The 144,179-nt window shown below is 43.0% G+C and overlaps 2 protein-coding genes across 2 annotated transcripts; one reads left to right on the top strand and one right to left on the bottom strand.

The window, feature by feature from the left end:
- The first annotated feature begins 38,268 nt into the window (after positions 1–38,268).
- On the top strand, positions 38,269–134,606 carry LOC118787672 (neuron navigator 2-like). The gene is made up of 40 exons (XM_036543237.1): positions 38,269–38,391; positions 40,590–40,707; positions 46,614–46,666; positions 55,180–55,252; positions 55,600–55,840; positions 58,256–58,404; positions 67,776–68,874; positions 71,036–71,148; positions 74,166–74,274; positions 76,515–76,907; positions 86,431–86,553; positions 100,467–100,596; positions 102,751–103,054; positions 103,496–104,198; positions 105,818–106,270; positions 106,742–106,807; positions 108,409–108,453; positions 109,389–109,549; positions 110,351–110,530; positions 112,818–112,870; positions 116,702–116,725; positions 116,958–117,032; positions 121,096–121,179; positions 121,314–121,425; positions 121,953–122,110; positions 122,718–122,741; positions 123,864–123,872; positions 124,392–124,564; positions 124,872–125,025; positions 125,601–125,760; positions 125,967–126,064; positions 126,391–126,486; positions 126,625–126,793; positions 129,016–129,251; positions 129,614–129,768; positions 129,941–130,012; positions 130,516–130,712; positions 130,839–130,957; positions 131,129–131,332; positions 131,972–134,606. The coding sequence occupies exons 1-40, from the start codon at positions 38,320–38,322 to the stop codon at positions 132,095–132,097; spliced, it is 7,083 nt and encodes a 2,360-aa protein (XP_036399130.1). The 5' UTR covers positions 38,269–38,319; the 3' UTR covers positions 132,098–134,606.
- A 2,655-nt stretch (positions 134,607–137,261) lies between these two features.
- LOC118787617 (homeobox protein DBX1-B-like) lies at positions 137,262–140,170 on the bottom strand. Its single transcript, XM_036543145.1, has 4 exons — positions 139,807–140,170; positions 139,508–139,609; positions 137,924–138,123; positions 137,262–137,579 (listed from the first exon to the last, which is right to left on the bottom strand). Exons 1-4 carry the CDS (start codon positions 140,168–140,170, stop codon positions 137,262–137,264), a joined length of 984 nt encoding a protein of 327 aa, XP_036399038.1.
- Between the last annotated feature and the right edge of the window lie 4,009 nt (positions 140,171–144,179).

The raw sequence follows: 144,179 nt of genomic DNA, 5'->3' as shown, positions 1-144,179 counted from the left end.
TAAAGTGGGGGGAGTGCCAAATTCATAAGATTCATAATACATGTCAGTGTGGGGTTTCTTTTTCAATATCTTGTATATTTTAATGGGTATTCCATTGGATCCTGGGGCTTTTCCACCCATTAATTAATGTCATTAATTGCCTCACATAGCTCCTCAGCTTCTAATTTCCTCTCTAGTGAAGACATAGATTCTCTTTCCAAGGTGGCAAATTGTAAAGAGTTGAGTAAAACTGACTGTTGTTTTGAAACCTGTGTATATTCTGAACTGTAAAAAGTCTTGTAGAATGATTTAAATGATTTGTTTATTTCTTCAGGATTTACAGACCATCATTTCCTTCAGTAGCATTAAGTGCTCTCTTTGATTGCATCTGTTTAATACGCCAGGCCAGACATTTCACTGCTCTCTCTCCCTTTTCATAATAGTTCTGCTTTAGGTGCATCAAGCTCTGCATTTCCCGTTTGGAAGATATTTCATTATATTGATAATTTAGGGATGGACAGTATAAATGGTATAGAAAGTACACCAGTATGAATTTGCCCTACGGTATGGATTTTGACTATACCGTGCTGACCGGTAGAGCCCTCACATATCTACGTGTAACTTCATCGAAAAGACGCAATACACATCTTGATATATCGCCAAAGATCTGATACATTAAAGATACAGTGGGGTCCAAAAGTTTGAGACCACTAGTCAAAATACTTCTATTTTCCATTTGTTTCGAATGTAATACTATTTTTTTCATTACAAATGATAATATCAGCTTAACAATTTGAGTGAAAAGTTCAATCTTTGAAAAATGTACATGAATTTCAGAATATCTTAGTATTTGGTATGTCCCCCTTTTGCTTTAATGACGGCATGCACTCGAGCTGGCATAGACTCCACAAGTTTGTGCAAAACCTGATGACCCGTGTTATCCCAGCATGATTTGACAATGTTCGACAGAGCTTTGGTGACATCACAGAATGCTTGGCTTTCTCAGTCTTCAAGTGCCCCCATAAATGTTCAATGGGGTTGAGGTCAGGTGACTGTGGGGGAAAGTCCATGACAGTCAGGACTCCTTGGTCTTCAAGTAGTTCTTGCAAAGCTTTGGGGTTGTGTTTAGGGTCATTATCCTGCTGCAGTATGAATCCTTCTCCACAAAGATGCAAACCAAAGGGTACAGCATGTCTCTGAAGAATAGAGTGGTACTTCTCCTTGGTCGGGGTGTAGTCAATTCCAGAGTAGGCAAAACACCCCCAGACTTGAATATTCCCACCACCATGTTTCACTGTCGGTTTGGTCGGTGATATCATTCTCTCTCCTGTTCGTCTCCTTACATACACCCTTCTGTTACTGCCATAAATCTGAAATTTGGATTCATCAGTAAATGGGACTTTTTCCAGTCATCCACTGTGAAATGCTGGTATTTTGTAGCCCACCCCAAGCGTTTGGCCTTGTTTCCCCTCCTGAGAAGTGATTTAGAAACTGCTACTCGTCCTCTGAGACCACTACAAGACAGCTTTCTTTTGACAGTACTTTTCCTGAATGGAGTCTTGCGTTCTTTATTTAGCAAATTCTGTATCTGCAATGAAATTGCTTTTCTATCTGTCAGGGAACTAAGCTTGATGTATTGATATTCTGATGGTGTGGTCACTTTTGGCCTGCCTGATCATGCTTTGGATACAACTGATCCAGTTTCTGCAAAGCCTTTCAGAGTTCCATGCACTACCCCCTTAGAAACCCTTAGTCTAGTCATGATTTGACGCTGAGAAAGCCCCTCTTTGCTTAGAATAACAATTTGACTTCTGACACTTTCACTTAGTTCTGACACTTTCACTTAGTTCTAATCCCACTACCACAATTCTACTTAGTAAGGAATGATCTGCTGGAAACTTCAGGCACAGCCATATTTGTAACAGGTGAACACTGGCTGCAAGTTGAGTTACTTGAACAACCGTCTGATGAGTAGATCAAATCCACTTGAGTGTCATCTGAACACATGCTTCAATAGAAAGGATACAACTCAAGGAAATCTGACCTTTTGTACAAAGGAGTTAAGTTGGTCAGTGCCCCAAATTTGCTTAAATTTGATTGCTGACCTAGAAATAGTGCAGAATCCTAAATATCTCTTCTTCATTTTACGACATTACTTCTTGTGTCCTCAAACTTTTTGATTATTTCCAGGTTTACGTGAAAATATTAGAGATTTTCAATGTGGTCTCAGAATTTTGGACCCCACTGTACATATGAAGCATCTACTAATGCGATACAATATGATTCACCCCTATTGCGATGCAGTACGATTCGACACGATTTGATTCAACACAGTGCAATTCAGTCCGAGATGATGCGATCCAAAAGAATATGATGCTATGCAATTCAATATGGTGCAGATAGTTTGATTTTATTTCTTTGGTTAGTCGTGCTGCCTGTGTACTTTATAGCGGTATGGCATATTTTGAAAATAGCATGTGTCTTGTCAGAATGTCCGTCTCTCTTGAAAGATCCGAAGTGTCAGCAAACATTTGATCTGTAGCAATTCGGTGGAACGTGTAGCTCTTCCTCCTCCATGATAATCTCTGACTCGCTTGGACATGCCTCCAGCCCGCACAAGACTCGACTGAGAGACTTGACGAGAATTGGCCACTGACAGCAGTGAAGATGAGAGAGCACGCTTGAGAAACAGTTTAGAGAGGAGGAATCAATCTAAATATAAAATTATTGATCACAAATTATTGGTCAAATTGGTGATAGGACCTCTACTAATAATTATATAAAAATAAATTGGATTTCACCAATGCAAAGATGTTAGAAAAGATGGATCCCAAGTTCATCCCAAATTGTATCAGGTGCACATTTTCTTTAATCGGGGCAATCGCATCGTAAACTTTTATGCTGGTGCATGCACTGTGGCCTCTCTGGAATCCAGTTGACGGAAGTCTGTTGTAGCTAATTGTAACTAATTTGTTGTTTGAAGTCCATTGTAACTAATCCCTGAGTCAGTTTTTATTTTCACTTTTTGTAGCTTGATTTTATTGTATTTCATGAAAAAGTGATTTTCAGAGATGGGTGTTACTTGAGAAAAGGTTTTGTATTTTTTTCCATTTATTATTGCAGTTTTGCACAATAAATGTTCATAAAATACCTCTGTACTATGTGAAATATGTCATAGTAATACAGTTAAGAGTACAGTAATAGCTGCCATGCAGTTGCCATACCAGTGCTTTATCCCTTCAGAAGCATTTATATTGATATTTTAAGAAAAATGAATATACCATGATATATACCTTTACTGTCCGTGCTTGTAAAGGTACTGTGATATAAATTTTAGACCATACCGCTCAGCCCTAATTGATATCATAATTTGTGCAGTTGAGATACTATGTTAGAAGAAGCATTATTGGAGAAGACCTGTTATTCAAGTTCCTTAATTTTGTTCTCCAGGTTTTAAAGCTCTAGTCTGGATTCCTTAGTTTTACGGCTTACATAACTTATCTGCCTTCTTAGAAAAATCTTAAATGCCTCCCAACATATTGAAGCTGAGGTTTCACTAGTATTAACTTCAAAATAAAAATCTGACTGTCAATGAATTCCAAAAAGCCAGGGTCTCTTAACAAAGTTGTTTGAAATTGCCATGTTGGAGTGCAAAAACCCGGGAGGTGCAGGAGGTGAAGGAGACTGGAGCATGATCTGAGATGACAGTTCTATCATACCAGCATTTTGTGATCTGAGATTGGAGGTGAGCTGTTACCAGAAAGTAGTCAATACGTGAGAATGACTGGTGTGTATTTGAGAAGCAAGAAAACATTTTGGTGTTAGAGTTATTGAATTTCCACACATCTATCAAATTGAAATATTTAAGGCTTTGAAGCAACTCTGTGCGTGTTTGTTGATCCGACATATCTACACCAGTTTTTCTGTCTAATTCAGGATACAGGGTACAATTGAAGTGTCCACCTATTATGAACTAACCTGGAAGTGCCACCAATTTAAGAAATGCATTTCTGAAAAATGTGGGGCTGTCATCGTTTGTGCCATAGATATTTACTAAATTCAATTGAGCATCCCTTGAATGATTAGAAATCTCCTTGAGTTGTCACAGATTGTGTTTATTATTTGGAAGGGTACTGATTTATGTATCAGGGTAATAACGCCCCTTGCATGAGAGGAAAAAGACGGGGAAAAAACCTGCTCAGGCTACCTTCTCCATCTTCTGTCTATATTATCTGGCATTAAATGAGTTTCTTGGAGAAAGATTATTGTGGATTGTAATTGTTTTAGTCTGCTCATACCTTGCTTTAGCTTAACAAATTTATTTTAACCTCTGACATTCCATGAGATGATCTGAATCTGAATGTAAGGCCATTATGTAATGCTTGTAAGAACTATGTAACTTCTGAGTTGAAAGTAGACTCCATAGATGCTGACTGATGCTACAGGAATGGATTGTGCACTGGATGATGAGTGTGAAAATGAGGGGAAAATAAAACAAACTTCAATATCATAGAGACACGAACGGTAACACTTGAACAACTCTAAGGGAATACTTTCCCTTTCCCATGTTGTATGACCTGGCTTGCTATGAAGCAGAGCCGGTCCACACTTTGAACTTCAGCGAGGAACAGCATAATGAGTGAAACTAATGTAGCCAGTTTCCGCCATTATCTCACTAATTATAGAAATAGCAGCCAACGATTAAAAAGGCCCAGTAAGAAAAGACACTGCTCTGAACCACACAACCGGGATGTAAAGCATGGATGAAACCTTTGACTACATACTGTAGAGTGCTGTTGAGTTTACAAACATCAGTGGTGTTAGGAACACACTAGAAACATTAGCTATCTTGCTGTCATATAAACTAACGTAATGCTAAAGCTAGCTAGCTAGCTAGCTTGGCAACACGTAACCAGCCTAGCAAGCGTACTTATCAGATATTTTGAGCCTCAGCAGGATGTTGTGCCACATTGCTTTGCTTCAGGGACTTCTTTATATTCTCCACAAACTTCTCCGCTACCGAAGGGCTACCGCTACTGGATGTGTGTCATTTTTTCTCGTGAGTCACAGAAAATGTGGAGAGATTGTAACTTCGTCCCCAAAGCAGACGGTCCCCTTGTTTCTTGATGCTCTCATGGCTCTGGCTTTGTATTGTCTATGTAGGCCTTGTTGGCCAAGTTCATATAATGTAGATATATATGAAGATATATCTTGTTTACCTTTAAACTATTCTAGATCCAGAGATGCTATGATCCACAGGTTATTGGCTGCTGTTCAGGCACACAGCATCTGTTTGTCTATTTTTGCTTGATGCTGGTGGTATGGAAATGTTGCATTGCTGCAGAAGACACACATTTGCATGTAGCGAATCTCTCATGTCAGGCTTCACATATTCAGTTTGTCAGTACTCAAATATCATTAATGTCAGTACAGTATTTTACCTTATTGAATCTGAGTGTGTGGTCTTAGTGTGCGTTTGCTGCATCTTGGATCACTTTCACCCCTGTCTTTTGTAATTTCCATTTGAATTTGAAAACTGTGCTTTATAAATTTTACCTGCTGTACCAAATTGGACATGGTCAGAGCTCCTGTGTAGAAGCTATTAATGTAATTGTGCCTCAACTATACACCCTACACTGCCCCAAAACTGGAAATAAGGCACACTTACACACTCCTGTTAGCCTATCCCTCTTTCAGAGTATTTTTCCAAAATGCATTCTATTTAGAAATACCCACACAAAGGTAGTTTGATGTTTTTTGTCTCTTTACTCCAGAAATAAGTTCAATGGGAACAATATCCTGTGTCACCTAATTGATTTGTATGCAAATGTTTGTAACAGAAATGGTCTGTTTATGTCTATCATGGTCTGTCCTGTGATTTGAGTATCTGATATGTATAATGAGGATAAACACGTACGCAGTTGGGTAAGTTTGAAGTGGTCCTGCTAGAAGTGACATTTCATCCAACCACAGTCTAAAATGAACTGATGGATATGTGTCCATCAGAAATAAGATGATCAATACTATTTCAAACAGATGGATAATTGAACTTTCCAGAACAATGCTGACTAATTGCTTAATTTCTTTTACTGTAACAGCAATTTGTTTTCTCCTAATACACTGCTCCCCCAGGTCCCAGTAAATCTCACCTGCATGAGGGATTAGAGCTCCTGCAGGTGGCCCAGCTGCTGTGCCTCAGACAGACAGTGGGGTTGTCGGTGACCTCCAAAGTGGCTCTGACATTGCGGCATTCTGAGCTCTTAAGTAATCATTTGTGAAAGAGGACTTTTCACACAAAGAGGTGCATGAGGAGAGATTTGCATGGTGTACGGCCAAGCAAATGGGCGATGGCCATCTGGAGGCTTAGCTTTAAGTGGACTTGCGTCTGGGAACAAGAACCACTGAATGACTCCTGACAGAGTCACGCCTGGTCTCAGTATGACTCAATGACAAATGACTGTCAGGGGCCGACAGGGGTCGTCAAACTAAAGATCTGCTGATGCGGGTTTCATTGTACAGATGTGTTACATTGATCATATAATAATTTTGCTGGCTAGCGTGAACTAGATGTGCTGTCTATGGTTTACAGTGCTAAATTACTGCAAACTGGAGACTTTTTTCAATCGAAAAAATTTTTGTATTATTCATTCTCATATCAACGCTCCTCAAAATCCCTTCAGCAAACAGGAAAGTTGTTGATTCCTGGTTGATTACTCAGTTTGTTGATATGAGGGCCTACACAAAGCTTTTAAAATGTCGACTTTTCTCAAAAGACATCTGATGTCCCTGACAGAACAATAGCATATCAAACTTTTGACGTGATATACCTTGTAAGTTAATGTAAATCTTTCCTTTTTCCTTTTGACCTGTAAAGCTATTACACAGATCTTGCACTACAGAAAGAACAGAGGAAAGCTCACCATTTCAATGATGTTTACATAGAGAATTGTGTTTCATTTTTTTAACTTTATTGATTGTTGTTTACTAGTAGTTCTCAGATAACAGACAGCCACTCTGTATTGATACAACACACCTACTTCAAAATGAACACAGCTTCTAAAACTGGAACAGTATTTTTTTATAAAACAGTTCCCCTCACATATTTAATATTGCTCATCTCCTGAGTGACTGTAAACCAAATGGTTCTTATGTTTAATATTAATATTTTAAATCAGTAAACATGACAAATATGATATAATTAATAAGTCTGGTGCAATGGGCTTTCTAATTACAGCCCTGGAACATCAAGAGCCCTCTCTCACATTCTAGGGGAGGAGCTGCCAAACAGTGAAGAGGGTAATATATCCTAGTTATTTCTGATGAATTATACAGGGTTCATTGGAAGAGTGTGTCTCACAGTGTTATAGGGCCAGGCTCTGTAAAGGCCGTAGTTATCAAAGCAATTCTCTCATCTGGATATACAGTTATGCATTTGCTTTGACATCACGTCATCACGGTAATAATGTGTGATCTAAACCCCATTCCACAAACACCCTGCAGTTTAGCTTAAGTGACATCGGTGTCCATATTAGTGGACGTAGTGTTTTCAGGCCAAGTTCTGCCATTTTATACAAAGAACATATACAGATTCATAATTTGCCTTGCACAGTTAGGGACAATAGCACAATGCATAGAGTTTAGCGTCTGTTAAATCCAGAACATCTCTTATTTGGCACAATGCCCTGCAGGGAGCAGGGGTTCTCCCAAGATCACTCTTATCCTTTAATGACTGTAGCCTGATTAGTAACTCAGTTAAAATGGCATTTCTGGATAGGTTTAAAGCAGAGCACTTATCTGCTGGCACGTCGGGCAGTAGAATCTTTTGACTGAGGCCTGACCGCAGGCTGATGGGGTGATGGTTGGTGATAGTTGGCAAGAGAGAGCAGCCATCTGGTGATGCTGATCTGGAGTCAGCAGGTGTCAGACCTGGAGAATGCAGAGTGACACAGTAACATTTCCCAGTGCACAGAGTGACAAGCTAGTTTTATCCTCTCTATATACAGTCCTGTATAACACTGTGATTTAGCTTCCTGCAGAGGTCTCTGTCATTTGCTAGAATCTGCCATGTTTGGTCACAGTGGGGTCTGATTTTATTCTCTGAGTAGATGTTATCATCTGCCTGCAAAGTTGGAACTATCAGATATTTAAGGTGTTGGCTGTTAACTATTAACCGGTAACTGTCTGTTAATGTTCATTGGACTAAAACATGAGATTGCTATCTGTGACTCAAACACAATGGGACACTGTCTCAGTCCAGAAAGAGATCAGTCAGAGGACACAGACCTCATGCTGCAAGGATATCACAAACTCCACTTGGACAATTTCAGTGACCCTGCTCAGGCCAGTGGAAACCAGGATCATTTCCAGGATGAGGCAAATAGGAGCTTTCATCTAGGTGACAGCCAGATACTCAGAAATAACCGCAGATGCAAGCGGACGTGTGTGTCTGGTTGTTTATTGCTGGGTTGTGTTTATAGTTAACTCTCGGTGCTGGGGCTGTTGGTGCTCAGTCAGGCTGTGAAGTATGATTGCTCTTGCAGGTGCACCAGCCTGTGACATTTGCTATGCTGTTTCGGGATGCTCATTTTGCCCAGAGGGATCCTCCCAGGAGGGTTGACGTGAACCATGAAATGCCGGCCTCCATTGCCCCTCTGCTGCTACCTGCAGTGATAACCTTGAGCATGTTCATGTCTTCGAAGAGTAAGGCTCAGTACACAACCTGAAGTCACATCTGAAAGTGCAACCGTAGACATGAATATGAAACACATATTCACAAGAGACGTATTTCACATATTCATCAACCTAATAGTCTAGATCACACTGAGTAGAGTAGTGTCTGACTTTGATTGTATTTGCTAGACAGCGTTTAAAAAATAGCATACCCCAAATTGCAGTGAATTGTTGAAGTTAATTGTAATTTGAATCTGTAGCTTGAGTATTGTCAATGGATTATGTTTGAAAATAAGTTGAAAGGTATGGAGAATGGTCTTCTTATGGCCCATCCCTGTGAAGTCATGTTAGCTAACATATGATTCATATTCTGATGTTTTTAGTTGTATGTTATTGAATGTGTTAGTTGTTGCCACATGCGAGACCCTCAGTGCTTATCGGGGAACCTTTCTCTTGTTATTCAAAATCATTTTTTTCTGAAATAGGGCAATCTAAAGTAGGGCAAATTGAACTGTACTAACTGCTGTTACCGCAGGTTGTCCAAGTAATGTGTTTTGTGGTCATAGTTGCGCATTTGTCTATATTCAGGTGTCTTGGGTGTACTGGAACACCATGGGAAAAACTATGTAAAAGACACCACCAGACCCCCATGGAGGTGTGGTTCAGCAGTAATTTGTGACGAGCTGCTCGGCATTCTTCTTCATGGGAAAGCCATCCCAAAGCTACTGACTTGTTGTATTTATTTATTCATTTCCTTGTCTGTACTGTCAGGCTCATTTTGTCTCAGAAATAAAATGGGTGCTTATGTAGAATGGTGATGCTATTTGATCTGATTGGGTCACAACACTCATCAAACAGAGTGTTCATTCAGGGTTTTTCGTGGAGGCATCTTACTTAGTCGCAGCTTCATTGGGAGAATACAACAGTGATGTCAGCGAGGTTGGTGTGTGAACTACAGTATTTTAAAGAAAGCTGCTCAAGGTTTTCTGAGATCAGAAGGAAAGGACCAAATAATAATTAGAAAAAATGATAAATATGCCAATCTTGCATGTTCCTAGAGGGAGCAAACCTGGTGTCTCTCTTTACACTTTACAGCTCAATCTGTAAGCTCCGATTGACCTTCCTCCAGTGAGAGTGCTACTACACAAAGGCACCTTGACTGTGCAGTCACCCCAGTGATGAAATTCCCCACCTTCAAGAAAAATGCACTATGGCACATGTTCCATTCATGGATCTGAAGTTCCTGTTTTTTGAATTGAAGTGATATTATCTATTGTTTTTTTATAAACCTAGTGCCTGTGGTCTGTGGAGGTGCAGCATGTCTCTGGGGACAGGATGAAAGTGTGAAATGCACACAGAGAGACTCATTGATGGCATCATTGGCTCTGGAATTCCTGTGCTATGATTTTAAAATGAGGTATTTTTTCAAATTTTGCCTTCACAAAAAGGTCCCATAACTTTGCCCTGACTTTTACAGGGCACACAGTCTTCATGTACAATTTCACAGAGCTCATGTGTTCTATTAAATGTGCTCTGCATTGCCTCCTCTGTATGAAATCTGTCCAGTGGCAGCTTTGAAATGTCTTTTTAATCTCTGACATGATGCCTCTGTTGCTGTTGGGTTATATGGGGCTGTAAATGCCCTGTTGGTGCTGTTGCCTGGTGACATTCACAAAGTGTCAAGCAATTTGGATGTGGCATGATGGCACAGGAAGCTGCCAGATATGTGCACTAGGAAGTGTTCAGGTTTCACCCACATTCCCATTTGACTGTGCCTGACCCTATCAGGGACAAAATTGGACAGTGGCCCTGTTGATTGGTATTTGGTTAGACTGACCTTTGGTTTCAATGAGCCTTGTGTAGACTACCCCCTAAACCAAAGTTTAGATGCAAAAAATGAAGGATGGAGTGTGTTTGAATAACCTAATACAGAAAAGTTTAAATGGCAACCATGGGGTTGAAGTTATTACTGATGCAAAATAGTCAAGAGTTCTCAGAACAAATGAGTTACATATTAGGTATAAAAGCAAGTTTGTATTTATTATTATGTATTTATTATTGTTATTGTTATTATTATTTATTATTATTAATTAATTAATTAATTTATTATTGTATTCTCAAAATGTGAAAGGCGTTGGCTTGCTGCCACCCTTTTAACATTTCAGAGTGAAAGGAAGACTTGATGATGGCCTTCTCTTTTTATAAACTCTTCAGCTGAAGGAGCTGGTGGCACATTATATCGATGACATGAATCGTGGGTCTATCATGAAAAAACTCCGTTGTCATGGGGACCTCATCCTCACCATGTGGAAGACTGATTGCACAGTTGCAATAAATATTTAATGGACAGGGAGTTATGACAGACCATCATTCCCTTGTCAGGAAGACATGTTGACTGGCGTTTTATAGCAATCATTAGCCAGGACACAGGCCCAAGTAGCTGTTGGGTCCTCACACCTAACATTTTACATGAGTGTCAGTTAAAGTTTTCTTTGGCTTCATCATATCTCATCTTATTCTCCTTAACCCTATTTCAGGAAACCGCAGAATGGACAGGTGTTTGACTGCTCTGGTAGTTTTGCCTAAATATTCCTGGAGTAGCCTGCCTATTGGCCCACCTGTGGCACATTTCTACAGTTAGACCTGCAAAAATTGCAGGAGATTAAACTAAGGGGGGAGAGAGAGGGAGTAAATGTTTACTGCTACCCAATAATACAGTACGTTTGTATTGGAAGGGATGTTGACAGGTTGTCATTGTTGAGATCTGGAGCTCAATACAGATTGGTTGATTATGGGGTAGGCTGGTCTCACATTTCCCTTACCAGTAGAGTTGTGGAGGGAAATGCTATTCCCTGCTTTGGATTAATTTGTCAGCAGTGATGTCATTAGCAGTTATCAAACAAAAGCAAAGTAACTACCCCTCTCTCTGGCCATTTTATGGTTTCTCCACCAGAAAAAGATAATGTAAAAAGTGAAACTCATAACGGAGGAAGGAGGCTACATGGAGAATTGCCATTGTGGTGTTTGCAGCTATTAGAAATTAAAATGAGCTTGTTATCTTGGAAAACCACACAGACACTGGTGCAGTCAGAGACTGGTAAGGGCAGCTGGAGTTCCATTGCTACAAGTGAGATTAGGGGTGTAAGACAAGATCTTTCATTCTCTCTTTTTCATTTGTTCTCTCTCTCTCTCTCTCTCTCTCTCTCTCTCTCTTGTTCCTTCCTGCTTCCCTGTAGTGGCTCTGCTGCAGTACTATTCTGATAGAGATAGAATATTGATTGAGGAGTGAATTAAGATGCCTCTATCTTCCCCCCTCTCTCTCTCTCTCTCTCCTCCCTCTCTCTGTCAATTCACAGTTAGATTGTGTTTTTCCACCTCCCGACATATTGACAGGGGGCACGTCAGAGAAATCCAATGCACGTTCCAGATGGATCCAAACTTTGCTTTCTCCTGATAGTCAGATAGTCAGAATAAGCCCCAGAAAATGAACAGTGTTTGCTGTTTCTTCTTCCTGAGTTGTTTATTTTGCAGAGGATTACGTTAATTCAGTTGAAAGCTGTTTTCTACTCGCTCCCCCAGAATTCTTCAGGAACAACTCTGTGTGTGCTTGCACATTTTACAAATTAACCGATGCCACATAATCAATTCTGCAAGGAGAATAAACATATTACTGTCAGTATGGAGAAAGAGGGAATCAAAATTGCAGCTGATGAAATTATTCACTTCAGGGACCCCAACTGGCAGCAGATTAGGTTAAGATGTCCAGATATTAATTCACTGTCAAGGCACTTTACAGTAATGACAGCTGTAATGCAGTAGAGCAGTGCTGTTTAAATGACTGAATTACTGAATTATTAAATTACTCTCAACACTCTAACTTCTCTATTAGCACCAAAATAATTACATTACTGACATTATAAATATATAAATATAACATCCATATATATATATATATATATATATATATATATATAAACAATGTGTCCTGTCATTATCTGTGTGCAAAGGTGTGTATCCCAGCCTAAAACAAGATATGTGTTAACGCCAGTACACAATTAAAATTTGCTTATTGAGTTTATGGCTTAGAATACTTTCTACCTGTGAAAGTGTTTTGGTGCATGGTGTGGAGAGCTGCCAGGAAAGCCCTGTCCTCCCTCCACTTTCACTTTGGGGAACATGGCCAATGAGAGCTCCACACTTCACTGGTGTCAGATAGTAACTGCTCTTACTCCCTTATAATCTGGGTGTGTGTGTGTGCGTGTGTGTGAGAGTGAGTGAGTGCGTGCGTAGGATCAGTGTGTCAGTGCTGTATAGGATCATTTTGTCAGTGCTGTGAAGGGTCAGTGTGTCAGTCCTGTATAGGATCAGCATGTGTGTCAGTGCTGTGTAGAATCAATGTATGTCTGTTGTGTGAGATCAGTGTGTCAGTACTGTGTAGGATCAGTGTGTGTCAGTGTCTGCAGTACAGCAGGAGATAGGGACCACAGCATCTCTTCGTGCGGAGCATGTGTGAGGTTCCTGGTCAGCTCTCAGCTGGAGGGTGGGCGTTATCTTCCGCAACCACCACGTGGATGACATTTCTGGCTGCGCTCTCTGACAGCGTTACTAGGGGATGCTCCTGCTAAGATGTCCCTCCTCCTAGGCTTCTGTCTAAGGGCATCAGTCATTAAGTCCCCTAAGCCACATCTGCTGCGTGGCTAATCTGCACTCTCCCACATCTCAGGCAGGGCAGCACTCTGGCAGCAAGTTGCCTTTTCATGTCCGGTTCTTTTCTTTCCTCCCACCCGACCTTGGCCAAGCAGAACCTGTCTTTACAGCTGGCAGATAGCGATTTGAAGTCTCAGAGGGAAGGAACGGACAGCTTTGTGATAACGCGGGCTTTAGAGCAAGGAGAAAAGAGAAGGGGGGTGGAGAGACACCCTAGATTCTATCTGCGGAGCCTCACAGAGCCTCGTTAAAAAAAAAAAAAACCCGGAGTGAAGTTAAGAAGAGGATGCGGTTTGGCAGCTTGTCAGAATAGCCCAGAGGAGGAAGGAGCAGTACACTCGTACCGGAGGTTTGCGCTTTGCCCTGGCTGTGTGTGTGTGTTCCTGCCTCGTACTCTGTGTGTGTGTGTGTGTGTGTGTGTGTGTGTGTGTGTGTGTGTGCGTGTGTGTGTGTGTGTGTGTGTGTGTGTGTGTGCGTGTGTGTGAGCTGACGGAACGGAGCTGCAGACGCTGTGTGTGTGTGTCATTGTCTGTGTGCACGTGCGTGTGTTCCTCTCTGTCTCTCTTCCTCTCCCACTGTCTCTCGCTCTCTCGATCTCCCGCTCCCAATCCCCGGTCTCACTGAAACACACTTGGAAAGCAGGGGGAGCAGGAAGATGCCGGCCATTCTGGTGGCCTCCAAGATGAAGTCAGGACTGCCCAAGCCCGTACACAGCGCCCTGCCCATTGTGCAGGTCCCAGCTCGCCCCCTCACCCCCCAGCACTGCACCCTCACGCTGGGGGGCAGCAGGCCTGCCTACTCCAGCCAGATCCCCCTCAAGTCCCCCCACAGGAGTGACAGAGATGGAAACGGGGCTCCCCCGAAACAGAACCCACCGGCAGAGAATGGAGCAGACACAGAGGTTAGAGCACTGCAGCGGTCTGTTAGCGTCTGGCTAATCCAGCTCAGAATCCAAATGTAGGCTTTTGCCTCTTTGCTGAGTAGTTTTTCCTGCATCAGATATGCATGGTTAGTGTCTGTTGTAGGTGAATTGAAAGAAGTGTAACAGGCATTTTTACAATCTTCTTAGGGGATGCACTAACGCTTCTATATGAGAAAACATTCACATTAAAAAATCAGGCTGAATTAGGACAAAAATCAGAATCAAGGTTGTATTGTGAGTGTTTTAGTATCGTGAGTATCGCATGTCGTCTTGCCTGTTATGCATTCTGTGCTGATAAGCGGATAATCATAGTTGGTTTACTCATGTTTGTACAAACTGGCGCTGTGAGGCTGAAAACACACTGGAGCCCTGCAGGAATGCCTGCGCCGTGTGCGCTGTCAAATGGTGTTTAAGCGCATTTGCCATACAGGCAGCAGGACAGGCATGAGCAGCCTGCGAGTCCTTCCAATGCAAAAGGGAAATCAGCGTTTGCACATCGCTTGAGGGGATAATTGAGTCGATGGTGACATGCGCTAGGTGTGACTTTGTGTGTCTTATTCTGACCCAGTTCTGCTACTAGTACTTTCTGCTGAAGGTTATAAAACATTCTGAAGTTGCCTTACCGTGCTACGATATGGGTGGACATCATCTTCGCAGGTGCTGCAATTTATTAGAATGTAGGATTTTCCTCAGCATTTTCCTTACCAGCACACAAGCTAACAGCAGATGTTAGAGGATGAGGGAATATTACAGGTTTACGCCCCTCGCATCCACACCCTCTTGAGGATGTGTTTTTAGTGTGTCCATGCTGTGGAGAGAGAGGAGTCCTCTGTGCATTTACCACGAGTGGCAGGCAGATGGTGTTGCAGCAATCTCTGCTTGCCGTGGGTGCTGTTTTCTGTAGGTGTGCGTGTGTGTGTACATGTGTGTATGTGTGGGCATGCCTGTTGCTAAGGAGGCAGCACTTCTATTTAAAGATGACAGGCTTGAAAATAATACTTCTGAACGGGCGACGTCTCACTCCCACTGAAAGGGAATTCAGCCCTGAAATGCTTTACCCTTGTATTATCTCTTGGGGCAGAGAATGTGGACAGGTTTGCATTGTAAGCAATGTTTACAGGGCTGGAGACACCACATCACACCTGCCCTGACAGGCATTATACTGCAATTAAAAAATGATAATAATATTTCAGACTTTTACATGTACCAGTGCATACGTTCTAACTTTTTTCATTGAGAGTATACTCTCCTGGCAGTAGACTTTCAAGCATTAAGAGATTAGCTTTAGGGTCTAACATGATGTTTTGGAGAAGCTGCGCTGAATTTGCTGGGGTGAAGATCCCACAGGGAAAATGTTGCAATAGACTGCACATGTGGACTAATGTGATGGTGTTGTGGCTGAAGTGGCACTGTGGGCTAGTGTGGTGGCACTGTGGGCTAGCGTGTTGGTGTTGTGGCTGAGGTGCACTGTGGGCTAGCGTGGCGGTGCTGTGGGCTTGCGTGGCGGTACTGTGGGTTAGTGTGGCAGTGTGGTGGCTAAGGCGGCAGCTCCGTGGGCAAGCGTGGCGATGTTGTGGGCTAGCCTGGTGGTACTTTGGGTCAGCGTGGCGGTGTTGTGGCTAAGGCCTGCTCCGTGGGCTAGCATGGCAGTGCTGTGGGTTAGTGTGGCAGTGTTGTGGCTAAAGCAGCTCCATTGGCTAGCGGGTCGGTGCTGTGGGCTAGTGTGGCGGTGTTGTGGCTGAGGAGGCGCTGTGGGCTAACATGGAGGTGTGGTGCTTATGGTGGCACTGTGGGCTAGCACAGCGGTGTTGTGGCTAAGGCAGCTCTGTGGGCTAACGTGACAGTACCGTGGGCTAGGGTGGAGGTGTTAGCTGAGGTGGTGCTGTAGCTCTACCTGTCCTCGCTAGGTGCTGCTCCCACTGATGTGTTTACTTTACCACTCTGTTTGGTTGCGTGCCCGGGGGGCTTGGAGGAAGAAGAAGAGGAGAGACCTGGCCAGAGAGCTTGTTGCTACTGGTTTGAGATGGACTGAGGCTGTGGCTTTCCATCCAACATCCTGTTCAGAAGGGAACGAGGGAATGAGAGGCCCTCGGGGCAGCCAGTGGAAGCTGCCATATGAATAATACTCTTCTGTTTGATTTTTGTGCTTGGTGTTGTGGACAGTGTATTTTTCTGAAGAAAAAAAAAATGTTCATCAAGCACACCATGTGTCTGTGGACTCAGAGGAGCTTTTAGAGTGATAAACATTTTGATATGGCCACATAACATCCATGTGTATTACTTCAAAATGTGGCTTATTTGTCTGCTGGGAAGCCCAAATGAAGAGATTAATAAAGATGTGATGCTTTTGAATCATATTATACTGTAAGCAGAAATGAATGTTTGATGTTTTTATTTGGCAGGGTGAGCCTGGTAGTGTATGCTTGGTGGTATAATGATGGGACTTGTAAGAGTATGGTGACACTCTCCAAGACCCTGATATCAGAACCTTGTTACAGAAGACAATTTCCAAGGGCCACCGTGTATTTTTTCTTTGCTGTCTGGGAAGGAAAGGAGCAAGGAAAAAAAAGGATGGTCAGGTCGTTGGTGCAATTGTCGATCATAAAACAGGGTTTCTTTTTGTTGTCTGGGACATATTCACTCAAGGGTTAAAGTGATTTATTTGTTTTCAGACTGACAAGATAATTTGAGATGTAAATAACTTGAGGATCTTCTGTGAGAGTTTCGAGTCTTAGTGTTTTAAATTGATCAATTATCTTGTCAGTACATGAGTGCATATTCAGTTTATCCTTGAAGTCTTGATAAGGGAAAAGGATTTAGTGTTGACTGTGTGTGTATAAAGTGACAGTAGTAAATCTGAGCAAAATTTCATTATTATAATGGAGTGTTAGCAGCTAAGACATCAAACACCACTGCAAGTTTCACATTAGCACATTCTGTGTGTGTGTGTGTGTGTGTGTGTGTGTGTGTGTGTGTGTGTGTGTGTGTGTGTGTGTGTGTGTGTGTGTATTTGACTCTGCACTTGTATTCTGTTAATTGTGCAGTTATGGTCAATGTTATTGGCACCCCTGTATTTTAAGTACATCATGCACAATATCTTAAGAAATAATTGGAAATGCACCAACATTGGACATCCTATTAAAGTGTTCTGAAAACTCATTCAACAAAAAAGATGCCTTTTCAACTTACATGTAGTGATTTAACAGAATAAACATAAAATGTGACCTGGCCAGTGGTCGGCAGTGTAGCACAATGGTTAAGGAGCAAGACTCGTATCCGAAAGGTTGCATGTTCAATCCCCGCTGGGACACTGCTGCTGTACCCTTGGGCAACCCACAATTGCCTCGGCTGTATGAATGGATAACATTGTAAAGAACTGTAACCTATGTAAGTAAATAATAGCATCTGCCAAATGAATAAATGTAAATGAAGACATTAAAGGCACCATTCCCTAATATTTGGTTGCACAACCCTTGGCAGCAGTGACAGCCTCCAAATGTTCTCTTGTAGCCATCTATAAGCTTCTTGCACCTGTCTGCTGGTAGTTTCTCCCACTCTTCAATTGCAAGTTGTTCAAGCTCTTCAATGTTTACAGGATTCCTTTTCCCAATAGCAGATTTCAGCTGTTTCAAAAGGTTTTCACTCAAATTGAGATCAGGACTCATTGCTGGCCAGTTTAAAGCAGTCCATGTTTTCCTTTTCAACCATTTTGTGCATTTGGATGTGTGCTTTGTTTCATTGTCCTGTGTTTTCTGACGCTAACACATTTTGCTCTAAAATGCCTTGTTAATTCTCTGATTTCACGGTTTCTTTAACACATTCAAGGCCTCCAGTCCCAGAGGCATTATGGATCCTCCACCATATTTAACTGTAGGTAGGATGTTCTTTTCCTTGTAAGATTCATTTCGTCACCTCTAAACAAATCACTGGTCTGCACTGACAAAGAGCTCTACTTTGGTTTCATCTGTCCGTAGAACATTTTCCCAGAAGGATTGTGGTTTTGTCTAGGTAGGTCTTGGCAAAGATCAGTCTTGGCTTTTTATGCTTTTCTTTCAGCAGTGGGGTCCTCTTTGCCCTTTGCCCATAAAGTTCTTCTCGGTTTAGTGTGCAGTGTATGGTACGGGTTGAAACCTACTCTCCATGTTGCTCCAGGTCAGCCTTAAGCTCTGTGGATGTTTTACTTGGTGTTTTTCTGTAGTTCGCACCAACTTCTGACGCCTTCTCTGATCAATTTTCCTCTTTCCACCATGTCCTGGGAGTTTCTTGGCAGTTCCATGAGCAGCAGACTTCTTAACAACATTGCAAACTGTTGAAACTAGGATGCCAAGATCTTTGGAGATAGGCTTGTACCCTTTACAATTCTTGTGTTTGGTGATAATAGCATTTCTGCTGCTCTCAGACAGCTCTCTTGTCTTCACCATTGTGAAAAAGGGACAGGGAATGAAGGTGGCCTTGTTAAGCATTAAAGCTAATTCATTGGCTAATTCAAGTCATGTGAGCACTGACAAATTATCACAGGTGAGTCTAATTTCACTGCAATGACAGTCTACTTCTTCTTTATAATCTGATTTGAATTCTTCAAAAGGGTGCCAATAATTGTGTCCATGGGAATGTTTATACTTTTTCCAACAATTTCTTTCTAAATTGTTATTGTTTTATCCTGTGCTGTTCTGTATCAAACATGCAAGTGTATATCGACCACAGCTATTTTACTACACAGTTTTTGTAGGAGATATTGTACATTATGTACTTAAAATACAGGGGTGCCAAAAATGTTGACCAGAACTGTATATCTGAAAAATGTACAATCTGCTATTTTGGAAATAAAAATAGCTCCACCTATGGTATTACTTAATATAGCCCTGTAATCCAAAGGATCTCTGTTTAAAAAGCCAAGAGAAATGATCCATGACCACCTAGAGAAAGGAATTCAGTTCAGTGATCTTGGATCCACTTTAAAGAAGGGAGTAATGGTGGTACTGTTTAGACAGTAAATGCAGGGTTTGTGTGGCCTCTCTGAACTGGATCCAGTGCTCTCAGGGTGCAGAGCTAGGTGAAAACAGTGCATCAGTGAGTGAATTCTGTGGAATATTCTGTAATGGGTTCAAAGGCTAGCCGGTGAAAATAGGATGCCTGCTCTCCGTGGGTGACCATCTGCTGCCCGCTTTGATTCCACCTGGCAGGGGCGCGGAGAAAAGGGGCTGGAATCTGCATTCACAGCCCCAAACCGCCCCTGGTTACACAGTCCTAATGCTGGGAAGGGGGGCGCACAGAATCTGTAGGACACTGCTCATTTTCATTCCTTCCTAATGGATCAACTCTGCGTTGAGGGAAGAACAGATGTGGAGGCGAGTTATCCTCTATCTTTATCAGTAGGGGGTGATTGTTTTGGTGTATGAGGTGTCTTTGGCATCTGTGAAAACTCAAGGTGAAATGTGAGCAAATTACTGCATTAGAATCAATTCTAGAGGTAGCAATGGTGAGCTGACTTAATGAGATCTCAGTAAATATCCAGCTCTGTAAATGGATAATGTAAAAATTGTAAATTGTAAAAATTGTAATTTATTATTTAAATTTATTTATTATTTATATATATATATATATATATATATATATGTATAGGTACCTGGTGCTAAATGTCAAATTAAATCCAAGCTTCATTCATTTTCATTCAGTAGTGAGTGTTTTTTATCTTTTCAATAACCACATTTTTGCAAATGAATAAATATTTGTGATTGTGATAAATGGTGCATTAGACAAATACCTGGTTTAACAAATGCAAAACCACAGCTCCGAATGGATGTCATAAAAATTAAATGATGTTAAGGCCATTATGTGATTTGTTTTAAGTATGTATGCTAAATGTCTGGCTCAGTGGTAATTGCCCTTATCCCATCCCCATGACATCTACTAAACTTTCCAATGCTGCAACCATAGTCTTACCATAACTCCTAATGTGTCCCTAAATGCGACTCACAGAACACATTATGCACGCACTAGTTTTTGTCCTGAGATGTAAAGCAGGGCAAATCTTCCCTCACTGAACATGACACACACTGCCATCTGCTAGTGGTCAATCCAATATGGCCTGTGGGATTATGTTTGCTAATGTGCAGGCGATGGGTGTAGTTTGCTCTCTGGTAGCTTCAGCAGTGCTGTTTCTCAACCGAACCCCCAGGTTCCCTGTGAAATGCGCAGCCAATCCTGATGGCACTGGCATGCAACCAGTCACCACCGCCCTTGATGACCTTTATCTTGCCCTGGACTCCTCCCTTAATGCCACAGGACCGATTTGGATATATTTAGTGTGGTGTTGCAGGGACCACAAACTACATTTGTATGGAATGCATCACATTTGGGACAGCTGGGTGGGGTGATGGGTAGGCCTCTGGAACCAGGACCAGAGAGTTCAAATCCAGGACAAGCAACATCACTGGGATTGACCTGTTGAAGGCCAATTTGTGTTAATGAGGGACAAGTTAAGTGTAAAATGTCAGAGGGAAGAATTGTTAGTTGCTGAGAATGGATCTGAGCACATGAATAATGCAATGCTTTGGCTGAAAGCGGCGCAGGATTGCCCAGGCAGCGTGTATGATGCAGCGCACATTTTGAGACAGCCCTCTCTGTAGTATCTCCAGAGGACCACGTGTTGAAAAGCTGCAGAGTGAGAGGCTATCTGCTTAAGCCTGACAGCAGGAAGAGAAAGGAGTGTGTGATGTCACTGGAGAGTCTGTGTGACCCCTGTCCCACTGACACACTTGAGGGAATCTGCTGATTGCACATAAAACCCTGGAGCCCCCAGGTGTTCAGCACATGCATAGCTTCCTGGCACTGAGCTTTTAGCATTGCAGAACTGTCACCTCCAAAGCCATCACTGCAGTCTTCCACCATAGGATGTGATTCCTTACAGAACTCCATCTGTTTTCTGAGGATGTCTTGATGGTTGTCATTAATGGCACTGGCAAAGTAGCCAGTCACAGTGCTCTGTCTGTTCCACTGAATACACTAATACTTTTTCTTCATACAAGATTTGGTTCACTGAAGAAGCCATGTGAATCCAGTTCACACTTGTGACACATCTGGGTGATAGTCTGTGTGTTGAATGTTTTCCAGAAGGGCGCTTTGCAAAGATGTTCGGACTGCTGCTGTCCTTTCAATGAATGCCTTGAGTTCACATTGTGCTCCTTTGGGCTCTGCCTCGTGAGATGGTTCATTCGTCCTTGGCAACCGGAGAACACAACATGGTGGAAAACAATGGAATAGGGAGTCCTTGACTGGAAATCTTCATTTAGGTTTAAAGGAGTCATGTACCGTGTGCCAGTTTAGCAAACGCAGTAGCTTAGTGTGGTTACGATTGACTGAGAAGGTTAAAGCACTTGAATTAACTGAATATATGCATATGATGTCTTTCTGAGGCAAAAAAGTCTCCCCAGATGGGGCCTGGAAAAAAAATTAGATTAATCAAGAAATTATATTAAAGCAAGAGAAAACCTAATTTTATTAGCGTGGTTTGTGGTCTCAGGGCAGAGTGGTTCTGTGTACAACCTGCCTTTATCTGGCAGTGATGTCAGAGCTTTTCCTTGCCTGTGAGTCTGACAGCAAATTTATCCCCATTAGCCAAATAAATTATACCATCTGTCAATATGATAAGGACCTTATCCTAACAAGAAGTCTTAAAAATTTTTTTTAGGTGTTTAAAAAAGCCACTCTGTATTTTATTTAATTACACCAAACCTGCTGTCTTGGTTTGTAGTGCAATAAAAGTATGAAGTAATTATCGTATTATTGTTGGCAATTATATGATATCTTTTAATGCCTGTCACAAATTGGGCTGAAGAGAGCTATTACTTTATGAGAGCCCAAGAATTATGAACACCTTTGGGATTGGAGGTTGTTAATGATGCTGAGACATTGATAATTTTAAAATGCACTAAATGGTCATTTATAAAAGGTAATTTGCTGATGGCGATTGCTCAGTGCTATTGCTTTTTAGATAGCTAGTCTTAAGATTAACTATATAAAAAAGTATCTGTCTAAAAGTGATTAACTCCAGGCTCGGCTAGTAGTTGATGCTAAGGACATCCTAGTTTTTGTGATTCTGGCCCACTTGAGTTCTGCTCAAACTCTGAGGTGTGTCTCACTGTGTCCAACTGTAAAGACAAAGGAAGTCATATTGTTTATGATTGAATTTTTTCATATTCCATTCCAGATTGGAATAAAACTTTTACAGGAATATTAGGGCAAAATTAAAATATAATTTAAATTCAATTTAATTCTTGCATGAGAAAATGTAATTTTGTTTTGCCTTCTGTGTGTCTACTAAGTTTGAGCTAACACAGGTCTTTACTGCAGATAGCAGGTTCAAATGGTAATATTCATGGGCATATTTAGTTAGCATGGATTTTAAATCAAATTTCTTGCCCAGGCTGGAATATTACAATGACTCTTAATGAACCGTCATTAACTGATTGGCTTTAGAGATACTGTGAAGGCGTGGAGCGCGCTGTAAGTAAATTACCATTGATAAGGGGCCCTTGTACCCGTGTGGAGTCATTAACCTGGTCCTGACCTAATTGTGGGGGAAGACATGTGGCTCATATTTATTAATGAATGCAGCAGTGTCTCAGCCACTAGTAGGTGATCCATCACTAAGGGTGTAACAGAATGATACAGTGAAAGAACGTCACTGACAGAGACTTTCAGTCATGGGTGTGTTTGTCTGTGGTCATGGTGCCAGATGACTGAGTGTCCTTTCAGGGCAGTCACCCAGACAGCCATGTGAGATGTAGCGTGAGCGTGTGCTGGATAAGGTCCCACAGTGTATTACTGAACACAGATGGATTTGAGTTTGTCTTAAGAAATGTCTCATCCTGGTGACTGTGTAGTCTATTCTATAAATTTAGCTTGTGGTGTCATTGGTGTACATACTGAGTGATTTCCGTGCAGTTGGGCACACATGGTTTATATATATATATATATATATATATATATATATATATATATATATATATATATATATATATATATATATATAGATATAGATATAGATATATATAGATATATATATTATAGAGAATTGCGTTAAAATTGTATTGCATTAAAATTGCGTTGTAATTAATTACTAATTCCTTGTTTTCCATTGTTTTGATGCTATTGGTCAAGGACCCCAGATTTTCCACACTGGCCACTCTATATATATATATATATATATAAAGCACATTTCCATATTGTTAAGCAGGAGAAAGTGAGGGGGAAGACATTTAACACTAATTTGCAAATTCCAAAAGCAAGGATTAACTGGAAGTCTGCAGTTAATATCCTTTTCAAGAGGGAGGTCTTGAGTGTGTGTGCAGTTTCACAGCAGTATGGCACAGTGGTATGCAGGGGGCTTGTAACCCAGTGGTTGCCAGCTCAGCTGCCAGGAATTAGGATTTTGGGACCTGCTGTGGTGCGTTTGTGTGAGGTACTTAACCCAAATTGCCCTAGGAAATATTCAGGTATAACGTAAAAATTGTATTTTATCTATTTGTGGACAAGAGTGTCTGCTAACCAAACATAAGGTAACATAATGTATTATCTCAATCCATGAAGAATGCATGTTGAAATGAATGTTGTGTAGATGCTGTGTGTTTCAGAGGTAGTTAATGTTTAAGTAGGATATTGCCATTCCTACCACATCAAAATTGATTGCATCGAAAGAGGAAATGAAAGCAGGCAGGGTAGCAAGAGATGAGATTTGAATGTACAGTGACTCATGCTGGATTTGCAAATCACCTTTTCTAATATTTCTTTATGTGATCGTTGAATTCGCTCAGGTGGTCACAACATTGACTTGGAAGTCCATGTTGTCTATGTGAAGAATTTTAATTTCAGTCACTGCATGACCGGTCTTTCTGGTGGCCCAGTGTCAAAATATAAAATGTACATGCTGCATATAAATTGTAGCCTCATACAGGATTCTCAGCTACATCAATAAAAACAACCTGCTCCGTGGGGAGTGACTGCATCTGTATTCTACACAGGAGATCTTATTAGGCACAGAAAACTTATAGGCTTTGATTATTAAATACAGAATTTTTAATTTTGCAATCTGAATTGCTGTCTGAGTAAGAAATATAATTGTGGAGTTGTGAAACCTCAGATCTTGTGAATTTTGACACATATACTCTCTCCTTTTCTTTTTTTTTTAATTCTTGCTCAGACAAAATCGATATTCTTGTTCTTGAACTGGACTGTGTTGTTTCTGCAATGCCATTGCCTCAGTGGCCTTTATTTTAGGATTATGAATGTCACTAGAAGGTACAGTAAACCTGTAAAGAGACTCTTTATATGAGTATTCTCAATATGTGCCCATGTTATTTCACTAATAAACAAGATATTTTGAGTATCCTTTGTTTATCATGCAGTCAGTTAGTGTGCTGACAACTGCCCCTGGATATACACTTAGTCATCAGGTCAGGACATCTGTTCCCATTAATATAATCCACTTTTTCAGGAGGAAACACAATGATGGGGTTCTCTTTAGCACACCCCTCTATTTTGCTGATGTCATGCAGACATATCACATTGGTAAATGGCCCATTGTAAGGGAGCCCCTGAGACCAGTGAGTTCGTTACGCTGAAGAGAAAAAAAAACAATTTCCTGTCATTTTACAATAATGCCAATTTGTCAATTTGCAAGATCAGCAAAATGGCAAGGGCCACAGATGTTGCCAGGAGAGCAAGACAGAAGGTCACGTTTTATGGAGGTTTAACTCCCTGATCGTGCAAACCCATTTTGTGCTGTCTCATATACACCCACAACAGACTGCACAGTCAGCTTTCCCTTCAGCACTGGAGTTTCTGACCTCTGCATTGTTGATTCATCAGTCTGTTATGATACAGCCAATTTGTTGGTGTTTATTTGCTTAAGTACAAAAGTAGCTTTCAGGCCGGAATTGAATTTGACATGCATGAAGCACATGGAAGCAGCACAACCCTCATTTCCACTGTGAAATGTAAGGTTATTTGATTAAAACCTGCCTCCATCAGGCTTTGGCAGAGAGATGCTCATTCTATGTTTGACATCGCCTGGCTCCATATTGGTGTTTAGCATGCAGTACCTGCTTGCAGAGTGTTTGAATTCACAGTAATGGCTGTGAGTGTAAGTGCAGTGAATTCCAATGAGTCTCTTCCTCCTGTCATAAGCCTGAGAACACTTAACGGTCAATTAGGTGCATTTTTCTTTCCCAGATCACTACAGATCCTCACGTCCTCAAATTGCTGTTGAGCTCAGTGCCTCCTGTATCTGCGGTGGCAATCTCCTGTGAGTGTATATAGAACTCAGGGGAGCACACAGCGAGAAAGAGAGATGGAGAGAGATTGCAGTCTGTTCAAAAGCAACTGATTGGCAGTATATCAGGTCTCTGCTTCATTCAACAAATTCAGAAGAAGAGCATTACACTACATTCATTTAGCAGATGCTCTTATCCAGAGCGACTTCCACCACAAAAGAACAGAAGTGCGTGCATTCAAGTTGAATGAGCAACGGTGTTAGAACCAGCCTAACAACGCTCCCAGACCAGTGAGTGTGAACATAACACTATCTAGTCCCTACCACAAGTTAAATTGTGCAACCTGACTAGACAAACAAAGCCAAATGTACTGCCATACATCAGTCACTAGATCACAGAATCCAAAACACATTAAGAGGGCAAACATTGCTGCAATTACTTCCTCCTGATCATCACCTTCTGCAGGCTATTTGCAGGTCATTTATGTGTCATTTTTGGTTGGGCAGGGTACGTCCAGTAGTAGTCAAGACCTTACTGTCATGCTCCTGCTGGTTCACCATTAACACTTCCTTTTGATTCTGGCCTATAATTGAAAGCTATTCCCCCCACTCAAAACTAGCTTGCTAGTGCCCCTCTGGTGGCTGCGGACTTACGTCGGCCAGCTTAGAGGCCTGTGGAGAGCCTATGAAATAATCATTTTTGTGGACAAGTCATTGCAGGCAGCGGCCTCCTCTGCCCTGGGACAGCATATCCAAAACCTGTCTTTGGGGATTTTTTTGTGCAGGCTTACCCCCCACAGACCCATGTGTCTTTCTCTACGGCCCCTCTGGGGCCCGGGAGCCCTCTGATTCTAAAAGCCTCCCGACAGGCAGCCCACAGGGGGCCCAGAAAACAAAGGCCTGTCCACGGGGGGGTGGGGCTTTAGTGTCCATGGTTACATAGATTTTTACATCAGTTACAATGCTTTAAAGGGACTAAAGGTTTTATTGTCCTTAATGGGCTCCTCCATGACACACTCACATATATCATTGATGCAGTATGTACGAATGTGGTTATGGAATGCTCCCCAGCAGTTTCTGCCTGTTACACTCGTCCGAGTTTAGATCCTCATTGGATAGAGTGGACTATTGGGAAAAGGCTGCTTTATGTCACCTGTCTCCCTGAGCCATGCATCATGTAGATTAAGTGATACACAGTTGACATTATGTCAGATGCAGTGCAACGCAGCATGTATTTTAAGCGTTCGTGTCTACTGACAACACTCCCACAGTGTGGGAATGCAGTGAAGTTGGCACATCGAATCTCAGTCTCAAATTCAGCTTGTAATTTGAGGTTGGGGGTTTGGAAAGCTCACAAACAGAGGACGTCCCTTTATTGGCGTCTGCAGGGCATATGCCTCTGCTCTTAAATACAGACTCGGTCATGTTGACATCTGAGATTTGTGGCAATGGAAAGTAAAACACTAAAATGAGGTCATCGGAAGGCAGAATGGCAGCGTCGCAGTCTGCAGAATGGGTCAGCCCAGTGTGGATTCCCTTTCCATCTCCCTTCCTCTCTGCAAGCAGTGGAGCGGTGGGTACTGTGGGCCTGATCCTCAGGAGGGGGTTAGAGCTCTAGAGAGGTCCTTTCATACCCCTTCATAACGGACGATCCTTCAAGCGGAGACACCCAGTGTGAGTGGTTGGGGGTGAGGGGGCGGGGCTGGTGGGGGTAGGGGGGAACTCCTCCTGGTCCCAAGCCTCATTTGCTCGAGCGGCTTCCCTCACTCCAGCGTTTGGCTTGGCTCCCTCTCAGAGTCGCAGCACCGTGGAGCTGAGGGCTTTTTTCTCTCCTCCTTCCTTATCTGGGAGGGAACACTGAGCAGCCTGGCACAGCAGCAACAGCAGTGTAGGGGGGGAAGGAAAGACCCGAGGCTCTTGCCAGGGATAGCAGGACGGCGACCAGTTCTGATGACATTGTGATCGGTTGTGTGTGGGCAGGCGGCGGCCAGTGCGGACCCAGCGCAGGTGCCGTGGAAGATGAGCATGTTGCTGTGGCGGTGGGAGCAGAACAACATCACCATGAAACTGGTAACTGTGCACAGCAGCCTCGTTACCCAGCAACACCCTGCCTCCCTCATATGCTGACCATGCGGTGCACCTCTGTAGCTTACTGCTGAATGGATTGCTCTGGTGACAAGCGACTGCATGTCAGTACCAGGCTGCTAGCTTTCACATTTTTTTCACGTGTCATGATAAGGTTAAGAATTAACCAAACTAAAACGTGGCTGAACAGTAGATTGTTTTGATACATTGAATGTCCCTATGGAAAGACAATTATTTGTTCATTTCTGTTGTGTTTCTGTTTCTCTTGCTTAATTTACTATTTATTACTTATTTATTTTTTTCTAGACCAGAATGTAAACTACTTAGTCTTTCATACTCTGAAGATATGTTCACTGGTTAATTATATATAACCACTGCATGCTTTGATAAGTATTTTAAGACTGGCAGGTTGTTGAGTCTTGGTGTAGACTTGAACAGATATAGTAGCCAGTACAATAATAGCTGATTACATTGAATGGTAGGAAGAATTGGTGCTTATGCTACTTGGTTAAATAACATCTAAAACAGAGCTGATCAGGAGCCATGGAAGTTTGTCGATTTATATATTTCAAGATGACAGAAACGGGAGTGGCAGAGAGCCACACAGTATGGTGTTGAATTGGGGCAGGCCGGCTGGTATGGCGTTCATTTTTTCCAATCATATCAGTAAAGAAAATCAATAGACACCATTTGGAGTGCCTCCAGTGTCAACAGTTCACTTCACACCATTAAAATTGATTATCTAGGATCTAAATGACCTTTTCAAGAATAGTGTGCACTACTATAAGCCGTGTGTATTTTGAGCAGTCATTAGGAGCCTCTCAGTTAGATCAGGGGAGGGCCACAGTTACAGCAAACTATCCAGCTGTCTTTGAAACACACAATGAAATTCCTGAAGTGGGAATCCAGCTTGGCTGAGGTCACCAGAGGTAGAATTGGGTGGGAGGAGCTGGTCTTGAGCAAGGATGCACATTTCATCATGGACATGGATTTGGTTTACCCACAGCAGCCGAGCTGGACAGACCTACACAGCAGAGGCCAGTTTCCCTCACCCACACACTCACCTTACTCTCCCTAAACCAGCCAGCGTTCCCTTGGGCCAGCCTCAAAGAGTGATGACTGTTAAACACTCCCGTCCCTTGGAGGTTCGTCCTACAGGCCCTGAGCCTGTCAAAGCATGCCATGATGCAGGTGCACTCTGGGAACTATGCTACAGCAGGGCAGGGCAGATGTTCTCACTCAAGATGTGTATAGTAGGGCCGGGCGGTATATCGACTTTTTAAGGTATATCGATATATTTTCAAACAAGATATAGGATGAGATAATACCGTTTATATCGATATAGTTTGATGTTGCGTTACATAATCCATTTATTCAGTAAAGCTGTGCCAGCGTTTGCATCTCTCCGCTCTCACGGTAGGCTTCCACTCAGCGAAACACCTCGCAAATTTCACCCTACCACTTTTCACTCTGGGGGTGTGGTCACAAAAACAGCAAGCAGGTTTGGCTATCCTGTTAGTAGCAGGTGTAGTTGTGGTGTGGTGACGCAGCCGGCTGGCAAGCTAGCTAGCTAGCAATTGATTCAGCTAGCTTGTGAAGTCAACCAGTCAACTGTGATGAAATGGTTTAGACATTACATTGTGTATGCTCTCCACCAATTTATTTACCTCCCGTTTTTTGCCGTTCATGTTTTGAATACAATGATTTTATTAAGCCACTCAAATTGTGTTGTGCACATCAGTATGCTGTACAACAACACTGTGAATAAAATTCAAGTATAAAATTTACCTACGTGCTTTTGCTATCACCCGCTATAACCTAACTCTCGCTTTAAAACATAAATTTTCTTAATCCAATTAAATTATACTGTGCAAGCGAAATTCGCTGAAATGTAAGCGTACTGTTACACTCTCCACGCAACCCCACCCCCGCTCTCCCTCTATGTCTGCGCACAAACCCGGCCCCACTCAATCACACAAGTTCTCCTGCAACATAGAGGGAGACACAGCGCTGGTCCACACTGCCGATATAATTTTTCATTTACATGTTTTGTAGCTGTATATTTTCAACTGGGGATAGAAACGCTGTCTTTGCATTCTATTTTGATCACAGTCTTTTAATAAAAGTGCCTGTGACATCTCACATGTGGCTTTGACTTACAACTGAACATTTAGCCCACTTTGTAGAAAATACCGCGATATATATCGTGTATCGCCATTCAGCCTAAAAATACCAAGATATGATTTTTGGTCCATATCGCCGAACCCTAGTGTATAGGTGTGCGTCCACCTGTGCGCGCATGTGTTTAATGTGCTGCATTAGCCTCTGCCATTTTTCCAACTTTTCCTACTAAATTTGCTTAAAGTCATGTTACCGCATGATTTTTTATGTACCACAGGTAGTTTTCCAAGATTTTGTTTCGGGAATTTGCAACATGTGTCATAGAAGCTGAGTCATTCACTCCCTTTCTGCATCATAATTTGGCCCATGTTTCACATTGAATCTCAGCTGCAATCAGAACAAAATCCACTTTCCTCAGTCTTTGCTGTATGCTTCGGACATGTATTAAACTAATCTGGTTATTTTAAGTTGATTTCTTTTGTGAAATGCATTGCCAAAGAGCTAAAGCATTGTACTTTTCCCACCACACTTAGATGGCTATTATGAATAGAAGCTAAATCGGGGATGATTGAGTTCTGAGTGCACTCTGCATATTGAAAGCATAAACTGTACCTTGGTCCTGCAAGGGGGTGAGGATGGGTTATGAAGTGCAGGGGCATCCAGAGAGGAGCAAAATAAGGTAGAAAGAGATGGAATTACCAGTGTAAACCAATTACAAGTATAATGTTAAGCTGAGGCAGACAGCTGTCTCATCTAGTTAGAGATGAGTAGTGCTAATTATCTTTAATCTCCCCCATGGAATCTCCAGTTCAGGTATTCTCTAATTAGCTGTGGATGTCTGTGAACCTTGACAGCTTGACCAAAGCTGGTACTCACAGAGCTCAGTGCAGACATGCAGATGGAATGAAGATGGCTCTGTTTTTTCCTTTGTTTTCTTTTCCTTTGTATTAATTTTTTTGGAGTATGTCAATCATTGAGATCACCTGGGCCCCCAGGTAGCTGAGTCAGCAAGGAGCTTGTCTTGAGTGCAGAGGCTGAGCCCTACAGCAGCCCAGGTTCGACTCAAGCCGTGCCATCAGCCAACAGTGACTGGGAGCCCACAACAGCCAGACCAGTTGGCCCCATTCCACTGGGGTGGGGTTGTGTTTGTCCCACAGGGTATCAGCAATGAGCTGCCCAGATGATGTCAGTGAAGCTACACCTATTCTCCACTGCACTGTGCACTGTGACACTTTTTGAAAAATATCTGTTGGCTAACTGCGTGCTAGTGTATGTGAGGGTAGGATTCATGGTGCATCAGTGCCCCTGTGAAAGTGCAGACATTATCACAATGAGATGAGCCTTGTGAACAATTCAGTACTGATGATGAAGATGTAGGGGTACAGATTGTTGGGTTGGAGTCCGAGGAAGGGGTGACACCTTGCTTGTGGGCCAACGTTGTTGAAGCCCCCCCCCCCCCCCTTGAAATTCATACATGGGAATAGAAATAAGGAGGAGATGGGTCTGCAGAGTGATACTGTGAACAGCTGACATGAAAGGAAAGTGGTGAGTGGGTTTTTTTATACTTGAGGATGGGATGGGTTTGTTGATTGCATAGGGATTGTCTAATAATTCTCCCCCCGAATCTTCTTTGGAACTTCAATAGGTGATTCCAAAAAAGAGGTTACATAAAAGAGTAAAAGTATGCACATAAATAAATAATTTTGCGACATGTTCAGGGCCACCCCAACTGTTGTAGTCTTGTTTTCTGCCCGCACACTAATATCTCTGCTCATATTTAAGACGCTGTCAGTGCACTGCCTTTTGAGGAAATATTTCAGTTGATAGTGTTTCTTTTTTGAGAGTGCATGCACCCATGTCAAAATTGTTGCAGGGATGATTTTGAGAGGACAGATGAGTCATTCATTCTTCTACTGGCCTGCAGGTCATTTGGAAACAGGGCAGGATTGCAGAAAAGACAGGCTCTAGTAAAAACAGCATGTTTTCACAGAGCTTTTCTTCCACTGTCTCACTTTGCAGACTGTTTTAGAGGGCTCTCTGAATCCTTGTTCATGAACTGCTCTGCTTTGTAATGGTCCCCGTTTGACTGAGCAGAGGTAAATTGCTGCTTGCAGTCTTTGGCTCTTATAGGACGATAGTATGATTGAGTTTAACTACTCCACTTTGAAATTGCACGGATTTCATCAGCTGTGCATAACCTCAAACCAGTAATTAGAAGTTGGCTGGTTACCCAAAGCCACTTAAAATGTTGCCACACAGAGGGTGGATACAGTTGTGGCCTGACAAACCAAACATATTAGTTTTGGAGTCTAATTTGAGGTGAGGGGGTTTTGTTTTTTTTTTTCTTCCACAGACCTTCATTATTCTCACTGATGATTTGTCCTCCCCAAGGCAAGATTTATTTGAAATTGTTCTTTGTAGTTGCTTATGTTTTGCTCACTTAAGCAGTGTATTTTAGCTAGCAGGAGTCCTTTCCTTTGCATGGCAAACAGCTGCTACAGGTCATTTAGTTTGGCGGAAATCTTAATTGCTGGTCGTGGCACACAAGATGGAGACTAAAGGGAAGCCTTTCTGAGCAGGAACCACTTAAAAAAAACCACACGTAGACCTGCAAAAGAGCCCTATCTGCAGCAAAGCCTCGAGCCTTTCCTACCAATTTTTGTGGGTAAGGAAGACCACAATCAGAGTGGGGTTTGTGTGTGTGGATTTTTGCCTCCAGTTGTGAGGCATATTCAATTAAACTTTGTGCTTTTCATTTTAGTAACCGAATCCTCAGTTAACCTGCTCTCTCTCACAGACCACTTGATGAGAGAGCCGACCACAATTTCATGTGCGCTGGCTCTGTTGTCAAGTAGACCATTTAAATTAAAGCAGCATGAAATATTTTCATGTAATAGCGGGAGGGGTTATTGATTTGCAATATACCCTCTTTCTCTCATCTGCGGCATGGCTCGACCCCTAACCCCGGTTCTGGAGAGTTCTCCTGGCTGTGGTGTCTCACAGAAATGATAAAATGAGGGTCTGTTATTTTGTTTTGAGGAGTTGGACTCAGGCAGTGGGTGACTCTCAGGGCAGCACTTGTTAGTACACGTTGACTAGGTCATTTCAGGAGAAACTGCTGTTCTGAGCTGTTCCACGTGCTTGAGACCTGTGGAGTTTATGAAGATATTCAGTTACAGTGACATCACAACCAACCTAAGCAATAAGGTAGAGCACAGCCTTTCTCATCCTCTCTCCGTCCTCATCAGGGCAGTAAATGAATCTACTGGGAAGCGTATTTGCGTAATTTCAGCAGACACTAACCTCCAGCAGAGACAGCTGGCAGAGTTGTGATTAATAAAATTTGGATTAAGTGTTCAGAGTATATTTGGAGAAGCACTGTCTGTTTTACCACTTGTAAACTTATCGTGGGTTCAGTGTGGAGTGCCTGTTAAATGGTCTCTCACTGCACACTAATCTCTCATCTTGTGCAATTCCATCCATGTTCATCTATGGGAAGTTTTGCAGAACTTCAGAATCATATGTTGTGGTTCGATGTGGATTATGTCTTAAATTTTCATTTTTTTCTGAAACTTGAAAACTGTATCAAGATTATTCTGATCAGGATTTGTTCAGTAATCCCACCCAGTGTTTAATAAAATTTGCTGTCAGATTTTTCAGAATTTCAGTTGGAGATCAAGATTATTCTGATGCAAAATGTCAAGAATTATTCTGATCCTTTTCAGGATGTTGGATTTAATAATTGAATTTTGTTAGAACTGTGGCAGATTGTGTCATTTCTGATGGAAAACATGCATAATTTATTAGTTATGTATCTTCTAAATTGATACTAATTTGATTAATATCGAATCTCTTTTTGCACCTCCTTTAAGTCAGTCATATTTTGACAGTGATGATAAAGGTGTATAAGGGTGTTATACCTGGGGTTTCAGAGGTTATAGAAGAATGGGTATTCTAGAAGTTAGCAGTGCCATGTCTAATACAGTGCATAGGAAAATGGTACTGACTGTGACTACAAATTGTTAAAATGTGAAGCAAAATGAATATTTTACTAAAGTATATGTCATTCCCATGGCTTCTCATGAAGTACTGGAGATGCATCTTAGAAGCAGTTATCGCAGATTCATTTCACCCTTAAAAAGGGTGAATGGCTGAGTTAATAAGCTCACAGAGACCTGTCAAACAGCTGCTAAATGTCTTGGAAAAGATGAGAAAAACAGCTGAGAACTGTGAGCAATGCGAAGACATTTATCTAAATCTAATCGCACAAAGATGGCCCCCCTTTGTTTGACTACTTCTCACATCGGCCCTTCAACCATAACAAGACAAGACTGCTGAACATAATTGAATTTGTAGGGCCTAAGTAGCATCTAATAGCCTTCATGATTGATAAGTCAGGGCCACAATTAGCACAAGCATGAGAGAAAAGAATGTGTGGTCACTGTGGTTTCAGCTCATGTGGAAATTCACAGAAGTGACCAGGTATCAGTGATTCTCTAGATGTTTGGTGCAATCTTTGGAGGTTGGAGGACCGCAAATGATTTGCTTCTTCTTCATTGGTGTGTTTGTGCCTGTTTCGAGTGTCAGTGTGGATCTGCAGGAACGGGGATGAGGGAGGTACAGAGTGTGTGGGCGGGCAGTGAGACAGAGGTGCCAGAAGCATGAATGAGGGCACGCTGCCTCAGAATTGAATTTGCAGAAACACTGGTTTATACAGTGAAATGAGGGAAACATCTGGGCCCCATGTGGCCATTAGATTAGATGTAATTCTCCTGTGAAAATTAATTCAACACTTAACAATGTTGGTACTGAAAATTATCCTGTGACCTCTTAGAGGATGCAGATGGCATAACAGTGACACTTACATGCTCACTTGAATTGTCTGATTCTTTATTAGGCTTTGATAGTGAATTAAAATGGGCATAATTCAATTTGTGTCACTTCCTAAGAAGAAATTTATTATTCAACAATTTTACAGTTTGTAAATTTTAGAAATAATGTTCCTGTACAATTAAAAAAATTCCATGTTACATTTTCCCCATGTCTTGAACAAATTGAGAAGACATGAAGTAGCTATGGGAGATAGGCCTCACCCTCTCTGAAAGTTTTGTAGTCTGTGCCAAGGAGTGGGTGATCATAGGTTTGTTGCAGGTTCATTAAATACTGAGAATTATTATTGGAATTGAGACAATTTTTTTCTCAATTCACTTGAAATTTTCCATTATTACATAAACTGTCTCTCTGTTAGTTTTAACAAATTGTTTGTTGTTATCTGATTCTGTATCAGTTTAAGGTCAGTGGATGGGAAAAGGAGGGAAATTAAAAATATAAACAAACAAAAAGACAAAGAAATTGTAGACAAAGTATAAAATAGAATTGTAAAACAGAGAAAAAAGGAGCTTGTCCTTTTATAAATGGCTCATGGACACCACATAATTTCAACATGAAATATAGCAGGCATGCTGCATACAAATGGATGAAGGATGAAATGGAATTATAATGGAATTATAATCTGCCAGGTATGTATGAGCTATGATAGTTGGTCCTATTCTGTGAATCTATTTGTAACATTCCAGAAATTTTCATCAGAATTGCATTCAGTGCATTTAAAAATCTAGCTAATGAGAGTGTCTGCCACAATGGAAAACACCCATTCAATAATACTACTTGTGCTTGTATGTTGAATGGTTGACTCAGAACTCAGAATGGGATGGGCCACCCAGATGATTTAAAAAATTTGTGAGTCTGTATAGGAATGATCAAATGTGTAATTCTTTTACAGCTACCCCTACTGTACAGTTGTGACAAGAAACAACCATGTCTACAATTCAGTGATTGTGGATGGAGTTATGTATGTTTCAGAACAACTTTGAACAACAGAGTGAGCTGCCAAAAATAACCTTGTGTGTAATATGCTAATAAGTATATCTGCACCCTGACACATGCAGTACTACAATACCAAGTAAACCTCTGGTTTATGAGCCACAAGTCCAGCAATTCTGCAGCAGCCAGCCCACACAGAGTATGAGGTTCACTTGCTTGTGACCATAACATGCTATTAATTAGGGTTTGTGTATTCTAGTTGTATTGCTATATTATATGATTCAGCACAAGCTACATCTTATACATATGATTCTTAAGAGCACATCTTAATGTTTAAACAGTCACTGTGTTTTCTGGTGAATATAGCAAAACATGATGCCATTTCAGTGCTAACTGCCAGGTTTTTGCACTTATAAATGGCCAAAATCATGTTAGACTATACTGTCTACCACACAAACAGAATACATCTAGTTCAGTCAATTCAGTTTTTTATTTGTAGCCTACTATAAATATCAAGCCATTAAAAGTGAGCATGCTCGTATGTTAGAAAGACTGCGGAAGTCAGTGTTGCATATCCACCTTAACATTACAATGTCAGGCTGTTCAGACCTTTATTATGGTTTCTTTGTGTGTTTGAGATGCCTAAACATGCATGTATAATAGCCACGACTGGATTATGTTCAAACTGTGCATTTCATGTTATGGAGTAACAGTCCAAGATCATACATGTTCCCAAAGTGAATTTGACAGTTTAATCTCTTATACTCTCTGAGGTTTTATAAAATAACAAACATACTAAAGCACAAGGTGATAACAGGATTTAGCTATTGATGTACAAACCCTTAAGACTTACACCCAAGGAAGTTATAAGGTTACCATCTACCCCACTTAGAGTTGTTTTTTGGTATTTGGGATTTGGATAGCATTCTTTTAGGACTGAATATGGGGCATTCATTTAGTAGGGTCCCCCCTGCTGTCTAAGTCAAGGTGAAGAGTGGTGAATCAATGTGACCTCTGGTCACCCATCTTTCCCAGGGAGGAGCTGCAGGAGAGATGCAGTTTGTCAGGGCTGTGACGGGAAGTGGAGTTGCTTAGATCTGTGTGTGAGGGGGCTTTTTTAGCCAGCTGTGTGATTGCTTCATTGGTGTAGTGTGTCACACTGAAGTAGGGCAGTGTGGGTTATTTCAGTGCCCTGGTCTCTCAAGGATTTCCTTTCAGCTGGACAAGCCCAGCAAACAGAGTGTAGACAGCTACAGTGGATATAAACAGTCTACACACCCTTATGAAATTGCAGGTTTTTGAAATGTAAGGACAGAAATAACAACAATGTAAATTTCAGACTTTTACCATCTGTAATGTGTCCTTCCAACAAACAAAAATCCAGAGAAAAAAAGAAAATAGTTCATTATTAGGAAAATTAAATAATAAAAACTAACTAACTCAAACTACAACACCCTGATTGCATAAGTCTGCACAGCCCGCCCAAATAATGCTTTGTCAAAGCACCTTTTGTATTTACTACAGCAGCAAGTCTTTGGCAATTGGCCAAAATGAGTTTGAAAACATCGGTATATCGAATATCGGCAAAAATCCAATATCATACATCCCTACTTCCCAATGATTAACTTTTTTTCTCTCTCTGGATTTTTGTTTGTTGGAAGATCACATTACAGATGGAAAAAGACTGACATTTACATTTACATTTCAAAAACCTGCAATTTAATAAGGGCCTGTAGGCTTTTTATATCCACTGTATGGTAAGTGCTCCCACCTAATGTGCATCGTCCTGCTGGAGGTGGCACCAGAAACCACAGCATTCTTGTTGACCTCAGCTGGGCAGACAGACCTGACAATGATTCTGTGCTATTACCTGAAACCAAAATGGTCCCACCTAGCCACTGGAAATCAGAAGCCAACCAGAAGTCAGAAGCCAATCCTTGCTCATGAAGAAACTCATGAATTGCTAAACATTGTGAATCCAGTTTGTTCAATGTTGGATGTGAAAGCGATGTAGAAATTATCCCTTTCGTCAACTTCCTGTGAGATTACAAACTTTCTGCCAAAATCAATAAAATCTACAGATAACTCAAACCCTCAGGATATTATTTACTTGCTCTCCAATCCTAGCTGCAAGTTGTTTAAGTGGAATCTTGTGGAGTCAGTTATGCAAGCTGTCAGATTGAGTGACAGCCTCAGATTTCTGTAGAAACAGAGATCAATGACTTTGTGGTTTGGAGGATGGGGAGAAATGTGGGGGGTTTCCCCACAGTGCTGCTGTGGCTGGGTTTGAAGTTGCTGGACTTCCCCTTAACTGACTGACTGGGCTTTTTTTACAGGGCCATGTGCTGGGTTCAGGAAGGCAGCAGACCCCTATCTGTGGCCGGGCCCTCACGGGCCTTGTTTTCATGATTGCCTGTAACCCAGAGAATGCATTAATCCTGTTTACATTGACTGCGCCTGAGCTCTGCCAAACATTAAAGGGAGCTGGCCTGGGGGGGGGCAGTTAGGGTGAGTTGAAACACCATCAGAAGGAGGGAGATGCCACTTCCAATGTGGAGGGGGGGAGGGAAAGAGAGAGAGAGAGAGAGAGAGGGAGAGCGAGCGAGCGAGCAAGAGAGCATGCAGGGCTATATTTATCTCCTTGACATCCTCCATGCACTAGTGCTCATCTTCAGACCTGGACATTCAACTTCAAAGTGGGACTCCATGCAATGTCCCCCTGCCTCCCCTGGGGCCAAGGATGGCAGCTTGTACAGGCCTCCGAGCTCCTGTGAGGGGCCATAGCCGGCTCTCCTGTGAGCACTACAAAACGGTAAGGGTCCTTAGCTCACAGATCGCTGGAGGGACAGGAAGATTGTTTCCAGAGCTCTTCTGAAATAGATACTTTGGGATATGCCAAGCACCTGCTGTGTAGTGCTGGGAACTGTCTGTATTTTTAACTCTAGAGCAGGTAGCATGTTGTTTAAGTTAGTTGAAATGCTGGCATCAGATAAAATACAGGGCTGTAACATTGACTGGAATGATTATCATATGTTACTCTATTAGGAAGTTCTCAGTTTTGAGAGTTTTCTGAGAGAAGTTTTTCTTACTTTATTCGGTTGCATTTTTTCATCGGTTTTGGATGCATAAGTGACCCATAAAACACCCCAGTGTCTCTGTTGAAGAGTTTTATTTAATTTTTTCATTTATAAAGTCACAGCCTAGCACATTTTCTGTATTTGACTTGGATAGCATCTCTAAATGCCATGCTTGCCTGTTTGTTTCCCAAGTTATTTTCACTTCACCTAATGCGAATATAATGGTATGGCTCATAGTGCCATGCTTGTCTTGGCTGCACCTGTAACATTCTGGAATGTAAACTCAGCTCTGTAAGAGCTGAGTTTACACAGGCCTCATTTCTGGTCAGAGTGGCCCAGCAAAGATATTAACCTGTTTATCATGAGAGTGGGTCACATAGCCAAACTCCCTCTCTGCTTTTACTATGGTTGCCATCACACACGCAAAGCAAGTTGTAAAAGAACCAAAGCCAGTGAGAAACATCACAGTGGATTGTGCTGGGTTTTCCCCGTCACCCCATGATGAGCTTACAGAGCCGGCCATTCATTGTCAGCTCAACCTTGTCCTCTGTTTGGCGTGCTGTGTTTGTGATTCACAAAGCTCAGGCCCCGTGTTGTGGTGCATTCTGAAGTAGAGCTGCAGTGTTGTGTTGGGGTGGTGGGCTACCATGTTAATGGTGGTTCCGATCTGTGTGTGGCCCATTTCAATGAGATGTCATGTGTCGCTGACTTATGCGACCTTCTGCCCAGAGGGTGAGGGGGTGGAACATGGTCTTAAGGATGAGTCAAGTTCTGACAGCTAAAGGTCACTCAATCTCCAAGTCCTCAAGTCCAATTTCAGCTCTCTATTGTGGCTTAGAGGCTAGATTCAAGATGGCATTTTCAGTCAGTTTGTCGTCAGCTTCAAAAGGCCTACCATTTATTTGTGGATTGTAGTGCAACATTTTATGGCATAGTGTACACAGTATAAAATTGAAGCTCCGAAGGGATAATGAGTTTTTCAAAAACTGAAGCTGTTAATATGTTTGCCATGGAGACCTTGTGCTTTGCTCAGTTCAGTGGAATCAAGACACTTCACACACAGACTGTGTGTTTGAAACACTTCAGGAGGGAAATGTCAAACTTGTGAGCTCATACAATGATGCAGACTTGCTTAGAAATGTTTGTGCCTAAATGCCGCTAGTTGCAGAGATTTAGTTGATATTGACAACCAGGAATATGAATTCTTAACTGTAACTAGTCTGTAGTTCAGAATGCATTTCAGAGCCTTCTGTTTTAGCTGGGCAGGCTCTTGTATGCTCCTAACTTCCTAAGAAAGAGAACAAAACAGAAATTCCTGTGCAGCATGAACAATGTAACATTGTATTGAAGCTTGATCTGATGTCTGATTTATTTTATTGAAATTACTTCACCTACCTGGATACTTTGTTTGTAAAATTTACTACACAAAAGATATTCTATTGAAGCAACACATGGTATTTTGATAAAATCTGAGCTGTATCAACATAATCAATGCAAGTTGTATGGTGCTGATGGTTCCGTGTTTGCATATTCGAATGATATGCACAGATGGACAAGCCAATAAACCTGCTGTTGTCAGCGAAGCTACTCAGGATATTCAGACGCTACATTCGAGTGCTTTTGCGGTGTGAAGGCGAGGTCAGTCTTGATCCGTGATGTCACACTCCTGGTTTGAAAAGAGCACTCCCACAGCTTAAATGCTTGGATTGTGCACAATACCCCGAATGTGAATACCACGTCAATATACCCGCTTTCACTCAGGCAATTCAGCCTGTTGCATGCAGATTCCTATAATTTTACCGGATTTCACCACATCATTATTTTCATTAGTTCATTTTGATAATTCATTGACAGTCTCAGGTTAAATTGTCACCGTTCTTTGCTTCTCCTAATGAAGAAATTAAATCATTTCTCTTGTGTTTCTGTTGAACAGATTTATACGGATTGGGCCAACCATTATCTGGCCAAGTCGGGCCACAAGCGCCTGATCAAGGACCTGCAGCAGGATGTTACCGATGGAGTGTTGCTGGCGGAGATCATACAGGTTGTAGGTAAGGTGTCATTTATTACTACACAGTAACTGCAACACTCTCCTACTCAGCATAGAGTATATTATTCTTTTTATTTTTGTCCTGGACGTTTTTGTCTTACTTTACCATTAATGTATGCAACATAGTGTTTTTTCTCTTAATTGTGAACCGTTTGTAGAACAATTTGTTTATACATAGTCTACTATATATATATATATATATATATATATATATATATATATATATATATATATATATATATATATATATATAGTAGACTATATGGACAAAAGTATTTGGCCACACCTGTTTTTCAGGGTTTGGGCTAGGCATTTTGGACAATGCTGTGCTTCCAACTTTGTGGCAACAGTTTGGGGAAGGCCCTTTTCTATTCCAACACGACTGTGCCCCAGTGCACAAAGCAAGGACTATAAAGACATGGTTTGATGAGTTTGGTGTGGAAGAACTTGACTGGCCTGCACATAGCCCTGACCTCAACCCCATCGAGCACCTTTGGGATGAACTGGAACGGAGATTGCGAGCCAGGCCTTCTCGTCCAACATCAGTGCCTGACCTCATAAATGCTCTACAGAATGAATGGGCACAAATTCCATCACAAACACTCAAAAGTCTTGTGGAAAGCCTTCCAAGAAGAGTGGAAGCTGTTATAGCTGCAAAAGGGGGACCAACTCCATATTAAAGTATATGTATTTGAATACAATGTCATTACAGTCCCTGTTGGTGCAATGGTCAGGCATCCGAATGTCCATATAGTGTATATTAGCTTTAATATGTCTGCTTTCCACAAGATTTTGGAGTGTGTCTGCAGGAATTTGTGCCCATTCAGCCAAAAGAACATTTATGAGGTCAGGCACTGATGTTGGATGAGAAGGTCTGGCTCACAATCAGCGTTCTAATTCATCCCAAAGGTGTTCTTAGGGGTTGAGGTCAGGGCTCTGTGCAGGCCACTGGAGTTCACACCAAACTCATCAAACCGTGTCTTTATGAACGTTGTTAGTGCACAGGGGCACAGTCATACTGAAACAGGAAAGGGCCTTCCCCAAACTGTTGCCCCAAAGTTGGAAGCATACAGTTGTCTAAAATGTCTTTGTATGCTGTAGCATTAATGTCACCCTTCACTGGAATTAAGGGACCTAGCCCAAACCCTGAAAAACAGCCCCAGACCATTATCCCTCCTCCACCAAATTTTACAGTAGGCACTGTGCATTCTGGTAGGTAGCGCTCTCCTGGCCCTGGTCCAAACCCAGATTTGTCCATCAGACTGCCAGATAGTGAAGCTTAATTCATCATTCCAGAGAACATGTTTCCACTGCTCCAGAGGCCAGTGGCGGCGTGCTTTGTACCACTCCAGCTGCCGCTTGACATTGCGCATAGTGATGTTGGGTTTGTGTGCAGCTGCTCGGCAACGGAAACCCATTTCATGAAGCTCCTGATGCACAGTTCTTGTGCTAATGTTGCAGCCAGAGACAGTTTGGAACTCTGTAGTGAGTGATTCAACAGAGGATAGGCGGTTTTTACATGCTACGCGATTCAGCACTCGGCGGCCCCGCTCTGTAAGTTTGCGTGGTCTACCGCTTTGTGGCTGAACTGTTGTTGCTCCTAGATGCTTCCACTTGACAATAATAGCACTTACAGTTGACCGGGGTAGATCTAACAGGGCAGAAATTTTGTAAACTGACTTGTGGCAAAGATGGCATCCTATGACAGTGCCACGTTTAAAGTCACTGAGCTCTCCAGTACGACCCATTCTACTTGCAAGGTTTGTCTATGGAGATGGTGTGGCTGAAACACCTGAACTCAATAATTAGGAGGGGTGTCCACATACTTTTGGACATATAGTGTATATATAAAAGTGTAAATTATTGGTAGTCTTCGTATAAATAAAATTAATGTTTGAAACTCAAAGTTTGTACAGCACACACCTACTGTATCCCATGGTTTGGAATAGAAGTAAGTGCATGGGTTTTTTAAAGTGATATACCTGCCTCTGCCTTCTGCCCTAAAATGACATTCCTGCCTCTCTCCTCTCTGTTCTTTTTACAGAACACTCTTTAAGTGAAATGGATGAATTTCATCTGTACTTCCTCTCTACACACTCATTAAAAGATTGATATTCATGTTAATAGCTTGGTCCAAGTCTGTGTTCTCACAATAGACCCCTCACTCATTGAGTTTTTCTGTTCACATGGTAAAATGAAATTTTACCAAGATCAGTTGATTTGAATTTTAGCAATTAGTCTGAAGTGTTGTTTGAATATAGCAAAAATGTCAACTGGTGTACATAATGCTAAAGAGAACTTCAACCCTTGCTGTGATTCTGTAATAGGCTCTCTCACTTGTTCCCCAATGCCCCGTGTCCCTGTTGCTATTGCAAGCTGCATCTGATGCACGTTTGTGGGTGGAGGCAAAGGTGAGAGGCTGTATAAATCATGCAATAGAGAGAGAGAGAGAACTGACTGCCCAGCCCCCCATCCATGGCCACCCCCACATCCTTGAAGCATGAAGCCCAGTTTCACAGAAGGGCGAACTCTTCTTTAAATTGCTAAGGGAATTAGGGTTTCCTCTCTCTTTAAAGATGTTTGGTTTGTGGACTTGCTGAACATATTCCAGAGGGCTCCAGCTCTGTGGGTGGAGTAGTTACTGTGAAGAAACCTGTAATTATCTCCAGCAGTCTTTTATTTATCTGTAATGAACAGATGAAGAAACTTCTCTGAGAGCTAAATGGGGCTCCTCTATTGTGTTTGTCTGCTGTGCTGTACAGATTATTATTAGAAGTCCTGGTCTGCTGTTGCTCAGTTGAGGTGGAGATGGAAGGGCTTCGTAGAGCAGCTCACACAACAATGTTGTGTGTAAGTGTCAGTCTTTTCATTGAGTTCTGCTATTAATATATCCAGCTCTGTTTCAAAGGCTGTTTGAAATGTTATAGAGTTTGGGAAAGGATGGTGTTGTAAAGATGTCTGCACACCACAGATGGCTGTTTTGCTTTTTGTCAAAGTTACTTGCCATCTTTCTCCTGATGCGGTTTCAGGCAGGCACACTCAGCTCACCCTGATGGTCTTTAACTGGTTTGATGACTTCACTGGACAATCCCACATAAATCAGAAAACAGAACTCACATTGATCTGTCTGTTTGTTTGATCTGTTATGTGCAGAGCCGGCCCTGACCAATTTGATGCCCTAGGCAAAATTTTAGCTGGTGCCCCTTGCATCGCAGCCAATTCCACCACCACGATTAATTGTGGTTTTAAACTACTCTGTATGGTCAGAACATGACAAACACTTGCCAAACAGCAGAACATTTCACAAATCTGAAGTAGAACATTCAAAACAATTATAATGATAAAATCTTTTTTCAACATCAAAATATGCATGAGTAAAATTAAGCAAAATCCTTTTTCAGTCCTTTTTCCTCAACAAAATAAATATCTTAATAGAAAAATTAAGTGCTGCAGTGTGATACAGCACACATGTAAGATAGGATAATGTCAGTAAATAAAACAATAAATAGACAAAGAAATCTTAAATCTGGTCAGCATGCCAAACCCTTTGTACAGACGGGTTGAAACATTGTAAGTGTTTTAGCTGACAATGTAAACAAAATAAATAGACAAAAGAAAAATCTCAGCTGTGGTCATTATCTTCTGTACAAGTTTTAAACAAGCAAAGCCATTACCCAGGGGCGGAGACGATGGCTCATTGCAGAGGGGGCGAGGACCTGTAGTGGGCCCTTATACAGGCAATAGAGGTTTTGTACGTGACGTCACAGTAGGCGGGGTCACTGCGGGTTACTCGCACTGAGTGGCAGCAAGACTTACTGAGTGGCAGCGTCTGCGTTCAGCTTGAATGCCGCGAAAACACAAAAAACACATCTAAAATGGGAAAGAGCTGTTATGCGATCGACTGTACAAACATATTCAGCAAGAAATCGGAACTATCTTTTTACAGACTGTCGAAAGCTACAGAAAAGAGAAGCAGATGGATCGCTGCAATTCGCAGAAACAAATGGAATCCAGGCACCGAAACGTGTAGTTTACAGCTTTCCAAATAAAAGTTGTACTAAAATAAAAATATTTGTACATACCTGCCCACATACAACCAGAATATCCATTAGTGTCCTTGTTACTTTAATCTCGCCAACAAATCCCGCCTTGAAGTACGACCAAGCTTTTGCGGACATTCTAAAACGCTTAACGTGACACGCCTTAACGTGGCTTAATATTCCAAAACAGCGATCAATGATCACCAAATTTCTCTCAGACATCTCTTGTCATAAACACTTCCACCTGTCGCACTGGATACTGGTCTGGTGCTTGTTGAAGGTTCACTAACAACACTCGTTTGGGACTGTAATTTCTTACTTTCTGCGTGTTCTAACGGATGATATTGTTTCAAATTATGAAGCAGGTGTGTGGTGTTGCCTGTCTTTGATGGCACGTGTCTTTGGCACAGTTTGCAGTGCACGCTGCTCTGTTTTTTTTTTGTCGGATTGTAAACAGCCAAAATATCTCCAAACTACTGAAGTTGAGTGACCTTTCTTGTCGACGATGTCTTCATCCTTCGAGCTGGTCATGGGCACTACTTTTTCTTCGATGTCGCTCATTTTGCTTATTCCACTCCAACTACAAGCCTGCCAGCCACTGTCTATGTAAACTGTCTCACCGTGCAACCTAACGTGAGCAATGCATACTTCTATTCCTGCGACATGATTGGCAGTTCGTGATTCATTTCTGTGCAGGCTATCTAAGCATGAAAATTAATTATATGGAACGTTTGTTATATTTCTACTGAGTAAAAGTATTTCGCGATAATTACTGTTATCGTTTTATCGGCCAGCCCTACTTACAATTATTAATTACAAAAGGGGATGGAAAAGGAAAAGCGTTTTAATTGACTATCACAAGCAGGACTAACGTTGGCTAACTAGACTAAGATGTCAATGAAAATGTATGCCTGGTTTCTTGAGGCAGAGAGTGGATGGTTCCTGCAGCACACTTAAAAGAAAAAGTGTATTTCTCAAAATTATGTTGTAGATCATTCACCAAACACCTGAATAGTTTTTACAGCTTTCTTTAATGAATTTAAGGTGGGAGTAACTGACGTTAACTCTAGCTATTTATTAAATTAGCGAACGTTACTATCGTCCAAAGTAAGCTAGTAACACTCTGCTCCAACGATAACTACTATGCAAGAGATAAATTATTCATTCATCACATTACCTCTGTCTGCTTCCCGTTTTCCTCCTCTTTTCTCCTTTTTCTTCCCTGGGCACCAGAGGGCTTTGTTCTTTTTGGGATGATGTATATTTGAATCAGGCTACTGTTATTAATCGTATCACGTTTCACAGTCAGTGTCACTCACTAGTTCAGATAACTCGCCCATCCCCCACAATCAGGTAAATCTAACTAAGAGCGGGGGGGGGCACGGGCCAGCTCTGGTTATGTATGTGTGTGTGTGTGTGTGTGTGTGTGTGCACGCATGTGTGTGTGTCCATGTGTGTATGTATGTACGTACATTGTGTACTCCTGGTACAGGTCATGCAGGGTACTGGTAGGCAGTCTGGCTCTCCTCAGTAGAGTAGGTGGCAGGATGCTGTGGTAGAGCTGCTGTGTGGGGTCAGAGCGTGCTCCAGAGCTGTCAGCGCTGATGTCAGCAGGAGGGGATGGCCTTGCTTCAGCTGCTGTTTGCTGGACCTGGGCATTCCCAGGAGAATAGCCCTCAGAGAACACCGCATAGGGCCCCAGCCAGGCCTCCACATTTGATTTGATGTGATTGGGTGTCATCACTGCTCTCCCTGGACTGGAGCCAGCCTGTTCCCCACACTCTGCTGAGACAGTCTGAAAGGAGGCAAAGAGCACATTAGCTGGGTTTAACTGAAGGACACATTTCTCTCTCTCTCTTCCCCCCAGCCAATGAGAAGATTGAAGATATCAATGGGTGTCCTAAAAGTCAGTCTCAGATGGTGAGTGTACTTCCTTGTTATGCCTTACTGTCCAGCTGTATATTTACTGCTTAGTATAAATTATAGAGTGTATGTGAAGTAACAGGTTAATAAACATCTCCCTAGGAAAGATGTACTCTCATATAGCAGTTTTACCGGTTATAGAAAAGGATTTCTTCAACCTTGTGGAACATTCTGCGTAACATCTTTGTTGCGTGTGAAAAAGCTACATCGCATACTCAGCCTACTTAAGGAAATGATTTGCAAATCAAATGGGGAAGTAAGTGATGATTAATAACTAAGCCAACTTGCTATGTAAGTTAGGTTGTTATGTGTAGGACACATTAAAATTTAGTTTTGGCTTCCACATTCCCTCAAAAATGCTTCAGTAGAGGAGCAGATTCACGCTCACTGAAACATCCTGAGACATGAATGAGAGTGCTTCACTTGTCTTGATGGAAATTGACCATTGTTCCCAGGTTTCCCTAGCACAGTGGAGAAGCTAATGAATTTGGCCTAATGGCTTGTTAAGACTGAGGTGCAGCCTGGTTCAGGCATTCATTCAGGCGTTTCTCCCAGTCCCTGGGCCGTGCTGGATTCTCCATGTGAATTAGCCAAATCCCAACACCACCAAATGATACCCCTCCAGGGTCTCCTTTTCTTCTTGATCATTGTGATTTTAAGATTCTGTATCCTTTGGTTCTCTTGATTAAAACAGTGCTCCTAAAAGTGAGTGGCCCTTTCGCTGTAATGGGTTTCAATTTAGTTAGCAGGCCCCTGCTAAGAGCTTGCTTCGACTTGTGATGGTTGCTTATGGGTGCTTTTAGGCTTGGCTGTCTAAGTAAGTACAGGGGGAGCTGTTGGCATGTGTTTGTTCTGATTTGTACTAATGTGTGAGAGACCAGTGGGGGGGAGTTAACACACTCTTCTTGGTTTCATAATGTTGCATTTGGCGAAAGGCTTTTATGCTGGGCACTGGCTTTCCAAACTTATTTTATTCTTTTATTGTTCCTACCTTACATACCTATTTTAATGCACAAGCAAAATGCACATTCATTTATTTAAATGAGCACTTAAAAGTAAGTAAGTAAAATTTATTTGTATAGCGCTTTTCACAGACATAAGTCACAAAGTGCTTTACAAGAGCATTATACAACATAAAAGAGAGAAAAACATTGAAGATGGAAGAAGTGACCATCCAAGCCCCATGTTTAAAAAGAACAAAACTAAAAACTGAAAAACACAATACATAATAAAAATACACAATAAATACATAAAATGCAGACTTGGTGCATACAGATTACCCAATGCCTGTCTAAACAGATGTGTCTTTAGCTGCCTTTTAAAAGAATCCACAGAATCAGCAGACCTTAAGGGTGTGGGCAGAGCATTCCACAGTTTAAGTGCAACGGCCTCAAAAGCTCGATCGCCACGGGTCTTTAGGCGGGTGCGTGGGACAGACAGTAAATTTAGCTTATTTGACCTAAGAGAGCGAGCTGATGAGTGAGGGTGACGTAGATCAGCCACATAAGCAGGAGCCTGACTGTGCAATGCTCTGTAAGCAAAAGGTAAAATATTTGGACAAAGAGGTGAGTTCAAAAAGGAACACATGCATGCGCGCACACACACACACACACACACACATTTGTTGAGGCATCTCACTGCCTTAAATGGCTCCTGTCCTTCCTTGAGAATGATAGGGTACACATGAATAGCTGTTTTTGTAGCTGTCCATCCTGTCTTAGCTTCTTTAAATTGCCCCCCTCCGCTAATAACAACCACCCAGGAAACAAAACCAAATGCTTCCCTTCCATTTGCATGTTTAAACCAGGGGTATTTTGACATAGGATTGTGAAGATGCGGGACAATAGCTTCCTTGACATATGCTCCTTACTTTACCTTAGGCTGACCCATCAGAAGCTCGATTATCCTATATTGTTACTGTTTTGCTGTTGAGCTTTTCAAGAAGAAAAAGATATCGAGATGTGTCTTGGTGGTCATGTTACCATGTTACCATTCTTTGCAGTAACTTAAGGAGTGAGTTCACCAGACATCCAAAATGTCTCATTTTCTTTCATCCAACAGAGTTTAGTAGGAGTCTATAATGAAAAGCAGGAAGGTAGTCTTACTGTACTGAAGTTTCCTTTTCCTTCCTTCAGTTTTCTCATGCTCTGATGGAGACTGCAGGTCACATTCCCCCTGTCTGTAATGCATTAGTGATGAGTGGGCATTTGATTTACAGCACCCTTCAAATAGCCGCCTCCCTTCCCCCCGTGAGCTTTAAAATAATGTGCAGGTGGCCATCCCACAATTTTAAAGCCATATGTCCTGCCATCACTGGCCATGTTCAAGTGTACCTGGCCCACAAACCTCTTCAACTCCGAGCCATTCAAAATGGTTACTTGCATCTGCTGAATTTCCACAGGAGTGTATGACCGCAGGTCCATTCCATCATCAGGGGTCCCTCTTTCAACCACTACTTATCAGCTGTTAATAGAACATGTCAGAGAAGTGCTCACCAATTTACAATTTATTTATCAATTTGTTTATTTTTGGGTGTACGAACTCATCCTTTTTTAGTTACCCTTGAGGAAGTTAACTTAGAATGGCTACTTTGCCTTTACTGATGATAGCTATGATGCTAAAATCCTAGTTAATTAACCCTAAGCTGGTTGTAGTCAAAATGAACAACTAGCATTTGAATGTAGTTTCACAATAAGTTATTTCTGAAATGTTTAATTTACTTGTTTGAGGAATTCAACTGCTTTTTGACAGGCAGTTGTTTTGTAAAGTATTGATTAGCCACAATGCTTTCATAAAAGCATTGTCCATAGCCCCTGCTCTGCCTTTGAATGCACCGCAGGTCTCTTGCTGAGAACACCATAGCTGATTACAGTGGCACTTCCACCCATGTCAATGGAGCTAGTTACTAAGGAGCTCTGCATTCTCTCTGGTCCTGGGAAATATTGTCTATTATGATGTAGTTTCAGAATAATTAAAGGAGCAGTTAACCTCCCATTGTGTAATGTTTTGTCACGGTAACAGTGTAACACTATACAGAAGGTTCTCTGCTGTGCTGTTTATTGCTGGGAGCTGTGCGCCACATTGTGTGAATGAGAACATGCTTAGTCTTTAAGCCACAATATCAATATCATATCCACCACATTGATTGACATCATATTGTGATCCCAGGCTGAGGAATACCTGGAGGTAGAGTTATAGCCGGATCTGCACTAATGTGAAAGCAACATTATTACTCCATTTTAACTTCATCTAACTTAGCTACATTTACATTTATTCATTTAGCAGACGCTTTTATCCAAAGCGACTTACATCGGTTACAGTTCTTAACAATGTTATCCATTTATACAGCTGGATATTTACTGAGACAATTGTGGGTTAAGTACCTTGCCCAAGGGTACAGCAGCAGTGTCCCAGCGGGGATTGAACCGGCAACCTTTCAGTTACGAGTCCTGCTCCTTAACCACTATGCTACACTGCCGCCCACAGCTACAACTGAGTGTACTCCCATCTCATGTCAAACCTCCAGTTTCCAGCAGGCACTGTGAAGCTGTTCATACTACTTCCTTTGGCCAGCCTACTACTGACATGGACATATATTTGAATTCCCTGAAGACAGGCACATGCCAGCTTAGCTTATAATGAGTAATCTAAGCATTTGAGTCTAAATACACTCTTGGTCACACCTACCTGGTCTGGTATCATCAACCAGCTTGTGTTCAGAGCAGCCTTCCCACAGCTGGAGTTCAGCTCCTCAGCTACCTTACCAAATCAGTTTAACCGAAACACCAGTGAAGAGCAGTCTATTTAAAATGAACCTGATAACACAGTCACTCCCCATAGGAATAATGGAGGTTTACAGGAATACATCATTTGCACCAAACATTGTCAGTTCATGCATTCAGACTGGAGCAAGACAGCAACAGAAAGAGCTGTAGGACACTCTGCAGTTCCAGCTCATGGGAGTGAGGTTCCATTCACATGTGTCCTGTTTCTTTCAATACAAGTCAGCTGTAGCGCAACCAGCATTAAAGAAACGTGAAAATTTTGTGCTTGATAATGACATAGTTTGCCAGAAATATTGTCAGCTTATAAATATTCATTATTTACCATAAGATCTTTGTCTGATTCTTGGTAAGTGACCCATGCAAGCAGAGTTGAGCATGGCTTTGGTTGTAATAGCCCTAGTCAGGCTAGAGTACATTGGCTATTGTTATTGTTGTTTGATCAGCCTAATGTGGAGCACCTGCCTGGTCACGTACTTCATGTCTCCCTGTTATTTACTTATGCTTGATAAGCAGCACTTTCAGCAGGTCACAATGGTTTATCCTGACAATTCATTACAATACCTGTGAGCAGGCAAAGCACAGTACAATGCCAAGCAGAATGGGAAACCTACTGTAAGTGTATGTGTGCCCTCTGAGGAACCACCTGCATTGGTCTGTGTTCTAATAGCTTTCTTTCAGTTATCAATATGCTGCTGTAAGGTAAGCCTGCCGTGATGAGGCTGTGAAACTTTCTGAATTACTCTTTTGCATAGTAAGTGCTCACTGGTGAATGTATACATGAAATAGCGTTGAAAGAGTTATTCTAAAATGTACTCAGCGCATATACACTATATGTGTTCCTCATTTTGTTTACTCATCTTTGCAAGTACTTGACAGTCATTGCGAGACTGACATAGAGGTGCTCTAAATCAGTAGTATACATATTAGAGAGTTGCATCATAGTCTGCGGTGCTTGCATCTGACTGAAGTAGTAGCTATGAAACTGGCTGACACTGTACAACCTAACCTGTGTTCAAGATGTTCTCAATGAAATGTTGCACTTTATTTGACCTTGCCAAAATCTGAAAAGCTTTGTGTCAGTCACCACTGTCTGTCTTAAAGACACTGCGATGTTGGATTCCTACAAATGATCATGCCCTTGCACACTTGAGCTCTCATACAAAATCACTGCTGCAGGGGCTAGAAAAGTAGCAGCTGTCTGGAGTGAGGTTATGTAGAGTTCCTACAGGAGCAACACACAGCCCATCCTTTGGGTCCACTAAGAATTAATGCAGATTTACACAGGTAAGAATTAGGAACTCTTGGGGATGGTTAGCGTTCTGTATCCACTCTTTTGTGTCATGAGTGTGAATCCACTTGTGAGGACCTGGTGTTGTGATGAAGATGATGGTTACTGTTGTTGCCACTGTACTTTTGCGGTGGTTGTAGGAGTATTGGATATATAAGTGATGGTGTGTAAATATGGTGTTGTTGTAGGTGAGTATTTTTTACAGGCTACAGGTTGGTATTGATGTGGCAGTGGTAATGTCAGACAAGCGCGGAGAGATGCTTTCATTACAACCCAGTCAAATGTTTGTTCCTTGAGTCAGGTGCAAACATTCACTGATATGGCATTTATAATGGTTAAAGCCCAGCTGTGTTTGCTTAGAGATTAGTTTCCACACATTTCACCCAACATTGACACAGCAAACAGTGTTAGAAATGAGATGACAGGCTGCTAAATGTTTTCTCAGCACAGAAACCCCATCTAAGTTCCCTTTTGATAAGGTTTACAACAGGTCATGTAAAATTTGCTGCAAGAGTCTCCTGGCATCCTTAGTGTCAAACAAGACTTTTTTGTCTGATTTTCTTTCTGATTTCATTGCCATAAACAGAGCAAACAGCTTCTATGCATTAGCTGTGGAGTGCTGTTGACAGTGTGTTTCTGAAATCCTTCAGATGTCTTTGCTGTGGTTTAAGAAGCTGATTCTGTCCTGCATTTTGGTGGAGGGGTGGAGGGGTTATATTTACCCCCCATGTCGGGCTCCGTAATTTCAGAGGGGTGAGGAATTTGGGGAAGGGTGTGAGCAGGTTTCCTGTCGGGGTGCTGGATCTTGCTCTATGTGAGCTAAGGAGAGGAGGTCATGTTACACTGTCCTGCTCTTACAGATTTTTTATTCTGTTTATTTCCTTCTCAGAGTGACAAAGCTCTTTCATTTACTGCTGAATCAGCTTTTAGTGGGCTAGCATTTTAAAATGGCTACAAGTGGAAGTTTTCACACACCCTTTATTCACACATCTGTAATTAGTATTCGGTATTAAGTTCTATGTAAATGTAATCCCAGACTGAACCTGCTGATAGTAGTAGTGTTTGGTTTGTAAAGAATGGATGGGATGTTGTTTTGGCTTTGATCTACAACATGCTCAAATGTTATAAAAACTGTAGTAACTGTGATAGTCCATTAGATGCACTGCCGCAGAACCAGTTGAAGATTTTTCATTTTTTTCATGTTGACATCCATCACACACCCACATGGGTGATTGAATACAGAACAATTGCTCAGTAACGGAACAGAAATTTTCTGTATGCTGTTTATTCTTGAATGGTTCTGACTGTTCACCATAATTGACTTTGATATATTTTTGATGTACCTTTATTTATTAAATAATTGGATGATCTAAGTTGGTGTTTAAGAAAAAAAAGGCTTTAGTAAGTTCACCTGGTGTGATGCACACCCTGGACTGTTTCTCAGTCTGTTCTCAGTCTGTTCTCAGCACGGCTTGACTTGCAGTCAGATAAGAGCCCCTTTCAGACATGCACTGAAAGCTGGAACTTATCTAGCCATTACCTGGAGGAGCTGTATGTGAGAACGCAAATGTTCGAATCAGTCGGACTGGACATGAGATGGACTTCACTCTGCCAGCTCCCTAGTACAAAGTCCGTCGGATTGAGTCCACATGTGAATAGAGCAGGTCATGTTCCGGAGAATACACGGCGAGCGAGTGGGCGTGTTGATGACGTTTCTATCTTTCTATCATGCAACTGGCACGAAACGGGAAGAATACAAACATCTGCTTCGTACTCTTTTCCGCGTGCCTGCATATTGCTTTCCACTCATTCGTTGACATTGCGGATACTCCCAAATACATGCTATTTTGAGTCCAATGATCGTTAAAGAGATAGTTAGCTATAGCTATACTGCCAAAACTTGTCTCTTTTGATGATTAATAACGTTGGTTAGTAGTTTATTATCTGGTTAGTAGCTAGCTAAGCTGTAGCTAAGTAATAGTGATAGGTATAGTGAGATAGGTGAAATGGTGACCTAACATTACATAGCAAACAACAAAAACTTACCTTACCTATTATAATAAATGTATAATTAATAATAAATTATGTGTACCGGTAGCACCATTTGAATCGCTATGTGTGATATTTTTGTATAGGCTACCCAAAAGTACAATAGCTATGTTCGCCTTCTCTTCCTCCATGCCACATTATGTGCCCGTACCACCGAACGGTACGACATTGAAAAGAAAAAACCTGAAAATACTTCAACTCGCGCATACTTTTTGTGAACTCGTCAATACTTTTCACTTGTTAGAATGCAAGTGGCGTCTAACTGGAAAATACCAAGAGGAAATCTAGACGTTTCTGAACTCACAACGCGACAATGTAACATACTACAAATGTAATCATTAATGGTTGCATACTGGGTACTACACTGAAAAATAGCATGCAGTATACAGTGTATACTTGTGTAGTACGCAGTACACAGTATGCAGTAGGCTGTTTTGAATACAGCCACTGCGATTTCTGCAGCGTACTTTTTGCATCATGTCCTGCCTCCTGAACACTGTACCCAGACGCCACCCTTCGCCTAAACCAAACGGAGTATTTCCAGTAGGTGAGAACGCATCTGACACGGACAAGCTCCTGTTGTGTGCTACATGTGTGAAAGGGCAACTCTGGACAATGTGCGGACCTGATTCTGCGGACATCGCCCGGAGTTCATATGTGAAAACTGCAAAGGTCTTGATGTGCTTAGTGAGTGCTGGTCTGTCAGAGCCTCTCCTTACAGAACATATTGCAGCAGAACTGGGTTAGCACTGACGTGGTTTTAGTGACAGCAGTGAGTAAAAAGCACTCAGTAGTCCTGCATAGCTGTAAGCTTCACATGCAGTTTTACTGCAGTACTCATCCCTCTGAATACAATGCACAATTTATCTCTGACTCACCTCTGCCAGGCTGAGAAACAGATACCACATACCATTATTTGTTTTGTAAGTGTTGTTTGAGTAAATGGTCGTGTGGTAAGTTTCAGTGTAACATCGAAGCAAAAAAAAAAGATATTAACATTTGGAGAGGGGGAAAAGATGTACATGTTAGTTTTGCAGTGCCACTGGTGATACTCTGCTTTATGTGTAACATTTTCATTAGTTTGCTTTAGCTGCCTTTGCCCTTGCTTGTTAGAATGATATAACTGAGATTTTCCTTCCGTTGATTACACCTTGGAGCTACTCCATATTGCTTGTCAGGGCATTAATTTTTTAACCAGACTTATGAGACTGAAACTAGGTTACAACTCTTCTTGTTCACATGTCCTCTGTTATGCAATATTAATCCTAATCAAATCCATATTTAATTCTGTAGTGGAAAAGCATGTCCACTGTACTTTAGCAATGCCCTTTGCCATACAGAGGTAGTGTGGGTTCCTCATGTCCGTGCATGTCTACTCTCTCCCCCAGATTGAGAACATTGATGCCTGCCTCAGCTTCCTGGCAGCCAAAGGCGTCAATATCCAGGGCCTGTCTGCAGAAGGTAAACCCTTCACAGCTCCTCACTTACCTGGAGACTAGAGCACACTCTAAATCTGCTGTTTTAAACCATCAGGAATTACAGTCACGGGAATTATGAATCAAGTATTAATATTCTGAATATTTAGATTTGTGGCTGGGGAAATTGATTAATGTTAGTCGCTGGTCTATTATAGTGGTCACACCAGTTTTCTCTCCCATAAGAAAAAATATAATAACTGTAATGGATACTAGAAGCAGTGTAACATATCTTTTATTTGCAGAAGTAAGCTTTAGTGTGCCATGGTGTTTTCAGGATGGACAAGTTCTAACCATAACCCCGTCATGCCCGTGTCTCTCCCTACCACACAGAGATACGGAATGGCAACCTGAAGGCCATCCTGGGGCTCTTCTTCAGCCTGTCCCGCTATAAGCAGCAGCAGTCCCAGAAACAAGCTTCCCACCATCATCACCACCACCAGCCCCTGTCCCACCAGAGCAGCACCCTTGGCCAGCAGTCCCCCACCCCAGCTGGGAACCCCACCAGCATGCACGGCCAGCTGCTTGCCCCTTCAGCACACACTCAGAAAGCACAAGCAGAGATGCAGTCCAGGTAAGCCCCCACCGTGTGATGCATGCTGGGAAAAGAGGAGTTTAAGCGTTGTGGCTTGGCCCTGGTCTTGGACTCCCTGAAACTGAAGGAGGTTAGCCACTCTAGCACATCGTAGTCCGTGAACCCTCACCATGGTTTCCAAATACGTGGGCCTTCCTTCACTGCATTTAATGTGCTTTTCTGTTTTTGTCATTGCATAGCTTTGATGTTAACTCTTTCCTCCAGAGTTCCTGAAATGGAGGTAAATGCATTACATGTTGTCTTTGAAGTACATGTGGGCACTTTGGTTAAAGATATTTTCTTAAACAAGTCTTTTTTGTCTTTAAGCATCACTACCCAGATGCCATTTTTGGCGATGGTCTTTTATTAATGATACTCTTTTTGCTGCATGTTAATTTGTTAAAAAAAATACATTAAAATTAATGTATTTTTCCCTCAGCGATGGTGTCTGCATTTCAAGATACCTATCTTCCATGTTTTATTAATGACATCAGTGATGTGCTTACTACTAGTCAAGTTCATTCATCAGTGTCTTCTTGTACTGTTGTTTTCTGGGGAGCGGGAGGGGCTGATATCTGTGCATTTCTTGCTTCCTCTCTCTCTCTGATCACACGGCAGCATCTGACAGGTCATGTCTCTCGAGCATCGTAACATGTGCTTGTGCCTCTCTTCTTCTTCTTCTCCATCTTTATCATCTCATCCTACAGTCCTCCAACCAGGAATTGCTCTCACAGTAAAGCGCTCAGGGGTCAGAGAAAGTCCTCTAGGTCAGCTCTTTTTTGTGTCCCACACCCCCATCCCTCACCCCCTTCCTTCCCCACCCACCGTGCATGCTTAAAAAAACCATCCCGGGTCAGTTTGAGAGCCCTTCCCCACAGTCACGCTTCATTTGAGATATCCACTTAATGGAGTGTGAGAAACCTTTACATAACCCCTGGCCCCAACTGTGATTGGTGTGTGCATGACAGTTAATGAATATGTGATTTTACCAGGAATACAGCTGTATTGGGCTGTGCTCTGAGAGAAAATGGGCAATTCCACCTTTTTCATACAAATTATTAATTACAAATATATATTTTCATCAATTATTCCCATTATCTAATTTGAACATTATCTAAATCCACATTGGATTAAAGGAAGGTTTCCTTTGTAAAAAATGGCAAAATAAATACCTATTTTAAGTTAACATTTACTTTTAATTTCTGCTTGTTCCTTTTCTTCTCCCCAGGAGTGGTTCATGTACATGCTAGTCCAAACCCTTTTGGCGTATAGTGGTACACTGTCCCCACCTACTGGTCAAAATGTTCAAACTACATGTCCCAGTTGCTTCCAGCAGAAGATTTAAGCAGCACTTTTTCATTGAAAAGTTTGCTTCTGTGTTTGTGAATGCTGCTCCACTGTATTTGACACTTCTTATTATGTTATCCACCACCTTATATGTACTCTATGTGTATGTCTTGTTCTTGTATATGGAGTGTACACATGCTGAAAGATTACAAGAGCTCAGGAATCTTCTTGCATTAAACAGCTCTGGCCACATCCACTCACTTGCCATAAAGGTTGTGTTTTTATGGCTAAGCTGCAGGTTTGTAAAAGGATGCAATAATATTAACCCAATTCCAGCTGTAAGATAAAATAATGAGATAATGTAAGGCTGAAGAAGTATCATCTATGCTGTCCCCATGAATGAGTCTTTTGAGGATAAGGGAACAGATCTTCATTTAAGGCAAAGCTAATAACAGTGCTTCACTGAGAGTAATTAGACATCATCATGAATTAGTCTTTTAAAATGAAACATGTGAATGTATCTCAGCTGAGAATGTTAAAAACAGAATTAAAAATAGTCACATGGTCTAAAAAAGCTAATAGTAAATTTGATGTGAAATGCTGTAAACAGATGGAAAGGTAGCTGTTGGTTCACAAGTCAACATCATGTCAATGTCCCCGTCATTCATTTTGATGTGGTTTTGTGGCTGAGCATATGTCCCCAGTCAGTCAGCACTGACTGATTTGTCCTAAACTACATATTTAGACATATTTAGGCAGGAGGCAGGGAGATTGCTCTATAATATCAGCAGCAGTCACAGCCCGTCCTCAGAGACATTCATGCCCATATCTGCTGAATATATAATGACAGCTCTTTGACCCACTGAATGCATACAGCACTGTCCATCTCCCTAGCATTCATTATGTATTTGAAGAATGTAATGGAAGTATGTAATTTGATTTTGTACCACCTACACATACACCTTTATGATAGCAGTAATAGTAATCATAATGCCACTTCAAGTAAAGCACTGGGGGTCAGAACAGTTGAGCTGCAAGTGCGCAGATGAGTGCTGATCTGAGTACAGTGCTCATGGCCAGCATTTCCTGTTTCTCATGGCTGTCTCTGGTGTCTCGGTCTGACCACAGGCTCCCAGGCCCCACCACGAAGATGTCAGCTGCAGGCAGCGAGGGCAAGCCCCGTGTGTCAGCTAGTGCCGGCAACAGGCGCAGCCTGAGCTTCAACAACTTTGACAAGTCCAGGTCCTCCTCTCGGCCGTCCAGCAGCCATGAGAAAGGTGAGTTATGGAGCAGGGAACATCAACATTGGGGCAGTCTGAAACTCCAAAAACAGAAAGGTGCTGGTACATCCTGATTGGTTGCTCTTGCACTGCCTTCTAGCTGCCTCTCTTCTAATTGTGTTTGTTGTCTCTGTCTCTTTAGCTTTTGTAAGCTATTTTCAGCATACAGGTTGCCTTTATGACACAGATTCTGGACTTGGTGCATAATTAGAGTTTTATTCTTATTCTTATTCATTGTGAATTGTTTACTAATGGGATCCTGATAGCTTAAAATGTAAAGCAGTGAAAATCTTTTCTGTGCAGTTCATTCTAGCACATAAGGTTGAATGACCTGATGCTGGTGGCTATGCATACTGATTAGTAGAAGAAACATGGGTTTGGGGTGTACCAAGGCTACGGGGTCGTCCTCTTTTAGTTTGCATAATCTTGGTTCCTGTCTGTTTAACCAGTTTCATGTGAGTGGGTTTGAATGTACATCCATTATTTTTGGGAGAACTCCCATCCGCAGGAGATTCCATGCTACCTGAACTGAAAGGATATACTTCAAGCTCTATGGTAACATAGATTATATTTCCAGAGACTGCTTCAGTTGTAGTTTTGTAAACACAATGAGTTTACCAGAAAGGCTCAGACTACCTCCTAACACAGACACGTACAGTGTGAGTGGTCTTGGCCCTTCAGCACGGAGACGCTATGAATTATACGGCAGAAATCATATCTCACATTGGAGATACTGTTGCATGGAGTTGTTTATGGGACTGAGGTGTCAGGCCCAGGAAGGAGCACAGCATCATGAGAAGCATGAGCTTCAGCTTGGTTGCTCCCAGAATAGACCAGAGGCAGCAGCTGTGGTCTTGCTGATGTGGTGACAGTGTTAGTCTGTCTTACCCCACAGAGCACCATAATGGCATGCTTGAACCAGAGGTGGTGAATCCTCAGTTTTGCTTACACTCTTGGTCTTGGAAAGAGAGTGTCTGAACCCTGTACACAACTCATAATGCTTCAGTTTAGAGATTGTAGGTTGTAGTGACACATTTGCATAGGTAGCATAGGAGAGCAACCTTTACACTTGCATTTTAGTAGTAAGTGTCAGTGATGCCTTAACTGTATCGCACAAATGAAGCAATAACCGCACACAGCTTCAGCCCAGATTGTTTGTCTCTATTTACACGTATCCTGAAAAAGAATTTTTTTAAAAAAGAAAAACTTGGGTCTTGACTCTGTATGTGGTAATTCTCTGATTATAGTAAGTGTCAAGCCTACGTCCCTGTTACATCAGGTGAGTGCAGTGAAACGTAAACTGTACTGTAATACACACCTTCTTACTAAATGATAACAGTGTCAGTATTTCATCTAGTGACATGCCTGGCTGTGGTGAGACCGAGAAATACTGGTTGCCACAGTGTCTTTGTAGGACCTCGGTTACTCTGTGTGTTGTTGTTTACATGCTTAAGACATGACGTGACATTCTTAGACACCTTCTTTATGAGCGTGTTGAGTAGATTTGGGACAAAGCCAGCTCAGTGAAGGGTTAAATCCACTCTGTTGCTAAGGAACATGTGGGATGTGTGGGGCAGTGGGAAACAGCTGTTTCTGGAGAGGGTCTTTTATCCATAATGACTGGGCTGTCGGCACCACCACTATTACGGGTGCATTAACAGGCATTACCCCTGCTCCCTGAAATTAGGAGCTGATGGCCTCCCACTGGACTCGGGCACCAAAGACAGGCAGGTCTCTCGGCACCTCGGACATTCATTTCCTGCTCAGTGGCTGCGTGGGGTAGGGTCGTGATCCAGGGGTGTGCCTGAAAAATGGGCGGCAGTAATGAAAGCCAGGATGAGTAAGAGATGTAAACAGAGATTGGTCAGACATAACTCGCTGCTTTCATATACAGCCCATGGATCAGTGAGTGGGAGAGTTCTCTGGGAGTTTCACAGGTAACATACCGAGTTCTGTTGTATTCATATATCCTGCTATATATCATTTGTATGTGCACGTCAGTGAGACTGGATGTTGCAGTGTTTGATTGCTTAATCTGTATGGTCTGTTTCTCTTAACTACATGTCAGTTTGTTGAGAAATCATTTGGATGAAGACCTCATGACATCACCTTATCTATTTGCATGAAGTGTCTAGCATCCAAGACTAACAGCCCTTGGGCCTGCCTTGTGCCAATTGGTTTTATTTTTAGAACTTACTTAGAGTTCCACTCATAGCAGATTCATAATATAACCATATTTGTAGGGCTAGGCGATAAAACGATAACAATAATTATCGCAATATAATTTTCCTCGATAGAAATATAACAAATGTTCGATAAATGCTTGATATAATTCATTTCCATGCTTAGATAGCATGCACAGTGTAAGATTATAGTAACCTCTGACCAGACATTTTTCAGAATAAGGGAACTGTTGAGAATGGCGGCCTCATTATCATAGTTACAAAGAAAGCTCCACACCTCTGGCACCACGTTACAGTTGGAGCCAAGGGCAATTGATTAAGGCAGGCGATAGCCATCAGTTGTAGAATACAACTGGGCCATTGGCAACCACCACCAGACAAAGGAGCCTTTAGCATCAAAAGATTCTGACTTGCATTGGGAGCATAGGTTGATGTCGCAACATTGTAAATCTATTGTCTGTTGCTGTTTGTTTCATGGTATAAAAGGCTGATGACGGTAACAGTTCTCTGAATTAAAGCTTTGCAGGCAGAGATTCTGCCTGATTCCATCTCCACCAAATAAAGCTTTTCTCCAAGCACGCTTTTGGTGTGGTTCGTTTACTTAAATTATAAGAATTAAAATTATAAGAAAATCCAACAACAGAAATGAATCACAAACTGCCATTCATGTTGCAGGAACAGAGGCATTCATTGCGCAAGTTAGGTTACACGGTGAGAGGTATAAATTCAGGCCAGCACGTTTGTGTTGTTTACAGACACAGTGGCTGACAGGCTTGTAGTTGGAGCGAAATAAGCAAAATAAGCAAAATGAGCAACACCAAAGAAAAAACAGTGCCCATGACCAACTCAAAGGACGAAGACATCGTCAACAAGAAAGGTCACTCAACTTCAGTAGTTTGGTGATATTTTGACTATTTACAATCTGACAAAAAACAGAGCAGCGTGCACTGCAAACTATGCCGAAGACATGTGCCATCAAAGACGGGCAACACCATAAACCTGTTTCATCATTTGAAACAGTGTCACCTGTTAGAACACGCAGAAAGTAAGAAATTGCAGTCCCCAACGAGTGTTGTTAGTGGACCCTTGACAAGCACCAGGCCAGTACCCAGTGTCACTACCCAGAAGCAAACAATTGGATCAGCATTTTCCAGGACCATGCCTTACAACAAAAAAAAACAAAAAAAAACAAGACATCACAAACGCAGTTGCATATTGCATTTTACATGTGTGCTGTATCACACTGCAGCACTTAATTTTTCTATTAAGATATTTATTTTGTTGAGGAAAAGGGACTGAAAAAGGATTTTACTTAATTTTACTCATGCATATTTTGATGTTGAAAAAAGATTTTATCATTATAATTGTTTTGAATGTTCTGCCTCAGATTTGTGAAATGTTTTGCTGTTTGGCAGGTGTTTGTCATGTTCTGACCATACAGAGTAGTTTAAAACCACAATTAACTGTCTGTTTTCTTCAACCTTCACTCAGGAGCAAAAATCATCCTTTAAACTTTAATGATTTGACATTAATCGTTATGATTATCGATATCGACTGATATGAAAATTTTTATCGTGATAACATTTTTGGCCGTATCGCCCAGCCCTACCGTATACTTTCTGTGCTTACCTATACCTTACTAGTAGCTGTAACGATATGGCCACCAAGGCCTTTCAGTTAAGACGGTGTTGGATTTATTAGAACGGAGAATGGAGTGAGGTCATGGACCTTTGACAGCTGCACTGTGTATAGTAAAGTTGTATTTATACATTCAGCTTCAGATCAGATTTAGTGTGATGTTGGGCTGCTGCTCTGTGTATGGTTTAGTGGTATTTGTATATTTGGGCAGAGCGTGATGTTGGGCACTTTACTGAGTGCTGTAATATTGTATTTTTCCATTCATACCCTGGGTCATGTGATGTTGGGCACTGGACAGGGTGTGGTAATATTGTATTTTTCCATTCAGTCACTGGGTCAGTGTGAGTGCTGCAGTGTTTAGTTAGATCCACTGTCCCCATGGTGGGTCACAGTGGAGTATTGAAGACTTATAAAATAATTATAATCCTTTATGAATGTAATTCTGTTATAATTATAGTGGGGAATTGTAAAATAGGTGTGTGATTTCTGGCTGCTTTCCTGTGATGCCTCCAACACACGAAACAATAATATTCTTTGACCATATAGCAGGGTTTTTATATGCACAGTACACAGAGACTGTGTGTGTCTGCACTGAGACCAGCATTTATGCTATGCTGGATTGTCTCTCACAGCACATTGATTGGTCTCTAATTACTGCACTTTTGGTGTGGAAAGAGAGGGTGTGTGGGGGAAGCAAAGAGAGAGGGAGGGAAGAAGGGAGATGGGTTACTGTACATCTCTCTGAGCTGACCCAGATCAGCCATCTTCCAGTGCCTCTGTGCTTGTCAATCAGAAGTCAGCTGCTGGCTTGTCACTTAAGTGATAGTTGTGATGTGAAGTGATAGAGGCAGTCTGTGATGTCATCGATTGGTCAGAGTTGATTAGCCCTCCATCGTCACCAGTATCCCATCATGGGGGGCATTGATTTTTCCCAGCTGTCAAATTCAGCCCCTCCAAAATGGAGTTGACCATGAGAAGAGGGAGGTGGGGGCAGGATTCGGCAGGCAGGGATCAAGGAGAGAGGAGAGAAGAGAGTGGGAGGGTGTTTTATCATTTGTCTGAAGGTAGGAGGGCCTCAGATATGCTGCCTGATCTCAGTCTGCAGATTCTCTTTTCAACTATTCAGTGCTGAGTGCAGGTCAGTATTTTTTAATGTTTCTCGCCCAGTAAGCATGTTCATTGGGATATGTGGATGTGGGATTTGTAAAAGCTCAGCCGGGAGATGTCTCTAGAAAAGCCAGAACATATTCTCTGTTCTGGTCAGTATGAGTGAAGATTGTGTGCCTGTGCTTTGTGAACATCCACTCTAGAATGAGACAGTGATTCAACCAGTGTTTCAGTATGTCCACGTAAGCCACAGTCCACTGATGCCATGTGTAAGAACATAATTTTTATGAAAGGCATTTCCTAAGTTTGAAGGGAGTTAAGGGGTTTACTTGTATTTCTTGTAGTTCTGCACTGGCTGAGGGTGTGTAAAGTTATAGGAACTTGAAATCTTGTAAACATATAATTGCTATACCACAGCAGAGCATCTCATGCCTTTCTGTGTAGTAACTGGAAAGACCTCTTCAATGTACAACATCTGTCATGTTACTGGGACTGGCTTACTACCACAGTTCCTGATATTACCAAAGTTGCTACCATCATTTGTAATATTTGTAACTATGAATAGATGTAGCGTCATATTGTCATTTTGCAGGGAACAGTCTTCAGTCCTGTCCAGCAGTATCTGCCTAGAGAAATGAATCGGAGTTGGTGGAAACACAGGCAGCTTAACCAGAGTCATTTCATTTGTATTTATTTGTGTGGAGGAATTTTAAAAGTTCATTAGTGACAAAGAACAAGGGCTGAGGAGCTGAGATTTAGCTGTTTTTCTGTGGGTAGATTTATGAAGACATCATTAGTTGGTGGAATACAATAAATATTCTCTTTTGTCAGACAGCTCCTTGACTCAGACGTTCTCATGATACTCACATGGCAAGGAGAAGCTCGTTTGACATCACTGGCCTCCTTTTATTCATGGTGTGTTTCATAAGTGGATCATTGCATAGGTTTATGCAGCACATCTGTGGCAGCTAGTGAGCTGGAAACAGGGGAGGCTGAAACATTACCTTTAAATCTATCATTACTTTCAACCTGTTCCCCTTTATCCTCCTTGATTAACAATAAAACAAATAATTCACAGAATAATTGACACCAATCGCGTAAGTGGAGTAAATGATTATGCTCGCCAAACAGCGCAGATTGTCTGTAGTTTGTGTGCTTGTGAAAGCTACAATGTGAGATTAAATGTAAACACTTTGGAACATGTACAGTTTTCTGTTCTTTGCTCTGTTCTGTCAGTGCAGAACAGATAGATATGGCAGATAGATATTGTGCATATTTGATTAAATGAGTAATTAGCCCATGGCATGAATATAAATGATTCTTCACCAGCTAACACATACTGTAATATTGTGACAGCTTTGTCAGAATGTTCTAGCGGTATTGCATCATTATCATCATTAGTTGGGTCCAGGTAGGACTCTGTAGCATAGCTGAGAGTGAAGAAAACTGGAAAAAAACAGTAAATTTAGAAATTAATATTGTGAGCTGATGTAGCACTCTTAAGCACTTAAGCCCATCCCATTTTAAATCAACGATTAGTAGCAGGTTTTATTAATTATGTGTGGGAAAACACTGGGCTTTGATGTCGCTGAGTGCAGTAAAGGATGCGCTTAAGTGCTTCTGACAAGCATAATTTCCACGCACTTGACCTACGAAATGGGGTCCGGTCCACAGAGCAGTCGTGCGGGGCCTCCAAATATCCCCATAAGCCAGACCCAGCTGAGGTTTGGAGTCCCCTGAGACAGGCCCTGTTCCAGGAGAAAGGGAGAGGGGGAAGTAGGAACATAGAGGGGGAAACATAGAGTTCAGGAGGTTACAGCCACCTCTATAGGGGCCCACTCTGTTTCTGTGTGCTTTCCTTCAAATGAGGTTTACTAATGATAATAATTGAGCCATTACAAGCTAAGCAATAAAACACGCTATTATGAATGACTGGACCAGGTGGACACCACAAGGGTTAGTCATTTACTTTACCCCTGTGGGGTGGGGCAGGGTGTCACCTCCTCTCTACATTACATTACATTACCAGCAGAGCCACTTGCATATGTTACAGTTTTTATGTTATCCATTTATGTGGCTGGATATTTATTGAGGTAATTCTGGGTTAAATACCTTGCCCAAGGGTATGGCAGCAGTGCTCCAGCGGGGAATCAAACCAGCAACCCTTTAGTTACAAGCTGTGCTCCTACCACTATGCTACACTGCCGTCCAAGAGCGCATCTGAGAACATATTGTTGAGAGCCTTGCTCATCATGAGGTAGGTAAGCTCATACCAGCACGCTTGACTGTGATCAATTGGAATGGGTGTGTTATAGCTTCAGAATAATCATGGAATACACCAAAAATACAATATTCAGCACAGATAACTGTTATGTGATGAAACACGTCTAAAACACAGCTAGATTTGTTCAGTCTTATTTGATTTCTGTAACTATGATAGCTTTACTGTTAATGTAATGTTATGTTAGTCAACTCCCAGAGGATCGAAATAAGTTTTATTCCGACAAAGAAGCCTTGCTTTGTGAACATGGGGATGGTTAGGATTTAGTATTCTGAGTTTCAAGCTAGAAAAGGCATGTCCCATATGCTGGGTCCCATAGTAAGTCTGTAACATGAGTGGCAATGTAGCATAGTGGTAAGGAGCAGGACTTGTAACCAAAAGGTTGCCAGTTTGATTTCCCATGGGAGCCTGCTGTCATATCCTTGGGCAATGTACTTAACCCAGAACTGGCTCAGTAAATATCCAGCTCTATAAATGGGTAACATGTAAAAATTTGTAACCTATGTCACTCTACTGGTATCTGCTAAACGACAGTAATGTAATGTAATGTAACAGGGAGCTTTCATGCCCACAACATGGTAACCCATTTAGCCATCTGATTTAAACCATCTTGCTGTTAGAATGGTGTTAGGTGGGTCCTCTCCAGGAAGTGCTGTCACCACTGTCAATGTAATATTTAACAATCCAGTAGGTAACTGACTGTAGACAGTAAGCAAGTATGCATGTGTGTGCCTGTGCATGTAGGGGAGAGCTCATTCACTATGAAACAGAGCAGGGGAATGAGGCAGACCGTCAGAACATTATGTCTCCAAACTTTGTGCCCCTGTCCAGGGAAGGGAAGATGAAAGGCCTGGAATGAACAGAGTCCCGGGAGGTAACGGCTATCTTGTCGGGGTCACATGGGAGTTTCCCCCGGCTAACATGCAGTGTTCGCGAAACACGGCCACAAAGTCGTGTTATTGATGCAATGTTGTAAGAACATTCTGTCTGGGGTCGGGAGTGCAGTGGGCTGTCCTGGGGCAGAGTGAAGTAGCAGCCCGCCCACCCAGAGGGAGGCGAGCGCTGAACAGGCAAGCTCTGTGATGATTTACGCATTGCCTGGCCGCACTCACCAAGCATGCACACACTCTGCCCTGGCAGTTTGGTTTTGAATTTTAAGCACCTGCTTACTGTAACCGGTGGTTGCTTCCTAGAGGCAGTTGAAGTTTTTTGTTTTTTTTTATTTTTTAAATCAAATCATTTTTTTCCTCTCACTCTGCTTCACTTTAGTCCCTCGGCATTGGATGTGTGTAGATTCAGTAAGCTTTTACTGCTGCGTGTGTTAAAGGATTTCATTTTGTTGGAAACTCGTGGGTCATAACATATCATACTATCAACTACCCAAAACTGTCAAAGGACTGTCAAAGGTAGGTCGTATAAAATATCCTGGTAAAAACGATCCGTTTTATTTTCTACAGTCCTAGACTGCTGGCAGAATCAGAACATTTTTTATTTCCATGTATGTAATATTTCTTTCAGTGTTTGTGATTTCAGGTTTTCAACATTCTTCTCAACATTTTACTACATATAAGACTATAATGACTATAATTAATGAGAGTGATTGATTTGAAAGACTTGGGCTGCATGATCTCTCACCTGTGGGCTGTGCAGAAGTTGTAACTTTGATGGTTATGTGTTATTTATTTTCCTGATCACTCCTGTTATGGAAACATATGTTTTTGTAGTAGTAACGTCATTACTATTAGCTTAACTTACTAGCTTGTCTTTAACTTGATGCACAGTGTACAGTGTGTTGACCTGCTTCAATGACTACTTTTCTGTTAGCTGCACCCTATATTTGGTTGTCATTACCTAATGACTGTTCTCAGCATCAGATGGACTGTTCTCACAGATGCATTGTGGTATACTTTATCAGAGACAGCAGGTTGCTATTCTCAAAGTGTTGTGAAGTATTCTATATGCAGTGGCGGCACTGCCTGTGTGTCCAGAGAGTTCTGTGTCAGATAGTTCTTATCGTGGACGAGTTACAGTTCTTCTAATCCTTTCATCTAATTCCCTCTGAACTAAAAGCTGCTTACAGCCACTTCCTATCTATGTAGGGGCTTTTGATGGCTGTCAAGGTTCTCACTTCTCCCCCATGTATCTGTCATTATCTACAGAGCCACCTGAGATTATCAGCACGCAACCTCCTGGGATGAGTGAGCATGCCCCATCCTCAGGTTCAATCGGCAGCTCCACCCTGTCCTCTTCCTCCTCCTCCTCATCTGCCATCCCCCAGCCCAACTCCACCAGCAAGCCCTGGAGGAGCAAGTCTCTAAATGCCAAGCACAGCGCCACATCTTCCATGTTCTCCGTCAAACAGGATCCTCCCAAGCAGCAGCAGCCATCCGCTCTGCTGGTCGAGGCCCCCCCAAAGGCCACCCCCATTGCTCAAAAGTCCATGTTGGAGAAGCTTAAGATCTTCAACAGCAAAGGGGGCTCTAAATCCTCCAGCGCGGGGAATTCGACAGATGGCATGGTCACTACATGTGAAGCAGCAGTAGAGAAGGTAGAAGCTGGCTCCAACACCGCGCCATTGGAGGAGGCAGAGGGCAACGCACGGCCCTTGAACGGCTCGGTTGGCCTCACCAGCAGCCCCAAGATTGCCCTGAAGGGCATCGCCCAGCGCACCTTCAGCAGGGCTCTCACCACCAAGAAGAGCTCCCTGAAGGTGGCCGAGAAGGACAAGGACAAGCCCAGAGAGAAGGACAAAGCCAAGGAGAGCTCCAAGTGCACATCCGTCATTGAGAAGGCGGAGCCCAAGGAGGAGCCAAAGGAGGAGGCAGTGGCTGCCCCTGAGGCAGAGCCAAAGAAGACCTCCAAGATTGCCAGCTTTATTCCCAAGGGGGGCAAGGTCAGCAGTTCCAAAAAGGAGAGCTCAGTCCCAGCGCATAGCAGCATACCAAAGCCAGGGGCCAAGACTTCCGGCACAGGGAAGGCCTGTGGGGCGCCCTCTACTGGTAAGGATGGGGAGAGGCCACGCAGTATGCGGCTGGCCAGTGGGCTGTCGTTGTACAAGAGCCAGCTGGAGAACAGGAACTCAAGCTCTTCCTCCAGCCTGGCCTCCTCTGAGGGAAAGGCCCACAACAGCACAGCCCCCATGGCCAGTACAGGTACAACACAGTCAACAGCCAGCAACACTGTTAGCGTTCAGCTACCTCATCCTCAGCAGCAATACAGCCACCCCAACACCGCCACTGTGGCCCCCTTTATGTACAGGTAAGCCTTTGCTGTTGTTTTAATTATGTGCTCTCCTGTAACCACTTGATTAACTTTCTAACCTACGGTCGCGTACGGTCAAACCGGTGTGATTAGAACAGTAGGTCAGAATAGCCATTTACAAGTGACGCAACAAAGCAACATTTGTTCTAAGCCCGCAGCTTTTTTGCATAAAAACTTTCTGCAAATGCAATATTTATTTTTCAGTGCAGATTCACATAAGTTGCAACATAAGCAGCATAACACAGTTCTGACTCTCAAATCGGAAGAATTTTAGCTAATGTTAGCTTTGAGGAAACAGTGATTTAATGTTAAAAAGTATAGCAAATGTGGTAGTGAAAACTATGAGCACGTTATACTTACTGAGTTAACCGAGCAGCACAATTGCACTGATGTATCCACGGATAAAGCAAGTTTATTAATTTCGAAAAGAAAGTATAAAAATATGTACTATAATGTCTGAAAATTATTTTTCGAAAATAGTACAGATCACATTTATGTATCTATATTTCTGAGTACCACGAAGCATACCCACATTCGCTGCTGTTTTGCCCACCAAGGAAAACCAACAACAGACTATCATGTGTGCACATACAGAATACCAGGTTTGGGTATGTCTGCTGCAATTCTATATGTTCTATGTGCAAATATAAATGTATGCTGGATGTAACCAGCATATTCACTCCTGTGGCCCCGGATTTTGATCCTTGCCACAGGGATCCTATGATCCTTGAATACCTTTGAAAATATTGTCATCCTGGAAATTCATGGATGAAAAGAGCTCAGATATTCTACTGTCCTTAAACATCCGCAAGAAAGTTGTCCCAATCGTTTACATTTACCGCTTGTGAAATATATCAGTTATTTAGTTTGATGTGTTTTATTGTCAGTGTGCTCATATTGCTGACAGATTGGCTGGCTTGTTAGTTTGCACAGCAAGCCAATTGCCTGTAATTGATTCATGTCCTGGTTAAAACAAATTAATCTGAAAGCAGTGTCTCAGTAAGTGTTTCCCTCTGCAATTCTGTCTTCAGAATATCATTGCAGCTGTGAAGATGATCATTCAACTATGTATTTATCCTTAACAAGTCACAGGAAAAGTCACACAAAAAACACTGGATTTGAGTGGTAACACTGTACCAAACAAAGTGGCTGTACATTTGTTTATTTTTAATAATTTGCTTGTTGTCTCAAATCTTTCTTAGCACTTAAATATTAAGATGTGTCTTGATAAATTACTGTACTCTTCTCAGGGAACCCCCAGGTATATCTCAAGGCTCAGCTAGAAACATACCCAGAATGAGGGCATTCTGACACATTCTCAGAGAGGAAGCCTCAGTGCTCTTTGAGCAGGTTGCTGCAGGACAGTTTCAGCCCATGCAAGGCCTTACTTTACAGTAACCCTCAGGTGCTTGCATGCTTCCTGCTGATGATAGGATCTGAAACAAGTCATTAGACTGTCATATTCCTTCATCTGTTTCACCAGAACTCTGCATACATAGGGTGTTAATGGCGCTTCCTCGTGGACCTCTCGGTGTATATCCCCTGCCACATGCCATGCTGCTGAGCACACTCCAGGCTGTTCCGGTGTTTCAGAAGGAAGGCCTGCAGTGGGTTTGATCCACATGGCTGTTTTATGAGACCTGAGAATGGTGGGTGTACCATTGTGCTCTAAGCACTGTGGTGTGTAACCATAAAAATCACAAAAATCAGCAGTTGGGGTCACTCTCAAAAGAAGAAGAAAAAACGTTTTAGTCCATCAATTAATTTATATCTGCAGACATGGGAGCCGCAGAACAAAGAACAACAGAGATTTCAGCTATGAAGCCTTTGTTAGTGTCATAGTCGAAACATTGTTCTTTGTTCTACTGCTCCCATGGATCTAGAAATAACTTATGGTCTATGTACTGATTTTTGTTTTATGAGGCGGCCATGGCAATGATCCAGAATATGCCCCTTTGAGAAATCTGCCGCTGGTAAGCGCACTGAGGAACCGTGATTTAAAGCTGCTGTCGAAGCCTCCTGCTGGAAGAGCGGGTGCCAGAGACCTCTCCTGCTATGCTGGGCAGATTGGCACCACTAAGTGAATGAGAGAAGTGTTGAATAATGCAGGCTCCAGTGGGCATGGCAGCTCCCCTCACTCTGTGCACCCGTTCCGCAGGTCGCAGCCAGACACGGCGGGAACCGTGACAACCGAGGCAGGGACGGGTGGAGGAGGCGGAGACCCCTCCTTCCTCAGCAAGCCAGTGCAGACCTCCATGGAGGACCTCACAGGTAGGGCGTCATCACACACATCTGTCCCTTGAGGCAGCATTAATCTCACGAGCATCCTGTTCATTATTTCTGCCTGTAGGAGCCTTGGCGTGTGTGGTTTTGTAAATATTTTACCATTAAGGGGTCTGATTCAGTCTAGCTGCAAGGCGCTTTGTTCCTAACAACTGATAATTAGTTTAGATTGAATCAAGCAATATGCCTGCAAACTGTGTACAGATAAATCTTAATATTAATACTAATACTCCATTTACTGTATAGACAGATTATGAGGTAAGAATTTAACAAGAGAAGATTTTTTTTATGAAGTGAAGTGATAGTATCCAGTGAAGAGATATTTGTGCTTGGACTGAGAAGAAAATTCTGCATTTAAGGGTATAATTCTGTAGTGTGATTCTTTTTTACTGTAGGCAGTGTGAAATTATTTTGGAAAATGGGTTTATTCAGTAGATTTCAATACATGACAATATTCAGAGGACATTCAAATCCATTGTAGGCATTTTCTTTGAGCCCCCTTGTTTGAGAGTAAATGGGGTGAGGGTGGAGGAGTTCAGTCCATCCCAAAGGGAAAGCTCCATGCTGTGGTGTTTCATTCAGCAGCTGTGTCAGCTCTGAAACTGTGGATAGAGGGACAATCATGGCCAATGGGAGCACAGGGTTATGCCACATAGGGGAGGCTGTCTCCCCCTTCTAATTTCTCTGCAGAATGTGTGTGTGTGTGTGTGTGTTTGTGTGGGGAGGTGTGACTCTGAATTATGGAAAGTTAAGAAGTGATGTAATCCCCCACATTCCTCTGGACCCACCCCCACCCCTCCACACCCTTACTGCAGTTGCATTACAATTATCACCATTCAGGCGTTACAACCTCCAGAATGGTAATTAAAGATTCATTAACATCTTGTCCCTGAGAGCTTTGTTAAATGGGCGTGGCAGCTTTGCTCATGTTCCAGTGAAAGCTGTCACGCCTGTGGTGAAATATTAAACACCTCAGCCCCCAAAAACCAGCCAGAGCTGTCCATGTTTATCTGGGAACTGCTCACTTGGAGCTTGTGACTCACATTACAACAGGTCTTCACAGCACTCCCTGGTACCTCAGCAAGGACAGGAAGGGGAGAGAGGGGCGAAATGGAATCCTTGTGAATGTTTTCTTTTAAAAACCGAAGCGTGACTGTAATTGGTTTTTTCATGATGTTGAGCGGGGCTGAGCTGGGTTTGAGGCTGCCACTCCCCACTACCCTGCTCCAGGCTCTTTCGCTGCTCCCACAGCCAAGACATCCTGCAGGAAGAAAGGGCCAGGCCAGTGCTGAATGGGAGCAGAGGGGGTAATCTGCATGTTAAAGGCCGTTGATGTCATGGAGTTGTTAAGGCTCCTCTTAGAAGCTGGGCTGTGTGTGTGCGCATGTGTATGTGTGTGTGTGGCTGGCTGACTGGCTGGACAGGCCCTTTCTCCTGTCTGTCAGAGTACTCTGAGTGGAAAGAAAAACATTCTCATCACAGGGAGAGAGAGCAGAGCAGGGCTAGGTGTAGCTGTGGCGCAGTCCTTCCTCCCTCTGCTCCCATCCTATTGAAGCAGTACACTACAGAGAGTTTACTCCAGAGGGATGCGTTCTGCTCGGTGCGATCGAGAATGTGTAACTATGCCCAAAGGGACATAAAGGGCAGGAAGATCAGGCAGAGCTTTAGAACACTTGTCAAAGTTTGGAGAAGAAGAGGAAATGTTTCACCAGAAAGAGAGGGGTCCTGAAGCTCTGAAGAAGGGTGGGTCCACAGCAGGAGGTACCAGCACTAAAGAGGCCCCTGGCAGAGATCAGACCAATCCATCCCTAGGTGATGTTGGCCCCCGGCACCAACCCCACAGCGGTGCTGCTGTGCTGCAAGTCCTGGACGCAGCCTGCACACAGCCCAACCGCCTGGGCATTTTAAAGCCCCCCTTGGTGGCGGGGGAGGGGGCACTGAAGAGGGGGGCTGGCTGGCCCAAGGCAAGCTGCATCCCGGTCCCAAGCCGGAGGGCCCTACTGACGACGGGCAATGCCATAAAGACCTCTGAGAAGAAGGTGACCTGGAAGAGTCCCGATACCGAGGCATGCAGGCGCAGCCACCTGTACCGGGTGCGTGTACAGCAGACCTGTGTGTGGGATGGCATCGCACGCCTCAACGAGGAGATCCTCCTCACCATGCTCGACATCTACCAGAGGTTCGAGAGTAAGTGGAGAGGCTGCATTAGCCTCCACTGTCAGACTGTAGTCCTGCTGTGCTGAACTGTTCCTTTTTACAGATTCTCATGGAGCTTATAGGAAGTTGCTTTACTTGAAGAATAACCCATTTGTAAGTATCTGGAGCATGTTAATATTGTTCATACTAAAGACCCTGCCAGGATCCAAATTTATTTTGCCAGGTAGCTGATGTAAAGTCCAACTTTAAGGGGAGGAGTGCACTAAAGCTGGGAAAAGGGTACACAAACCTTTCATCAAAGGAGGCTCTTTTTTTTAAAAAAAAAAAGCCCCTTGTGATGTGCTGTTAAAGAGTTATGGCTGTAGTAAAAGGGCAGGTTTAGCACACTGAATGGGCTCATTTGTGTTCCTTGGGACTGCAGGAATGCCTGCGCTGAGAGCTCCCTCCAGTGCTTTTCCATGTCACTGCGGGGAGCTCTCCTGACGTCCACCGCTGCAGTCCGCGGGAGCACTCTCTCTCTTTCAACAGATCCACCCGCTTACAACCCACCATCCTTGGAGATGCCTCTCGTATGCAGATACTCTCTCCTTAAACTTGACCAGGACAAACAGGCTTAGGGGGTGATGCGGGTGAAATTTAATCCTAAATTTGCCTTTTGTCTCAGAAATGACTCTGAAGTTTGAATGACTAGGGCAGGGTGTATGAGTGATTTTTCCTATTGTGGTAGCCATCTGTACAGCTGTTTGCTGTGCTGCTGTGGTGCGAGTTGTGTAAGGATCCTCTGTCGGTGTGGTTCAGTAGAATTCCGGAGAACCTCATGCTGACGCTGTGAACTGAACCCTTTCCAGACGAGGACCCCGAGACCAGGCGACTGAGAACGGTTAAAAACATCGCAGACCTCCGGCAGAATCTGGAGGAGACCATGTCCAGCCTCCGGGGGACCCAGATCACGCACAGGTTGGTACCTGTCCCAAAAATAACCCAACCCATAACCTCTGTGGCCCCCTCTGCTGGTGCGCAGTGACCTTTACTGTGCATGTGCTGTGGAGGTCATGGAGGAGGGGCTCTAACATTGCCCTCTCCACTCACCGCTGAAGGAAACTCATTACCCCACTTGCCTCTCTAGTGGAAAAGTTAAACCCTAGTCCAGGATCTTAAAAGAACATTGTAGGTGGTGCTGTGCGGACTGCAGGAAGAGGGCCTGATGTGAATGGTAGAACACTGTGTATTGTCAGGGAGCCTGGAAAGTGTCATGGACTTGGTTTGAAGTGGGGAGACTGCCATCTACTGTCTGTCCAGTATAGCTGCTGCTTCTACTGCCAGTACAGAATAATACATCCCTGTGTGCAGAGTTTTCATCCATTCAGCTGGACACATGTAAAACATGGCATGAAGTGTGACTGGAGGGGATTTGGAAGAGTATTGGAATGAACTTTCCACAGGGGTCAGGACAACAGAATCACTGGCTAACCCTAACCCTAATCCCTAGCACCTGCTGTTTATACTAGTATTACGTTCCTCTTATGTACTTGTCGTATCATTGTGATCTAATGACATTGAGATATACAGTAGTGTATGTATTTCACTTCCCTTAGTTTTCTAGGCTGTCTAGCTTCAGATTAGCACAAGCTAACTTGTGGTAGCTCTTGAATGGTGTGCTCACACTCACAGGTCTAGGCAAATTTGGTAGTCTGGTCTGACACTGCTTATTTAACTTGAATGGATGCACTTCTGTTTTCTTGTTCTAGAAGTCACTCTGGATAAGAGCATCTGCTAAATGAATGTAATGTAATGGAAGACACATCGGGAATCTGGATTGCTGTTATCACAGCTCTGTAAGAAAAGGGTTAAAGGAAGCAAGGATATGTAGTTTCTGATGCATGTGTGCCATGTGGAAGCCCACACATTGATTCAGCAGCGAGGGAAGGGTATGGACTCATGCTCTCTGAACAGTGAAGGACTCGCCCTCCGCCTCTTCTCCCATTGGGCTGAAGAGCCTTTGTCTCTCTAGATGAGTGTGAAGGGGCTCTCAGCGCTCAGCCCAGGGCCAGAATGGTTGAGTGGACCCCTGTGGTCTTCGACTTAAGAACAAAGCCTGTTTTGTCCCCACAACGATAAAAAAGGATGCAGAACTTTCTTGGTGGTAAATGGGTGGGGGGTCCACAGGACCATTAAATATTTCTTCAAACTTTTTGTGTTTTGTGTGTGAAACAATGAAACAGTGGCAATATGTTGTTCTGACAGTAGCAAGCTCCACTCAGTGGATCTGAAAACAGGCCCTTTATTCAGACTCTTGACACTCCACCACTTGGCCAAGAAAGGTGTGCTCATAGTACTGCCATTTCAGATAGAGGCACCCTCGTCAGCTGGGAATGGCCATGCATCTACACACCAACTGAAGGGTTTATTCATGTTGTGTTAGGCCAAGTGGCTCAATAAGTTGAATGGCTTGTATTAATCCTTGTATTAATCTGTTATCATCCATTATTATTATTATTATTATTATTAGTAGTAGTAGTAGTAGTACTAGTAGTAGTAGTGGTAGTAATAGGAGTAGTATTATTATTATTATACAACTGGTGTGACAGCCAGGCAGCTATATTCAGTACAGCTTGCATAGCTTACATGTGACATACCTTAAATGTATACAGATAGATATATACTGGAACAGGATATATCACTGGACACTGAAGGTTACAAAAAGACCCTATGTAGGGCTCAGACCTGTAGCCCTCTGCAGATGCTGAAATCCTCTAACCACTCTGCCACCCGTAATAAACACAGTGCTGTAACTTTCAGAGCAAAAACAGGCAGCCAGAACTGCTGGGCCAACCCCAGTGTCAATTTCTGGGACCATCTTTGTCCAGGGAGATACAAAGGCCTGGGAACTACAGACAGGAGACTGTGAACCCAAATCAGAAAAGGCTCTTCAAAGAGCTTTCAGATGATTGTTTTGGAGTCTTTTTGTCTCCTCAGAAAGGGGATGTCGTGTTTGTCGACTTCTGACTCGCTCACCCCCTGAGGAGTCATTGCCTTTGATTGACAGGCAGAGTGCCGGAGAGGGACATATTTGTGTCTGGTAGCTTGACTGACAGGCACTGTGTCCGACAGGGGTGTGTTACTGTCTGGGTGTGTGCGTGACTTGGCTCAGAGAGGAGACCTCTCAGTTTGTTCCCTCCCTCTTCCTTCCCCCCCAGCACCCTGGAGACCACCTTTGACAGCAGCATTACCACGGAGATCAGCGGCCGTGGTGTCCTTGGCCTGACCCCGCGCCCGGCTCCACTCTCATGGCGGCTAGGCCAGACCAGCCCTCGGCTGCAGGCAGGCGACGCCCCCTCCTCGGGGAACGGCTACCCCCCGCGGGCCAACGCCAGCCGCTTTGTCAGCTGCGAGAGTGGGCGCTTCCTGTACCCTGGCCCTCTGCGCCGGCAGCTGGCCGTCCGGAGCAGCGGCGTGGGCATGGGCGGCGCCGACATGGCTGACAAGGCAGATGAGCTGGACCTGGAGGCCATCAGTGTGGATGCACCAGGGTACATGAGTGACGGTGATGTGTTGAGCAAGAATGCGCGGGCCAGCGACATCATGAGCGGGTGAGTCCATCATGCAGTGGCAGGCAAAACGCAATCCTCTCTACATCACATTACATTTTTGTCATTTAGCAGATGCTCTTATCCAGAGTAACTTACAATCTTACATGTTATCAATTAATACATCTGGATATTTACTGAGGTAGAAGTACCTTACCGTTAGGTTACAAGCCCTGCTCCTTACCATTTTGCTACGTTGCTGTCCTATCTGTCTGTAATGCAGTTCTCTCTACCTCTGATCATGGCACACTTTTGGCTTCAGTGTACCTCTAAATGATGTGATTCAGATTGTTCATACTTGGAACTTTTTCACATGGGTCAGTGGAGTTAAGGCTAAGGTTAGTTCTGGGATGCAGAAGACAAGTGGACAAAGTGGTATTTCAGTACCAGGGATTGGAAGCACCGATTTAACTCTTCCAACTATCCAAGATTTCTGTAAAGGAGGGCAAAACATAAACCTTTCTACTATCTAAAATTCAGCTTTCTCTGCTTCTGATAATGGAGTGCTTTTGGCTTCAGGCTCACCATAAATGACTTGAATGACTCGTTCATACTTGGAACTTTTGAATGTGAGTCAGAAAAGTTAAGGCTAAGGGTAGTTGTGGGAGGATGGAGACAAGTGGACACAGTGGTATTTAGGTACCAGGAATCGGAAGCACCAGTTTAACTCCTTCAACTATCCAATGTACCTGAATGTACCAATAGTCCTCTGAGCTGACAATCCACATTATTGATTTTAAAAAATGATTTTTTATTCTGCTTATGTGCTAAAGAGCCACTAGATGGCAGTGTTGCTGCTGCCTCCATCTCCAGGAGTCTCGGTGATGAGACCTAAGCAAATAAGATATAATCATGTATTTACAAAGTAGTGGTGTTCAAAACAATTCTTTTTAGTGATGCAGGTCCTTTTCATTCAGTACAATAAAATAATTTGAATCTTTGACTCACTGATTTGTTCATTTCAATATCCGGTCGGGCAGCATACACGAATCTGTAAATAGTTTTATTGCATTTTAAAAATGACCCTATATTGTTCCAAACATCTTGTCCATTATTAGCCTGCTCTGCGGCAAAACAGCACATGTGAAACCAAATGTCAATGAAATTAATAATAATTAAATCGTAATATCCATTACTTGAAACTGCACCATGCTATTCAAACAATCATGCAGCCGCAAAGTATACTTCGTCCTTAGGAAGATAATAGAACCCCACATTTTAACGTGTAGGCCTATAATAAGTACATGCCATTTGCTAAAACTAAAAAAAAAATGCACTGAGGAATAAAGAGCCATGCTTATATCTGAAGCAAAAAACTTCGTTTTACAAGTTTTGAACAAGCCGAGCCCAAACATTTTAATATATTTGTAGTCACTGCTCAAATCGTAATGTGACAGTGAAGGCATATCACTGCCCCCGCTATCTGTCACACATACGGTAGTTCATTAAATGCACCAAGCAAACACATGGGGTCTCCCACACACACACACACACATACACGCGCACACACACACACACACACACACACACACACGCAACCTAACTTAACTGTGTAACAAAGTAACATAGCCTACATAACAAAGTCTTTAAGAAGAACATTAATCATAAAGAAAAGCTAATGACAAAAACAAAAAGAATCATGGGAACACACACTTCCTTAGCAGCAGTGGCTAACTATCAACCGCTACAATATATTATGTAGTCTAAGTATCATAATTAAAATAATTCATAAAACCACTGTAGTCTACTGAACTATTCAACAGTGATTCAGGCCAGTAGAGGGCATTTCACTCTGTACTCTTTGGAGTCGTACGGAACCATTGTACTGAGAACATTTCGGGGAATTTCGGGTCTCATCGTCATCATAGCCAGAGAATCTTTTGAGTTTGAACGAACCATTGTACTGAGAACTGGTCAACAGTACAGTGGGTCAGTAGGGGGAGTTTAGAGTCTTCGTAGTCACCGGTTCTTTTGAGTCTGAACAAACCGTTGTACTGAGAACTTGTCAACAGTACATCAGGTCATTTAGTACACAGTACACAGTGGGGGGCATTTCAACTCTTCCAGAGTCAGTCGTATGCTGTAGTCACCATGGTCAGCATCGTCACTGAGCCACTGTGCCGAGGTGCTTCCAGTGTTTTAGCATTTCAGCCATTGGCTAGTTGTCGTCATGAACGTACTGCTGATACAGTTTTGTGATAGGCTGCTTCACGGACAGACCGCATAGCTATTATCCACTGGAGGGAGAGTTATGGCTGCTATGCCAGCTAATCAGTGCGCATGTTTGCAAAGAGGAAGGAACGAATCTTTAGACTAGCGATTCAGTACACTCAGTACACCTGAAAGATTTGTTCAGAAAGATTCGTTCAAAAAGATTTGTTCGCTCACGTACTGCACATCACTACAAAAAAGTCTTTGCGTAACTTTGTTTCTCTTTTGTCATTTTCTTATGCTTGACAACATTTGGTCACTTTTTCATTCTGTCTATTGTCTACTTTAATTTCACTTCTTAAAAGTAGTGGTTTGTTTGGAAAATTATGACAACAATGTCTGAATGAACCAAAGACTTACTCTTGGTAATATGGTCAGCCATCATCTTTGTGTGGTCTTGTGTGCAGAGCCATTAACTAGGGGAGATGTGGTAGTGCAAAGCATTCCTCATTTCAGCTCATCTAATGCTCATTTCAATTAGGGATGCACCAATTGTGAAATTCTGGGCCGATACCAATACCCATGTTTAAAATAACAATTTGGCCGATAGCTGATGCCGATACCGATGTTTAAATAAAGACTTGCCGCACTTAGCTAACTAGCTAGCTAACTATAATGTTATCAGAACTTATAAAGTTGTCAGAACAGGTTGCTTGCAGTGTCTGTGGTAAAATTAACTATTTGGTCAAAAGAGACATGATGAGGCTTTATTAGTTTGATAGCTAGCTAGCTATGACAGCTGAGCAAAATGTGTGAAAGCCAAATTAGCTAGCAAGCTATCTAGCTTTCTACGTTGTTTTTATTGTAGCTAGCTAGCTATGTGTTTGTTTGCAATGTGATATTTGTATTTGTCAGCGGATGTGATAGTAAGTAGCTAGTTACGTTTATTGTTTTGTTTGTATTATAGCTAGCTAGCTAGATTTGTCTTTGTAAGGTGGTATTTGTACTTTTCTGCTGAATGTGCAAGTAGCTAGCTAGCTAGCTAATTTGGCTTTCATGCACTCTGCTAGCTACCAAACCAATACAGCTTCATTATGTCTCTTATGAACAAATAGTTAATTATAAACATTCATACTGCAAGCCAAGGTATTGACTTCTGATCATAAGTACCGTTTGCTAGCTAGCTAGACACTTAACGCTAGCTAGTTAGCTAACTAATGTTAAGTATGCCAGGTCATTCATTCATTAGTGCAGTGGTTCTCAACTCTGCTCCTGGAGGCACACTGTCCTACATATCTACTATCTATCCTTGCTGCTTGATTAAATCAGGTGTGCTCAGCTAATCAAAAGTGCCACTGATGACTTCAGTCAGGCAGGTAGAGCAAGGATAGATAGAAGATATGCAGGACAGTGTGCCTCCAGGAGCAGGGTTGAGAACCACTGCATTAGTGGATATAACTTTAAATCCAGCAACTGTATCTCTTCTGAATTCTTTTAGGGTTCTTTGCTGACCCATCTGGCCATTTTTGTTTTATTTCTTCAAAACGTAGATAGACACACGTCAAACTTTTGGTCCACTTTGCCATAGATGCTGACTGAAGAGTTACCCTGCTCCCACCCTGAGCGTGACGTAAGAGCAAAATGGCCGCCATGTGAATAAGGCTAATTATAGTACCACCTATTGGATCTTCTCCGAATCTGCAGGTGGGTAGGCTACTGTTGTCTGAGTCGGACCGCAAATAACCAACACAATATTTAGCCAGCGCAAAATTGATGCAACACAACAGATAAACATCGGCCACTGCAATCGGTGAATGTCATCTTATTTGCCGGTAGGCCGATGGCAGTCAACAAGGCGAATATCGGCCGATACCGATGTACGCCCGATAAATCGGTGCATCCCTAATTACCATTTACTGATTCTGGGGAAACAGACAGGAGATGTACAGGCACGCACCAGTGGTGTAGTGTTAGCCATGATTGGGAAGAAAGAAGGGGCTGTTTCTGACTTTTTGGCTGGGGTCTTGCTCCTCCTCTGCAGATGCCCCTCTTCAGACAGGACTTGAGCGATGTGGAGTAAGCCAACCAGGTTCATGTGAGGTTAAAGCACAGAGCATGGCCTAGTGAAAATAATCTGCCCATGGGGAATACTCTTGGCTGACACTGAGGATGCTGGAGAAGGACTGATTTATGAGAGGCTCGTGGGGCGAATGCAATTAATGTTGAAGTGGAAAACACCTCCATCAATTTTATATTTATATATATTCAATAAATGCGAATTGGCTCTGTGCTACTACTACTCCTTGCTTATTCCTGGCTTTGGAGTACTTGGCACTGAGGAATGCTAAACAAATGTTAAGAGGTAGACTCATCCGTGGTCTTACTTTAATGCATGTTTATTTTTCAGGAGGAATTGTCATCAAGCTTTACTTCCTTTCAGATTTTGTAGGAATGCTCTAAATAGCATGGACTTTTGCCATGTTTGATTTCATGTAAATGTATTTCTCCATACAGAGCTGCTCTAGAGGTTAGTCATTAATCATAATGTGTTGATATTGCATATAAAATGGCACCTGGATTTCTGCCTGTCGAAAGTAGAGTTTCGATCCAGTATTCTTTCAGGTGTGTATTAATCTCTTTCTCTTGAAAGATTAAGTTTTGAACCAAATGCTCCTTTACTCTACCTTGTATGACCTCTTAGCAGAGGCTCTTATCCAGGCTGGCTTACAGTTTTTACTTCTGGTTGCAAGCCTTTCTTCTCACCACCACACCGCACTACTAACCCTGTGCATGACCTGGCTGTCCCTGAGTTCTGTCGGAAGAGGCTGTTTAGTTCAAATCATTACGATTGGACTGCACTGCATGGCAGCTGAATGGATTTCTAAAGGAGTACAGACAACTTAGATGGTTCAAAATTTGTCGTGTCTAAAAAGTAACGAGAAGAGACACCTTTGACCACACACACTAACCATCCTGGGTCAGGAGACACCTGATCGCTGATTCTTTATCCCGTTAAAGAGACTGGCGAATCCTGCCAGAGACTGCCAGACATGGGTGAGGGTATGTCTCCCATCCTGACTGCTGCCTTGAAATGTTAGCAGCAGCACGCATTACCCTCCTGGAAGTGCAGTGAAGCAGCTGTTTATTTTTACTGATGTCTCCGGCTGTGGAATAGCAGGCACCTGCATAACGCCGAGCTCAGACCCACCGCAAATAGCCAGTTCTTTTCATTTCATCCCCTTTGAGGATCCAAAGCCATCACAGGGGAGCTAAGGGAACAAGACCTTTCACTTCCAGAAAGACACAAAAAAGGCTCCTGTGATTTATTATAAGGTGCCGTTGTAATAAAAGATGAAAGTGTCATGGTTTTTGAAATGACAAACTGGAACATTGGAGAGAGTACTGAATGATTAACAGCCAAGGATGGGTGATATTTTGTTAGCTTTACCCTCTAATAGATAATCACTTAACACAGAGAAGTGTTCAGATTTCAGATTGTACTGTTAGGGTGCTAAATATGAAAGTATATGGAAGATTTAGTGTTACATTTGGAAGCCTCTGTAAAGGAGGGCAGGTGCCGAAATTGCTTGATGAATGAGGAGTTTATGAAGTAAGAAGTAGCATGAAAGGCACTATGAAAAGGAGAAGTGAGTGTAAGTCGTGAGGGGGATTGGCATGTGGATTCAGACAAGGGGGTAAATCCAGGATACAGTTGACTAGATTTCAGTTAGTGAATGACTAGCATTTTCACCTCGGTCTCCCTTATTGAATAACTGTGAAAGGGAGTTCCGTGTCAGGCTCAAGCCAGGCTTTCTGACAGGGAATGGAGAGTTTACACCATTACAAAACCTGGCTTCAATCTGATAACACAGTAAATGTCTGATCAGAATGAAGCCAGGATTTGTAACAGAGAATGGAGAAATTATATTGTTAATCTGGGATCAGACTGAAGCCAGGTTTTGTAACAGGGAATGGAGAGTTTACAATGTTAATGTCTGATCAGACTGAAGCCAAGCTTTGTAACAGAATTTACACTGTTAATGTCTGATCAGACTGAAGCCACGCTTAAGAGCTGAGGTTCATGACTAGAGTTACAATGGCAGTGGAGCTTATTTGCCAGTATGTCTGCTCATTGCCTAAGATAAACCCTAAATGGACTCTTGTACAAACCTCCTTGAGTCAAGGCTGTACAGATTCATTTCCGTTGATGAGCTCATGCTGTGCCTCCCTGGCCTTTTTGGAGGCCATTTTGAGTTTCAGTACTGTAGCAGCAACCACAGGCTGCCCCTGAGACACTGACAGCATTGACTGATACAGGGCAGTATCATTTTCTGTTCAGACAAGGAGCCACAGCGAGCACAACAGATTTCACAATGTTAATACAGCCATATAACAATGCTTGGCGTTCACTGTCTTCAAATGTAATAAGAGTTAAGTAAGCTACCCTTCAATGTAATGGAGAATGCAACAAAGGATACATAGAGACTGAAATTCTACAGGATGTAAAAAGTAGAGAATTATGAATTCACCTGTCTTTACACAGGTGCTTCTGCATGTTCTCAGGAAAGCTCATCCCTCCAGTCAGTGGTCTGTTACCTGCCCATCAGGTTTTGCAGCCTCTGACTCAGTCACTTACCTTTTCCCACCAGTGGCTGTATTTCTGTTTGAGATAGTGAAGCAATAGTTTAAGGCATAAATGTTTTTTAGTGATTCATTTCCTGTTTCGGAGGGTAAATGTTCATGTTCATTTTGCAGCATGTGAGGATTCATTCTGCAGCATATGTGCTTATGATCAATCTGTGGTCACATGCTTATTTCTGATGAATATCACAGGTAAGCTGCTGCATATCACACATGACCGACACCAAGCCTAGAAGACTATCTCAGAGTGGTGAATCCCTGTGTTCTGTCAGGATTTAGAAATGCAGAAATCCTGGTCTGTTGAAACAACCCTGGAATGTTTTTTTTTTTGTATCTGCTGAACTGTTTCTAATAACAAGAAGACCTGATGTGATGGATGTGCCTTGGTTCGCTGCTCATGATAATCAGCACCACAGGCTATACAGTGTATCTATCACCACCCCCCTCCCCAAACGCCTGCCTTCCCCCATCAGACAGCCCTCCTTCCCTCTCCATCCCCCCCGGAGGTCTCCTGTCCCAGCCTGCCTCTGTCTCGCAGTGCTCCAACTTGCTGAAGTGATTCAGAGCCTCATTCCTCCTCCTGCTCTACACTCTCTCAGTCTGAGGAGAGCTAACCGGACGGCTGGGGCGTGTGTTGGCCAGTGAAGCCACATTCCAGTGCTGGACACACAGGGACCTGCTGAATGCGGGGCAACCCCCACATGCACACACCAGCACTGACTGGAGGGCTCAGATGCTGCGCTGGGATCCACTGCTTTTCTTACTGGAGAATTCACTGGATCAGCTTCTCAGAGAGACAGGCCAAATCATACTACCCATCCTGGATTTGTTGGCATGGGGTTATATTCGCATTAGATGTTCAATGCACAAAGGTATGTCAGATAATTTAATGGGCTTTTTTGATCGGTAATTAAAGTGATTGCAGTTCAGTTACCAAAGCGTTCATGTGTTTATGTTGGTTTTGTATCTTGTGTTCAATTGTCAAGTATTTTGCTAATGCTCTGTTAACAGTGAGCAGGAGTAGAGAGTTTGAGTGAAAGGATTTGAGTCAGTTTTGGTCCAGTGCTGTGGAAACTATTAAGCATAGCTCTTTGTTCGATATTGTTTAAAGTGGCATGGCTCTGTTTCCATGCTTTAATGACTGTCAGTTTAAGGTCCTGCATCCTTTGAGGAACATGTGTTGAGCTTACAAAAATCCACAGACACAAGTGAGCCATTAGAGTCAAGTGTGCAGGTTAAATAGGAGCCATTACAACATATCTAACTATTGTTTTCCAAAATCAGGACTCCATCAACTTCAAGCAAGCAGGTTCATCACTGTGTCTCTTTATATGCATGTTTGAATTATAGACACAGCACCAAGACCTGTAACAGTGATGTTTTGTGACAAATGTTGACTAAACCTTAAGGAGGGTTCAGCTTAGAGGTGCTGTGGTTAGCTGTCTTAGATGTAACCTTTTGTCTGCACTGGAGGAGGTTATCAGTGATTTTAGACTCAGGTGGATTTTATTTTACAGGAAGGAACTATGTATTCCAGCTCTGTCTGACAGCCAAGCTTTTCAGGGAGTAGATAACACCTATGAAACAACTTCAGTTGATTTAAGCGTGTTACCATTTGCCCCAGTATTGTCTTGGGCCATATGTGAGGTTTGTGCTTTCTGCTCAGCAGCATTAGGACAGTGAATCATTCTCACATTTATGTATAAATATTACTGACTTCTTTGCAGTGGTTTGGCTTCCTTAGAAAAATATCCCAGGACGCCTGGAAAGGGTAAACAGTTTCCATGAGGCTGTGTTGACTGTGTTTAGGTGGGGTGCATGTCTGCCCTCATGCCCTCTGAGTGTGATCTCACAGCTGGCTGCAATGGCCCTGGCATTTGCGCCTTGCAGCCGTTCCCCTCAAATCGCTCCATTTTAACTTTGCACGTTACAGTGAGCCTTTGCATTAGTGGCATTAAAGACATTAAACAGGAAAAAACGTATCAAATGTATGCATGGAAATCTCAGTGGTGCCTCATCTAAACTGAATGAGCAGGGTCTGATTTGCAATTTGGAAAAACAATTTCAGTTGTTTTGATGGTTATCATGTAGATTTCAGTTTTGTTTTTTCTTTGTTTGAAAATGCAAATGAGGAATAATAGAACATCTTTGTTGTTTCAGAGTGATTTAGTGCATTTAATTTATTTAATTTAATGTAATTATTTAATTAAATTTATTTAATTTATTTAATTTATTTCACTTAACTTTAACTCAATTTGTATTTGGTTTGGACACAGGTTACTTCAGCAATACTTCAACATTGTTGACTTTGGGTTAGAATCTTTTTTTTATTCAGTGATTGAAATAATGGTTAATTCCTGTTTCTGAACATAATTACATAGTAAATGCAAGGTATTAATGAGAATTAAGATTGCATGAAGCCCCTCTGTTTAATGTAATGAAAACAAACAGGTAGATACAAAAAGCAGCAAAAAAAGTAGGACGGGTGAACAGCAACAAAGACAAAAAAAAGAAAACGACACCATAGCATTCAGCAGTCATTAGGTCTGTCCTGTTTCCTTTCAAACCTGAACAAGAATGACTTTCCCATTGCTTCATGGGGAAGCACATGTAAATATGTGAGCAACCTCCACATGTGATTGCATTCTTGTGTTTATGTGGAAAGCACACATCCCAAACAAAATGTTGGTTTTACAACTAAAGGCTGGATCTAACCAATGTCCTGTCCCCACAGCTATATGACAGATGGAGGACTGAACCTGTACACGCGCCGGCTCAACCGGCTTCCGGACAGCGTGGTGGCAGTACGAGAAGCCCTCCAGCACAAGGCCTCTGCCCGCCAGGGGGACGCTGACAGGTAGGGCAGGACCCCACCAAGCCCCCTCTGCACTGCCGTCACAGCCTCATACTGACACTGACAAAAACATCCCATAGGATCAGACAGTTGAGATACCTGCAAAAGATTGCTCAGTGTGTCATCATGTCCTATCCAGTGTTGAAACCTGAACACATGTTCAGCATGTTAAAGCAGCTTCTCCTATACTCTCCCATGCATGTGACACAATGAGTATAACCATTTTGTTAACTGTTCATCTGTGCTAACCTACCATTTGATTCAATCACTGTATGGTATGGTTGTCCTGTAAGTCAGCTTTGCAAGATAAAAATACACCTTTGTTCTGTCACAGCGGAGCTGAGTGATCATTGTACTTAGGACTACAGACAGCTGGTTAAGGATGAGTTCAGGTGTACAGTCTGGCTCCTGTTCCCAGCCATAAATTCCTCCGCCCCCGCCCCCCTTTGGAGAGAAATATGGTGTCTCCCTCCCCTCTCTGTGGCTGTTGGCAGCAGCAGTAGCAGTATATAACTCCCAGTCCTCGGGTGTGGTTCGCTTCTCTCTGCTCTTCACCCCTGTTTATTTATCTGTGTTATCTCAGCACATGATGATGATTTTTTTTTGGTATTAATACCAATGTTCGACACAGTGGTATAACTGTCTGCCAAAGGCATGCACTGCCAAATATGGAAATTTGAAGTGGGAGCCTCAGTGTTTGATAATGAAGATGAATGAGCATTTGGCTTTGGAGGGGGGCAATTAGACTGATACAGAAGGAAGGAGCTTCTGAAGGTATGCAGAAATATCTTTTTGGAAGGACCCTTTTTCATTTTAATTAGTTCATTAATAACATGGAAAAAGAGCCTTTTGTGTCAGTCCTCTTTGTTAATGCTGGTGCATTGTGGGTAAGGCCGGTGGGCCTGGATGCGCTGAGAACACCCTGAAGGAATGTGGGGAATTTGTATACTTGTTTGCTGAGGGGGGGGGGGGGGGGGGGGCTCATTAAGCATTGAGCTCCACGCACCAGGTTCCAAACATTAACCGCATTAGCATAAAACGCAGACTCAACTAGGTGCATCCTGCCTGTGGCCAGACCATACATGTGTAATTTAGAAGATGCCAGGGGGTGTAACAGACTTGCTGGAGGAGGCCACAGCTGGGCTCCCAGCTACACTGGTAGCAGTGAGTGCATTACCCTCCTCCCAGGTTAAATCACTTTCTCTTCAGAGCAAGATTCAGAGACATAGAGGTCTTGTTCATGGACGTTTCTGTGGTTGGACGTGCCTCTAGATTACACAATGTCTAATTCCTGTAGCAAAGACCATGTAAGAGCATGAAAAGTTGCATGAGGAAAGTCCTTTAGTTATGGGAGAGTGATCGATTCTGAAATCAAAGTCAGAACTTCCTTCTGCCTTATTGGGCCCAGCTTTTTAGTGGCTTTCATATCTAACAGTGTTTATTGATGGTTTGTGATATGCAGAGTGTGATATGCAGAGTGTATGCTGTACGCAGCTACCAGTACCTTACACGCCCATTAGAATCTTCACGGTGCTTTTGGGTGGCGTGTCAGAGGTCTTAACGGCATTAAACCTGGAAGGCACCTTGTGAACTTGGGGTTAAATATATCAAAAGGTTGGAGTCCAGAGCAAAGTTCCCATGCAGCCAGTAGATTTTCTTAAGCCAGTATTATGAAACATTGGCTGGGAAGATTCTGACAGCGAGCTGTTGCTGGGGGATTATGGCCAGCATTTACCCACCGGCTATCCCCCCAGTACTGAACCATTACTGGCTGATTTCATGAGAAGGGTCTGGCTGCAGGCTCCACTGGTGGGACATGTCCTACCAGTGGAGGTGGCAGTCAGTGGAGGTGAAAGTGACGTAACGTGACGTGTTTTTCCCCCTGTTTTTCATTGGTCAGTCGTGTTCTGAGGCTTGAGGCTCTCGGTTTGCCTTGTAATAGCCAATATATTCAATGTTTTTAATCAGAGATGAAGAGTAATTGTGCTTAATTTCTATTGATAGCTGTAAAGAGCATGTCTTCCAGCTCTGTGCTATATGGAGAACAGACAGAATACAGTGAATTCAGGGACACTGGGGTTGTCACATGGACAGTGTTCAGGGCATTACAAAAAAGGAGCATGATATCTGCAAATATTACTTAGTATAACAAGACAGGTTATATTAGTAGTATTACATGAACATCTTGGTGTTGGCTTAGTCGTACATGCTTAGCTATCACACTAGTTATTTGAATAAATAAGAATCTTTGTCACTCCCAGGTGTGATATCAATGTTCTACTATAAGGCAAGGTTAAAACTAATAAAAGATCAGGTATATGTATTGGAATCCATGCAATTCACTGTGCAACAGATCTTCACAGCAGTGTATAGAATTGATCTTTCTGAATGTTTTCCATCAAAATATGTTTCTCATATTCTGTACTGCACTCACATTTCCATTCACAATATCGCTCTCGTAGGCAACTTGCCAACTAAAAGCAACAGTCCAAACAGGTCAGGTTCCTGCCAAAAGTGATATTGTTAGGATAAGGAGTGTGCACCTTGTGTGCTGACTGACAAATAGGCCTAATGATCATGATTTCAATTAAACCATTGCCATTTAATCATCAAATAAGTTCAAAAACCTCACAAGCAAAACAGCTAACTCTTCAACAGCCAGCAATGATAAAACAACAAAAAAAACCATCTTTCCCCCCCAAATAATCATTTGTTTTACTTTTTACAAATAAAGCTTCAAGTGTATTTGTTTCTGAAGTACTGGGAACTTCCATCAAAAGCCGTAATTTCATATGATTTATGATGTATATGAATATATACAGTCACTGGGGTGTGGGGAGGGTTTTAGCTCACTTACAGAAATCCTTTGAGCTTTTGTGTCAGTATGGCTGAGATTACTCTGAGACTAGGGGAGATTCTGAGACTCCCACTGTGTGTCAATGAACCTGAGAATCATTACCTCCACTCGAAATGCAAGATGTCAAAATAACACTGAGAAAATGAGCTCTGTATTCAGATTTTTCTTCCCTTTTTAAATACATGCATGCAAGATGTTTTGATTTTTTTTTATGGAACCATTAAACAGTGCCCTAGGGGTTCTTGCTCTTGCATGTGCATCCAACCATGTTGCTCGGGCTGTTACAACCCTCCCCCTGCCAAAAAAAAAAAAAAAAAATGTCCCACCTGTCTGTGCAGACAGGGGTTCCTCTCTCCCACCTCTGTGTTGCAGGTCTATGAAACTCATGCCAGGCCAGGGCTCAAACCCTGAGCCCCCTGAGCCAGTCTGACTGTGTGTCTTCCACCAGCGCTTTGGAAGAGCCCACTGCTGGGGAAAACCCATCATTTCTTCTCAGCTCCTCAAATTATTCTGCATTTCTCAGCCTCTCTTTTCCTGCATGACTCCTCTTTTCTTCGGTTTACCCACACTGCTGATGTAGTTATTTTTTCAATGCTATTTTATTAGCAGAGGACGGGGGCTGCTTCTGCCGGAAGCATAAATCACAGAATGTGGTTATTGCCTGTAATTAATTATACCTCTTGTAACGAGCTACTAGTATCCTGTAATGCCGAGTAATCTCAGCCACACTGACACAAAGGTTCAAAGGATTTTCTGTAAGTGAGCTAAGCCCCCCCCCCCCCTCCCACCCCAGTGACTGTATATATTCATATACATCATAAATCATATGAAATTACAGCTTTTTATGGAAGTTCCCAGTACTTCAGAAACAAATACACTTGAAGCTTGTAAAAAGCTTTACTTACTTTACTTTACTTACTTTTGTAAAAAGGTGATTTAATTGAAATCACGATCATTAGGCCTATTTGTCAGTCAGCACATAAGGTGCACACTCCTTATCCTAACAATATCACTTTTGGCAGGAACTTGACCTGTTTGGACTGTTGCTTTTAGTTGGCAAGTTGCCTACGAGAACAATATTGTGAATGAGAGTGTGAGTACAGTACAGAATATGAGAAACATATTTTGGTGGAAAACATTCAGAAAGATCAATTCTATACACTGCTGTGAAGATCTGTTGCACAGTGAATTGTATGGATTCCAATACATATACCTGATCTTTTATTAGTTTTAACCTTGCCTTATAGTAGACCATTGATATCACACCTGGGAGTGACAAAGATTCTTATTTATTCAAATAACTAGTGTGATAGCTAAGCATGTATGACTAAGCCAACACCAAGATGTTCATGTAATACTACTAATATAACCTGTCTTGTTATACTAAGTAATATTTGCAGATATCATGCTCCTTTTTAGTAATGCCCTGAACACTGTCCCTGTGCCAGTACCAGGGGTTGTGTCCCTGAATTCACTGTATTCTGTCTGTTCTCCATATAGCACAGACCTGGAAGAAATACTCTTTACAGCACTGTCGTCCTGGTGAAACGGGACTAGGCATGTTGCACAAAAGAATGCCCCTGCAGGTGGCTCTCCATTCACGGAGCCAGTGATTAAAGCTCTCTGTCCATGAGGATTGAAACTAACCTGGCAGGCTCAAGGGAAACCAGAGCCCCAGACAGCTCAACACCTATGAAGAAATAATCCCTGTACACTGCCCCCTTCCAGTGCAAGGCGAGCAGGGTGGAGCGAGAGTGGGATTCAGCAGTTCAGCGAAAGAAGCTGTTAAGAGAAATCACAGTGACATAGTGGCCTCTTATTGTGCAAGTCCCCTTAGTGGGTAGAGAGAGAGAGAGGTCCCCCCACGGGATCCTCAGCTGCAGAACAGATTCGATCCTCAGTGGGTCTTACCCCGCCCTCCCTTTCTGCAGGGCTCACATATCCGCCCCCAGACAGCTTCAACTCACAATTATGTTCTCGGTTACATCCAGGCATTTTCCTTTGCCAGAGGAAACAATGGTTTTTTTTTTTTAAAAAAAGCAATGGGTTTTAAAACTTGGGGCTAGCAGACCCCAGAGCACCTCCTTCTATCTCAAGGTCCCCCAGAGAGGGCAGGCATGAGGGGAAGACTGCGAGAAAGTCGGCCCACACTCCTGCGCCCCCCGTATGATGTGAGAATCCACACGGCAGCAGCATCTACGTGAGGAGTGGGAGCGGGAGGGGGAGGGGGATAGGGAGGCAGGTGGGCGGACCTTTGGAAAAGCCTCGGCCGTGCGGCAAGCCCAGCGATAGTATTCCGCTGCCGATCAGGAGTGGGAGAGAAGCCGGCATCTGGAGTCTCAGTGGAAGGGCACATCCCCACACTGCCGTGTCCGTGACCCCACGCTCCCCGACCCAGCTGTCTGTCCACCACACCCCTGTCTCGCCCGGGCCACAGGTAGGGAGGAGCTTCGAATGGCTCTGCATCTCTCTGACTGTCCTTAACGCAGTGGTGTTGAGGCCAAGGAGTAACCTGGTCCCCCTGTCTGGGGCGGTGCCTGAACGCTTTGTCTGTGGTACTGATCGCCACCTGGGGCAGGTCAGGCCGCGCAGTCTTCAGTTTCCCAGCCATGCTGCAGGACCTGTTCAATACGACCAGCGCTGGACTTTGCGCGGCTCTCAGCCCCTCTCGCGTTACACCCAGCAGGGTGCCTCTAAGGCTCACGAGAAAGAACCATTGGCTGGAGAGGGAGACATTGTGTCATGATGTAGTGCTTCTCACAAGCAGTGTGAAGTGACTTTGATCCTTTTCTAACAGAGATACTTGAGCTGCAAAACTTCTTGCTTCCTGGGTTTAGTTCCCCTCTTGACTAAGTGTCCATTCCAGGGGGCATATCCTTTCCAGCTACTGTTGTTGTATCAGGTTCCTCTCCACTAAGTACCAATGCCTGCTTTCAGTTCCTCTGATATAATGAACAGAAAGTGAGAGCTGCTCTCCAGCTGTACTGGCAAGCCTTTGCATTGCTGAAGAGCACTCATGAGCTAAATAGAGCCTGGCATTAAATGTGCGCAAATCTACAAAAAGACAAAAGCGACTCACTCAGTGATCTTCTTGAAGCAATAGAGCTGCAGTCTCAATATGGCTGAGATGGTTGGTGCAGATACAATGGCTGTGAGTCACCTTGTTCAACCTGACCCCGTGCCGTGGCAGGTAGGAGAGTTTTACTCCCAGTACACTGTAGCTGTTGTCTTCAGAAAATGGAAGAGATTGTGGAAGAGCTTGAGCTTAAAGCTTGACTAGAATGCAAAGTATTTAAAGAAACTTTGTCTGCTGCATGGAACAGCCTGTTCTGTGCAGAGCACTTTTGTATGAGGCAGCAGAGGAGGGGGAGAGCGGTTTAGGATGGAATTAGTTGCACCTCTGGACGCCCCACATTGGGCTGCTTCTGTTCAGGGACTTGGGCTGGGTGGTGATGCCATGGAAAATCACTCTGGCTCTCAGGACACTTGACAGGCAGGAAAAGAAACAGCAGTTTGGTTGAATTTGATTGCACATATTACAGAGTGCAATAGACAGCATGTTACCTGGTCCTTGTGTTAACATATGGCAGTGAACAAAAGGTTTCAGCTGGTATTTAGGATGGATTCTTACAATGGTCATATATATTATAAGAACAGAACTTCAACTACAACCTTACATTGTGCCAAAAATGGGAGGGTTCATGCCTGCAGCTCAAAGGGCATAAAATTTCCATGCAAGTAGGTTATCTGTGTGTGATATTCACTGAAGTAAATTTAATGGTTGATGGACTAGTTTTGCCAATTTCCTTTCAGTTATGAATATGCTTTTGAGGAACTGCATATCCATCAAGCGCAAAGGTACACTTTTCTATTATTCCTAAGAAGCTCTTTCCACTTGTGTATTTTACCCAGAATGAAGGGCCAGTAAATTCCAGGCGTGTTTTTTGTGACCTTTTGCAGGCCACAATGTTATCCTTCAGTAAACCTGGCACTCTGTCCCAGCTTTGTTTATCCATAGAAATGCCATTCGTCTAGAGAGAAACTTCTACTCATGTGAATTTGATTCATTGCTTATAGTTGGTTACAAAGTGTGTTGTAGTAAATTACAAAGCGGGGAGGCGGCTCCACCAACTAGAGATGCTGTGGAATAATAATGCCTGTAACTGTGAGGGTTATACGAGTATTTCATTGTGTTTCACACCCTAAATTGTCATTAGCATGATCTCCAACAATACAATTAATTACCCCAAAGTAGGATTGCGCCCAGGCAGGTGTTCATATGCAAATGAAGCCAAATTCATGTCATGCACTATCAATGGAAGAGAGACTCAGGAAGGGGGGGGGGGGGGGGGGCACAGCAAAATTCTGCAATGTGCAATTATCCTGTTAATATATTAATATTTGTGTATTTGTAGTATTCATACTGTTTTAATAATGAGCTCTTTGTGCTAGGACAGTTGTTAATAGAATGCTAATTTGCATCTCCTGGCTGACAGCATCTGTTAAGATGGTGAATGTGTGGGTGTATGTATATGTGTGATTTCATGCATACATGTGTGTATGGGGAGGGGTGGTTCAGTGTATTTGTTTCTGTGTGTGCACTTTAGACTGAGGGCTGGGGTATCTGAGCCATTGTGGTGAGCGTTAGAAAGAGGCTTCGTTTTGACACAGCAACCGTGGAGCAGAGAGTGGGGCTTTCCTGTCGCCCCAGGGGCCAGGACAACTTGGTCAGCTCTAACGACCACTCTGTTAATACATTTAACAGTGGGTTTAGGCTCGGTGAGGCAGTCCCCGACCACAGGGCTGGAGTGTGCGTAGTTCACACCACAGGGATGGTCACGTCGCCACCCCACGCTTCCCTGCGGAGTCACTGCCTGTCCTGGGACAGCGCAGGAATGATGAACCCAAACTCAGCCTACTATCACACGGGAGCTTTAAAATAGCATTCCTCAGTGGTCGAGGAATGAAGCCTGTGATTGTTTTGGGTTCATATGATTGCAAGCTGCTGCCAGAGGAGTGTTTGTCTGAGTGAGTCAGTCCGAAATCCACAGCTCTGTCCGAAGTTACAAAGAAAAACAAATCATAAGGATGGTGTTTTATATAGTCCCAATCCTGAATTGTCACTGTGACATTAGAAGTATGATGAAAAGAGCAAAGTTTTTTTTTTTTAGCATTTTCACATGGTGATTATTTTTAATAGTGGAAAGGAAGAGGGGAGTGCAGCAGGTCCCTCACAATCTCAGCCAGAGATATACAGGGGTGGGGACAGTGTTTAAAAAGGTCAAGTGTTACCTCTCCAGCTAGCAGGGCCCCCCATGCGAAAAGGGAGCTGCAATTTTGAGAGATTTGTTGTGCTGAATTCCTGCCACTCTGACCCTGTCATTTCTTGGGGTTTCAGACAGCTGTATCATTACACACCACAGGGTTTGGAAGTCTGCGCTGGAATGCACCGCCTCAACTCCAAACCCTGCGAGTCAAACTCCCTGTATCTGCAGTGCACAAATGCAAAAAAAAAAGCCTCACAAAAAAACCCCTAAATATAAAGCTTTTATTTCCATCCCTGTTTGTATTTAAGTTTCTGGTCTCACACCATCCATGGTGTTGGTGAGCTTGTTTGGATTTCTGATGATGAAGCAACTCTAAAATGGTTATGTTTTTTCTGGTAGACCACTGGGTTTTTATGCTGGCTTAACGTACATGTGTTTTTGACTGAATTAATTTGCTTTTTTTACGCTCTTTTTACGCTTGTAATAGAAAAAGTTATAACTGCCTCAGAAGTGTATGCAGTGATAAATGAGATTCAGATGGCAATAATTCCTAGGGGACAGGTGGCATGGTAACCACAGTTTCACCTGTCATGACCCATGATGTAATCCTAGGAATTTGATGGGGTGTCTGGGTTGTAACAAACCACTGCTGCTCTGGAACAGTGATTAAACTCATAGTCACTGATACTCTTTGGTTTGTGATATTGGAGAAGACTTGTGGAGAGGACTTATTTGAGCTTGTGTCAATAGTCTTATGCTGGTGGCAGTAGCCGTTTTCAAGAGGAGGAGGGAAGGAAGCCCTTAAAAGATCCTCCTTTCAGGGACAAAGGTAATGAGCTTTTTGAGACAAAGACTTCCACAATTGCTTTCTGTATCTGCTTTGCTATCCCTCAAGCATCTGAGTCATGTTAAAAATATGTGAAGGGGTGTGTGTGTGTGTGTGTGTGTGTGCATGTGTGCGTTTGTGTGTGTGCGTTTGCGTGTGTGCGGGTAAAGGTGGAGGCACACTGGGGCAGCAGTGAGATTATTATCTTTTATTCATCCAGACACCACACTAGATACAGATAACGTCTCTGGCTGCACAAAAGAGGGGTGCGCAGGGGGATCTGGCAGTTTTGCCGAGAGATTACCAGTGTCAGTGGGGAAAACAGAAAAAGGGAATCTGGAATAAACAACACTGAAACACATGGATATTTTCCTGTTTAGTGAGGTGTCTGCATTTGCAGAGTGTTAACTCCTTTGTTAGGATTTCCACCCCATCTTGAAGAATCTGCAGAGCAGAATGTGCACATTGTTCTGATAATTGTTGCCTTTGTTACTCATTCCTTTATATGCACAAGCAAACAAATTTAGAAGACTTTTTTTCAGATGGAAATTTTGACATGGCTATGTAGGAACAATTTGATGGACAATTGAGAGCAGTAGAATGCTTGAGGATAAATGGAAAACAACAGCAGAAAATGGTAGGTTTACATGAGGTACAGTTTTAAAGATGACATGGATCTGGGTGGTTTATCTTTGAAGAGTAATTCAGTTACGTATGCTGTTTTCCTTTAAGTAACAGTGGTGCTTGACCCTGTGCTCCAACCCTAAAAATCCTCTTTTGGCAAAGTGGCAAGGGAAAAAAAACTGGGTTTTCTGGAACGTACAAAATTGGATTAGTTTAGTGACTCCAATCACTCATTTCACTTTGTCCCTGTTGACTTAGCAAATACCCCTAAGCTCACCCACAGAACCTACTCCAACAAGTGCAATTAATGTAAGCAGGCCACATTAACTCTGCGCTCACTCCTGCACAGTATCAAACTAGTTTATCACTATCCGTTGTGAGAGGGATTACTCTTCTCCTTGCATTTAAACCAGCCTCAGTTGGCACTGTGATGAAACTGGCTACCTGTTAAATTTCAAAGTGTAAGCACCAATCAGCATGAAGAATTCCACGATAATACCACTAAAGTTAAACCACCTGGATGAGTCCCTTCAGAAGCAGCCAGGTAACTGTAACTAGGGGTCAAATGTTACCTCCTAGGAGCCATCAGTAAAATATTGAGTCCAACATTCTGACTAAGATCCAGTTTTTGGTAATGGGCAAATGCAGGAGCTAGTTGTCCTCAGACTTTGTTGTCATCTCTTGAATCACAAAGCCGCCCCCCTACCACCCCCCTCCCCTGCTCTGACCTGCACCCGCCTCAGCACTTCGCAGGTTAACTGCACGCGGGGATCGGGTTACGGGCTTGCTGGCGATGGGCTTGAAGCCCTTGCTTTCAGCGGCTCCCCTCTCAGTGTGCGGCGGGCGCAGCAGGAGAGACAGCTGACTGAGCACACTGAGCACGCTGTAGCTGCGGCTCAGAGAGGGCTGAGACCAGACCTATGAAGCTCTCCGCCTATACCGTCCACTTCACCGCTTTCCCTTAAGCTCCGGGCGCCCACTCTGGCCAAGGAGCACCATGGCCCGTCGGCGCGCAGAGGTGAGGCGGAGGCAGGGAGGGTTAACGTAGAGCTCTGCTGGGGTGGCTTGTAATCTTTGGCACCTCAGTGTCCTTTCTCTGCTGTAACTTTCGTACTGTAGACATTTATGGAAGGCTTCCTTAAGTGCTTGAGGTGTGAGGTCTCTGGAGCATAGAGCCAAATGCCAAATGACTGCAGGTTTACAAAATACTGTATTTTGGGAATGTGTAATATTTTTATTCGCTGAAGCAACAGCAATTTCTCATGTATGCAGTCCGTCTTGCGTGTTTATTTTTTAACACAAGCATTTGCATTCGTTTTGAGTGATGTTTTGAGTCAATCAAGGCAGTGTTCTGTGTAAGGCCTTTTAGGAGAGTTGGATCTGTGCCTGGGGCTGATAAATTTCTCTTAATCTCTGTCTGTCATACTGCCAGAATGTCTGCTTCACTTCAGCTACCAGGCACACAATAACCACGTTCTGTGGCTGTTAGGAGGGCCAACGCAACAAAACGCATGAATATTTTAGTTTTAATTTGAATTAAGATTTTAAGGGTGTTTTTTTTCCTTTGAGGTTGAGTATTCCAGGGGTATATGTACAATTTAGAAAAATAGTAACTGTTTGTCCATTTCAGTTCTACTTGTCTTCTTGTTAATCCAGTTGTTTGTTGATGGCAGTTTGCAACTTTGCATGTAACAAGGGAAATGATTATTCTGTCAGAACCAATGGATTTGTGCAGAAACCCAACAATGCAAGTAGGCTTGTTTTAACTTGTGATTTTCCCGTGCCCTCTATAAAACCCAGTTAACAAAGCTGCCCAAGCTGTTGCACCATACAAAGCTCACTGACTCCCATATATCTCTCTGGTCATTACTCCCACGTTCAGGACTTAGGCTGTTTCGGGCCTCCAACCCTTAACTTCTGCCCTTGGGGTCCTGCAGTTGTACATCAAAACCAAACAATGTCCCCCTCAAGAAACCCACTTCCACATGTCAGTCTGTCAGGATTAATATAGCCCACAGTATTTATATGCCCACAAACCATCCAAACTCTATGGCTAGAAGGAAGCGCATGATATCATTCTTATGTCAGGCTGTTATCCTCCACTGATAGACAAGCTCTGTCAGACCGGAGGGTTTGTGCCTCCCTCCTCCCTTGGTTACAGACAGAGAGAGAGCAGCTCTAGGAGACAGGAATCCCCTCTCTGGTCCCTGGTGTGAACTCACTGCTGCTTCTGTTAATTATTCAGAAGTGGGAGGCTCCCCATTGCTCATGGGGCTCCCACTGTCAACTCCACTTCACATCGAGAACAAAGAAGGAGCTTACCAGAGTCCAGAGACGCTCAGAGCTCAGCAAGGGACACGCAGAGCCAGTAGAAAAGGGGTTTTATCTCAACGATGCAGAGGAAGCTGCTATGCATGTGATGACAGGAAACTTACTCATAGTAAATGCATGTGGATGTGCTGTTGTTATTTCTGAGATAATTTCATGATATCATTTTCTACGGGATAATTTTGTGAATCAGGATTCTTTTAAATATGCTCTGTCATATGACACTGCTGTATTATGTTGTACTGCTGCATGTTGCAGAGTTGCATAGTAGAGCCTTGCTTTAAAGCCCCATAGATGCTGTTTGGGCTGGCCTCAGTGGTTAGGTCAGGGAGAGCTCAGGAGATGCATCAGAAATCACTGTAAAAAAACACGCCCTTTTCTCCTCATGTACAGTATGTGGAGTAGCACCCCTCAGGCGCCCTCTCCCCCTCTTCCTCCTCGGGTGTGGTGAAAAAGCAGATTGTTTGATGGGATCTGTGGAGTGCTGTTTTATCAGTGCAATCTGGTGGGCAAGGAAACAGGAGAGGCACTTGGAATAGTGAGAACAGCCAAAGCTGCCAAGACAGCCCCCCCACATCACCCCCCACCCTTAACTTATGACAGTCCAAGTTGGCATGCTCCTTTGTCAGGACAATCTATCCCCGTACTCTCTCCCACTCTTCCTTGTTCCTCATTTGCCACACCAGCTGAGCCCTTTACTGTTCCTGGGCTCCTGTGGGAACCAGTCTTTCTCCTTCCACCTGATTGGCTAGCGTGGTTAATCCCCATGTAGAGGGTGCAGGTTTCTTATAGAAACATGTCCAAGGTTATTCACAGGACAGGGCTCCAGGACCTGGCTCCTCCACTGCTGTATGCCACAGGGTCAAACGTAAGCCAGGATGGAAGCCTTGGTGACAGGTTGAAGAGTGTGCCTCACAGGCTACCTAGGCAGGGCCTCCGTACCTGCGCTGTCAGAATGATGAGCGGTGCTCATTATTGCTCCTGAGCAGTGTGCAAAAGAGCCCTCGTTATGGTGGTTTCTCTCAGTTTGGCTGTGAATGATGAACTTCATACACGCTCTCTCAGAGTTGACTTTACACTTCTTACATGGCTAACATCAAAGAGGAGCTAGCCAGCAAGCTATATATCTTCCGACCCATCACATTAGCAGGGGCTGACTTTCAGTGATACAGTGCACAGAAGCCATTATTCATTGGGGGTTGTGTTGTTTCATTCATGGGGGTGTCTCTTGATGAACATGTGACTACATCAGGGACACAGAGATGTATCATTTTCAGCTCAGGCTGATATCAGTACATTTCAGTGGACATGTACCTATGCATGAAAAGATGATGTTCTCCTGTTGTGATGGTATCAGTAGTTGTCAATTCACATGGCAGGTGTTGAACATTTTACAGTAATTACAATAGGACAGTGTTTAGAGTTCTGATTAACACAAAGAAAGAGGCCAAGGCATAACCGCACTGACAGGCTGGGGGCTATGCCTGGAGCCAGTGTAGACAGTCTAATAATCGATATGCACACCCATCCACACACAGTAGAGGCTCTCAGTGATAGAGCCTCTGATTGACTTTCTCCCCTCAGACATCATGCCTTTGAAATCTAGGTCTACATCTGGTTATACAGTGACCAATAATGTCTTCACATTGCTTCTAGTTCATATGCTTGTACACATATGTAACACATATGCATATACATAATGATTTGCTTTGTAACATCTGTAGATAATGCCCTATGCTCTATGCAGTAACAGGACCTCTCATTTTTCATGTAGTTGTAATGCAGATGTTTGCCTTTGTATGAAGAGAACTCATTAAGCAGGAGGCATTTATAGTTGATTTCAAAAACATGTTGACATGATTAAACTGTGACGGCAATTGTGCATGGCGATGGTGTGACAGGCACAGCAGTGTTGGGGGTCTGTATGACAGACAGGCTGTTTGAGACAGGGGAAACGTACCTGCAGGGTTTTGGACGGCCATCCTGCTCACATGCTGGCCCCTCTTTCCTGCAGCTGGGATGACAGCAGCTCCGTCAGCAGCGGGATCAGTGACACCATCGACACCGATGACATCAACACCAGCTCCTCCATCAGCTCCTACGCCAACACACCCGCCACTGCCCGCAGGGGCGTAGACGGACAGGTGAGTCCGCAAGCACTTCAGACCTCTGCCAATGTGGAATTGGCCAATAGGCTGCAGGCAGAGGGACCTTAACCGCCATGCATGCTGGGATCTGAAAGGCCATGCAGCTGTAATAGTTACCACAGGGGTAACAAAGGAGACCAGGCTGTTCAGTTTGAAGCTGTTTGTAGGTTACACACAGTGTAGGGAGGACTGTCCTACTCATTCAGAATACAGACTCAGAGACTAAAAAGCATAGCGGATATCTGCTACCTTTGTAATGCTTTTATGATGATTTACATTCCACATTCAATTAAACCACATTTTGCCCTAATTCATTTTTTTATTATTATTCTGAATTATAATTAATATCATGTGTTCTTCAGCCTCTGAATTGAATGACAGTTGTTCGTGAATAAATGAACATGGCATGAACGCATCAGCTGCTCAGAGTTAAGCACAAAGAGCATTGCCATCATATTTAATCAGGGTCTGACTCACCACTAACTCTGGTTTCAGAGCAGTGGTCAGAGGACAGGGCTTTCTGCACTGGTTTGGTTTAATCTCTCCAGCTCTCTGGAGTAGTTTTGTGCTTTAGTGCTGATCATTCCCAGTCTAGCCACGCTCTGATAACAGCGCTGCACATGGGTTCCAACCACCAGCCGCATGTAATTCTCACAAAACTCCATATATGGAGCTCTCCTGCTGCCAGATCTTCAGCCGGGATGATAGCAGGTCAGTTTTTCAGAAGTCTCTATCGAGGGCATTTCTGTTTGTCATTAAGGCAGCCTCATTGATCTTCAGATTTGTAAACTGTCTCTGCCTAGAAGCAATGGATTTCTTTGTTCAGTGTTTTTTAATTGGGTTCAGTGTTTTTTAATTGGGCACCTTTTTCTGATTAAGATTTCTATTGCATTCCCCAACTGCCTTTGAAACAATGAGACAACTAGGAATTTCCCAGAGACATGAGGCCAAGTGGGAAGCAACATTAAATGATCTGGGTGAGATGTGTGCCTGCATATGGTAGCCAAATGTACCTGAGCTCCCTGTGTATCAGCACTGTTTCAAAGCCAGGGCGGAATCTCTCCTGCATGTCAGAATTCTTTTAGGCACTAATGTAGAATAACATAACAGGGCTTACCAGCTCTCACATTTTTGATATTCTGCAGCCCATCTGTGCACCTTGGTTTTTACTGGAACGATTCGGGTTAAGCGTTTAGCTCAGGGGTGTAGTTTGACTCAGACAGCCTGTGTTCATCTGGATTTCTGAAATTTTAGAAAAACAAAAAAAGAAATAAGAAGAAATAATACTTCACGGCAGCTGTCCTAACAGCCGTCCTGTCAGACACACTAATTATTAATCCTAAGTAATTGCTTCATAATTACATTAAATCAATGATGCAGGAATTCTGTCAAGAAACATAGGCTGAATAGCTGAAAAAAGTGGCACATTGTATTGTTACTGTAGAGAGGCTGCTTATTATGAGGTGACTTGGTCCTTAAAAAGCCATAGAAAAAGTCTCAATTCCAGTTAACTGCAGCAAGGATCTGTCTGCTACACTGTGCAGCTGGGTTCTCTTTTGGAAAACCAGCATTTTGAAATTGAGTGTTATCCAGTTGTGGAAGCCCACTATGGGATTATACCCAAGTGTCTCTGAATATTGCACCTAATTTTCCTCCACATTTTGACTATGTATGTGATGTGTAATCTTTACTGAGCAGTATCACGTATTTTTTAGTGCTGACTCACAGAGCCTCCTTTGTCAAAAATACCCTTCCCTCCACTTAGCGAATATGCAGGTTGTAGCAAACTCCAGCTTCACAAACTGAATTGAAAATGTAGTGTGGAACTTCAGGGGGTCAGCAGGTAGGCATTTGCCACCACAGATTTGCTTTTAATTCAGAGGTGAGGGTTGAGTAGGGCCTCACCCAGATTAGTGGCCCCCATCATCAGAGGTCACTCTGTGTTCTTTAATCTGCAGCAATAAAACAAGGCATTTCTGTTGATCGCAGAGGCAGAAAGTAAGCTGGTCCTTCTGCCTTTCACTTTGTGTACAAAGCAGTCGCTGGATAAGAGCGCTGTGTTGTGTGGTATTAGCTTGAGAAGTGATGATACCGAATGCAATGTGATGAAACTCAGAGCAAGCCGACTGCACCTGTGTTTGTGTCCCACAGCCCCAGACAGACGCTGAGAAGCACTCAACCGCGAATTACAGCCTTGCGTGGTCCAGCGACGAGGTCAAGCGGTCGGACGGGGGCTCCGACAGCGGCATCAGGATGGAGCCTGCCTCCAAATGGCGGCGCAACACCTCCGACATGTCGGATGAGTCGGACAAGAGCCCCTCAGGGTGCGCCAGCCCCGCTGTCTCCCAGACGGGCTCCTGGAGGCGCGGCATGACGGCGCAGGTGGGCGTTACCACTCCCCGCACCAAGACGCCAGCAGTGACAGTCTCCGCCTCCCTCAAGACCCATGGGACTGGTATGTACCTGGCCCTATGTCATGCCTCCCCCTGCCAGTGCCCCCCATGTTGCTCCTGTGCTGCTTTGAGCGTGACAGAGCACTCCAGATGGAATGTTAGAGAAAAAGTCAAAGACAGTGGGGTTTATCTGTAGGATCTAGTTACTGAACTACTAGATCAAGTTACTGCAGATGTTACTTGTCTGATGTTACTGTCTGAGCTGGACCAAGGTTCATACCTCGGCTGCAGTTGGAGCTGGAGAGAGCCCTGAGTTCAGACATGCTGGGAAAGTGTAATAGGGGCTTGATATTTATGCGAAAATTTCATTGGCAATACGGTGCATCGGTGTGGTCATGCCAACACAGCTTGTTTAAATTTGAATTTAACTGCGCTGTGATGTGGCACTGTTTAAATGATGTGGTGGCACAGGGTTAACGTGAGCTCTCTGTGTCGGTGCGCAGGTAAAACGGATGATGCCAAGGTGTCAGAGAAGGGGCGGCTCTCGCCGCGGTCCCACACCGTACAGCACTCCCCCTCGGACACAGGCCGCAGCAGTGGGGACGAGGCCAAAAAGCCCCCCTCCAGCACAGCGCGAACTCCCACCAACACCTTCGGCTTTAAAAAGCAGACGTGCGGGGTGACCCTGGTCACGGCCAGTGGAGCCACCATCACCAGTGGCTCAGCCACCCTGGGCAAGGTCCCCAAGTCTTTGGGCCTGGCAGGGGGCCGCCCAGCAGGTCGCAAGGCTGGCGTGGATGGCCAGCAGGCCCAGGATGACGGTTACCTGCCCCTGAGCGCCCGTGCGAACCTGCAGTACCGCAGCCTGCCGCGGCCCAGCCGAGCTGGCTCTGGAAGCACCACCACCCGCAATGGCAACCGCTCATCCACCAGTAGCATCGACTCCAACCTCAGTAGCAAGTCAGCAGGGCCGCCGGTGCCCAGAGCCCATGAGTTGGCTAAGGCGGTCAGTGGGGGTGTTGCTGCCCTCCCCACAGCCAATCAGACAGACCGGGAGAAGGGTGTGTGCTCAGAAACAGAGAGTGCAGCACCCTGCGGCTCCATCAAGGCCAGCCCCACATCCCAGAGCGGGGGAGGCTTCACGGCCCACAGTGGGAGGCAGCAGGGGAACAAGTACCCCGATGTGTCCTCCCCAACCCTGCGCAGGTAACTCCTCTCCCTTCGCCCACTCCTCACAGCCAGAAATACAGGCCACTGGAACACCTGCCAATCCAGGGTCACTCTGCATTTAGAGGGGTGTTCACAAACATACCTACAGACTGGAGGGGAATGGTGGTTATTCTTTCCTCCTCTGATTCTGTGGGATTAAAGGAGACAACTCCTTCACTTCAAAAGATTGTGGTCCTTTAGCACATTAGCCTCTGCATCCAGGGCTGATAGAGCCCCTTTCACCCTCTGACACTCTGACTCACACAGTTCCAAAACTACAGTAACAAATGAAGGGAAATAAACCTTTGCTGCTTCCCAGTATTGCAGTACTTGATGATTTATGTGTTGGTTACATTTGGCCAAATTGTTACGCGTTAAAAATGTGAGCAACAAATGACAGAATAATCCTGTATAAATGAAGTGCCTTTGCCAGAGGCAACATGGTTTAACCCTGACACGGGTCTACTTCAATGCAAAATCAAGATCACAAAGAAAGCATTACATGTCACACTGCCTGCATTCAAATTACATGGCAGTTGTGTCTGTACTCATGAACAATAGAAAATTAAAATTCATTTCTTTATGGTGCCTTCAGAATTTGAAGGTAGCTGTAGATTTTAAATGTGAAGTAGTCAGAGAGCAATGAAGCCCTTCTCAGCTGCTAATCTTGAGCTGCTTACAGAGTATGAACTGTAGCTGGATGGCAGGGTGTTTCCTGAAAATGACTCTTAGATGAAGGTAAAGCAGTTATTACCCTAAACACATCACACTCTCAGAGTTACTCTGAGGCAAATTTCCATTTTTAACCAAAAGGACAATAAAATTTAATCTTGAATCTTGACCTTGAATTTACAGAGTCATTGTTAGAAGGCTATGTTTTCTGAGACTGGCCTTACACAAAGTTCACATTGGTTTTTTAGAAGCTCAAAGTATGAGAGCTGCCTCTGTCATTAGAGCCCTGCTGGGTTTTCCCCATCCAGCGATATTACTTCAGAGGAATCTGAGTGGATGCAGACGAAAAGGCCAATGTTTTCATTAGCTCTGACTGCTGAATACAATTTGTTAGCCCTACCAATGGGTCTGCTTTTAGTCATTTCACAGGTCTGATGAAGTCATGAGAAAATAAACGAGCTATTTTCCCAGTAACACTTTTGATGTTATTATCAGTCTGTTTGCTTAAGATTTGGAGGGGTTTCTTTCTTAAAACAAGTTTAATTTTGGAACAGTGTAGAGTCTCACTGTGCACTTTCATTCCTAAAGAATGACAGAAAAGCAGGAGGTGTATCATGTTGTGGAAATGAGGAATTTAGCCAGTATTTAACATACACATCTGCTACAGAGCCTCAAACAAACGTTAGCATGAGCCACACAAGCTAAAGCTCATTCTAGGGTTTTGGTTACAGTGACAGTGAGCCTCATAATTTTCTTATGCTCCAGTGATCCTTGCATTGCATTTCTGAGTTTATGATCCCCTTTCTCCCTCTGTTATCTATGCCTGTGTATAGGGGCTGTGCTGAAGTGATGATGTTTATTATGTGTGAAACTATTATCTCTTCTTAGTGTTATCTTTATATTACTGGTGCATAAACTGGTGTCTCCTTCTGCTCCTGCTTAAGGTTGTTTGGAGGCAAGCCTGGGAAGCAGGCGCCGGTCACCACAGCAGAGAACATGAAGAACTCCACCGTCATCTCCAACCCCCATGCCACCATGGGCCAGCAGGGGGTGTTAGACTCATCCTCGGGTGGTGCGGCGCCAAGCAGTGGTGGGAGCAGTCCGCTGTACGGCACACGGGTGGGTGGGCCGGGTGGGGCGGGTGAGCCAGCCCACTCTTCACTGGCCTCCAGCCCTGGCTCAGCCTATTCCGCCCCCTCCAGTAGCCTGACCTGGGGCACCACGCTCAGCAGCTACTCAGCCCCCAGCAGGGACGGTCTGAGCCACCCATCTGTCAGCAGCCTGCACACAAGCTGTGAGTCCATCGACGTGTCGCTGGGCAGCGGCGGGCTGGGGCTCCACGGCAACAGCAAGGAGGACGCCCTGTCTGCTGTGGTCCGCACCGGCCTGTCCGACAGGTGAGACAAACTAGCATTTCACTGTTTCGGTGTGTCAGTGTCAGTAATTACTGAACCAAATGCCTAAAATCAACTCAACTCAAGTTTGTTCAATACAGGCAATGACAACAAAGATCATTGGTATATTTATATACAGTATGTTTGAGGACTTCTTCATACTGAGCCAGTGTGAACACAGTTAGCTAAGATCAACGCTCTGAAAGTCACTCTGAAAGACACTCTGCTGTCATTGTATTGTATCCTGTTTCTAGTTTCCTACAACATCATGCCATTTGCCTAAGACGTTTTATTAGAGATACAAATAGAAGCTATGGCGATTTTTTCGGTTAGAGCATTCCAGTGCTTCTGGTACCCGTGAAGGCGTTTGGGTGCCGACAGCTGGATCCCTCTTGTGGAATGATCTCTGAATTCTCCATACCCTGTTCCTCATTTACTAATCCTCTCTCTGTTGTATTTACCCCTACCCTTTAGCCCCTTGTCTTCCCCGTCTGCTAGTCCTAAATTCAGCCGAAATACTTTACCCCGGAAACAGGACAGGTAAAGGTGTCTGTGTTGTGATGGGTGTGCCGTGCCTGCTGCCACTGTAACAAAACCCATGGCTTCTGTGTGTCCGGTGTGAAGTGATGTGTTGAGCTGGCATCAATATAGTTCTGTATACCATGTGTCTGTGTGGTGCCAACTGCAGGTGCATTTGATATTACAGCCAAGACTCAAGGTTCTTTCAGATGATGAATTTCCTAAACCAAAGTATAGCAATAGGGTTAATTTTTTAAAAAGTAATAAGCTTTTCTTTCAATGGCCTGGTCGAATACTTCCATTTTGCATTAGCTGAAGTGTTACTGATTAAAATGGAGGGAGTCTGATAGTTTAGCCACAGCTGTGGAGAGCACAGCTGTTTGCTTTTCCCAGACATCAGCAGCCTTACATCAGAAGATGTCCTGTCTAAACATTCTTGTAGAAAACCTACCATTTTTCCCACCACAGTCAAATATGTACTACAGGCTGCATTGTCCTTAGTGCTGCATGAATTCCACCCTCCCGCAAGCTTTTTTTGGCTGTCCTGAAAGTACCAGCACCTCCACATCATCACCCCAACCTTCACACCTGCTCCTGCTCCTGCACCTGTGTCCACAAGGAGACAGAAACCTCACAGACAATGCCCCTTGTCAGTTACCTTTTCACTGGGCCAGATGCTGTTGAGACCCTAGTGTGCTCAGATAGCACTGGCTTCCCCATGGCCCATGAAGGCTTTGCTAGTTGTCATCCTGTCACCAGCTTCTCATTGTTTCAGAAGAGGAGCTCCCACACCCCACACCTCAACCCTAACTGTGAACACTCAGTCAGAAGGGTGACCAAACTTTGCAGTGAAAAAATGGGTCTTCCCTTCACTCCACAGTGATCTGCCAGTAGACACATGCTGCAGCCTAGATCTTAGCTGTTAGTCACCAAGTACAAATGATTTTTGTGTGAATCACCTCTCAACTTTGACAAGTCTCTTAAGAGTCAAATGCTGGAAATGATAAATAATACTCTTGACAAAGGAGAAAAGGATTTAAAAGGTTTCTTGGGAATTCAGTCAAATTGTTGACTCACCCACTAATTACTTGCCGTAAAGGTAGCTTTACTTATAGATCCCTTTAAGGGTGAGGTAAGGATGCAACCTTCTTTGAGCAAATGGGCACCTGTTTTTTGATTGGCAGGTAAGATTTCATTAGACCACTAGTCTTCACAGGAATCTGTTGCTCAGAATGCTAGATGGAACAACACAGCCCTTTTACTGTGTGTGTGTACACGCACATACACACAGTCCCTTGCAAATGTATTCTGAATACAAATGATACATTGAAATTTTGTTCTGTGTGATGTTTTAAAGACTTTAGAACTGAATTATTTTAAGGTGATATTGGGTTTATGTTACAAAATACAAAAGAAAAATTAAAAAATGAAATGTATAGCCCTTTTACCTAGTTCTTGCCTTCATATTGTCTGATGTTTAAATATATATATTATTGCACATGAATACAGTAATACTTGGTGTGCCAGTCTGTTAGTATTCCATCCCAATCCCTGGCCCTTGCCTATGTGCTCCTACATTCCTTTGCCCCTCTCCTGAAGTCTCTGTTTGACGCCCCATGCAGAGCCCTGTACCTTCATAGAAATACCCTGCCCAAGAGGGGACTCAGGTACTTGCGCCTCTGGCTGCACCCTAGTGCCTGAGGCGTGCTGTGTCTTCCCTGTGTGTGTCTGGGATCCCGTCTCTCCCCACTCCCACACGTGCACTTTGCCTTGTGTGAGCTGTTTCTTTCTCTGCACTTTGCCAGTGTGTTTGCTACTTTGACGCATGTGGGGTTACAGTCACAGTGAAGAATGTTAGTATAGTTTTAGTCATTCATGTGCATTTGTTTTGGTACTGCTGCTCTAGATACGTGCACTTGTGTTTTTTCTTTAGCTTTTTTGTTTTTTTATGTGGTCCTTTGTGGTAGGACTTTTTACACCGCTTTAAATTTCCCCTGGGTGTCGTTAATTGCAAAATGACCACAGATCAGGTTGATCAGGGTTATGGGATTGCATGTGGAAAGGAGCACCGCAGTGTGTCACTCCTGCAGAAGCCCTCATGCCTGTGGACTGAGCAGTAGAGTTTGACCCTGATCCTCTGTCATTGGGAGTGTGCATCGTGTTGCAGTGCTGAGAGACAGACTGCTTAAACCATGAAAAAATAAACATTGAGGTCAAGAGGCCAGTGCAGCAGTCACCTGCGCTGACCTTATTCGTGTGGGCAGAGTCTGTTTTCACACACACAGACACTCTCCTCACTGACTGCACTGTGCTTGCTGAATTGGATAAAATAATAACCTATTACACACAGAAGCTGCAGATGGTTTTTAGTCTTGTCATATTTGGTTTGTTACTTTTGTGTTAATGCTGTGGAATGTAAGTGTGGACAAGTGAGTTTTTTTTTTCTGTTGTTGCTGCACTTCTGCCCAAGCTCTGTGTCTGCATGGCCCTCGCTCTTTTCCCCAGGTGTAACTGCAGTCACAGCCAATCAGCATGGCGTCCAAATGGACTGTACCCACCACCAGTGCATGCAGTCGCTTACTGGCTCCTGCTGTCTCTGCAGGTACGCTCCCTCTTCCCAGCTGCGCAGTCACGAGGAGGCCAGGGATTGGCTGCGCTCCCACTCCGCAGGGGGCCTGCAGGACTCTGCCAGCAACTCACCCTTCTCCCCCGGGTCCAGCCTCACCTCACCCTGCGGGACCCGCTTCAACTTTGGTCAGCTCTGTAAGTCCCACTACACTCCGCCCATGCCCCTCTTGGCCGGCACCACCAGCAGTATGGATCTGCAAGAATAGGCCATTATTGCAGTGTTCAGCCGTGACCACCCAAAATGCATTGCTCAGATCAGCATCTTACTGCATGTTAACAGGCATTATGCAACAGCTGTGACTGGACTGGTGGATCACATTAATGGTGTCCACACCATCCTGTGGTGAAACAGAGGTTCTGGGGTTAGCTGCTCACTCACTTGGCCAGTCAGGAAATCTGTCAAACAGACTCATTACAACAAGAAATTGCTGTTTTCTTTTATATCATTGTCCATATAAGGTATCTTAAGAAATATAGATTAAATAACTGATATTTCACTCCATACAGTAGTTGAGGAGTACATGTGATGATAATGGCACTTTGTATGTAGTTATATAAAATGCACATCCTTTGTGTCTTATGGAATCACACATTTAGTTACAGGATAAATGGGATTGGATATGAGACTGATAACTAGGTAGAATTAAGTCAGTCACATAGCATAATGATCATTCTCCTCACTTTATTCATGCCATTGTTCCAGTTGGGTGGGGTCTGATGCTTTTGTTAATTACTTTGTTGCCATTTTTTATATTTATAAGTAGTTGGTCATTACTTTACTTGATAATGATGTATTCATTTATATTCGTGTTTGTGAACGTCATTTCCAGGATATTGCTGAGGCATTTTAGTAATGAGCGGGCAGAGTCGACCCGGTGGCTGAGCTGAGTGTGGATGCTATCTGTTCCTTCTGACCCATGTCGTGTGTCCTAGCAGCCAGCCCTACCACAGCTGCACAGATCAACCTGGCCAGCCTGCGTGCCAACAGCATGTCCAATCAAGAAGCTCCCTACGACCCCTACACTGAGTCCCGCCTCCGCAACTCCTCCATGTCCCTAGACGAGAAGTCCCGGACCATGAGCCGGTCTGGCTCCTTTAAGGATGGCTTTGAAGAAGGTGAGCTTAAAAAATCACTTACAGCCTCGCAATACACTTTCCTATGGACTCTGGTATGTCCAAGAATGTTTTTGAGAGGACTGAGCCCAGAATGCATTTTGGGGTCAGTACTAGTTTCTGTTTTTGTTCCAAAACAGAAAAACGAGAAACTCAAACATGCAAGATGGTCTCCAGGATAAGATATACAATAAGCATACAAATGGCCACAGTTTGTTTAACCAAAGGGTTAAGTCTATGTGAATGAAAATTAAGTTCACCCATTGCTTCAGAGTTTTGATGCATAATCTGTTTCTGTTCCAATGTGGGAGTGAGGACAGCTCTGAAGAGAGCCTTTGTTATTTTTAAGGAGTGCTCTCAGAGATTACTTTGGTTTGGTAATTAACTACAAATTCTTGGCTGGGGAGATCTGTGATTCAGCGCTCATCTCCAGACACCCTCGTTTGCCAGCTCCCTAACTGATGTAGGTGTCCTTGGCAGTTGGAGGTGTTGATTTCGGCGTGTCTGAGCGCGAGGGAGACAAGCGGGCGAGCTGTACTGTTCAGTCTTGCAGCAAGACGCATAGGCACTCCTAAATTCACAGCACTCCAGCCAGAGAGGGCTGCTTTCAGCTCGTGCCCCAGTGCCAGGTCTAGAGCCAGGAAACCTTTTATTTCATGTCACCCAAGTTTAATTCATTACTAGATGTGGGATTAAAGTCTAAAAGCAGGAAGAATCCAGTATTTGTTCACTTCATAGATTCAGTGACCAAATTGTCTTTTATAATGATGGAATATTGTTTGTCCATCTTTTTCACTGTACTTCACAGACTAGTAGCTAGCTAGTAGCTAACAGAGTCTGCCCTCATTATGTTGACTTCTGTCTGTTTGATCTCAAAGATGAGTATACATGTACCTTTCTATTCAAGAACAGATGTGAAGTTGTAGATGTGAAGTCTAACACAAACTGTTTGAAATATACAGGTTTTTCTGGGTCTGTTGAGTAAGATTGGGGGTGTCTTAGTCATTAGAGCCAAATGTTGAATATTTTCAGCTCATGTCTCCTCAAAAGCTTGGAGCTTGACAGCACTCTGACATTGTCTCTGCCTCGGCACCAAAGTGTAGCAGCCCCAATGAAAGAGTGTCATTGTACTCCAAACAGTCAGAAGACTGAGGAGGAGGGCATGAACCCAGTGATACTGAAACAGTGTAACACCCTGAAGGCAGGCTGCATACAGCTGTTAAAGACTCCAGAAATTCAGCCTTTCCTATCTCTCACCCTATATGGCCATGTTATCGCCTTACCATTTGTCAAACCTTATTTTTTCCCAGCGTTTTTCCCAGAGGTTTGAAAACAATATGATTACTGGGTTATTAAAGACAATTGCCATGAAAGTCAGTCAGCTTGATGACACTGAGAGCATGCAGTGCCAAAAACCTTCCAAATTGTTTTTCAGGAATGAAGATTACATTTTTCGGTACTGCTAGATATAGTAATGCCAAATCAATGTTTTGTTATGATTTTACCTATTAGTACTATTATTGTGAGAATTATGGCACCACCTGACTTCAAACCATAGTTATCATGTGCTTTCCTATGCTACTGTGGAAGCTATCTGACCTTCTTAAAGTGCGTTAAATACCTATCATATTTTGAGCAAGCTTTGTCAGTATTTAAAAAAAAATGATCATCTCATGGAAATGTCTATATGCCACTCCTCTGAGCTAAATGCTGAGAGCAGATTGTTGCTCTGTAACGGTGAATGCTAATGGTGAGATCAGCAGGGCATGCAGGCGGTGGCTCTCGTTATTACCTATAGCCCTCAGATTTGGCAGCTCAGCCACCTGTCAATACACAACCCTGCATTGTCCTGAAGTGTGTCACTCATCATGCATTTGCATTTTGATATATGAAGACAGTCATTACCATTACCGTTAGCACTGGCAGAGTTTTACAGTCTTGTATTTAATTGTAGTGTGTGGAACAATTACGGCTCCAAAGGCATGAATATTTTCTGTACAGAGATGAAGTCGAGTTGGGGCAAGTGAGAGTGTCCCTGCACAGTCAGAGGCGTACGTCAGTGCAGAGGCAGTGATGATGTACACCACACCCTACAGCTCAGGCTCAGAGACTCCTAGTACAGCGACTTGTTAATACGTGCAATTCAAAAATGTCCTATAGTATGAGTCACTCAGGTCACAAACACTGTGAGCTTTTCTGTGAAAAAAATCGCCCATTTACTGCTGTGCTTTAAGGGGGCACTGTACTGGTAAATACATCACCTGTTTTTATTCCTGTATTTCCCTTCCAGTTCATGGTTCTTCACTATCTCTGGTGTCCAGTACCTCTTCCATCTACTCAACGGTGAGTTTAAAGCAATAACCATTTCTTATTCTTTTGAATTTAAATGAGCGTGTGTCATTTCAGACAGCACACTCATTGTCTAGATGTCCAACACAGAATTACACGCTTGAGGTCATTAACAAAGACTCAGTAGGCGTTGGCCTGTTGCTGAGAGCATCTCTAAATGTAGTGTTGTGGACCTGAGGGAGGTTATTATGGAGGCTGGGCTGTCATTGTTAGGCCATGCCACGGGGGACACCTGCACCAAGCTCACTTAAAGTCAACCTGGCTAAATTAAACCTGAGGCAGAGGATCACAGTTCATGTATGTAGGTCTCAATGTTTTCAGTCTGAAATGTCCAACAGCTCTACATTCTACATTCTACATTTTATATATGTACTTAATATTTTTGGTGCTTTGGCAAGCAACATACACTCAAGAAGTAAGAGATGGAAATAGTGGCTGGCTATTGGTCAGGTCCCCATGATGACAAATAAAAATGAAGGACACCTTTACTAATTACAGTAAGCACTTTTGAAGCGTGTGAGCCCTGAAGGTCCCTCCCACGCAAGATTTCCAGTGGGCTGGCTCCTTACTGTACGCTCAGAGCGGGTATTAAGGTGTCGAAAAGACAGCCCTCTCGCTTGTAGCAATACAAGTACACTGTTGTTAGAGAGTAGGTGTCAGATGCAGGATGATGGCCACTCTCTCCTTCGCTGGAACGCTCAGACCTTGGGGCTCCACGGTAAGGAGGATTCACTTTGGTTTAAGATTAAGGTTCGACAGTAACCTTGTGTGTCCTGACTGAATGTGAAGAATAATTTTCTGGTGGTAATATTCTTTTAGGGGTTTTTCCATTGTTTTTTTTATTTGTTTAACTTGATACATACCTATAAAAGGTTTCAGATTTCAAATAGTTAAATGAGTTGGGCAGAGTGTCACATGGTGTATTTTATGGGCTTGACGTAGAGGTCAAATTAAAGATGCGGTTATTAGGATGAATAAATGTGTATGCACATAGTTTAGGTCCACTCTATTTGTTCCTATTTGAGCCAGTATTTTTGACAAATTGAACATACAGTGGTTGAAAATAATTTTACCATTGTTCCGCATTAGGGGGTACTTGTAGGTTCACTTGTGCATTAGTTCAGTTCAGTTGTGGTTCAGTTCTTCATTAGTGTGGGGTGAAATGTTGTATTTTTTCAGCATGGCTTTTATCCTGCAGAGGGAAGGAGATGTTTCAAGCATCAGAGGTGAAGCTGTGGAAATTGTATTGCTGTGTATTCTGCTCATTATCTAACATAGTGGGTTTTTGAAGGGAAAAAAATGTGAAATATTCAGATTGGGGAGATGACATACCTGTCTTTACCACTAGATGTTCTGCTCAAGCAAACTGGAGGAAAATGCAGAGATGTGCCATAAATATGCCATTTGTGTGTCATGAGCATCAAAGTACACATTTTTCAGTCAAAATACTTCCACTGCCAGGAAAGGAACAATCATTGTGAGGAAGGGGAAAAATCATTTTGGTTTGGGTCTTTATGTAACAGCAGCTCAGTAATGTTTGTTTTTGTTGCACTTGGGATCTGCCTGGCAACTGCAAAACAACAGGTGAAGTATTTAACTATGAGGTGCAATCACCCTGGATGCATACCAGCACAAGCAATTATCTTTCAACCATTTATTTTGGTTCTGTCAGTTTCGCAAAGCTAGGGCTTGTAAATTTCCCACAAGGCCGTGGAAGGTTGATCTTAAATTGCTGTTTATAGATATTGTCCATGGGTACAACACACCAAGAAGAACCATGATTTGTGATACCAGGCTGTATTCTTGAGCTAAAGGGATTCATTTAAGGGATTTCAGCATGGTGTCAGTTCTGCTGTGCATACATGTCAACCTATGCGGAATCTCTGTAAATTATACAGATTTTCTCCCATTTAAATTGCTTATGGACGTATACATAAAATCATACGGATTATAAAAAAACTTGGTTCAAAATTTATTGCATGCTATTCGTTTCAAGAATGATAAAATAACGCATGAACACACGAAACACCACACTACGGTAAACGAAGAGCAACAACCAGATGCTTTGGCTCCCGTAGACTTGCATACAAAATTCAGAACTTTCTCAACGTTATTGAATAACCTACCATGTTTCTATAATGTCAGTGTAATTTTTTTGCATTGTAGCAGTCACATACTACAAAATATATTCCCACCAACATGATCACATGAGTAACTTAGAGATTTATTTTAACACAGGTTTTCCTCCATAAAGATAGCTGACTCGAATGCATGTGCCACCCGCACAACAGTCACCGGACCGTCTGCTAGTTTTGACGTTAATTAACTTATTGACTGTCTCTAGCCTTAGATAAAACATAAAACTTGCACATTTGGATTTTGTTTCTTATTAATGTTACACCTGACAGCATAACTCTTTGCTATTACTATTACTTGGGATCCATTGATATGTGGCTAAACTGCTAGCTGCTAATGCTAGGTAACATTACTAGCCTACTGTTTCCCCATAGAATCATATGGTTTTCCCTGAAACATCGGACACGTTACCTTTACAGTTTTTTTTTTTAAAATTGTAGGCGCACAGAATTGTTACTGTAGACAGATATTATTTGATATACATCTAATAGATCATGTAAAAATTATAAAATGTAAGATTACATGATGATAACACAATAAAAGACACTGTCGAGAATGGTAAATTTTCTGCTGGTACTGGTTACTGCCTGCTGGCTTTCTGCCACCAGCTAGTGCTCACGCGCCGCAGTGTTTGTAAACATTTACACTTCTGGATGGAGAGGGGAAATCCATCAGGGCTGCCCATGCGTGGGCCTCCATCCTGCAGATGAGAAGTCCCAGGGGAGAGGAGAGATTCCCCAACCTGAGAACAACCATGAAAGCTGTGCTGTCCCTTCCACGCAGCAATGCTGACTGTGAAAGAGTCTTTTCCCAAGTTAGGAAGATTCACACAGACTGCAGAAAAAATCTTAACACTGACACTCTAACGGCCCTATTGCAATGCAAGATAAATACAGACACTTGCTGTGTAATTGCACCAACAGACAGGCAGCTCCAGATGGCAAAAGGGGCTGCCTGTGAGTACAATCAGGAGCACCCATGATCTATCTTGACAAATCAAGGACATACAGCTACTGCTGCAGTGACTGCAGACTAGAGACAGCAGAGATGACCCATGGTGTGACATGATCCTAGTGTAGTAGACAACTTCAGACAATAGCTGAAGTCAGTTATTTAGTGTTGTAGTGCTACTTATAAGTTTACATGGAGACATTGTTGATTTATTAATAAATTGTTAATATCTATTTCATTTTGTTGCAATTTATAGATCCCAATGGATTTATAAATCCTATGGATTTTATGCATGTTTCCAGAGGGTGATACAGGTGGGCATCTGAAGGGGTTGACATGTATGCCTGTGGTTTTTGCTGTAGGTCTTCTTCGGTGTCATTGTTCTGAGTGGAGTCTAGGAAATGAGACAAACACAGTGAATGTGAGCTTGAATTGCTCACCCCCTCAGGCCTCATCTGTGTTTTGCACCCGATTAGAAGTGTTACCAGAGAATCTTTGTTTAATGCTTTAGATGGAGAGCACTAATTACTGGGGTCTTTTCTCCTAAGTCTGTGAATTATGTGAGGTTTAACAACAGAAAGAAGCACAAGTTACAGTCATGCATTCATTCAAGGGGGGCAGCACTTTTGCCCAAGGTAGGACAGCTTCTGCCTTTTTCTGCCGCTCTTTCAGAAGCCTTTGATCTGCAATCAATTTGTTGTTCAGTCAGTTGAATATCTTCATGTTTTATTTTCACAGCCTGAAGAAAAGTCACAGTCAGAGGTAAGGAAACTTCTCCCCATCTGTCTGTTCTTACAACAGAAAAAAATTCTCAAAACTTTATTTATATTAACTGGGTGATTGCCGGGGGTTGGTTTCTGCCTTGTATCTGGTCACATGATTGTGACCCGTAACAGTGTCATACAGTTTTTTCAGTGATCACTCATCATTTCTTCCCTAAATAACCTACATTATAGGATCTGTGAACACCCCTTCTTTACCTGTGTGTTTTTAGATCCGCAAGCTGCGCAGAGAGCTGGATGCGTCACAGGAGAAGGTGTCTGCCCTGACCACGCAGCTAAGTGCTAATGTAAGTACCAGTAATGTTTCACCAGGGTGTTGATTATCTCCCAGTGAGAGCATTGTGTGGCTCAGAAGATGTTCAGCAGTTCATGGTTGCTGGTAGCAATGGGATACTTGAAAGCCTGATAGAGACACTGGTGTACACAACATTCTATAGGCGTTGTGGTTGTAACGTTGCTGCAGTTGGCTGTTGTTGCTGTGAGCAGAGGGGTATTATATCTCGATGTCTGTGTTCTTTGATCCTATGGCTGTGAGTAAAGCTGCAGTACAGGACAAGAGTACAACAGCAGTCACCTGTATGAGGTGGATCACACCCTCAATAAACTGTGTCTCTTATAAACCACAGAGGAACCATGGGTGAATGATCTGAGGCTGCAGAGCCTTTGTTCCAAGTTTAGCGCGTTTCATTGTGCATCCAAGACCAACAAATGCCTCTGTGAGTTACATTACCATGCTTTCACCTAAACAAAAAAAACTATTTTTAAAGAAGAAACACTGCCACTGTTTGGTACATCCATGGCTTGGATCGCTGCCACAAAATGTGAAAGAATTAAAGGTATGATCAAGAGGTTTGTGTTTTGGTGTACCGCACACAGGTAGCAGCTGGATATAGTTAGTTGTTTTTTTTTCTCACTTTAAAGAAGCGCGTACCTAAAGGCAATCTGCAGATCTTGTTTGTCATCAGCAGGGCTGATGTTTGGGTTTGGAGCATTGCTGATGTCTGTCTTTACCCTGCTCTCTGTCAGAATTGCATAGCAGAATTGCATAGCTGCCCTGATTGATGTGATTACGCAGAAGATGGCTACTGGAGTCACAGATTACTTCATACGCAAAGTTGTGTTTTGCTCTGTGGATTTTTTTTTTCCATGCTTGTGCAATACAACATTGGCACACACTCCATTCATTTATCAGTCACATTGAGTCAGAAGTGCTTCAGCATGGCTTGTAGTGCAGTTTCTGTAAGGACTGAAGAACCAATGTTGTCCTGTCAAAATGAAGCTTGACATCATCTCTACCACTCAAAAACGCTGATAAAGAGCAAAGCGTTAGGATATATTTATTTAGCTTTCCAGCTTGGCTGTTTGTGCTGGTGCCTTGTTCATACAGATCAGGTTATTAATATGAGGGCAGCTGAATTCTTCCGTCTTTCTGATGAATGTTCACTTTGTCCCTATGGAATGAGCTGTGAAAGCACACACAAATTGTTAAGGATACATAGATTCAATTAATTTGTATTTGTGCTGTAGAAAATTAATAATAATCTCAAGTACCACTGCTTTCAAAATGCAATAAACAGTTAACAGCACAGCTTTATAGGCTATCAGACTTTGGACCCTATAGATAAGTGGAAAAGAAAGGTTAGGATGCCTCCCTTAGCATTGGTGCACTCTGACGTCATCCGAAACTATTTGGTGCAGGTTTTACAGACAAGAGGGATTGGTCTGGTTACAAGTATCAATCCCTCTTCTAGAAGAATTCAGTACAGTACTGCAGCCTTGCTCTCCTTCACACAGTTATGACCTGTGCATTTGTTCTTAAATTCAGTTTAGCTAGCTATACTGGTATTCTGGTATGCTAGGTTGACAGCAAAAGCTAGTGGCAAGAATATATGTTAATATTGTAGCCAAAGGCAATAGAATGGTCAAATGTTTTCTTCTTGCTGCTAGGTTTGTATGAATTTAAGCATGAGTATTAGTATCTAGGTGTGCTAATCATAATACTCTAGGGTGAGACAGGATGATAATTATGCAATGATAACAGTCGACAGTGTGCTGGATCGACTCACCCCAACCTGTCCCCAAGATTTATCACTCCAAAGGCAGTTGTGAGCTGGTGCTTATCATTCTGTATTGTTTCTGTTTATTCATCCTCTGACTGTGTGGCTGTTGTGATCAGTCAGAAAAGTCTTCCCTGCAGCAGATGGTCTAAACGTGCTCCACCTGCTGTCTCCACACGTCCGCCACAGCAGCTGTTGGAAGTAGCGGTTGAGGTGTGTTTTGAAATCCCTCTCCAGCGACTCCCTTCTTGTTACACAACGGCGCCTCTCTCCGGCACCGATGCCGCCCGATGGCTCCTCTTGGCTCCAACTGCCCTGAGCTCTGACTCATTGCAAAAGCGGTGCCAGTTCACACAGTGAACAGTGAATGCACATTCTGAATGACAGACTGTTCCTATGGAGACAGTTGCAGGATTTTACTGTTCATCCGCACGGCTGGGTGTAGTCTGTGTCTACCTGCAAGCTGCAATGCATTACCAGGGAAGTGTCATGGTGGCATTCTCCAGGGGAAGATGTACTGAGCTGGATTGCTTGTTTGACTTGCAGAAGAATGTAAAAATGTAAACAGCCAGGGAAGTGCAGTGGGTTCATCAAATGGGACTTCCTCTTGCCCGCACCCAGTGCCTGCATTTCAGTTGATCTGCAGAGTGTTTGCAGTGTGACTGTGGGTACCTGCTACCATCAGTCAGTTACCTCTGAAGAGATGCTTCATTTACTTGCTTTTTCCACTTAATGAGACCCAGAGAGTTCATATATAAGTGGGCCAGCTGAAGAGTGAAGGGAAACCTTTGGAAAAGGGGCGGGCCAAGGGGTGGGGGGTTGAGAGGGGGGTTGCCGAAACTTGATTGCTCTTCGCCGCCCCTGTGATGGAAGCACTCCAAGTCTCTGCTTTGTCTGTGCCAAGCTATCGGCTCATGTTACGCCAAGCCTCCGATACCATCGGGAGCTGTGTCTGCTTATCCCTCCACTCCGCTCCGAGTCGCGAGACAGTCACAGGCAGGAGCCTCTCTCCAAGGGTCACCTCTCTGCCGCCTCAACACACGTCAGCTCGTCCTCAAACCCTGGGCCTGACGCTGTCTTCTGAGGGTGACATGTCAGGACCGCTCGCTCAGCCGGCCAGTGGCCCCTGTTCCAGCACCAGGGGTGCCATGACCTGGCAGCCTCTCAACCAATACCCCTCTCTGAGGCAGGACCAGGTAAAGGGGCACCAGCAGCCCCTCAGGAGGAGTAAGAGTCACAGTCCAGGATGCCAGGACCGAGGTACCAGCCCTCACAACTGCAACGAGGTGCGCCCAGGGCTTTAACGGTGTCTCTTGCTGGTCAGCTTATAGGAGCCTGCAAAACGGGCTATTTGAGGAGTGCTCGGCTTTATCAGTTCTTTTCAGTGGTGAGATTTGCAAGAACGAACTTACCGCAACAGGTTTTTCTTCATGTATTTGATTATTTCGTGCACCTCAGCAGGGCTTTGCTTTTGGCAAATTGGTGCTCCATGCTGAAGTAGTGCTGGCATAAAGGTTTTCTTTTTGCTTCAGAGCTGAACGTACAAAGTACACTGCTGTATCTCTCTGGCAGACAAAGAAAAGCTTTAACAATGTGTGTGTATGTGTGCTTCTGTGTGTGTGTGTTTGTTTGTGTTGTGTTGTGTTGTATCACAAATGTCTTTGTGAGTGATTAACTACCTTTTTTGCCCGAAATGGTGGGTGTGCAGTGTGTCTTTAAAATATGAATGATCAGTATGTTCTCTGACACACGTTTCTCATGGATGATCTTGACAATAGCGTTTTCTGCACACAGACCAAGCTCCGTTTGCTGTTTGCATCTGGTTTGGAATGGAGCTCTTTTTGTGCAGAAGTAGCTCTCTTGTTTCAGTTACTGGCACTGGGGATGAGGGCTTGTGTGGGCCTCACACTGTTTTTACATTAATAATGTCAGGGCTTTGTCCAGGCAGGTACTACAGTGAGAACACACCTTCACCCTTAAGATTTATATCCATATTCATTATTAGCTGTCCAGGTGTAATAACCCATAGCTGTCTGTCCAGGGTTTTTTCAAGTAAGTCAGGTTTGCCTTCATGAAGAAATATCTTGTTGAGCTAAGTTGTGTGCATGGTGTGTGTGCGCATGTGCATGTGTGCAGTCAACTCTTGTAGATTTATTATATCTTGCCTGTGCAGTCTGTCAGGCCAGAAGTTCCAGCCAATGGGCCAGTAGAGGGCAAGGCAATGTTTCCGTTTCTGACCCGTCACCCAAGAGGACAGGGAGTGTGACCCATGCCTGTCTCTGTGTGCTTGCAGGCTCACCTGGTGGCAGCCTTTGAGCAGAGCCTTGGGAACATGACCATCCGCCTGCAGAGCCTGACCATGACCGCCGAGCAGAAGGTACATGCCAACTCATGAGCATTACACCCTCTGATTTGCGCTATGGCACATTCCAGAGCCTAGCATCGCCATGTGGACAGGGTCCGTGCAGCATTACTCTGAGGGTTGTGTTTAACACGCGACGTCTCCCACAGGACTCGGAGCTGAGCGAGCTGAGGAAGACCATCGAGTTCCTGAAGAAGCAGAACGCCGTGGCACAGGCGGCCATCAACGGTGTGATCAACACCCCGGAGTTGACGTGCAAAGGTGGGAGCGGGCGGGTGTCTCTCTAGCGTTGCATCTCGGAACAGACACTATGAACACTCTGTGTCCCTGACAGTCTCAGTGATTCACTGCCAGCTACAGGCTCACCTGCAATAACAAAGAGTGATAAAACCCTATCAATTCTGAGCATTTGTATTTCATATGAAGAGAAAACACTATCTATGGGTCAAAACTGAATGGTTCAAAGATCTTTAGATAGTATTACATTATCTTTTTTTTCATTATGTTTTTTACATACAGTACAAGCTTTGGTTTGATGGTTAATGCAGATGCACAGATGTAAAATGGGACAAATGTATATGAATTTCACTGGCTGTGTGTGCTTGTGTATGTGTTATGTATATGAATTTCAGTGGTTGTGTGTGCGGACCAGAAGAACATGCTGCTGTCATGAATATGAATAAAATAACAGCACATTTATAATGGTAATATCCACCCTGGAACTGTTAGCATGGGCTGCCCCACAGAGACCGCCTCTAATCGTTCTTCCTCATTCTGCGTCTGCACAGCTGCAGGAAACGGTGTCCCGCAGTCACAGCCAGACCTGCGCATACGCAGGCAGCACTCCTCCGACAGCGTGTCCAGCGTTACCAGTGCCACCAGTCACTCCAGCGTGGGTAGCAACGTGGACCAGGATGCCAAGAACAAGAAGAAGAAGAAGAACTGGGTCAGTACACCCCCCACGTCTCTGATTTCTGATTTCTGATGATTGGTACAGCTTTGCCTCTTGCGCCAAACTTGTGATATCTGTTTTATGCTTTCCTAATTGCATGTCCTGTTTGTGTGTATTAAGCCACAGGACAAGCCAGTTCCCAGAAAAATGCAATGCAATATTTTTACTCATGCAAACTCCCACTGTGTCTTTGGAGAGATAGTGATCTGGTGTTTGCACTCACCTGCTCTCACATATGTGTTCCTCACTATGTTCCTCACATGTGTCCCTGTTCAGTCTTCCTGTACAGGCGAGAAGGTGAATAAACTTAATATGGACATTCCTTATATGTGAATTAGAGGCTGGAGTAAAAAGCTTTGACCCACTTGCTAACCACAACAGCCAAAGCCCAGGTGTCCAATATAGCACTGCAGCAAGCAAACAGAAGCTGTTATTAGTGCCAGGTGTGTCACTTGTTATTACCTGTGGGTCAGGGTTTTCATTTCATTTCAGCCCCGGTTGATGCTGTGTGTACTAGGTGTGAGCCTATAGTTATGTTTTGGTTTGACCTACAGTCAGTGGAGCTCACACCCTGTTTGTTCTTTTGCCTTGTCATGTAAAGACGGTGTCCTGCACAGGAGGGAAGGTGAAGCACCCTAGTGTCCAGAGAACAATAGCTTTTTTGCCAATGTCTGTAAGCAACAGAAACCTTGCCAATGCTTTTTGCCATCCCATTACGTAGTGTTTGGATCTGCCACAGTCACTGTGGTTTGTTGAATGATTTTTTCAGGATTAGAACAGTAACATAAAAACAGAATGAAAAGCCCTGGAGAGCCTGTCCTATTCTGTTGCCTACATACATCATGGAGCTTGGAATTCATTCAGGGTTCTCTGAAGGACTTCATAAATTAAAAATAAACCAAGGGATGGTGTTTGGGTGGATGAATGTGCTCAAATTAAAAACATGGACCGTACAAGGGAGATCAATATATGCCTACTATGTTCAAACAAACACTTTCACTGGGTTATTTTTTTCAGAGAACAACTAGATGCCATTGATAGAGCCGCTTGGCATACTGGAGTGCTTTTAGAGGCTATCTGAGCTGTGCTTGGTGTGCTTGAGTTAGCTAGCTACTGGGACGTCTGAAGCCATCGTGTGTAGATCCCTCAGGTTTCCCATAATCCTATGGATGTAGTGTGACATTGTTTTGGTCATTGCCATAGGCCCTCTGTCAGGGACTCCAGTGTTTCTGCTGTTACTATTCAGGACTGGCATGTTACTGTGGCGAATTTGGCAGTGGTCACAGCCTTAGAATTCACCACCACCCACTTTTGGACTTTGTCATCCTGTTTGTGAGTGCATCGCATGCATACACAATACTCTGGCAGCCAGTGGCCTCAGGCTTCACACAGTCATGCCTGCTCACAGCCCCAGGGGAAGCACTGGACTCTGTGAGAGAGGATGAGTCAGTTTATCATGAGACCTCAGCTATGGCGCCCAAACCTGCTGCGCTGTATGATTCCACTCCAGTGGTAACAGCAATTTAATTTTCCATTCTGGCTCCAGCCATGCAAGTCATAACATCTCATGGTACACTGGCCTGTCCCCCGACCACACTGTAGAACCATGCAGGCAACCTTAACACAGCCAAACAGAGTCAGCCAGCCAGTCACATGACTGAAAATGGCCGACCGCTCCCGGACTCATTTTGTACTGTTTTGTGTCTTTTTTTTCCCATTTCCTCTTGTGCTTCGCGTCATATGGCAGGTGTATGAGGTAAGACTGTTTGTTGTAACAAACTGCTTAACCCTGCTAACCCAACACTTTTTATTTTACTAACCCTCTCCTGTTTTCTCTTTAAAATGTGCTTCTCCCAGCTATATCTAAAAGTGACTGTTTGATATAAAACACAAATATTGTAGTGTTACATTTGTAAAATTTTCAGACAGTGAAAGGCATACCTTGCTTAGCTGCCTCTTAGATTGTACTATGTATATATTTATTTGGTAAGGTACAGTTTAGGTTAAGGGTTCAGCCTAGGATGGATATACACTCTGAGGCAGAGAAAATGAAGGGCTTTCATTAAATTAAGGTAGGCACTGTTCTCTATCTATATGTCTCTGATTAAAGGTACTCTAAATAAAATTGTTTAGCAAAGTTGCTATTCAGCAGGTCTGAGTCACTTCTACCTTTTGCCAACCTTTCTCCTATGTTCTGCCAACATTCTGCAAATGTTGTCATTTGGTTGTCCATGTCCCATGTGGTGGTCACGTCTGGCTCTGCTTTGTGTTGCAGCTGCGGAGCTCCTTCAAGCAGGCGTTCAGCAAGAAGAAGTCCCCGAAGTCGGCGTCCTCACACTCCGACATCGAGGAGATGACTGACTCGTCCCTTCCCTCATCCCCCAAGCTCCCCCACAACGGCTCGGCAGCATCCACGCCTGTCATGAGGACCTCCCATTCCAACTCGCTGTACGTGCCTACGCCCCTCTCCCAGACCGAACACACTGCATGTGTCCCCCCCAGTCTCTTCCAGCCAGTCAGATCACACTGTCATATTACACCACAGAATCACTGAATGATTTGTGCTTTTTTGTTAGCCATTTCAGACACTTTTTAATCAGAAGTTTTATCCATTCGGTAAAATATGCTGAATGTTTGAGAGGGAGATGTCCCGCTGTTGCCTGTGGTTTTCGTCACACTTGTTGCTCCTGCAACCGCAGGGGGAACACTGTTTGTGTGTACTGATATGTAAGATGAGAATGTGCGTGCCCTGCAGGCTCTCTGAGTGCACTGACAGCGAGGCAGAGACTGTCATGCAGCTGCGCAGTGAGCTCCGCGACAAGGAAATGAAGCTGACTGACATCCGTTTGGAGGCCCTCAGCTCCGCCCACCAGCTGGACCAGCTGCGGGAGGCCATGAACCACATGCAGGTGAGAGCTCCCACAAGGTCTGCACTGTAGCCATGAACCACATCCAGCTGAAACAGGTGGGGCCCTAAGGATGACACTAGAGCACAGTTTGAATTGGAGCACACTGGAACCTCACACTCGTGACAAGAATTTGTCTGTAGGCTCAATGTGTGCAGCTGAGATGGGCTTGACTGAAAGGTGTTTTTCTCATTTTAAGCCAAGAACTGCTTTCAGGTTAACATCAGATACTGGAATGGAGCCACGGAGCAGCAAAGATCATTACCATTTACATTACATTATTGTCATTTAACAGACACTCTTATATTTTCCATGTTGTCCATTTATACAGTTCAGTATTTACTGAGGTAATTTTGAGTTATGTACCTGCAGTGCCCCGGGGGAAACTGAATCAACAAAGTTTTGGTTATAAGCCCTACTCATTACCACACTGCTGCCCACAAAAACAAGATTTACCAAGAACTAGATGAAACAGAAGTTGAGGGTGCTATGTAGGATGTCATATCATGAGAAGCCCCCTGTGAGAGCTGTTTTGGAGGCATTGGAGTGATTGTTTCTTCCATTGTGCATTTCGGCAGTGTGAGATCGAGAGGCTGAAGGCAGAGAATGACCGTCTGAAGCTGGAGAGCCAGGGCTGGAGCAGCCGGGCAGCGTCACAGGCCTCTGTCTCCTCATCACAGCACCTCTCTGTGGGACAGTCCCAGCATAGCCTCAGCCTATCCGAGTCTACCAGCCTCGGTGAGTGTGTGTGTGTGTGTGTGTGTGTGTGTGCGTACATGCCTGTGCGTGTGCGTGTGCGTGTGCGTGTGTGTGTGTGTGTGTGTGTGTGTGTTTGTGTGTGCTTGTGTTTTTGCACTTATTTGATTGTCTGAGTGTCCTCATACCACAGAGCACTGCGTGTTGCCTATCACTAATGTGTGTGACACGTGCCCCTGTCCCCTCAGATATGCTGCTGGAGAACAATGGAGAAGGTGGCACACGCAAAGAGGGACGACACGTCAAAATCATGGTCAGCCTGGAGAAAGACATCAAATGCAGAGAGGTCAGATACATACATACTTACAGATAAATACATCTACTGAAGAATAACCTCTGAGAAAAATGCATACATCTGCTGAAAGATAACCTCTGAGACAAATACATACATCTACAGGAAAGTATCTTCTGAGACAGATGCATAGATGTATTCAAAGTAACCTCTGAGTTTTATAATGAAAAGTGATGTCTTGATGTATACAGTATATATACTGAAAGACAATCTCTGAGAAAGATACATAAAAAAGTAAACTCTGAGATGCATGAATGTACCGAATACCACTGAGACATGTAATATCAGAATCCCTAATCAATTCACCTTTGATGGAGCAGGAGTGTAGGCCTCGCCACTTCCTGATAGGCTGCATCGGAGTCAGTGGCAAAACCAAGTGGGATGTCCTGGACGGGGTGGTCAGACGCCTTTTCAAGGTAAAACCTGAAAAACCCTCACTTACCATTTCAATCATTCCACAGTCAAGCCTGTGTTGTGCTGGTCCTCAGTTTTGGAATGCGGTGCAGTAAACCAAACTGCATCACAAGTCCCTGGCTGCTGCCCCTGTCCCACAGGAGTACATCATCCACGTGGACCCTGTTGGCCAGCTGGGCCTGAATTCAGACAGCGTGGCGGGGTACAGCATCGGGGACATCCACCGCACGGGCGGGACTGAGACCCCCGAGCTGCTCCCCTGTGGCTACCTGGTTGGAGAGAACAACACCATCTCCGTCACTCTGAAGGGTACAGGCCTCAAATCGCTCTGTCTGCCAGTCCTGCTTCCTCTTAAGACACATCTCTCTACCTCAGACTGAAAACTCACCTGTTCAAACCCCATCTTAGTTCAGCTGATCCCGCAGTCTGATAACTCATACTACATCCTTGAATGTATTTGCTAAGTAAAAACTATATCCTCAAACTCCCTCTTTCTCCTACTGTGTCACTTAGCATGCCTCATGTTATGTAATGACTCCTGCTATCGGTTGTTACAGAGGTAGCGTCACGGAGGTGTCTAGACTAACCTAAGAGAAGTCTTCACTTTTGTAAGTTGTTCTGGATAAGAGCATCTGCAAAATGACTAAGCATAAATGTGAATGTCTCACTGCACAGAGCTGTATAGTCATTACCTATTGATCCTGCTGATGTACACTAGGGTCCAAAATTATTGGGACACCTGGGCATTTTGTGGTTAAGTGTGGATGTGTCCATGTAGCTATTAGTTTTATCACTCGAACCTAATTTATGGTGTGGCGAAAACAGTTACATGTTTTGGCAACTGTTAACATTTTCAAAACATCTCCTTGTGGTTGGCACACGATTGCCTGATGACTACCCTTATTTCCAACATTTTAATAATATGTATGACAATAATTCTGCCAAACAAACTGACAATTCCATGACAGTAACTTAATTTTAAAAGGTACCTACATACTTATTGAGTGCAGACAAGTGAACAAAAATGACCATCACTTCAATTAGGCCTGATTGAGCATTGCCCTGCCCTCTAATTGAACACTCATACTGAAGCCTATATAAACATTTACATTTATTTATTTAGCAGACACTTTTATCCAAAGCGACTTACAAAAGTGCATACAGCAAGTATAGCGACAGTACGGGGACAGGATGTGTACAGTTCCACAATGAGACAGTTCTCAGCTGAGAGCAAGGTCTGTTTGAGGACACAGTACTATTAGATTTGTACAATTACAGCCTATAGGGCAACTAATACGATACACTTTCAAACGGCAAACCTCAACAACTTCAAACGGCGCAATGAGCGTCAAGGTAAAGGCGGCAGCAAGAAACAATTTTAAACCTAACAAGGTTGGAACATGGTCACAGAAGATGAAGCTGAAATTGACATTGACATAAATATGACTTTCCCAATGTCTGATGGAATATGCAGCAAAATAGGTTTTCAGAAAAAAAAGTGAGTGTCCCAATAATTTTGGACCCCAGTGTATGTTACATCACATTATTGTCATTTAACAGACGGTCTTGTCCAGAGCAACTTACAATTTTATCCATTTTTGCAGCTGGATGTTTGCTGATGTAATTACCTTGCCCAAGGGTACGGCAGCAGTGCCCCAGCTGGGAACCAGCAACCTTTCAGTTACAAGCCCTGCTCCTTACAAAAGGATGCACACAGCTGATAGCAACTGCTACAGATTTTCCACAATGAATGATTTGCCACAATGAACTGTATTTGTAGTTCTGCTGCAGTGACATGATCAAGGGTTAATTTGACACAGCCTCATTACTATTAATGCACAGCACACAGACTTGGGTGTGTTGAGAGGTTCCTGGCCTTGCTCTACTAGTGTTCTGAAAATGTCAGGAAGGTTTTGATTTATCTGCAGAAGCTTATCCCCTGTCAGGCTGGCAGGATTGTGACTCTGTTATAACAAACAGGCTGCAAACCTTGTGCCATTGTGCAAGATGTCACCATATTTCCCAGATTCCCAGATCCCATCCACCATAGGGAAGCATATAATGTGTGATTTATTCATGTGACAACATGGCAACACATTTACCTATTACTTAGGCTTGCCCTGGCCTTAAGAGAGATGATTTACAGTGCTGGTAGCATGGCACTCATTCAGAATAAATACATAGAGGAGAAACACAAAACAGTATGAGCATTTAGGATAAGGAGTTGTAAGATCTCCAGGATGAAACATGTTATGTTATCAAATGGAATTTCTTGTCTAAACAATGTTAAGTGCATTAAATTTCTGCCTACTCTCTTTAGTGACAACAGTTGCAAGAGCAAATAAAACATGATCAGTGTAATAAAAATTGGTACCTATTCATGACATACTTCCACACAGTAAAATCTCCTTTGAAAAGCAGATGTGTTATGTGAGATGCATATCTGTGTATTGTGAAGTATAACCACTGCGCTGACAGTGCGGCCTCCCCCTGTGGCCCTGCCTGACAGTGCTCTCTGTCGCCCCCTGCAGGTGTGTCAGAGCACAGCCAGGACAGCCTGGTGTTCGAGACACTGATCCCCAAGCCCATGCTTCAACGCTACGTGTCACTGCTGCAGGAGCACCGGCGCATCATCCTGTCAGGCCCCAGCGGCACCGGCAAGACCTACCTGGCCTGCCGGCTGGCCGAGTATATGGTGCTGTGCGAGGGCCAGGAGGTGGCCGACGGCGCCATCGCCACCTTCAACGTGGACCACAAGTCCAGCAAGGTCCAGCGCCCGCCACCGCTGTCCACTGCTAATCATCACAAAGCCTTTGCTCAGCAATTTTCACTTGCATTTTCCATTAAACACTCATGTCAGCATTGCTGGGGTCCTTAGTGCTCAGTATTGTGAGTAAGAAAGGTATTAGTATTGTGTATCAGATTGTATCAGATATTGCACAAAGACCCCCTCTCACATTTGACTGAATTCCAGCCCAGAGTCACTCTCGCTTTAGCATGTCCATGTTGAACAAATTGAACATCATAGCCTTCCTAATGTAATTGATAAGACACCTCTTTATGTGCTATAATGTGACTCACGCACCCCATGACTGCCATACTGAACCGCGTGTCCCTGTGGGCGTCCAGGAGCTGCGTCAGTACCTGTCCAACCTGGCTGACCAGTGCAACAGCGAGAGGCACGCCGTGGACATGCCCCTGGTGGTCATCCTGGATAACTTGCACCATGTCGGCTCGCTGGGGGAGATCTTCAATGGCCTGCTCAACTGCAAGTACCACCGCTGGTGAGTCTACAGCCTCGCAACGTACACGCAAAGTTAACACAGCGTTAGAACAACATGGAAAAGTGGCCGCTTGCTGCTGCTTTCTCTATGGTGCAAGGTTTTTTGGTGTTGTTGTGTGTCTTTCAGTTTCTTGTCTTAATCTCTAGTCTTATTTATATTTCTTTTTGCACAGCCCCTATATCATTGGCACAATGAATCAGGCAACATCATCAACTCCAAATCTACAACTTCACCACAACTTCAGGTATACCATTTTATTTTTCATTTCAGAGACTAGTATTTCAAAATGTAAGGGAGAGGTCTTTATATTTCAATGTCTGGACCTGGTACATAAGTGTAAATCATGATAGTTATTAAAGTTATGAACTGTAAGATAAATAAATGTAAATGTAAGAGCATTATAATATTATATGGAAGCCTTACTCTGAAGTCCACATTAAATCTAATTGCAGTGAGCTTTGACTGATTTGGTAAGCACATGGTTTAGTTTGTTGCCTTACAGCAGGGGTTCAGATGCCACTGAAATTAACAGGAGATGTAACATATATGATTAAAAAATATTTTCTGCATAAAGTTATGCATAAAGCTGAGAAAATGCAATTCCTGCATTTTTGAGCTTATTGCATGCACTTTTCTTGCTCCTCCACTGGGGGGTAGTATTTAGTAATGGATGTCTCAGAATTGTGCAGGATTAGCCGTAGAGCAGGCATCCTCTGAGGCATTGTCTGTGCTTGCGGCTTATGTCAGGTGGGTGCTGTGCGCCAATCACACGGAGCCGGTGAAGGGCTTCCTGGGCCGCTTCTTGCGGCGGAAGCTGCTGGAGACAGAGATCAACAGCCGCATACGAAACATGGAGCTGGTGAAGATCATCGAGTGGATTCCACACGTTTGGCACCACCTCAACCGCTTCCTGGAGACCCACAGCTCCTCTGACGTCACCATTGGTGAGGATAAAAACGGCAACATCCTGCATATGTAACAGTTCATTGTAGGACTCGTGTTGGGTTCACAACCACTCATCGTCAGACAGCTGAGGCTTTTCAACTGACACCTGGCTTCCTTTGTCCCAGGGCCACGCCTCTTCCTGTCCTGCCCCATTGATGTGGACGGTTCCAGGGTGTGGTTCACAGACCTGTGGAACTACTCCATCATTCCTTACATGCTGGAGGCTGTCCGGGAGGGGCTGCAGGTACCATGCAGGACTCTGCTCTGATTGGTTGGGAGGTTCAGCCCAGAACTGTTGAATGTTGTGGCTGTCTAAAGCCAAGCAGTAGCAGTCTTCATTGCTGTATAAGGTATGACAGATTATGACAAATTATGCGTTTCACGGTGTAAATGGCGACCCTTCTCCCTCTGTCAGCTGTATGGGAGAAGAGCACCCTGGGAGGACCCAGCCAAGTGGGTGATGGAGACGTACCCTTGGGCGGCTAGCCCCCAGCAGCACGAGTGGCCCCCACTCCTGCAGCTGCGGCCCGAGGATGTGGGCTTCGACGGCTTCTCCCTCTCCCGAGAGGGCTGCCACACCAAGCAGGTCCCACAGAGTGACACCGAGGGAGACCCCCTGGTGAGTGGAAACAGCCCCTCTGTCTCACACTTTCCCTGTGACTGTACAGGGTCAGTGCAGCTGCAGGCATCAAAGAGCTCAGCTCATCTGGGCAGGGCAGATATATCTGCCAGTGAATGAAGCCCCCTTGTTTGGTCGGGATGGTTGAATGTTTATCAGTGACCTAGCTCTAGTAGATTAGCTATGCATGTAACATGTCTGTAAGCATTTTTCTGGGACACTTGTCAGCCATAATATATGCCAAATACCAGCTGGATTAAGATCTTTGGAAGGACATTAACACCATAAAAATGAAGCCGCTTAGTGTGACGCTACTTCCTTACTGTACCAGGCCCAGACGCTGCTCTGACACTTAATGAGACAGCAACAGCTGCAGGGAGTTTCCTCCAGGGCAAATGAAAGACAAAGAAAAGTGGCTCACAGCTGTTGAAATGGAAGTTGAAAACCAGCTGATTATGTTTGTTTAAATAATCGAAAGACAGGCCATGGTTAGACACAAATGTAGTTATGTATCTTTTTCACTGAAGTGATTTGCTAAAGTCCAAAAAAAGACAGCAGTCATGCTGGCTAATGTAGAATTGGGTGTCTGTGAATGCACATTCTTGCATGCTTAAACCCACTCTTCACTGTCATTCCTAGATGAACATGCTCATGAGACTCCAGGAAGCGGCCAACTGCTCCAGCCCCCAGAGCTATGACAGCGATTCCAATAGCAACAGTCACCACGATGACATCTTGGACTCGTCATTGGAGTCGACGCTGTGAATGCCGTCCTCTCTAAAAAAGAAAAAAAAATAGATAAGAAAATCGCCTGTATGTTAGAGTGAGCAGTGAGAGCTGGCCAGTGTAACTGTTAGCAACAATGGGTGCGGGAAACCCATGGTTTTAAAACAGCAACTTTTGTAAATGGAAAAAAATGTGCACTAGTCTGTTTTTACAAAGTATTTGTAAAAATGTTTTTGTTATCCCAGGTTTACCACGTCATATGTGTTAAGAGCTAAATAACATTTGGAAATGTGGAGCTAAGCATCATACCTGTATCATTCAGCTGGAACCGTTGCCTATGCTGCTGTGAACCAAACTGTCCCAGACCCCTGACAGCTTTTTTTGTAGTGCTCTCTTCTCACCTGCAGAGGGTGCTGCTGAGTAAGATCTCTTGAATCTGTTCCCTGTAATATACTGCTCCACCACTTGCCTTGGCTGTGCACCATCCAGGCTTGTTGAGCAACCACACCTTTCCAAAGCTGACAGAGTTGTTTAGAGCCAATAGGAGTTGCAGCATGTGATTCAGCCAGACAACTGAAGCTGTACAAGGTGTCATATTCAGAGCTTCAGAGATTTTATCTATATCATTTGGTGACCCATTTCAATGTGTTAATAAACAAACAAAAAATGAACAAAAAAAAAAAACAAAAGCAATTGAACTGGGAAGGCTGTCTGTTTCCTCAAGGGAGCAATGGTTACAGTTTGGAATCTATGTTTTCATCATTTGTTTCAACAGATTGATCTGTTTGTCCAGTTCCAGTGGCTTTAAACTGGTCTTTCAAGCACAGTCACCATTGGCATTGCATTGGTCATGTGTCTTTACCTCGTAGGGACATACAACATCTGCAGCAGGGTAGCATTGTCTTATGCATAGCTTATTGCGTATGCATAGCTGCAGTTGCTGCAGAGTCCACAAGCTCAGGCAGCTTGACCAATGTGCATTCCCTCAAACTAGCAGCCCAAGCCTGGTGCTAAACTTGGTGCAAAATAATGCCTTACCACTTTTTTAATAATTAAGTTAACATGTACTACCGTTGGTTTCATATTTTTGTACATACTATACAGGGCTGTGTTGTCACCCTCCTGGGACTCTGCTCTGGAAGAACTGAGATGCTGAGATGTTCTTAATATCAAATGCCATGTCATTGGACGTGAAGTGGAGGCAGCCTTTCAGGAGCCATATCAGGCCTTCACAGCTAGCTGAGAGCGGGAGCTTTCCTGGAGTCTTGCACTTTTTCTCAAGTTTGCTTTGTCCCTAGTAGCAGCCTAGAAAAAATGTGTATCTCTGCCAATCTGTGGGCGTGAGAAAAGGCTTGGACTGGTGCTCAGCTAGTGCTCCTGTTCACAATGTACTGTACAGATTTAAGAGCAAATTTGGAAAGGAAGACTGCATCAGTGTAGGTGTTGTATGTATACCTCATGAGCCTTTGAACTTAATGTTGTTGTCGTTTCCATTTTTTGGGTGTTTGAAAGTTGTGACAGAATGATGATGCTGCATGAAATGTGACACCTGACTCATTTGCTGCTGTGTCTTTTAGGTAAGCATGCTATGTAATGGGTGAGGGCAAAGATGCTACTTCATTTTTTTTCTTTTTTGATTCTTCTCATTTGGGTTTAAGAAAGATTCTTATTTCAAAGAAGTAGCGTTGAGAACCAATCTCAAATCCTGATGTCTCTGTTGGGAAAGGTCAAGAGCAGCAAGAAATGCTTTAACACAAATGGTGTGTCTTGGAGTATGCTCCGGAGAATTGATAGTGTGGCCACCCTTATTCAGTGTGTGTGTGGCATTCTCAACATCACTTTTATTGAGAAAAGTAATGATATATTTCCCTTTAGAGACCTGCACGATGGTTTTAAAATCTGTGTGTGTTGGGTTGATGCCTGGCTTCAGTTGTATCCCATGCAGTTCTACCATGATCTGTCTGTTTCACCTGCTCATTTTGAGTGTTCTGAGTTACCAAGTCTATGCAATATTCATTCTGAATTTTCCGTGGAAGCCAAATAGTTTCCTTGTGTTTTCAGTACTGCCAAGAACTGTACAGCAAGTACATAGACATGTGAATAATTCTGGGGTCTGTGTTTTAATTAGCATTTTTCTGTACATTTTGGGAGAGTTTTGTTCGTTATAGCCAATGCAAGCACATAAAAATGTTTAGTTGTTTGTCTACTTGTGAATTTTTTACCCCGCGTGAGGCTGGATGCTGAGGTTTTACGGAAGGTTGTTGTTGAATCTAGTTCTTTAAATGTCAAACAGTCTGGTAATGAATGTGTATTTTGCTATGTACGTCTGTCTTTATAACATAAAAAAACTGTAAATATTTGACTACCATGCTGCATTTCGATGAATTTTTCTAGCCATTTTTGAACTAAACTAGAAAATTCGTATTTTGCATATGCGCTGCATTCATCCACACAAGTCTTTCAGGTTTGTCAGTATTGGTCAGTCACATATCACGTGGGTCCCTCAAGAATAAATTTGATCACTGTACCAGTCTTAAATTATTTCATCATTCAATAAATGAATGCTTATTTATTACTTGTCGCACTGACAGTTTTTTATATAATTTTGTGCATGAATTTGTTCCACAAGGATATATTTGGTTACTGAATTTTAATTTGTAATGTTCTCCCAATATCTTCAGTTCTTGCTAGCCTCAGTTAAAATAAAAAGACAACAGAGATGGAATGTTATGAACTAGACTTTTGTATCTTGTCTAATTGTCTAATCATTCACATTTTATATTCACTAGATGCATTAGGGAAATTTCAGCTGTGATTAGATGAGTTACCTGCTATTGCCAGGCATCCAAGTGCAAGCTTAACCATGTGGCACCATCTGTTTCAGGAGTGATACATTGCACCATGATGATGGAGTTATTGTGTATGTGGTATCTGTATCAAAATAGGAGAACATTTTACAGAGTCCTGATGCAATGCCTCTTGTATGTTAAGGGGAATGGACAGAGGTGAGATTGTATTTTTGTACTGTAGTGCCTATTTAAAGTAAAAAAAGGGGTCATAGATATAGAAGTATAGCAGGAAGTCTATATGATTATCTGAAGCAGTTCCTTTATTACATTGGCTGTGGGATAAGATATTTTCACTTGGTGAGATGTACCAGCTTTTACATCCAAGACAAACTACAGTGTGAGTGTCCTTTTGCGAAAGCACTGGGATACAAAACAGCCAAAAGCCTTGGCAAAGCTGGTCAAGCCAGGAAGGAAAAATTATTCATCTCCCCTCATGATCCAGAAGTGCCACAAAGTGGTCCAGGATATTGAATGGTACAATGTATAGGATTTTTTTATTCCCAGCCAATGCAAACAATTTGAACAAGCTGTTAAACTGTTAGGTTTTTTGAATACCTTTATTCTACTGGTAAAAGATGAGAAGCTCTGGTTCAGGGGGGAGTGTGTCGTACAAGATGATGTTGATGTAATGTTGTTTGTGTCTGACATATCCTAATTTTGTAATAAGCAACATTAAAGTTCCCCATTAAAGTTTTAGGATGAAAACATTTTCTCAGATTTTGAGAATCCTAATTTTCAATCCCACATGACTCATCATACCTCATCTACTAATTTACATTTTAGTACATTTACATACTTACATTTACACCAATTAATGGTGAATGTGTTGGAAACGGATTTTGCAAAATGTTTTGGTTTCTGGGCATGCATAATTATGTGAGGAATACCATGTTGCTTTGCGGAAAGAAGGTCAATTTCCCAGCCATTTGTAGCAAACAATCGTCTGTTAAAATAAATACAAATGTCCAAAAGTATATTACCTCAAGTAACCTTTAATAGAATTGTTAGTAGCTTGTGGACGATATAACCAACCAAGAAGCAACTGGTCTACATAATTTACAATTCTGGCCTAATTATTAACCAGCAGTGACATTATGAACCCAGCTGCGCAACAAAAGATCGGAAGCTGACACCGCTAGATTTACTGAATTGCAAATATTACACAGGCAATTGTGTTTTCTCTGTAGCCGTAACCCTGTCTCTCATTTAAAATACCCCGTGCAACACAGGCTATTGTAAAGTTTCTCACTGAATAGAGAAGTTACTCCAAATGTTTATTTAGCGACAAAATAATTTGAGCACGTGTGGAAACCAATCACGCGAGCCGCATGGCAGGACAGCCTCAAGTTGTAGGCATTTTCATCGAAAAAGACGGTTGAATGGACTTTTGATTTTTAATTCCATGACTGAATTTGAGTCAAAGCGGTCCGTAAATGCATGTTTTCATGCAAGGGCGTAATTTTGCATATGGACGATAAGGACATGTCCCTACCAATATTTGAGCGAACTCGTTCGCATTATCTTTGGAGTGAAGTCATATTACATAATTCCAATGTCCCCTCGTTTGTTGTGTTCCTACCAATGTTGACACCAAAACTACGCCCTTGTTTACATGTAGTACTGCATTCAAGAAATACATCAGTTGTCCAATATATTTATGATTTAATAGCTGTAGAAATCGTTATTTGCGCATTCAGGCATATTTACTAGATCTCTTATTTTTACAATGGAATGAAACTCAATATTTTCTTTGAGGATACCTTCTATAATGATTTATTTATTTTCAACATGGAGCTTAACCATAGCAAAATTTCATGACCTTTTTTGAAATTCCTATATTTTATTTAGCATTTGTACATTTTTAAAAAAATATATACAAATTTAAACTTTACACATGGTGGCATACAAAATAATGTCTTAATAAGTTACACATTTAATGTCTACATTTCTTAGTTTTAAAAACCCCGATGTAAAATCCTTACAGTTTCTTGTGATAGCCTATTCGTAATATAGAATGTTCGTACAAAAATGTGTTTACAATAGTGTACAGTCCCCAAAAGCTGTGCAACCAGCAAGCTATTTCAAAGAGGTATATCCCTTTAAATACACACTGAAATGAATGGCTGCACCATTAGGGTCATATTAACCAGCCAAAGGAATTCCAAACCTGTTTTGAAAGGAGTATGCTCTTACAGTTTATCGGATTATAAAGAACAAAATCAGTGCTATGGAATAGCAAAATTATGCTGTCTTTATCAAGGGATACATCTTTTTGTATTTTAAATTACATAATACCTTTATATACACTATGTAAAAGTATGTGTGTATAAGCAAGTATTTTCTGGACAAATCATCTAGGAAACGGTGATTTCCTCGTCCCCCGAATCTGAGAAGTCTGAGTGCTTGCTGCAGTGCGACGGCGTCGAGAGACGTGATTTTGCACTGTCCAAGATTTTGCGCTCCGTGGAGGAGTGGGAGAACGGCTCGCTCAGTCTGTCTGCATGAAATACTTCCTCCTCGTCTTCGGATGACCTTTTCGCAACGTCGCTGAGATCTGGATGGGGGTTTATTTTCGTGGGCAGCGTTTGCTCCCTGCACCCCCCAGAAGACAACAGCTCCCTCTCTTTTGAATTCCTCCATTTCATTCTTCGGTTTTGGAACCAGATTTTCACCTGGGCGGGTTGAATGCATATGTTACTTTAGAACTGATTACAGCCTATCTCCAAGAATATATTTAAGTTTTCAAAAAGCCAGATCGACTTTAAAATACAATAAATACTTCGAAATAGAAAGGATCACCTTTGTATTTTGGGCACATTTATAGGTTTAGTTCATCGAAATGTATCAGACATTACGTTTTTAATTAACTGAATTCGATAACAAGGTAAATAAATAACTTTATAAACATCTTAAATAGCTTTAATAGCTATTCATAAATAGCTGTATTATATAGGCTACGAATGTTACGTAATTAACGCAACGAGGATCGAAATATGAAACAATTTCAGCAGTCTACCTGGGAGTCTTTAAGACCAAGTTTTGCAGCAAGTTTCTTTCTGTCGGGTTTACTGATATATTTCTGTTTCTGGAACATTTTCTCTAGAGCTTTTCGCTGCAGGTCAGAAAACACAGCCCTTCGAAGCATTCCCCTGCGGGGCTTCCCTCTCACTGCGAGTGGCCAAGAGAAAGTCCCCGGGACTGGAACTGAAGAAGACGCTAAAAAGATACAGACAAACAAGGAAAATAAACAAACCGCTACTCTTAAAATCACAGTTTTATTTTTGGTAATTTCTTTATTTTTACTGACGTGGTTCGTGTTATCATGGCCGCGCATTTTCATTCATTCATTCATAACATACATAAATATTTAGTTGTTCTTCAGTTATTGGATTTCATACCCTTTGAGTGAAATGCGCCAGGCAGCTAATTAGCACATTGCTTTGCTCAATACCATTCGTATGGTAAAGAGGGAGGGTATCCTTTAAGAACTTTCCAATGAGAGATAGAGACGTTAATGAAGCGTGAAAGGTAATTGTGTAGTAATGAACTAACAGAAAAAAAGATTCCCGGCAGGCAGTGAAACCATATATTATTGCAACAAAAGAGATTTACACTTTCAAACTAAACACAACTGCATTCCAAGATCATTTGGAGAATACTGATGACTGGAGTCCATTTTTGCTGCAGGTCATTTTCATTAAATGAACACGAAAAGCTGTTCATACAGCTCAAGTTTTTTTGTTGACGTATTCACACAGCTATTAAATGTGTCAAATGCTCCTCTCATCAATATAAATACAAATACAATATTGTGATGTTTTATGAATTGAATTCTTTGAATTGAATTAATGAATTTCGTTATAAAAGAGTTGCTATTTCAGTTATACATATTGTCATATTAGTAGAATTGTGACAGATTTATCATTTGCCTTAGGAGCTATTGGAGAAGTTGTGGTACCTTTCTGTGAATCTAATCGTATTGTAAAACGTATTCGCATTTTCACTATACCCATTGTATAGACCTCCACGCAAGATAATTGTGTGCAGTACATGATGCTTTTGGCTTCATGTTCAAGAAATCTTCTACAACTTATTGCAACCTGAATAGACCCTGGACTTCACGCTAACGCAAAAAACACTCTATGTGGTCTTGAGAGAATGTTGAAAAGCTGAATGGGTCATAATGGGAAATTAGTCCATGACTGGTAAATGCCTATCCGCAGAATGGCAAAGTCAACGCTGGGTTTGTGTGTGGCTGCCCGGAGGGAGCTGACCAATTGGTCATGGTGCTGAAACTATTGTCATCAATCAGCGGCGAGCCGCGCTCGCTCTGTGGGAAAACCAGTCCAATGAAGGGAAGCCAGAAGTCTCACTGTGAGAGGAGACCCGCCTCAAATTTGGACCGTGACGATTTCAGCTAATTTGTAGATTAGGGACAAAATGTCAGCAGTCATTGCTTGTGTTAAAAAGGTCGTCAAATTGGCGAGACTGATTCCACAGTGTTGTACCGTTTTCAGCGTCGGAGCCACGGAGACTGCCTACGTAAAACCAGATTCAGATTTCCGTAGCGACGATGTTATAATCAAATAATGAAACTTACCAGAGAAATAGGAAGATGTGACGAAAGGATGAAAAGATCCCTCAAAATAGGGAAGTGGAAAGGCTTTTGGCTGCATGAATTGAATGGAGGGAGTTGACGAAGCTGTAAGCAAAATTTGAAAAAAAAATCAATTTAAACGCCTTTTTTCGAAAGGAGGAAGGCAACAGACTAAAAGTCATCATAATTATATTATAAAACCGTTAGGTGTTTTTTTCATGAACACGCATAATAAATGCAGAATTTACAAAGATTCAGAAAGTAAGAAAATGTTCAAAATATACAACAAGCAAACAGCTTACCATTTGTTGTTGATGGTGATAGGATGGCATTAATTCCAAACTTCAAATAATGTGGGTCGCTGTTAGTAGAAAGATAAGTTTGTGGCGAACGTGTTTCGCCAACCACAGAGGTAGAGGTGCTAATGAGATCGGCCGAAACAGTTTTCTGTGTGGTGAGTCCTGAGGTCGGCGGAGATACTCTCGGTGAGGGGACCGCCCGAAGCGAATTGTTTGCCGGCCGGCTGATCCGCAAAAGATCCTCCACTAAAAAGCTCGAGTGAGACGTAAGTGTTGATTGCAAAGACCTAGGCAGTGACAAAGCCTCTGATGGGCGATAGAGGTTCGGATACATCGCAGGCGACGGAATCACACTTGGAAACATCATAACGCCCTTCGGGAAGATGTTAAAATTTGTACAACACACTTTCTTGTCGAAAATGCGAGGATCTAACTGGACGATTATCAATACTCTTCTGGCCCGTCCTTCTTGGTGAAGGGTTTTATAGTAGATCGCTTGGCAAATCCCTTTCAAGCCTGACAGGTCTGACAATAAGGCTCAACAAAGTTCGCCGCATGAATTTCTTTCAGCCGGGAATCTCAGCGCCCTGATTGGTTCAAGGGTGTAATTTATGATTGGATTAGACTTCATAAGCAAGCCACAGACAATGCACCTTCAACAAAGAAAGTGTAGTCATCAATTTTACATATTGAACGCCCCTTTGGTATAGGCCTACGTAAATGTGTGCAATCGAACGGCGCGCACTTAGCTTAATTAATTGGGTATTTTAAAAGACTCAGATGTCACTTTGTAAACGAAATGAGGGATTCATTAAAGGGGTCTGTAACGTTTTAAAGCTTCCTAGTAAATAATAAATAAATAAAATAAGCAAAATAAATAAAAAACTTTTTTTTCTTTTTGTTCGACAAGTCCTACTTGTGTTATTATTGTTATTATTATTATTATTAGTAGTAGTAGTAGTAGTAGTAGTAGAAGTAGTAGTGTTGTTGTTGTTGCTGGTAGCAGTAGGCCTGCTAATATCAAACCCTGTTTTTCATTTAAGTCATTTTACGATTGTTTAAGTTAGCGCCTCACTGTTAATAAAAATCATGATTTGCGTATAATTAGGTCCGGGTTTGCGTTTCAGGGAAACTCTAGTTTGCTTTACAGCACATTCATTGCGGTCGTCGTTACGGAATAAGAGGATTTCTGCTCGCAGAACGCTTTAACAGATGTGTTTAACATTACGGGCTGTCCTTTCATTTGGCTAGGTCCGCTGCACACTTGCAGTGAGAAGTGTGCAGCCCCAGTCAAGCAGCTCTTATCCTATTAACCATGAACTAACTGTCACCCTCAGCTGTTTCTCTCTTTCTTTTTCTAACACAAAGCTTTCTGAAAAATCGTATTATCCACCTTTAAATCTATGCACGGCTTAGATTCTCATGCTTTAAGCGTTGAATGAAAAACGCATCTGTGATTTATATAACATTTAAATGAAAGGACTGTTAAGACTCATCAAACTCAAATTTAAAAGACATTCAATGCAATGCATCAATGTATTGCTCGCCTTTCCTTTAGTACATATGTACATTCAACTCTGAATAATAATGGAAAAATATGGTTTTCAGAAATATATTTTTATTAATTTGCCAAAGTTTTATTTTCTGCCGTTAAACACAACGTGAATTTAAAGCGCACGTATTAGAGAATCAAGAAACTGTTCAAGAAAAAGAGGAAAGCCACTGTACATTGAGCGAGGTCTGACCCATGCTGCGCCACACGTGGATTGGGTTTAATGTGGTATTTCTCAGCACAGCGTTCAAGTAACGCCTGCGAACTGCAGGAGGAAACTGGTGACCTCCCACCGAAGAAAATGGATGTCTAATAAGATACGGAAATCGGTTGGTGGTGTTGTTTTCGGGTGATTTTTTTCGTCAGTGCTCTTCTCTGTTTGACCATATAACTTGTATTCTGAGACAATAAGACCTGTGTCTAAAGTTGTTTGGCCGCTGTTCTGTTTTGGCCCACAGAGCATTTCGCGCATTTAAACGGCGTTATCTTAAACAGCAGTTCTTCAGTCAGCTCATCTTCTTTGAGTGCATTTGAAAAAGTGAATAGCACAAACGTCTGAACCCCATAGTGTAAGAAGCCAATGGTAAATCTCCATGAAATTGTGCATCAGTCGCTTCGAAGACACATGGGTCCTCAGCCTAACGGCCGATAAAATAGCATCGTTTCCAGTATACGAAAGATGACACATTTGGCAGTTTCCAGGTAGGCCTATTTGAGCAAGAGGTTGTTCTTGATATCCTTCTCCTGTTCAAATATCTGTCACGCGACTTTGAAAAAATGCTGAAGTACTGTCACGCCAAAACTAAATCTTTTGTGGTAATCACGATTCCGCACTTCTCATCCTATATCACAAAATTGGAAATAACAAACACTTTTTAAGTTGTAGTCACCTATTGGTTTTGAAGTACTTCTCTAGATAAACCTTTGAGAGTCTCGATTGAGATCGATGAATCAATAACTAAACAAACCAAGTGATCATTACAGCCCAAATCGGCAAATTGTTGTTCAAGGATCGTACAGAACACAGTTCCACACAATAAACGAAACCTCACAACCACAAGATGCTGATTTTGATGTTTATAAAGGATGTAGGCCTACTGCTTCTGAGATAAAAAGAAAACCACTGATAAATTAATGAATAGTGCATTTCCTGGCCCTGGAGGATCTACACACAGTGTTCAATATATAGGCCTACAAGTAAATTAAAAACAGCGCAAAATGTCAAAACTATAGCTTGCATGATAAAGTCATCTCATATTTACTCCTGTTAATAGCCTGATAAAATTCGAAAGGGGCATTAGTTTCTTGTTTTCGATATGTGATCTGAAATATTCATGACATGACTGATTACATGATGCGTAGTAGGCTACTGTATTTTAATATGGTTACCAGCCTGGATTTATAAATTGATTTAAAAGGGTTGTATAGTCATATAATAAAACAAATAATAGAATATTTTGTACATTTTGAAGTGAATAGTTTTGTAGATTTCTTGGTTCGGGCAATATAAATAAACTATATCAGTCGTGTCCGCACGGTGTAGACTATGTCCTGTATGGCTTTTTCATAGCCCAGACGCAGTATTTTTATATCATGAGTTTATAGACCGTATGAATAAGAAAAGCATTTGCCTTTCTATCACAGTGACGTCCTCGGAATGCCTTAATGGGAATTTAATTAATGTGTTTCATTGTATTTAATTTCATTTAATATTTTAATGTTTGTGTGTGATTTTCAAATCACATTCGCCAAACTGCGAAAATTAAAACATCTTAAATTGCTCTTATTAGCAAAGCAGGCCATTCTTAAATGTCGATTAAATTATGTCTATTCATAAAGCATTTTAAAGTGGCACGCTTTTATTCTTTTTTATTCAAAAGAGATATTAACATATGCTGTAGAACTGAAACAGGTCTGAACTTATACGACTGTGCTCAGTTAGTAACGCCCCTATGAAATTATTCCCTTCTGTAAAAGTAAGCTCTAATCAGATTTGCATTAGTGTTTTTGATTGTCCCAAAGTTGGGGCCGATTTATATTAAGATACCCAATACAGCATCTTCCCAATTCACTGTGAAAAAATAAGCAACTGTTTGACGTTCAAAGCTTTGCCTTACTTTGCCCCCAAAATCCCCCTTTTGTGCCAATTAAGCAGATGGTTTGCAGGAAATATAGCTTAGTCTCGGTGACCGAGACTAATTTCATCTACTTTTCCAAGCTTGGCAGGTTTGTTTTCCTTTTACCAAATAGCACAAAACAGCTGGCAGGGCTGAATTAAACCCATTAAAGACACATTTCAGATATATTAAGTCCGCAGAGAATGCCGACCCTTCTCGCGTATTAAACACAAAGGTAAGTGTGTCGAAATGAAAGTGCTGCTAGAGTGACACAGTCTTTAACACAGCCAGAATTTCTCAAAGCATATTCCGCTATTGTTCCCGCGACGCATTTTTCAACAATATAAAGTGAATGATGGCGCAAATGTATTACTTATTCACATACGCTCTTTGGGATTGCCTTATTTCGTCGTGAGCCTGACAGGTGGTTAACAATTATTATTCCCCCATTTTTACTGGTTCGGTGGGCATGTGGAGAAAGGGAGTCGCAATTATAGATAAGAGGACAGCACTTTTTTGTTGCATTTTTTCTCAGTCGACTGAATTCATTTACTGATTTGCTCCTCGACGGTAAATACAATTCTTTTCATTTCTTCATGAATGCCTCCGTTGTTTCAGAATAATTACTTTTAAAATGAAATTAATTAATTTAAAATGCAGTTATATCGTTCGATGTATGAACACAGTAATACTTCCTGAACGGAAAA

The sequence above is a fragment of the Megalops cyprinoides genome, chromosome 13, assembly GCF_013368585.1.
Source record: "Megalops cyprinoides isolate fMegCyp1 chromosome 13, fMegCyp1.pri, whole genome shotgun sequence".
Taxonomy (NCBI): domain Eukaryota; kingdom Metazoa; phylum Chordata; class Actinopteri; order Elopiformes; family Megalopidae; genus Megalops; species Megalops cyprinoides.
Note: the sequence above shows the minus strand (reverse complement) of the source record. Positions and strands in the feature narration are given on the sequence as shown.

Coding starts and splice junctions, on each gene's coding strand:
- LOC118787617 (XM_036543145.1), bottom strand. CDS start 140,170: ATGATGTTTCCAAGTGTGATTCCGTCGCCTGCGATGTATCCGAACCTC. Junction 139,610..139,806: donor ATCACCATCAACAACAAATG/GTAAGCTGTTTG, acceptor TTTTGCTTACAG/CTTCGTCAACTCCCTCCATT. Junction 137,580..137,923: donor TTGGTCTTAAAGACTCCCAG/GTAGACTGCTGA, acceptor CAACCCGCCCAG/GTGAAAATCTGGTTCCAAAA.
- LOC118787672 (XM_036543237.1), top strand. CDS start 38,320: ATGGCAGCTTGTACAGGCCTCCGAGCTCCTGTGAGGGGCCATAGCCGG. Junction 104,199..105,817: donor TCCTCCCCAACCCTGCGCAG/GTAACTCCTCTC, acceptor CTCCTGCTTAAG/GTTGTTTGGAGGCAAGCCTG. Junction 112,871..116,701: donor CCTCTTCCATCTACTCAACG/GTGAGTTTAAAG, acceptor TTATTTTCACAG/CCTGAAGAAAAGTCACAGTC.